Source organism: Sceloporus occidentalis, unplaced genomic scaffold (genome assembly GCF_023333645.1).
Source record: "Sceloporus occidentalis isolate IW3139 unplaced genomic scaffold, rSceOcc1.0.p SCAF_36, whole genome shotgun sequence".
In the NCBI taxonomy this organism is placed as follows: domain Eukaryota; kingdom Metazoa; phylum Chordata; class Lepidosauria; order Squamata; family Phrynosomatidae; genus Sceloporus; species Sceloporus occidentalis.
The window spans coordinates 7415565-7559743 of NW_028317016.1; the positions used below are offsets into that span (position 1 = coordinate 7415565).

Genomic DNA, 144179 nt, shown 5'->3' on the forward strand with positions numbered 1-144179 from the left:
ATTTAAATTTGATTTTTTTTTTTGTAGTCTGAAGGATTTTTTTTCACCTTATTTTTCTATTGCATTTGTTCTGAGCACTTTCTGATCAGGAGTTGAAAATGTTAAGAATGGTTTCCCCTGTGCAGTCTAAAAAGAAGGGCAATTTCCTAAAAATCTAAATATCTTAAATACAGTATCTAAATTATATAAATAAAAATTTGTTGAAATAATAAAACTATTTCATAAATCAATATGAAAGCAAACCCTTTTAAAAAGTGGTTTAGATTACACAGCTATGAAAAAATATCCAATACAATGGTAGGATACATTTGTGATCCCAAATTAATAATTGTACATAATACAATCATGTACCTCCTCTTGTCTGCTCCACATTGCTCTTTTATTTGCAGTCTCATATAGAGATTTAACTAAACCTCATTTTTTGGGTCATCATTTATAGATAAGCACCTAGGTAATCAAACGATTTTAGTATTTAGGATTCCGGGGGAAGGGATACAAGCGTATATACTGTATAAGCTCTTATGAGCCACTATGGTGAAGAACTTGTATTCAGCAAGCCACAGACAATTCTATGAAACTTACTGAGATTGGAAAAGGAAGAAAATAATAATCAGTCCACTGAGTGTTTTATTTAGCTTGTCTGAGCTATGCATTAGTGGAGTCGTTCACCACACCCTCGTTTTACAATGCTCTTTATGTGTCAGAATGTCAGTTGGCCCATTAACTTTCAGTCCAAATAGTTCCCCCATGACACATTATTCAATGGTCACATTCCATTGAGACTTAATGAAATTGAAAAGAAATAAGAGGTTCTCGCTTGCTCAGAGAAATGTAGTAACCGAACATAAAGAAGATATATGTGTGTTTGTTCCTGAACCCAAATAGAAGAAAATATACACGGGCATTTAATGCTATTTTGTTGTCCCTGATTCCACGGGAGCTCTTTTTTCTTTTTATTACTCGTTGGCACTTCATTGAGTTTTCTTGAATTTATTACGTTGTTTGTATACGACAGGATCATCTCTGCGATATCATTATTGCAATGCCGTGCGGCCGCGCATACTACCACTTTACAACAGTAAATTATGCAGATGAGGACAAAATGGTTGTTAATTACCAAAACAGCACAAACTGTGAAAGATCCGATAATGTACAATATATTATATAGTTCACCTGTGATGTTAAGGCATGCTTCTTTAACTAGAAAAAAGAACTAAGCTAAGCACTCTGAAGCAGCAGGATTCTATGATTTTTTTTTCAAATAAGCCTTGGATGTTTAGTCCTAGCATTACTAAAATGCATTTTTACAATTCTTAAAAGCTTTGTTGCAATCAAAGAAACGGATGTCCTTACACTGCAGCCCTTGACAGTTTGTTCATAAATGGGTTGTCAATTTTTACTTTGATAGTAAGATTATGATGCCTACACCTTTGGTAGAAAACTAAACCTACAGTAGCTGATATATGCCATGTTTAGTGCTGGTAATTGGCATGTTTCTGAAACAATGAAAAACACTTAGGACATGTCACGCCTGATGTCATATATTAAAAAAAAGAAGAGTCAAATTGAACAAATAGACAGTTGTAAATGTAGTTATTGTTGTGGCTTTCAATCTTTCTTGGCCTTCTCCAAATGAGATGAATAAATAACTCTGCCTGCGTGTGAGTTTCTCATATTCTACTGTAGGAACACAGAGATTTGCACCTCAAATAGCCCATATCTCTCATAATGGTCTCCTTCGGCTATGGTCTCCTTGCAGTTAACTGAGGACAACATGACAATCTTTGCATCACAGGGAATGTACAGTTATCAGGACACTTGGGACTAAGTAACGAGGTCACAGTAATTTCCACTATGACATATTGTTTGAGGGGGAGGAATCAACTCTGATGGTTGAATCACATGTAAGCCAAGCCAGGCTTACGTATCAAATAACACACTTGGCAAAAGTAGAGGAGTGAATCCCAAAGTTTAGCCACCATTCTCAAGTCTGGATTGATTCCACTCTGGTTTAATGAAGTCACCAGTACTTAGATGTCATCAGATTATTGTACAAAACAAGAAGCCATACATTTTCACACGATTCTCTTAAAGGTAAACCATCAGATGTTGCTGAGCTACATCTTCCATAATCTCCCATAATCCCTTGAAATGATGGGAGATCTAGCGCTGCAACATAAATCCTCATCAGTGTATAAAAACAAACTGGTGGTATTGTATGCATGACTATAACACAAAACATTTTGAGTCATTGTGATCTTGTCTACTATGCAAGAAAAGTTTCTTTTGTACTTTGACCTCTTATCTGCCTTTCCCCTGGGCAGTGATTCTGAAATACTGACCAATTTAATTTGAGTTAGCAGTTCATTCTGAGTTAATGCATTTAGAAGACTTTTCACTACTCAACCTTAGCAAATTCAACCCTGGTTTTTATACAGCGTAGAAATAGATTTGACCAGCATAATCAACCACAAAAATTGCATGTTGCCTCTGTACAAATAAGCATCATTGGCAATGTCTTAATATACATATATATATATATATATATTTATAATGGGAAATTGAGGGCTGTGTGTACAATGTCTGTTTCAAGCCAAAAGCATCGGGGGAAAGTTGTGCTATGAAATTAGACCACTGTCTACAAAAATTGGTATTATTATAAACTCACCTCTTATAATAGAAATTCTGTGCCTGAAAATGTACGATAAGTTTGATTGTCTTGTGCCTTTTCTGCAAACAATAAAACAAAGTATAATAAATTCCTTGCATTTCTTATTAATGGATTCTGTCTGCCTTCTGATGAAATATATTACATTAACTACTGGATTATTGGTCTTCAAAGAAGTTAGAGACAAAGCCCAGCTAAAGTTACAGGATAAGAAGAAGAAACTAATTTTGTTTTCAGAACAAAATTGTAATAACTTCTAAAAAAAAGAAACAGCTTGTATTATATTTGGTTTTCCTCTGAGAAGTGTTCAATTGCAAATGACTCCATTCAATTCCCTTGTTGGCTGTAGACAGAGGTATTAAAGTTACGATACTATCAGACCAAGTCTGCCTGTTAGAAAATTGGTTCAGCATCAGCCATAATGCAGTTTTGGTATGGTTCTTCTGTTTATTTATCGTTCTTGATTTACCCCACAGTCTTACCATAAGATTCGGGACAGTCAAAGGCTATCATAGGCAGCTGTCTAACACACTTCGCTTGTTTGAGAGGTGCTGTCAAATGATTCTCTTGTTATTATTAGTTGTATTCATTATAAAAATACATATTAATATGAATTATTTTATATAGAGCCATCAGATTCCGCAGTGCTGTACAAAAGGTAGACAGGACATAGCAACTAGTGTATAACATAACAAGATTACATACAGAAACAACAAGCGAGGAGGGCCCTGCTCAAACGAGCTTACAATCTTTACCAACCAAATGCACACAAGATGTACCTAGGGCCAACCATGAAGGTCACAGTTTGGAATATCTAAAAAAAAATTATTTTGGAGTTTCCACGGTTGAAGATTATAAAAGCATTGTTGGTGGAAAGGAGGAATATATTACTGCCTGCCAGTTGGTGATTTCTAAATTGTGATAGATATGCTACAGTGTTTTGGACTGATGATTATGTTTTGAGTGTGACTGATTGTTAAGTGTGACTGCACTGGCCTTATGTTTTGCTCCAAGGAAAGGCGAGCTACTGTTGTATAGCTGAGTTCTACCCAAAGGTTACCCTTCTGATGTCAATGTGTGCTAATTTGAAGGCCTCAAATAGACTCTGATATCCATGCCTGGGAACTTCCCAGGGTAGGGTACCTGGAGCTCACTCTGTTCTGGGTGAGTGGCTTTACGAGGGGCTGGGTTTGCCATGTGTAGGCCTGGATAGCCATGCATGGGCTGGTGCTAGACCCCAGACAGCTTTAAGTGAGTGGGACGCTCGCCCACAACTCCAGGTCTAAGGGTCAAACATGGAGAGTTCATAGCAGAGAAAGCTGGAACTTTTTGGCTTGGGAGCACGTGCCCCCACACACATACAGCTCGCTCACTCTAAACCACCTTACGTGTCACGCATTAACGTAAATAGCCACTGAATGCCCATCTGCCAGAGTAGGCCAAACCTGCATAAAGAATTCTGACCAGCCAAGGGAACAATTGGAAACTTTTATACCATGACAAAGGGGAATGGTCAGCTTGCAGTCCAATCGAGCTGTTAACATATGTAATTGAATGATATTATCTCGCTTTCCTACCCATTTTATATATCTTTCTGGTAGAAACAAAATAAACTATCATAAACAGTAGACAAGACAGTGAAAAAGAAATACGCTTTTGGGGTTTCCAAAGCGTCTTGTATAATTAAATCTAGTTTTGTAACAAGATGCTTATATCTTTGATGCATTACTGAAGTAATCCTGAAACCATTGAAATCAATATGGCCGCCATCCTTTACTGTCAAATGTAAGCAGAACACTTGAAATTGGAAACACTTTTACAGTTACTCCCTAAAGCAAATGAAAAACTAGATGATTGTTTTTCCATATGCTTGTGTTTATTTGGCCGTTAAATGCACAGGTGTTTCAATGTATTATTTTTATTGTTTCGGCCTGGTAAGGTAACACTGCACACCCCGCCGTTAAAATTAGATAATGAAAAGATAATAAAAAGAAAAATCTACATGAACTAATGAAGGAAGCAATATCTGTTTATGGAATGTATTGTATTAGAATTGAACGTGTATATTAACTGGTTTTATTGTAACAAATAAAGATGTGATTTTATTTATACCCCCAAGAATAAATTAGTAATAAAACACTAGGAAGTCATAAAAGTTTATTTGGCTGCCTTGGGATGGCACAGCAAGGTACGGTATAGAAAGCAAGATCCTTTTGTGATGCAATGTACAAGTAATAAGCTTTGCCAACATGACATTTTTATATCTAAATATAACAATTTGGTATTTTAACCTATACATTATATTTAAACCGGCAAACCTAGGCAAGATGATTGGCTACGAGTAAAGAGAGTGAGTGAGCATCATTGGCATGTGGTCCTCCATCTCTTGTGCAATTAACCCCTTCAGTCCCCTATGGACGTACCGGTACATCCAAAAAACGCATCCCAAGAATCCCCTATGGACGTACCGGTACGTCCTGCCCTTCTTGCAGCGGCAGGGAAGCTGTTGGCTGTCCTAATAAATAGGACTGTTGGCAGGTTTTGTATGCATGTTCTCCCGATGACACACTGTATACGTAGGCATGGGTCTTAGTGAATTGCTGTTTTAAAGGCAAAAGGTGGTTACTTCAAATATTGATTTCATTTAGATTCTTCTTCTGTTAATTTCTATTTGTGAAAACACTCTTACTTAATGTTTCCATAATGTAATTTTGAACATTTTAATGTAGAGGATGGAAATATTTAGTTCAGTATATTAAATAATGTCATTACCTATAGAAGTCCTAAGATGTGCCCTAACAGATCAAATATGAAATGTTATGTGAATAATATATATACCGTATATCTTTTCCCTTACTCGTTCTTACTCTTAGTTTTTGCGTCTTTTTATACCAACAGGGTGAAACTAGGAAAACTAAAAGCTTAATAATATTTTTAAGCTTTTCTTGGTTTTAACGTTAATTACATTTTTTTTCTTTCCTGCATTTTTCCAAGGTCAGTGACCACCTTTTTTAATTTGACTGATTTTTGTTAAAATTTCATGAGTATAAATTCTTAATAAGGCAGGTTGCATTGCCCAATGGAATCCATGGTGCCTTTGTGATGTTTTGTTTTCGTGCGGAGTTACATAAACTGTTGTATTCCATTTAAACGACCCCATTACATTACAGTAAACAGAAATGCACTTATACCTTGTTTGGGTTGTTTTAGGTCAAACCCTCCATAATTAATGATGTTCAGCAGCAATTTAATGCTATATACTGTAGTTCTATTGATCTGTAGAGTGCATTCACAAAAATACCTGTATAAAACATGCTTATAATTGGTTACAATCACATATATGTCGCTAACGTTTGTTTTAGTAAGTATGGGTAGCCTTATGGTTAGGAGGCGGGGCACCATAGAGACTTCTTAAATACCTTTATGAAATGGTCAGTCCCTTTTATGCAATTTATTAAGGCATCAGAACAACCTATTTTATTTGCACAATTTTGAACACACTTTGCTGTCTGTTGCTCCCCTGGCTCATCCAGCTCCCCTTTTATCCCACAGTCCCCTCTCCCTGCCAGTGCATGAGAGATCGGGCTGTCAAGCAGAGATTAAATAGTCCTCTCTGATAGAAAGCAGTGGAAAAAATAAAATGTGTGCTGGTGTGGTAGGAGATATGAGTTAGTCAAGAAAATAGATAAGTGGTAAGAATTAAGGGAGATGAGGGGACAGTTGAAGAGACAGAAATGGGGGGGGGAGAAAGTGGGAACAGAGTAATTGAGAAAGGAAGAAAGGAGACTAGGAGAAAACGAAAGCAGGAAGAGAAGGAAAAAAAGGTTAGGGGAGAGGGGAAAAAGGCGAGGAGGAGAAAGAAGAGAAAGCAAGAGAGAAAAACAGACAGAAGAGAAATAGAGGGAGGAAACACTTTTTAAATGGGGTTAGGTTTGGATGCAGGAGGCTGCTCATTCATATGGTGTGCTGGGGTGGGGTCTGGGAGGCTGCTAAATTGTACATTGTGCAGAAATGCCCATTGTCTGTAAACTGAGATATGCCCGCATCTGGCACCAACAATCATACTACTGTCCAAGATTCTCCATTCCAATATGTGGGTGTATAATAACTAAATCCATTCAAGCCAAATAGTTCACCGTTTGACTATTTTTGTTAGCAAACACATGCACCTAAAAATTGGTCACTGAGTGTAGACGGACATGTTTTTGGCATCAGAGTCTTAGAATTCAGCTGTGTATATACTAAAACAAGTAATTTGGGACCAAAAATGCATTCATGTGTAGGAGCAAGTGTGTTCTTTTTATAACACCTGTCAGTCCGCGTTTCATTCTGTGCTGCTCACTGACACTTAGGTCCTGGGACAGGTGAAGTCTGGCTTTGGCGCAAAGTGTTTTATCGCATTTTCTCAAGCGACCTTGACACGATTACCTGTATAGATAATAAAGTCGTGTTTGCCAACTTGAATTCTACGCTGGCACTTGACGAACACAGGGGTGGTGGCCAATCAGCGCTTATGGTATTTTTATGGTTTTACATTCAATAACAGTGAGATGGTGGAGATTTGGCATTATTTAAACTGTGAGTACATTATACTCTGATGACCTCATTAAGGAAGATTGAGCTAAGCACTACACAATTAACACGGTAGAAGTTCATACATGTTCTCATGGTCATACCTTTGCACCTAGCCATCTCATGCCTTCTTACAGCAGATTGATGCATTGTTACTTTATTATGTGTGAACCCCAAACTCCCCAGTTTAGTGAGCAGATCCCAGATTTATCCATATTTATTTTTAACATTTTCTTAATATTAAAATGTTTTTTTTCACGTTTTTAACAGATTACACAGAATTATTTGGAAGACCTCAACAGGGTTGGTCCTTCTGAATGCACAATGAGGTCTTGAGGTGTTTCATCTTATCTACGACACACTGCTGAATAAAATTATTTTACATACCTACTGAAAAGGTTAATTAGTATGCAAAAGATTCATTTTTACAAATGCCAAACAGCAGCATATTATTTTTCAGTTCTATGATACAGTCTTAATTTTAGGCGAACCTTCAAAAGGACCCCCTCCCCATTATTAGTTAATATATTGTGATTTTGTAGGTGGAATAACTACTCCTTTTACAGTTGGTTGTATGAAGGGAAAAAAATATATATATGTTTTGAAGGATTGAGAATGATCTATTTTAGGACATGGCTTCTATGTCTCTTTTAGCATAGCCGGATGGTAATGTTGGATGAACAGCTACATCTGCTGTTGGTTCACAGGTACTGATGATCCCTACAAACCCAGAGTAGAGCACCAACATAATAAATCATCTGTTCGTAAAAAATTACACTCCACAACCTGTTATTGTAGCACCTTCGCTAATACTTGACTCGTAATCCTGGATTATCTGTCAAACAGCGGGGCTAATACATTAAACAATGCTATGCGGCATGAAATAGAGTTGAATGTGTGCAAACAGAAATTTAAGGATAAAGAGGCCCTACTTAGGAGGCTTCCTGATCTGGTCTTGCCGCTCCAAGTCATTTAAGGACTTAAACAACTCTTAATCTTCTATGCTCTCACAGCTTTCCAGACGGCACCACAAGCATTTGTTTTAAATACTTTAATGAGAACTTTAATGGATCGCGGTACAATATATAGGAAACACTTTGGTGAAGAATCCGGTAACATACATATGTCTTTTGTAACTGGGACAGCAGGTACATTGTAAAGAATTTCACAAGAACGAATAGCCTGGAAATCCAAGTTGTTTTTTTTGTTTTTTTAAAAGGCTTAAAATTAATTCCTTTATACAAAGACTGCGGTGGGGTTCCTGGTAACAACCTTGTGTTTAATGATACAATTTAAATACCTAGGACCACATTTGACTAAATCAATGTTTCTGGTGAAAGGTTAACTGTTACTTTGTTAGTTCTCCCTAAGAAATCCCTCCCACACAGACACTTTTATTCCACCACATACACCAGCGTGCCTCCAATGTCCATTTTCAAGCCATTATCGGCAATCTGGACTCGCTTCTCATTCTGATCAACGTGGAAGGCGGCTTGAGGAGATATTACGGATTTGCCAATTTCTTCTTTTCCGAGGACAGGAACGCGACGGGGCCCCAGCACAGGGTCATCAAACCTCATTAGCTTCACTTTTGTGACATCTGGTGAGAAACAAATTGATAATTAACGGGGCAGAAATTGGTCGTGTTTCTTACATCTTACTCCATTACATTTAAAGATGAGCCGATGCATTTTAAAACCATAAATGAATCCAGAAATGAAAACTGTGTTTTTAATATTCACATCAGATGTCGCAAGGACATATTCCTGGATTTTCCATTACACCGCGAGGAGAACTGAGCAGGAATCCTACTGCGAGCACAAGGGGGGATGTTATAAAACCCCCGTGGACTTTCATTAATTGGATAGTAAGGAGAGTTAAAGTTAAGCCTCCAACACTAGATGTTCCTCCCGTGAAGCTGCAATCACACTACTACAGCGCACCAGTTTAACCCATTAAGGACAAGGGCTATAGGACCAGATTAATGTCGTTTTTTACCCGTTAAGCAAATCTAACCAAATTATTATTATTTTAAGTAGGGCTTAAAAAAAACCATTTATATATGCAAGACATTTTTATGATTTTTCTTCCTTACAAAACATTTAATCACAGTTACCCAATCTAAACCCCTATCCAATTCCCAGCACACTAACTACCCAATATACATTAAAAAAAATACATATAAAAAAAGGCACCCCTCATGGTCAGTTTAAGATAAAATTATTTTGTATAAAACCTGTGTTTTGAGACGCAGGGAATCATTATTTCTTTTTTAGTCTCTCTCAGCTCATAATCACGGTGAGAAGGAGAGACAGAACAATCGCTGTCTTTGTCATAGAACTGTACATATAGGCTGTAGCAGCGATCACTCGCATGGAAGTGCAGGGGATCTACTGTAGGCTGACAACGCCGTGGCGAGGTGGTCGCAAAGGGGTTAAAATGAAAATGAAAAACGCAAAATGGAAACTCATAACAGAAAAAGTAAAAGTGGTCATTTTCATGACAGTGCGGACGACTTGGACTTTAACCCCTTAAGGACCGGGCTCATTTTTCGTTTTGTACCCTGTGGGACCGAGGCTGTTTTGACACTTTTGTGGTGCTTGTGTTCAGCTGTAATTTTCTCCACACCCATTTAGTGTACCCACATAAGTTATATATTGTTTTTTTCAGGACAAGATGGGCTTTCTTCAGATACCATTTTGATCGTATCATCTTATTTACTATAAAAAAAATTAAAAAAACATGGTGAAAAATTGAAAAAAAACCACATTTTATGACTTTTATTTGAAAAATCTTTTACTCACCTAAAAAAGCAAGTAAAAAAACTAGCTAAATAGATTCTACTACTTGTCCTGAGTTTAGAAATACCCAATGTTTTTATGTTTTTTTGCTGTTTTTTGTAAGTTATAGGGCAATAAGTACAAGCAGCGTTTTATGATTTCCAAATCTTTTTTAACAAATCTGGTCAGTCTGCCTCCATCTCCTCTTTGGAACATCTTTGAAGCCGGTTAACTCAATTTAACCCATTCAAACCATATATTTTTGAAAACTAGACACCCCAGGGTATTCCAAATGCTGTTATTTTAACCCTTTCCATGCACCAATTATACAACTACACTTTGTCAAACTTTGTAATAGTAATTTTTTTTAATTTTTTTTCACACAAATTGTACTTTAGTTATAGATATACAGGTCCTGGTATATGCCACTGTCAAACAACACGCCAATGTGTGTTCAGGAACATCTCCTGAGTGCAGCGATACCCGACATGCATGGGTTTGTCGGGTTGTTTCAGATTTAAAATGCCACATTTGGGAAGTGCGCTTTTTTTCTCCATTTTGGTCAGTCTGTACCTATGCCCTATCTTTGAGCTAGGCCACTCCAATTTACCCCATCAGCCATTTTTTTTATATATTAGACACCCCTTGGGTATTTGAAGTGCTTTTATTTTAACTCTTTGTTGAGATTTTTGAGAAATTTTAGCACTTGCTCAAAATAATAAACTTTATTTTTTAATTTTATTTTATTTTTTTAATACTTTTTTTATATATTTTTTTACACATTTTGCTGGTACTGGATGGTTCATCTAGTGACATCACTGCATAATTATTTTTAAATGTTAGCACATTTTTTTTTTATTTTTTTTCCATTTTTTATTTATTTTTATTTTTTTTGAATATTTTACTAATCACATAGTGATTAGAAAGCTGGGCTCCATTGACTTGCATGGTTGAATGCAGTACCTGTATTCAACCAGCAAGTGGAGCCAGTTCTCTAGAGGGTCTGGAGACCCTCTAGCGAACTTTTTCGTCTTTATTGTTTTATTTCCCGGGCCGCCGCCATCTTGCTTGATGGCGAAGATCACCGGCAGCGGCGGCTGTGACCGCTCTCCGGAGCGGTCACAGCCCACCCAGAGGTAAGTGTTTGGTGTCGCTGGATGCCTCCTGATCGAGGCATTCCAGCGACACCATTTAAGTTTAGGAGGCGATCGTTGATCGCCTCCTAAACGCCCCCTTGCTGCATCGAGGCATTGCAGCAAGGCCGTTTAAGCGAAGAAAGTGATCCTTGATCACTTTCTAAGCTTATTTAATTTTTTGACGGTTCAGGACCGTCAAAGGTCATTTAGTGACCTTCTTGTTATGACGGTCCTGAACCGGCAAAGGTCGCGAAGGGGTTAAACCTTTGACAAGTACCGCATTTGCTCGATTATAAGACGACCCTGATTATAAGACGACCCCCCAAAATCTGAATAAATATTGATTTATTAAAAAGAAAAAGCCTGAATATAAGACGACCCTAAAGGAAAAAAGTTTTACCAGTAAATGTTAATTCATGTAAACTATTTTTTTTTTTAATAAAAGCTATGATTGAGAAAAATATTTTTTTTGTTTTTATTTCCTTGTATTTTCCAACCTGTCCCCCAGTTACGCACATCTGCCCCCAGGCTTGCCACACCAATATGGCAATGTGGCCCATGATATGCCTTTTAACCCTCGATATGCCACTGTGCCCCATGGTATGCCTTTTGACCCCCTATGTGCCACTCTGCCTCCAGAAATGCCTTATACCCCTATATCCCATTCTGGCATTTAGGGGTTTAAAATGCATATTATGGGGCAGAGTGGCATATAGGGAGGTATAAGGCATTCCAGGAGGCAGAGTGGCAATAAGGGAGTTAAAAGGCATTGTATAGAGCACTCTGCCTCCAGAAATGCCTTATACCCCTATATGCCACTCTGGCATTTAGGGGGTTAAAAGGCATATTATGGGGCAGAGTGGCATATAGGGAGGTATAAGGCATTTCAGGAGGCAGAGTGCTCTATTAAATGCCCCCTTAATGCCACTCTGCCTCCTGAAATGCCTTATACCTCCCTATATGCCACTCTGCCCCATAATATGCATTTTAACCCCCTAAGTGCCAGAGTGGCATATAGGGGTATAAGGCATTCCAGAAATGCCCTATGCCCCCATTTAACACACACACGCACACACACTTACCGGTGCTTCCAATTGTTGGCAGCGGGGGTTTGTCTGCGTCCGTCGCGCATACCTTCCCCGGCTGTCAGAGATCAGAGATCGCATAGACGTCAACCCGCTGCCCCGGCAATACAGCAGGAAGCACCGGTAAGTGTGTGTGTGGGGGGTGTGGGGTGTGTGTGGGGGGAGACAGGAGGATCCAGGTCCCCTGCAGCGGTGCGGGGGATCTGGATCTTAGTCTCATAATCAGACCTCTATTTGAGGTCTGATTAGAAGACGACCCTGATTAGAAGACGAAAAAAACCTCGTCTTATAATCGAGCAAATACGGTAATTCCACTATAGGAACGCAGAAGAACGCAGAAGAACTATCGAGGAACTGGGCGTTCATTTTAGATTAGTAGGAAGGAGAACTAAGGATATCAATTCTATATATAAATAAAAACAAGTAAGCAGGATCAGATTAAAAGGCTGAGGTCACTTAAATAATAATTGAAGAAATCAATGCATTGCAGCATCAAATCGCTCACTGCAGGTTACAAAGTTCTAAAGAGATGTAAAGCAGGTAGCTTTACATCTCTTTAGAACTTTGTAACCTGCAGCTTAACCAGTTTTATACCAAATTTAACATTAAAAAAAACAGATCCAATACTTACCCCGCATGCATCTCTTTCGCATTCTGTTAGCTGTAGCCATTCTGGCTCATTTTAACATGTGATCACTTTAGCAACAAACTAACATATGCTTTAACAGAAGCACAACTAGGTGTTTTTGTTAAAATCATATCTGAAAGTGCTTTTATGGATTAAAATACTTCCCTGCGGTTTCTGATTTTGCATTGTTATTGCTCTCGTTTGTAACAAGCAAGCAAGCACCTTTGCCAACACCTTCCCAAGAAACGTTTACAGTCAACCGTTGTTCTCTAGCATTAACCAAAAGCAGTAAAAGTGGTTTATTGCACAAGCCATTTAATCTATGACCTCATTTTGGTCCTAAAAGAAAGCAATTGCACCAAACTACTGCATTGTTGACATTTGCACATTTAGTTAATGCTGTATATGATTATAACCCCCCCAACAAATCAGGAGAACTGAAGAAAAAAAAGAGGGCAATTATAGTATAAACAAGGTATTTACAGACTAACACCTGCAAGTTGTAAGGAATACAGCATATACGTGCAGACAATACGCACACAATCAAGTGATTTTAGCTTTTCCTAATCCATTTTTAATGGGATGTCAGCAACCGACCCATCTGCCAGTACATTATACGAGACAGTCGCAGGAGCCAAGAGAGAGTGTCATATGGATCCACTGTTGGATGCAACATTACTGAGGTGACCGTGATCCTCTATTTAGCGAAGTAAAGGTTTCCGGGAAACAAAACACGATCCGCAAACCTCCCGGTAGTTTAACAATTACACGAAACAACTATTCTTCAACGGGGTGCTTGTACAAAAACACATAACATTTGTTCCAAGACGATTTGGCAGCCAACACTTTGCAAATCATATAATGACAACAAAGCATTCAGCCTCAGAGAATACACTTTGTGCTGGAGAAACGAGCCATGATGCTTTGCAATATATCTGCTGGCAGGAGCAATTATATTATTCTGTTGAAAATTAAGCATTGTTATGTTATCCTTCCCAAATTATAGAGTTTCGGATTAACCGCTAGACAAAGCGTCGCTGAATTCTCTCGGTCATCATGCACAGTAACAAGATACTTGGTAATAGAGAGAGAACGCCTTCCTTGTTTGCTGTAACATCCTTGAAATTCTATTCTACCCAGCCTGCTCTAATCGTTCATTAAAGCCGCGCTAACCGCTACTCGTTTGCTCAGACCTTCATAGCCTTGTGAATATATCTTGGCCCCCATCTCATTGCTACACTACTCTTCCAGGCTGGAAGTTACCTTTGATGCCCCTGTCGGTCTTCATTAGGCGTCTTATTATTGAATCTCTGCTGTCTCCTTGGCGGATGGAAATCTTGGTGGAGAAGTGGCCGTTTGATGGCTGCGGGTTGACCAAAAAGACAGGCACCCCAGGCTTAAAAACAAAATGAGAAAGGAATTAGTAAACCAATAACTCCAGATTCTGGAGTTCACCTAAACATCTTTGAATGCCTGTGTGAGAATTTTTGATAGGGTACTTATGTCCGCTGTAATTCACCCTGCTGTGTATGCCTCGTGCCCATAGTCCATAGAATTATGCTAGTAGAGTATTCAATACATGTCTCTATCTCAGGCAGCCACATTATTGTCAGTCTAATTCAACTACTCGGTCATCATTCTGCTGACTACAATAACACAACCAAGAAAATCATTCCTGAGACTTGTGGGTGAGATAAATTTAGTGTAATTGCCACTAAATTTTAAGGTTTCCAACTGAACACTCGTAATTATGTACGTATACGAGTGATACGGGGGCAACAGATTTAACTAAACACATGTTTTACGCAGACAGCACTTTCAACCGTGCTGCACACTGGCAGATTTTCTTGCGGCATTAAACCCAACACAAGATTTAGCGGCGGATGAATCTCTGTTGTGCATACCTCAGTCCTAAAGACAGAAAACGGCTTTCCAGGGCAACAGTCTTCCTTAATTTTGTCATCGGCGTCTGAAGCAAATTTTATTTCAATCTGATCAAGCTGGGGAAACAAACAGGAGAAATATAGATTTTATAATGGAAATAATTAGAGTTTAAGTACTATAGGAGTTGGTAGTTGCCCAAATATATATAACGGCAGATTTACGGGGGTGCTAACTGGCAATATGCACTGCTTTGAGGGTACATACTAGAATTTCTAAGTTTATCATCATAAAGGATATTCCTTGAGCGTACAGCTAAGATGGTCGTGGGTTACATTAAATCTACTAAGGCAACGTGGAAACGTTTCCATACCATGTAACTGGATTGTCACTGTTAGGTTTAACGCATGCGTTTTATGGTTATAACTGGCTTCTGTACAGTCTTAGACCACCTTCTGTATTGTAGAGCAGGCAGAAGATCAGCTGTCAAGGCTAACCTGCCACCTTATCTCTAAGTAGAAGGGGATGACTTTTTTTTATCGTTTTTCTTCTACTAAAGTGCCACTTAAAGTATTGTTGGCTTTCAGAAAAGGCCCAGTAGGGCACCTAGAGGACTTTAATATTGCAGCAGTTAATACTTAGGAGTGTGATAGAATACCGACCTCCAGAGAGTTGGTCAGGTAGACTATATTCTCCAGAAGGACAGTCCGCTCTTCAAACTCCAGCTCCAGATCCAGGATACGTTGGCCTTTCTTTTCTAGATTTTCCTAGATGGTAAATAAAAGGGAAGCCTGTAAGTGCCATACTTAAAAAAGGGAAACGTAACAATATAAACCAAACCGAAAATACATGAATTAAATCAAAACATGTGGGTCGAAGAGAGTGAACAGGGAATGCAACATCCAGATTATTTACAGTAGGTTGATATATTCAACCAAAAATAAATAAATAAATATATATATATATATAGATAGATAGAACACATGCTCACAACAAGTCAGATTCTGGTGAGATTTTAAGAAATGAATACATCAGAGACATCTAGTTATGCGACATATATACCCATGCGAAAGGCAACCGATACCTTAATCATAGCAACAAAGGGCATGACACGTTTCATGTATTTTTTCAGCTCCGGCAGACTGTTCAACTCAGTTGCTATAACTTTGTTATCAGGAAGTTGTCCAGCATTGGTCTAGAATCGAAAATATAAAATATGAAACAATAGCAGATTGATATCCAACAACATTGTCCTTCAATGGTGCAAGAACAACAGTAATCACTCCAACAAAACTATATTTATCAGAACATTTGATACATGATGCAGATTGTTCTCGAGGAAGGGAAAGACATAGCTGGAAAGCATGGCTTTACCATGGCAGAAAACAGAAAATATATACTGTTTCTACAGACAGAAATGGGACTTTTAAGGTCGTATATCAGAGCGATACACTCGTACCCAACAAACATAATGAGACCACAGGAAAAAGCGACTCAGGTAGGGCTGTAAGAAGAACACATGGAAGGTACGGGGAGAAGAAAGAGTCATCATACCTCATAATGTTTCCGCAGATTTAATAAGGTTTTGTGTTGCCATGGGGGATATGTTTTGGCCACATAAATGGTGCAATGTGTAGGCTTCTGTGGAGGCAGCTTGTCTCCTTTCTAGGAAGGAAATACATATTATTTCTTGAGACAAATGATAAGAAATAACGACAAACAGAGTTATAGGGCCGCGCTCAAGGCAAATTGATAAAGTAATTAGGCCCATTAAATAACGTAGTTATGTTTATATTTGGCAGGCTTAAACACTATTAGTAAGGTTTTTCCTTTGGAAACCATTGGTAGCTGCAGAATGAAATGGACACATTAGGTAAATAATAATACTATATCACTTCTTACCTTCCCCTTTGCTGGAGCCATGTAGTTTTTGAGTCTTAGTCGGAGGTCATGGGCCGTTTCTGTCAAGTACTGCGATGAACGGATCAGTACCTCGTCGACAGGGCCTGGTACCGGCCAAGAGGCCTTCATGAGGGAGTCAAGCTGCACAAGACATTAAGAAGTCGGCCATGAGCATTTTGTTTGGCACATCTTTGGCTTCGCAGACATTTCTGCTTAACGCATTACTATATATCTTCCAGCGTGTAGGAACCAAGAAGAAACAGTCATTCTGATCTGCTCTTGTTTTCCTACATTTGGCGGAAGCATTTCCATTGGAATACATGGAAGACCATGGCAACCCAAGCAATGATCTACGATCTGACGCCAAATCACTTGAAAAGGATTTAAAATGAGACCTGGCTTGCCAGAGACAATCAGTGAAGTATTCTTGGCTGCTGTCCGTGAGACACACACTTAAAAACGATAAAACACTAACACTAAGAATATAAAATGGACTTTGTTTCCAAAGATTCCATTACTGGGTCTATATGGATCTAAATATTCTTTATTAAATTTAATTTCAGAAACATCATTAGGTCTTATTTCCCTAAGTCATAATTCTGATATCATAAAAAGGACCGAAGGGCATCACAGTCTTCGATTGTTTTTTTTTTTTCTTGTTATATATATATTTTAAGTTATTTAAAATGAAAAGGTGAGATTTAATGCAAACATTTTTCCGAACAGACAAGGAGTTACTAAACCCTCATAGCGAAGCTCAGATAAGCATTGCTTCGTAACGATCCACCGAGCACTGCAATCTTCATTGATATGACCTATCTTCTGCTAGGTATGGAAATCAGATAAAAGCTATTTGCCCTAAGCTGCCCATGGTAATCTTGCAAGTGATTTACAGACACTTTTAGATATGGATAATGCTGCCGCGCCAAGCATGTGTAGTTGTATAATTTAAAATAAATATAATGCGAAGAAGCCGGTGCATTGCTAAATGCCTTTACTTTAACAGATGTTAGTAACGGAGGGCTATACTTTTACCAATTTAGACACAAATTGCAGACATTTGCTGCAATTTCGAGCAAGAGTAAGCTGAAAGCATCGAAAAACTACTCGTACAGCCACACGGATTTCTATAGAATCTGATTTACATTTACATTAAAAGCTGCACGAATCGCTCTCATCATGCGGAGCCGAGAAGATGCTTTTCAAATCGTCAGAATAATCCTACTTCCTGGAAGACTGATCAAAACATCTCAAGATCACACGGCGGCTGCTTTCTTTTGTCACGGTAAACAAGATGTTTTCCCCATAAATGAGATGCCCTTAAGACACCTATGCAATTTAACAATGCTTTTTTTAAGGCTTTGGAAAAGCGCCAAACCCTCTACGCGTACCTTTCCCAGTAATGACCACACGTGCTCACACAGATGTGGGCAGATGGGAGCCAGCAGAAGCGTCTGCGTCTCGATAAACCGGAACACCAAGTCTCTGTGCATGCCTTCAATGGCCAATTCGCGGTACTTGTCTTTCGCAGCCTGGAAACATAAAGAGTTAAACTGAAATGCATCTATTTTGGAGAGTTCAGCACGAACAAAGTGAACAATCTGATGGGGTTTACTCAATAAAGGCCATTCTTAACAACCGTATCCACAAGAGATGGTCCTGCACCATGCATAGTTCAATCAGTGAAATTACTTCTAAGAGCTCTCCGTGATAAAGAGCAAGCCAAATGATACTAGAAGCAGAAGCTCAATGGGTATGGTCCTCATACAACAGCCTGAGGTAAATGACGAACTACGCAACAAGACAACTAAGACACTTACTCAGAAGAATAGGGCGTTTAAGAAGATTCTTCTAGTTTTTGTTTCTATGTACAAAAAAACCCAAAAAACATACCTGAAACTCAAAAAATCCTGTTTTTAAGGCCTCCTTGAACATCATTTTTTCATAGTTTTGTTCCGTCTTCTCAATTCCTGCATTAATCTCGCTGAAATAAAAAGGCGGGAAAAAACAGTTTGGTAATCCTGGGCAATAGCAGTGGTTATTGTGACCTGGCTATAGAATGTGATTGTCTGCCGTCAGAGCTTGATAACTCTGTGTAAAAGTATAGAGACGGACAAACTGGTCAGTAATAAAGTTGGAGTAAAGAGTAAAACGGGAATAAAATTGGAAGAGAAGGGCACACGCAATGACAAACCGCACACAGAACCAGAGACACATAGCGCAAAATAACAAAGGCAAACAAACGCAAATTGACGCAATGATAGGGACTTTACAACTAAGTATATCGGTGTTGGTGGTAATCCAAGACAGTTTATGACAGGCACCTTGCGAACACCCGATCATTAAACGTCTGTGTCGCTCCACTTCTGAGGCTGTCAAAATTTGCAAGCATTTCTTTGACCCACTCCACCCATGTGTACAAACGTAAAATGCCTGCGTCCGCCATTGCTTCCACAAAGTTAGCATCCTCCACCGTGTCCCCAGCATCAGCCAAGGCCAGACGCATGCCTAGAGGCGTAGAAAAAAAGAAAGAAAACGGGGGAAATGTCATTCTGCGGTTATCATAAGGTACACCATAGTAGTTGACTTCATACCACCAAAGGTCAACTTTCTACAAGATGTCACAAATTTCATTTTTCGTGACTGCAGTCCCCTATAAGCATCATGGGAACTGCTTACCAACCAAGCTTTAGAGGTATAACACATGTAATACTTTTAATATCTAAATAATCCAGAATAATAAGTACATGTATAGATCGACCAATCAATATAAAGGATTACAAGATGCTTCTTCTGTATTGTGAACACCCTCTCATCACTACACAAATGCTATAAAGTCTTCTGCTTGGAGGCTTGGTCCTTACACCTCTTGACGCCATCTACATATCCCATTGACTCCATGTATGATTTTCAAACATTTGATTTCTGGGCATTCATAAAATGTTTTAAGACCGAAATTATGTACCATAAGGGAAAAAAATACCTTAATCAACAGAGTTCGGCACAAACAGGCGATACGAGAGAGTAAAATGACTTGATTTGTCAACATGCTTTATCCACGCGAATGCAAGAATCATTCAGCAACAGGATAACAGGGATATTAAAATAATATTTCAGACAGTATGTGAAATGTTCTCATCGTAGGCAATAATATTTATATTCCACTTAAATGGATGTTTGAAGTGCTGGAAATCTAATATGCTGTCATAAAGACACTCATATGTTTCCCTTGATTAAGTCATACATATTTAAAAAGATATATAAAGTAGTGGATCCATTTAAAATAGATTGAATATAAGTTCAGTGAACGCGAGGTCCACGCGCACTCACCGTCAGCTGAAAACTTATCGACTGCCTGAGTTAGAGTGAGGAAGTTGCCCGTAGACTTGGACATCTGATGGAAAAAGGACAGAGCGAGGTTTATTTCATGAAATAAAAAGCAAAAATCACGAGGCACCCTTATTATATGTGCAAAATCATCTTCAACTATTAACCTATGAATGGCGTCTGTATGTAAAAATAAAATCCCTGGATTCTCTAAAAAAAAATAAAAAATGTTTTTTTCCCTTGAGTATAAAATGCAGTGTTGTATAAAGTAACATAGGTTAGCACTTTTCTCTGCAGATGTGAAGTCATGCCGTATTCTGGATGACTTTCCTTATTCATACCGAACTGAACGGATTCTTCATGACACCGCTTATGTTGTCCGTTCACGCTACAGCAGGGGCATCCAACCTGCAGCCCTCCAGCTGCTGCAGGACTACATCTCCCATCCTCCTCAATCAGCCCCATAGCTGAAAGAGCATTATGGGAGATGTAGTCCTGCAACAGCTGGAGGGGCCCCAAGTTGGACGCCCCTGCTCTACAGAATTTCATTAGCCTGCGTGCTGGTTAAGACTAACTGATAAAGGGTGTTTATCTATTATATTGGGCTAAGTTGCAGAACTAGAACACATATAAAATAATAAATCTTTAATAAACAGGACAATATTTTTCAAAATGTATTTTTAATCTGATGCTAGTAATAAAAAAAAACGGTGGGAATTCCAAAACGGGAAGAAAAAAAGTAAGCTATTGATTAACGCGTGTTTTAATTTAAGTAGCACAGGGACCGTTTAACCGGAAGCTTACTGGTGTTTATGGAACTACAAATCCCATGATGCTGTGCACATTATGAGAGTTGCTGATCCACAACAGCTGGTGAGCATCGTGATGTTAGCAGAATGTGCTATAGTACCTTCTCAGAGTTGAGCAGTAGGTGTCCATTCGCTCTCACAGCTACTGGCCATTTGCCACTAAAGAGAATAGGAGGAGAGAAAATATTACAAAAAACAATCAATATTATCCATAAAAGGTCTGCTATTTTCAAATTATTTACTTTAAAAGGGAAAAATAACAGTTAGAACCGAAATGATCTACAAAAACACTAACATTCACAAATTTCAACATAACTTTTAGATTCTCCTATTTTTAATCAACATCAGCCGCTGTATAAATGGTGAAAAAGAGGGTCTTAAAAAAAAAAAAATGCTTCCCAAGTCTGCCAGAGAACAGGAACAGCATTTGAAATACTTAAATCACCCTAGATGCATGAGAACATGTATTTACCAATGTAACAAAAACGTCCATTTGCATCGAAGTGGCTAGGACTTGACTATAGTTGCCCTTAAATGATTCTGTACGAGCGGCCGGTAAATGGCATTCAATTGCATGGAAAAGCTTGTAACACGCAGCTATCGCCCACCTGGTTGCTAAGCGCACTTCGGTCACCTCGCCACATAAAGACTATTAAGAGATCATTTTATGGTTAAAATAAAAAATCTGTGAACGCCTTCAAATAAAAAAACGTAGTCCGGTCAAAATCTGTGTAATGAATCTCACTCAAGAATCACTGATTTGACAGCAGCATATCAGAAATCCGTTTCATTACAATGGCAATAAACACATAAAATCTATTATTCTTAAATGCTGTAAGTTAATCAAAGGGGCAGTTTACTGTCCCAGACAGCCATTCTAAACAAGAACGTATATTAAAGTATACTGTGAGGACTTCAATATGCGTCATTCAAAAACAAAAAAAACAAATAAAAAACTCACCTGGTATAAAAACTACAGCCCTGCAGCTGCAGTCCTCATTGAAGTAGCCAGAGGCATGAAAGTGGTCCCACGGAGAACGGACAAACGCATATGAGGGATTCTGATGAATCCCTCCTATGCATTTGCAAAATGGACCCCAGGTAAATTTAAAGGGACTTCTCCATGCTACCCTATGCATTAAAATGCATATGATGGCTGGAGCGCCCCTTTAAAATGACTAAATAAAATTGGGATTTTAGGGAAGGGGTACAATGTGGTATGTGTATTTGTGTAATTTTTCACTTGTTTAGTTTATTATTGTTACACTTAAAAAAAATAGTTTTTAAATATGAATCTGGTTTTGAAATGGGGGAAACTATTGTGATGTCATAATGACTTCACTAGAGCGGTTTTCCCTGTACTACCAAAATATGCAGCGCATGTAAACAGCTTTTTTCCCTATAGGGGGAGAAGTTCTGTTTCTCTGTCTTCTCATACTCCTTACAGGCTGCTGTGTCCCTCTGATCACAAACCTCTGGGTTTCAGTGAATAGGAGGGGATCCCCAGCGATGTCGGATAAGGTTGCTTGAGGGGGGAATGCCTGAACAGACGTTCAGGCATTTAAATCCCTATAATGTGAAAGTGCTCATTACAACCTTCGTCCAAAGGACGTTAAAACCTTTAGAAAGAAATGTGGATCTGAAATTAATTCAAATAATCTCTCACTACAAAGGGTGAGTGAAGACACATGACATGTATGCATCTGGGCTAAAGACAATGTCTTTAATAAGTTTAATAGTGCTGTGCCACATGCTCACCTGTCCTCAGGCCACATTGCCACGTGGTTGTACAGGTAATAAGTGAGATGGTTTGGCACAAGGTCTTTGCCAGACACCCGGAGATCTACTGGATACCAGAACTCAAATTCCTGCTTCAACTTGTTGAGTTTCTCTTTGGGAATGTTGGTCTTCGGGAATTGGGCATTCTTGAAAAAGATGTAATCCCAGACTTCTCTGGTCATTTGTTCTGGCCTGAGTGTTGGACAAGATACCTTAGTTAGACCAACTAATATGAAATGTGTGCAGACTTTTGCACTAACCTCTTGATAATCAATGCTATTTTCCACCCCAAACATATATATACACACATACATATATTTTTATATCCAAAAAGTTATCCTGGTTTGCATAATGATTTCTAAACAACGAATAACGAAGAGAAAATATTTTTTTTAACCCCTTCAATCCCCTATAGACGTACCGGGACGTCCAAAAAACGCCCACAAAGAAACCCCTATGGACGTCCCGGTACGTCCAGCCCTTCGTGCAGCGTCAGGGACACATCCCTGCCGCTGCACGGGAGACCAGGCTGTCGTTTGACAGCCTGGACTCCCCACTGACAGCAGAAGCCGGCTTTGCCGGCTTTCTGCTGTCCGATCGCCCGTAACAGCTTCCGGCATGAAAGCCGGTAAGCTGTTACCGGTAAACTGCCCGATCGAGCGATTGCGCAGTTGCAAACGCGCGATCGGGCATTCCCTGCGGGGATATCCTGCCCTCCGATGAGGCACAGAGACGCTGCGATCTCTATGCAGGTCTGTGAGGACCTGCATAGAGATCACAGTGTGATCGGTGCAGGGGGGGATCGCGGGGAGGGGAGTGAGAAACCATCTCTCTCACTCCCCCTCCCGTCCTGTAGGGGAAAAGCAGAAAAAAACAAAACGGTTATTCATTTAAAAATAATATTAAATAAATCATTAAAATATTAATATAAATAATAACAAAAAAAAATTATAATGTGGGCTGTGATGTCATTGTGACATCACTGACATGTTCAGGAGGTCCCTAGGAGGACCTCTAACCATTACTGTGTAAAAATAATATATAAAAAATAAAAAAAAATGTAAAAAAATTAAAATAAAATACAAATTAAAAAAAAATACATAAAAAAAGATAATAAAAAAATTATTAAAAAACCTTACTTCCCATTGCCCTAGCATAACATCTAGCCAGTATAACCCTCCTGCCTCCGTTCACAACCCCCAAACCCGTTAAGCCATAGGCATAAAAATTATACAAAATTGTACACCTAATAGAACGCTCCCTGGTGCTGGGAAAGTCTGGAAAATCTATATAAATTAGGTATTTCTGAAATCAGGACACCTGAATTGATAAACTTGGAGGGGATTTTCCATCACTTTACCTAATTTTGTGAGGATTCAGAGGGAAAATGTAAAAAAAATTAGTTTATTTTTCTAATCTTCGCTAGTTTTTACTAAATTTCTCATTCTAAATTTTCAGCTAATCACCCAACTATGGTATCAAACGAAAGCTCTATCTCTCCTTGAAAAAACAATATATAGTTTACATGGGTACACTATTCATAGGAAAGGAGAATAATCGCTAAACCGACATACCCCCAAAATGGCAAAATTGCTCTGGGCTTTGAGGTACCAAAAACCCCTGGGATTGAAGGGGTTAAAACAAGGTTATTTTTGAGGTTCCAGCACTAATAGAACGTGAGCATCAATTTATCAAAATTTTGTGTGGTCTATGTCATATCCCAGCGCTCAGGACTGAAGCCGCGAGCACCGCAATGGATCATTGAAACGGAGGCTTGTAGGTAAGAGAGAATTGGAGAGAGGGGAGAGATAGTGGCAGCAGCACACGGGTTCCATCTGAGAAGCCATCAAGCACATTGCACCCATCCTGTTTAATCTAAATATATTTATATACATTTAAACAGGATGGGTGCAAGGTGTTTGGAGGCCATTCACCTGGAACCCGTGTGCTGCTGCCACTGCCCACGTGTCTGTGTATGTGTATATGTATGTAAGTGAGTGCGAGTATGATTGTGCGTGTGTTATGCTATTTTTTTGGTCTGGAAGGTGAAAAACACCGCACTTCCCCAGATGCACACACCAGTATGCACTATTGGCACTTTTGAGGTGTGCAACTTGGCTTAATGCAGAAAATTGAGCACTTGGTCCCAAAAATATTTGCCATTGCTGCACTAAACTATCACTAAACTGGAGAATAAGGTAAGAGGTAAAAAAACCCCATACAAATTGCAGGCCTTTACAACAACTTTACTAAGGTGATCAAGGGATAAATTACTTAAGACCCTCCAAAGAACACCTGATTTTATTTTTGACATCTATAAGACTGCGTAACACCGTCATAATGATCTGCTTTATGATCACCAGGAGCAGGGGGAAAAAAATCAAACCTCGAAACAAAGCCAATGAGTGTAAACACTGGTTTAGCATGCAAGCAAAGTGATTTCTTATTTGTTGGTTATCACAAGGCAATCTCCAACTGGCCTCCATGGGTCTGATTTCATCACTTGGAACCAATGACCGAAAAGATGCACATGGATGTATGATATATGATATGTAGTTTATGTATAGTGTTCTATGCCAGAATCATGGTAATTAACCCCTTAAGGACCAGGCTGTGTTTTACCTTTTGTACCATTGGGACCGAGGCTGTTTTAACACTTTTGCGGGGTTCGTGTTTAGATGTAATTTTCTCTTCACTCATTTAGTGAACCCACACAAATTATATGTTGTTTTTTTCAGGACAAGAAGGGCTTTCTTCAGATACCATTGTTTTAATCATATTATCTAATTTCCCATAAAAAAAAATAAAATATGATGAAAAATGTAAAAAAATCCCACATTTTCTGACTTTTACCCCAAAAATCTTTTACTCATCCAAAAAAGCTAATGAAAAAACCTACTAAATATTAGGGCTGCAACAACTAATCGCTAAAATCGATAATCGATAATGAAAATCGTTGCCAACGAATTTCATTATCGATTAGTTGAATCGATTTTTATCGATTATTAAATGAGGGTTTTTTCCGAGCAAACGATCTGAAAAATACCCCTCATTGTATAATCCGTTTCAGTGACTCACAGCAGCAGCTCCTACTTACCAGCCCCTCCCTGTAATCACTGTGACAACTGGCCCCGCCCCCTTCTTTCTCCCAGAAGGCCAGAACCACATGGCTGTGACACTCATCTAACTGTAAGTATAAAATTAATATTTGGGCTGCTGAAAGTTAGGGGAGGTGGGGGTTAATTTAGGGGCAGTTATGGTTAATGGGGTGTTTAGGGTTAATTTAGGGGCAGTTATGGTTAATGGGGTGTTTAGGGTTAATTTAGGAGCAGCTGTGGTTAATGGGGTGTTTGGGGTTAATTTGAGGCAGTTTTGGTTAATGGTATGTTTAGGGTTAATTTAGGGGCTGTTGTGGTTCATGGGGTCTTTAGGGTTAATTTAGGGGATGCTGTGGTTGATGGGGTCTTTAGGGTTAATTTAGGGGCAGTTATGGTTAATGGGGTGTTTAGGGTTAATTTAATGATGAGGACTGAGGGTTAATTTAATTAATTTATTAAAGTTAACTTAAGGTGCAGTTAGAGGTAAAGGGGGGCAAACTAAGGGGAATCTAAATCCTGGGGGCAGTGAAGATTAACCCAGTACTTATTTATAAAAGTATGGTGTAATTGTGCTGTGAACAGGTCTGTGACTCTATGAGGGGACTATGAGATATCTGGGGGGTATAAGGCATATCTGGGGAGGACGGAGTGACATGTCTGGGGGTATAAGGCATATAGGGTATATAAGGCATATGTGGGGAGGGCAGTGTGGCATGTCTGGGGAGGACAGAGTGGTGTATCAGGGTGTATAAGGCAGATCTGGGGCCACAGTGGCATATCTGGGGGGAAGAGTGGAGTGGCATATGTGGGGAGGGCAGTGTGGCATGTCTGGGAGGCAGTGTGGCATGTCTGGGGAGGATGGAGTGGTGTATCGGGGTATAAGGTGTATCAGGCACAGTGGCATATGTGGGAGGCAGCGTGGAGTGGCATATGTGGGAGGCAGCGTGGAGTGGTATATTTGGGAGGCAGCGTGGAGTGGCATATGTGGGAGGCAGAGTGGCATATGTGGGAGGCAGCGTGGAGTGGCATATGTGGGAGGCAGAGTGGAGTGGTATATGTGGGAGGCAGCGTGGAGTGGCATATGTGGGAGGCAGCGTGGAGTGGCATATGTGGGAGGCAGCGTGGAGTGGCATATGTGGGAGGCAGCGTGGAGTGGTATATGTGGGAGGCAGCGTGGCATATGTGGGAGGCAGCGTGGCATATGTGGGAGGCAACGTGGAGTGGCATATGTGGGAGGCAGCGTGGAGTGGCATATGTGGGAGGCAGCGTGGAGTGGCATATGTGGGAGGCAGCGTGGCAAGCCTGGGCTCAAATGTGCATAAATTGGGGGGGGCTGGTTGCGAAATAAAGGCAAGAAATGCATTTTAGCAAAGTTTTTTTATTATGCTGTTTGTATTTAATATAATTTGTTTATTACATTATTTTAAATAAATGAAAAATTTACATTCATTTTTTTTATCCGATTAATCGAAAAAATAATCGGCCAACTAATCGATTATGAAAATAATCGTTAGTTGCAGCCCTACTAAATATATTCTACTATTTGTCCTGAGTTTAGAAATACCCAATGTTTTTATGTTTTTTTGCTTTTTTCTGCACGTTATGGAGCATTAAGTACAGGTAGCGTTTTGCTATTTCAAAACCATTTTTTCCAAATCTGGTAATTCTTCCCCCATGTGCCATTTCGGGTATCTTTGAAGCCAACACAAACAACACCCTAATATGTTTTCAACAACATCTCTCGAGTACAGTGATACCACCCATGCATGGGTTTGACTGCTGTTTGGGGTTAAAAGGCCACATTTGGGAAGTGCGCTTTTTCCCCCCTATTTTGGTCAGTCTGTGCCTATGCCCTATCTTTGAGCCTGGCCACTACAATTTACCTCATAAAACCATATATTTTTGAAAACTAGACACCCCAAGGTACTTAAAATGGTAGTATTTAACCCTTTCCATGCATCAGATTCTACCACCAGCCTTTGCCACACTTTGTGGTAGTATTTTTTTCTTTATTTTTTTCACACAAATTGTACTTTGGGTATAAATTTATAGCTCCAGGTATACGTCACTATCAAACAACACCCTAATATGTGTTCAGGAACATCTCCCGAGTTCAGTCATACTCCACATGTATGGGTTTGTCTGGTGTTTGAGGTTAAAATGCCACATTTTGGAAGTGCGCTTTTTTTCCCCCCATTTTGGTCAGTCTGTGCCTATGCCCTATCTTTGAGCCCGGCCACTCCAATTTACCCCATCAAACCATTCATTTTTTTAAATTAGACACCCCTTGGGTATTTGAAATGCTTTTATAAAAATTTTTCCACGTCAGGATTTTTGGGAAGATACAGCGCTAATTTTAGCACTTGCGCATAATAATAAACTTTATTTTTTTATCTTATTTATTTTACTCTTTTTGGACTTTTTTTTTTTTACATTTTGCTGGAACTGGATAGTTCCTCTAAAGCATAATAATTTTTAAATGTTACCATGTTTTTTTAAAGCTTTTTCTTTTTTAAAATATTTTACTAATCACATAGTGATTAGAAAGCTGGGCTCCATTGACTTGTATGGTTGAATGCAGTACCTGTATTCAACCTGCAAGTGGAGCCAGAGTTCTCTAGAGGGTCTGGAGACTGTCTAGCGAACTTTTTCAACTTTATTATTTTTTTTCCCGGGCCGCCGCCATCTTGCGGATGGTGAAGACTGCGTGCAGCTGCGGCTGTGACCGCTCTCCGGAGCGGTCACAGTCCATCAAGAGGTAAGTGTTTGGTGTCGCTGGATGCCTCCTGATCGAGGCATTCCAGCGACACCATTGAAGTTTAGGAGGTGATCGCCTCCTAAACGCTTTTAAAACGGGCGTCCGCCGCCATACAATGTATGGCGGCTGTTGACGCCCCGGGGAGGAGCCAGACATGGCCCATCATGCCGATCTCGGTGTTGCTGAATGCCTCGACATCGAGGCATTACAGCAACACCGTTTAAGCTTAGAAAGTGATCGTTGATCACTTTCTAAGCTTGTTTAAGTCTGATGACGTGTCAGGCACGTCATAGGTCGTTAAGTGACCGTTTTGCATGACGTGCCTGACCCGGCAATGGACGTTAAGGGGTTAAGAATGGTTTACATCTCCCTTTGGCTTTTGGTGGCATAAGAACGTGCCATCATTGGATTTTATACTACGAATGCAGGAGAAAAATCAAAGCTACGATTACCTGATTCCCAAAGGAGATTCCCCTTGACCATTAAGGTTGTTCCCTTGTAGTAGATGGCACACGGTGTAATAGGCCATGTATATAGTGGAGTCAGAGAGAGATTCAATCAGCCAATATTCATCCCAAGGCAAACGTGAACCTGAAATCAAGATAACCTTTTATTACCAAGATACACAACTACTTCTGGAGATGTATACATAAGATACTTATAAACGCCCAAAAATAAGGTTTATAGACTCATGTTAACTCTGTGTATTCTTGAATGTTATAATAAGCATGTTTATATGCTTAAATATTGCAGAATCATAAATAAATATATATTTATTTTTTTTCTACCACCCTTTTTTAAGCTTTGATGAAACTGGCCATTCTATACTGTCCCCCATACACCATTCGGCCTTTGCCGATGTAACACTCTAATAGATTATAGCAACATGTATGTATAGCTCAAAACACCTTAACACGGTATGTAAATGTTACAGATTTTATATTAAAAAACCTGTGCTATATATATATATATATATATATATATATATATACACACACACACTTTAAAATCGGTTTTCTTAAACTGTAATGGATGCTTACTTTATCTGCTTGTGATGCCAAGAGAGGCAGCAGTCCTAACACTTTTAAATATTTGCCTGCGTGTTGATCTATACATTTGTAATGATGCTCGTACAACGTATTGAGAAGACAGAACATACCCAACCCATAGGTCCTAGAGCAGGCATGTTCTTGTAGCCAGCCTAGAGTTGCTTCGAAGTTTCGACGTGTTTCATCACAGTATCTTTGGAAAAAAATAGACATAACGTAAACAAGCCACAGAATATAGGGAAATGTTGGTGACTTTATGTACAGGGAAAATGTATATATCAAATTTAAAGCCAGAACACGCTTACCAGAATTCTAACTTTTGTGAATTTAGATAAAGCTAAGAATTTTATTAACAAGAGATCAACTTACGTTTCTAAGTCTTTCAAGCATTCGGCAGTGCGTTTCTTCCAGTTTGCGTCACCATAATCCAGGTACCTGGGGATGATGAAAGTACTGTTGAGAAGGCTTTATGCTGAATCAAATGTCACACTGAATACAGTAATAACCAAGATCATGTCTGCATACACTGTACGGACACACGTACTCACCACTGATCACAAAGTGCAACCACACATTCATCAGCAGATCGTGAGATGACCTGCTTCTCCGGCTCCATGTAAATCATCGCCTCACCCTACGATGAGATATGAACAGCTGATGCTTATGTTCTCAAGTGATGCAATGGCAGGAGAAATTCTTTTTAAAAGTCACAGAACTGAATAGTATATTATTACTAGTTATTCTAGACACACACCTTACCCAATATGGCATATATTTAACCCCTTCGTGACAATGGTGATTTTATTTTTTGTACCTCGTATGGTTTTAACATTTTTGCGGTGCTACTGATTAGCTGTCATTTCATCAAACCATATATGTTTAAAAACTAGACATCCCAATGTATTTCAGGCTCTAATTATACTACCTGCCGTAGTCAAAATTTGTGGGTACAAATTGTTTTGTGTCCCCCCTCCCACATGTTGTACTTTACGTATTTATTTACCACTCCTGGAATAAGTCACTGTCGAACAACACCCCAATATGTGTTCTGCTACATATCCTGAGTACAGTGATATCCCCCATGCATGGGTTTGTCAGGTTATTTGGGAGATAAAAGGCCACATTTGTGAGGTGCGCATTTTTTGGAATTTGTACATCTGGTCAGCGCGTGCACACGTCCTATTTTTGGGACATCTTTGAACCCGGCCAACTCTATTTACCCCATCAAATGAAACATTTTTTTAAAACTAGGCACCCCATAGGCATTTAACATGCCACTATTTTAACTCTTTCCATGCGAGAATTTTTGTGAAGATATAGCGCTAATTTTAGGACTTGTGCATCAACAAAGTTTTTTTTATATATTTTTACGTTTTTTTTTGAAAAAGATATTTTAATTTTTAAAATGTATTTTACTAATCACATTGTAATTAGAAAGCTGGCCTCCTGCGACTTGCATGGTTGCAGTACCTGTATTCTGAGGAGGGTCTGGAGAGACCTCTTGGAAACCTCTCTGGAGTGGTCACAGTGAAACCTGGGGTTGGTTTCCGGTGTTGCCGAATGCCTCGCTATCGAGGCATTTCAGCAACACCGCTTAAGCTTAGGAGGCAATTGTCAGTTGTTGTGAAGGGGTTAGAGAAGAAAGGTATTACTTAACAACCTTTAATCAGCAAAGCCTAAAAAATTTGATTGCTCCAAGTGTCAAAGTTAAGGAACATGATCCCTTTATTTTTTTCTTCTAAAAACTGAAGGACCCCTGCTTTGCCCTCAGGTATATGACATGGATAGGTTGAAGGCGGCTTCAATCTTGAATCTGCTAGGGAAGAATGCCCTTTGAGAATATCAAAGGACACTTGAGCTGGAGATCTGTCAGAGCCACCTGACAGACGCATCCACGTGGAATCCACATGAAACAAGTAAATGCAGCTGCAATAAAAACCATTATCAAAACAGAGGAAAAAATTAGGTATAGGTGTCACTAATGAAAATGTCAGAATATACTTACATTTTCAATCATTTTCTTCTGGATGGGTTTCTTCACATCCTGTACCTTCTGTCCTTCATATCCAGGAACAAGCATAACCTAGGAAAACAAGTCATAGCCATGAAAGGTTTTCTTGAACTATATTCTAAAGGAAATACAGGAAATTCTAAACACAAAAGTTCAACACACTCACAGAAGCAGAAATTTAAAAAAAAACACTAAGTTTCACTCATGGATCCATCAAGTTCCATCATGTTGGAGGAAATAGCCTTTTCTATTCAGATGTTACAATAACTGAAAATATCTGAAAAGAAAAGGCTGTCTGTTCCGTAAAAAAAAAAAAAAGTTTGAATTGTTGTTTATTCACATAGATTAAAATGAACAAATAAAACAGACATTAAACTGTTTCCATAACTGATCATCAGTTTGTGAAAACTTTTGAGTCAACACTCAGAAAGGGCTTGTAACTAATGAGAACATTTTGCTTACATTCCACCAATACTTACACCTTCATAGAAACCCTTTAAGTAGACCTTTTCTTTAGCTTCTGTTAACTTTTCCCGATCATTCTGACTCTGGATTTTTAGCTCATCACAAACCATTGGAGCAGAGAGGTTCCCATAACCTGGGATGTCAATAATTGGTACCTGCAGAAAAGAATAATGCCGTAAATGCATAATGCTGGGACATCTTCCATTAACCATCTAAAGAATATGTAGCTGAACTCTTCAGCTGTTTTAGGACTACAAGCCAAGAAGGGCTTCAGCAACCACTTCCTGGGAATAGTAATCAAACAGGAGGAGACCCAAGTTTGTTTGTGAGTAATATTTAAAATAAAGTAGCTTGTAGAACTATCCCAATATTTGCTTTTCTGGTTGGGCTGGTGAAGAACACCTTGAATGTTCAATGTTAATACAAGTAATACTATGTATTTAATGAACATTTCAAGTGGGACAAGTAAAGAATATATTACATGTAAAAGTTACAAATACCATGATGAGCAATTTGCTAAAATACTTCTTGTCTACCACGGACAGCCTTGATAGCAAAAGGCTGGGTGAGTGGAAAGAGAAAAAACACAACAATTACCATGTTTTCCAGATGCAATGTCGTAACTAATACATCTTTGGGGCTTTGAAAATAGTGGGTGCTAAGTGTCATGGCAAGTGTTACAGCTTGCTATCCAAATCATGTGTTTAGGGTAAATAGCAACCTCTATCACAGACAGGGACTTGCTCTCCTAGAGTCTCCATAAATTCTAACTTGTACAACATCATCTCACACACACACACATATATATATATATATATATATATATATATATATATATATATCCTAATGGCAAATGTCACTACATGAAGATATTGCACATACACACACGGGAAACTCCAGACCTGTGAAGCAAGTAGGCAAAAGGGGATCTCATCTGTGTTAAGAATGAACAGAGAAAGTACATGACCCTTCAAAATTCACAAGCACATTTGTAAGGCCCATCTACTAACAGTGCCACATAGAGAGTGGTGAAAAAGGACACGGAGCTCAGCAGTCCAAATAATCAGTCTCTGAAGCACATTTCAAGCTGTCAGTTACTCACTGGCTCAAAGGGTAAAACCATTTCATCTTTAATCCCGTACTTCTGTCTTAATGCCTGTTTGATAAAAAAAACAACAACAATATGAATAACTGCTGTAACAGCCCTCCGGGGATTGGGAACTAATTCTACATATCTAAATCCCAGTTCCTTAAGATAACTTTTTTTGCCATTTTATATATTTTTTCTTTGTTTTAAGAAAAACATTTTAAAATTCAAATGTTTCCCAATCCAGAGCAAAATCTAGGTGTTGTTACGCATGTCCTATCACTGACGGAAGTCATCCTGATGGCAGCCTTTATTCAACGAACGCACAATATTTAGAGTGCATCTACACCAACTGGGATAGGATTTCGAACTGCATCCGCTTCTTGTCTAACCTAACAAAAGTGATTAATAGTCATGGATGAAATTCCTATATTCAATGCCATTACAGGTACGTGCTAGAAAATTAACAGTACTTTGCAACTGCCACTATAAGAGTAGCATCTGAAAAATAATCCCCAAAGCATGAGTGATATTCTCTCAAGAAAATGTTTAACAAACTAACTTGTTTCTTCTTCAGGTCTCGCAAGGCTGCTATGTCATCGGGAGCATCAGAGGGAACACTGGTTACCACCCCGGTGCCTTGGGAGAGAGAAAAAAAATTAAATAAAACATGTTTTTATTACATACATGTCAGATTTTAGGTCTTATCTGTATCCACGTCAAATAATTACTATTCCATATATCATACTATGTTTCGTTTAAGACAGATAATTATATTGTTTGGTTACAAGTGGAGTCAAACACAAGCAATTCTTAGAGAGTTTTTTTTTTTAATGAAAGAATCATAGATTCCAGAAAATGTAGAACACATGCAGGTTGTTCAGTGTAAGAAAACATACCTTTGTCTTCTTTAATGGTGAGCATCGGAAGAGCGTAGATCACTTTGTAGGAGGTTAATGGGGCGGACAGCGCTGCACCGAAGAGGTCCTTTGGTAACAAAACATGAAAAACAGTTATCCAAAAGTGTTCTTTTATTGTGTTGTTGGTAAAGATTTGTAAATTAAGTTTAGCTGCTATGTAGACTTTCTGAAAAGCAGACATTGGGTACACCCAGAGACCACTGTACAGAAAGTTCCCCCAAAAAAAACTTAGGGCCGTATATACTGCTGTTGTGGGAAGCAAACATTAAATATATAAATGCATAGGAAAAAATTACATTTTGGTGTATTTTTGCTTCAAAACATAATTCTCTGGTTGTGTGTTTTAACTACATATGGGATATATTTAATCTGGAAATCTATAAAGCATAATGTATCCAGGCGTGTCATCTTGTTGATGATTTTTATAAGCGTTAAAAGGAACTAGAGTGCTGAACAATTGACTAACCTCTCCCATTAGCTCCTTGACCACAGGTACCACTCCATTGTCTTTGGTGAAGCCCTGGTAGGACATGTTTCGGGCTGACCTTTGCGTGCAGATGAAGATATCTCCATTGGCAACTTCGAAAGCAATATAAGGCATATCGGGTCTCAGCCAACAGTTAGTCTGTCCAAACATGGTTTCTGGGCGCAGGGTGGCAGCCACAAGGAAAACATTCTTCCCTTTCAGACCGCTAAAGAAACACAGAGCAAGATAATGATATTTATGAAAATGAATCAAGTCAAGTATAACTGGCTTCATATACATGTTGACACAACGGAAATACAAATGTACAACCATTAGCAGCTGGGTGCAGAGGGTGGACTTTCTCGAGTGACAAAACACGACCAATGTAGGTAGCATTAAAAGCCCCAGGACAGGTAGACTTAAAGAAAACACCTTAAAATCAGACTGTATAACTATACTAACAAAGAGAAATATGATGGAGAACCGATGGAAAAAGAAGTCTGAAGTTAATTCATGCGCAGCAGTCGGCAGAGGTCAGTAAGCCAAGAGAGGGAGGTATACTGGGTCCTACTGCTTGCTTTATGTTTTAATGGTGGGTTTAAAGCAATTAGTTCATGAATGGGATACTTTGGAAGTGGCACTAAATGATCTGTGAGAAGCACTTCATTTCTATTGTATAACCATTCCATATTTGTATTTGTAGTAGCTAACAAGCCCACTTTTACATATTTCATTGACTGTAAAGAACAAGAAATGTTAAGCATACCTTAATTTAGTTGGATAAGGCTCCAGCACCTTCATTTTAATCAAGGTGTACTCTTGAGGTCCAACACCCTAAATAAAAACAATACACGTCATGCTTAAAGAAAAACTAAACTGATTCAGTGGATGTCATGATAGCTGTTCAGGCTTCTGAATCTAGGCAACTTCAATAAACTTTCTATTTAAGCAAAATCCTTGGTTTTCAATTGCCAGGTACTGACGAAAAGCCAGGTTAAAAAAAGTCCTAATTAAAAGTATTGGTAAGCTTGAGTTTGAAAGACAAACTGTGCTCCTATGGGAAGAATACACTGTATTTTTATTTTCAAGCTTACTGGACAGACAGATCAAATTTCTAGTCGCATGGGGCCATGTGAAAAAAAAAAAACCACTAGAAAGTAGACTTGGATAATAATCTAAACTAGGTGAAAATAAGGCTGTAACCCTTACCTCTCCAGTTTGTCTGTCATGATCCATGCAGGGCTGGCCATCTCTTGGTGAGTAGATAGTATACCTGGGCAGAACAAAACAGGAATCCAATTAAAGAATAAGTTCTCAAACAACTTGTATCAAGCAAAATATATAGATATCTATAGCAAATAGTAATATGTAATCTGAAGATCTATCACAATACACGTCCTACTTAATTGCTTTCTGCTAATTATATGGTTATTAATCACACATCATAAATAAGCTACATTAAAAAAAAAAGCTCTACGGATATTAACCAAATGTATGCTAAACATCAGCTTCACAAAATCAAAATAAAGAAATATGTGCTCGGATGCATTAGTAGTAACATACTGTAACCAGGAGAGTGACAATTACTGAAGATTACCGTTTGCCAAAATTGATTTTGTTCCTTTCTTTCAGGGTTAAGAACTGCCACCTTACAAAGGAGTCATAAAAAGGGTTGACATCTGTGGTGATGAAAGAACGGCGCCAATCCACCTAAAATTATAAGAAAACGGCACATAGAAAGGTACTTCGAGCCACTTAGCACGGAAAAGAAAATGTACATATAGATGCAAGAACTAAAAAGACCGCAGCCTGGGGAAAAAAAGGCATACGACATCCTTGGAACAAAAGAAAAATACCTTTGTTAATTGATAAACTACCGGAATAATCTGGTATAATAATGGGATGTGTATTATACCCAAGCTCCTGTTAAACATGGTTACAGCGCGGCAATGGATCACATGCTCTGGGGGGACGGCGATGGAGACATTATCACTATTAGAGACTGGTGGATAGCGGCGAGCGCTAGAGTATACTAGTGGGGAAAGAAACTTTCTTCTGGCTCATCTAACGGCACACTTTTCTTTCCACGCTTTTGGAACCTCATTCATGAAGTGGGCAAACACAGCAAATTTTTGCTAACATATGGTTTAGGGATTTTACTGCCGATTTAATTAAAAGATGTCACTGAATGGAGATCACTGCATGCTGCCGGGGGCTTAGCTGCACTCTGCACGCTTACCTTCAACCCCATGCTCTTGAGGTCTTCCACAGCAAGAGGAGGGAAGTAGTCAAGCCAATGTTCTGCCTCGGCAAAACGCACTATTTCTTCATCGGAGAGGCCGAGAGACTTCATGATTCCCCACTGGTACTTTGACGACCCGGACTTTGCTGCCGCTTTACTCTGCCGTACGGGACAAAAAGCAGACAGGATTTTCAGGGTCAGTTGGATACATTGCCGATCCAGGTCTTGTAATGACCTCCCAAAAAGTGTTGTCAGAATCTCTGGGACTATAAATATTGAGTGCTATACTACGATGGTCAATAAATAAGTAAGACTGGAGTAGTTTTACATGAGATAAAGGTATAAAGACCATGTAAGTGAATACAGATCCAGAGGCCACATTCCGTGTGCAGCAGTCGACCTCAATCCTCATTTGGTGCCACCATGACGGACCTGGTTTACATACCTTCTTTCCTTTGGCTTTGTCCTTTATGATCACCTCATCATCTTTTTTTGCAGGGGTTTCTTCATCCTCGTCTTCTTCCTCTGGAAACTGAGGTGGGCAGCCGAACAGCTCCATTTCCCTCTTTAGCTTATCAGCGCAAGCCTGATAAACATAGACATACAGAATTTAGGAGAAGGGTGAGAAGAATGCTAACGGGCAAGCTCAGCTCTGAAAATGCCTTCCCAACCACTCCAAACATACCTTGATGGGCATGCCAGTGCAATGCAGACCGAACGGAAACAGACAAGTCTTTCCCTTCAATCTTTGAAAGCCAACTGAAAACTAAGAACAAAGAAAGAAGTTGTTGGCCCTTCCAAATGTATTGCCATGAGTTAGTCAAAAGCAAGAAAATATAAAAAATAAATAAAATTAAAAAAAAAAAAAAAGGGCAGAAACCGGCTCTTAATAAAGCAACATCTGCTAGGACTCGGTAAAGCAGAATTTTTTTCCCCCCTCTAAATTAGGTTTTCCGATAAAACAGAAAACTGCAAATTAGCTTTCAGATAGAAATGTATAAACGTATAAAATGTATGTGGTGTATTTATATCATACAGAATAAATATGCTATGATCACTTTAACTACGCCACATACGGAAACGTTTCTCATTATATATTTCCAGCCGTGTAAAATAATTGCAAAAGGATTAGCGAACACAACGCGCCATCGGAACACAGGAGGACGATAGATACACATACTATCATGCTAAAATAATGCACCAGAAATGACGCGTAATTCTCACCTCACATTTCGAAAGGGAAAACGTGTGTCCGAGATGAAGCCGTCCATTCATGTAAGGGTAGGGAAAAGTTACCAGGTACTTGTTTTTGCTGTTAAGAAGATCAGACAGATTTCAAAAAATGTTATTTTTTTTTTGTCTCGCATGACGCGCCTCCCGCTTTGGGAACGCAAGCATCAATGCTTTAATTTGACCACCCACGGGACCCGCCAAAAAACTTGCGGCCGGTCACGCACTGTACCTGCGGGTCCCGGTAATCCCGCGCAGTCCCGCAAGGCTGCCTTCTCGCTGCTCCCTTACAGTGTCTCCTCTCTTGCTCCGCCCAGGAACAAAGCAGAGTCACGTGACATCACTTCCCGTGACTCCGCCTTGTTCCTGGACGGCGCAAGAGAAGAGACGTTGTGAGGGAGCAACTCGAGGGCAGCCTTGCGGGACTGCGCGGGAAATCTGCAGTTCAGTTAAGGAGGTGGGCGTGATTGGCAACATTTGTGGCGGGAGCAATAATAAAGAGACTAAACAATAGCAAGCGATAAAAGAATAAGTCAACATTACATATCGTTACCCCTTATCACTTTTACTTGGATAAGGAGCAACGCATTTTAGTGCCTCGACCTGATGGATGCAGGCAAGAACTCAAAGTAACTTCAATACGGCTTTTAATCCCAAAACTGACCCGCTCTGAGCGGCGGAATCCGGGGCACTGACTTCAAACACTCTTTGGCTCTCCCATTTTGCTTGGACTTCCTTCTCTATCTTCTTGAGGAAGTCGACTTTCGCCGTCCCTTTTCGTTCCTTCGAGGCAATGAGAAAAGAAAAAAAAAAACCACATATGTTAGGTAAGTTGAGAGTTAGTTTAGAGGCTCTTTAAACGGTTACGGGTAAATAGATTTAAAAAAAAAAAAGCGAGAAGGCAACCAGATACAAAAAGGAAGAGAGCCAGCTCAACTTCAAAGTCACGCTACGGGTCACTGGTATCAATCCTCGGCACTACGAAGAACGGGCAGCCAAAAAGCCAGAATGGATCACACAAAAAGCGATAGCAAAGAAATAAGTGACTGTGGACCGGGCAAACATCCACGGAACGCCTCAGGGCTTTATTCCCTAAACTGTGAGTTCATATCGTGATTGTTGTGAATTGAAACATTTGAACTCTCCAACTCCAAAGGCCAGTCCCTTCACGATGCATACATTTCCAGAACGCCATTCCACTTAGTTAACCTCTCCAAGCCATTCTTCCAGGACAGGTTTAATAGTCGGTCCCACTATCTTACCCTCAAACTTACGGATTGGTGAAGAAAAAAAGTCGACAGTTATGGCTTCTCATACGGATCTGTGGCTATTACAGATTATTAAACGGTTGCTTAACAAAGAACGGCCTTCAAGTGTGATCTGGGACTATGTGCTAATCTACGGGCAAACGGTTCCGTACGCATGAAGAACCAGATCAACGAATCGTTCCTTGGCGACACAACAGTACATTGTGACGGTAAATATGGCCGCTGGGAAGAAACGGAGCACTCAGCCATCCAATCTTCTCTGCAGGGCCCAATCCACCCAACTTTAATAAAGTATAACTCCTTCTAAACACATGCTCGGCATAACAGCCAATATAAAGTGTCACGGAGAGGGGTCCACTTCTTTACTCCATGATACATTATGAAGGCCCATCACCAATGAGCTTCTGCTGTAGAAGAGCCTGGCTGGCCCTGTACAATGCATAATAAAACCAGTAAGACTTCTCCTGCCTCCTCACCCATTAATTTATGCATTATGTAGGGCCAGCTGAGCGCTTCTTGCTGGAGGAACCTGCAAGTGCCAGTCCTTTATTATAAATAGTGAAGAGAGGGATTGAAGCTTCAGCTCCCCTGCCTCAATAACCTGCAGTGAACTCTATCATCCATGTATTTGTAGAGGAAAGGCACTCTTTAAATGAATACGCTGTATAAGTAATACTTGCTACCATTATCTTTAATGAAACTCTTCTTGATTGCCTTAACGTGGAGTCTGCCGGTTTACGCGAAGCCTCCTGTTTCACGGACAAAGTCCTTGCTGGGTCCTTTACTGATTCCCTTTCTTTTTATTACATACCAGGAGGGAATATTATATGTTTGATATAAAACATTTTACAGCCGTAACCATGAATATCTCATATAGCAGGAACCGCTCTTTGATGAACTAGGAGGACGTTAACAATGACATCATTTAGTAAATAATAAAGAGAAAATACTCGTTATCAATAAACATAATTCCTGAAACAGGTATTTATGAAACGCATTTAGGAGATGTCTGCGTCAAAACCGGTGTCTGGACTGCTCCATAGTCGCAGATTAAATCGTACGTATGCAGGGATGTTCTGGGCTCTATTCACTAAAAGCTGAGCTGTGTTTCAGCATGAGGGTCCAGCTGAGTGAGCTTCTACGGCGGGGAGGGTTTAGCCCTGCATGATGCATAGTTAAATCAGTGAAATTTTCCCTAGTCTCCTTACATGTTGAATTATCCACTACACAGGGCTAGCTCAGCCTTTGATGCGGGAGAAACCCACCAGTTAATAGATTACTAAAGTGAGGGCGTTAAAAATACAAGTCTCCCTTTAGTCCCGATCTTAAAGACGTGTCTTTAAGATCAGGACACTAAACCATAAATTATAATTATTTTTTGCTTTCTTTTTCTACAGTCGTTCATGGGCACTTGGGGCTCTACCGGCTGTCAATCACAGATACAAGCCCACTGAAGCCGACAGCTGCTCAATGAAAGCTTATGAGCAAACAGGATAGGCAGTAAATAACTGCATCAGGACTTGGGCACGAGTGATTGGCAGCCAAGCCATGCCAAGAGGTACTGCAGCAGCTTCACATCACCACAACTCTTGCCAGCTAAAAATCACTATTGGGTTTTCCAACCAGAGACATTAGCCATTAACCCCATGGCTTCACAGCACACCCCTAACCATCTGCTACCGGTTACCGTCACAACCACACAACACGGGAGCATAAACAGCAAGCTAATCGCGATATGTGCACAAGACACACAATAACAACAAACTACTAACCGTCATATTGAATTCTTTATTACGGCAGAGGCCGAGCGCACAAGTCTTCCACTCTGACACACGTTGCCGGCTTCCAAGCGGAAGTTTCCACTCTATGCGTTAAGGAGGATGCTGGTCATTGTAGTTTCTTTTTCGACATCACACATAGTCCGTAGAGTACGGGAAACTACAACTCCCGTCGTGCATCGGAGTAGCGAAGCGAGTATTCTGCTTGCTTGTTAGTTGCATCATCAGATATCTCCCTTGTAACTATTCTAGGAGACAGAAAAAAGTGCTGTACTTGGCATTCGCTTTACGGTAACTGCTGTAATCATGAGTGCGACGAAACTCGTGTGTTTGTTGAGAAAAAGCATTGGTGGAGTATATTATATAATATTTGAGGCCTCTTACCGCCAAATTTTGGAGAGAAAGAGGTGAAATTTATGTTACGGTTTTCTGCAGTGAGGAAGATTTTAAAGTAGTGCTATATGTTCCATTTCACATATCTCTACTGAGTGGGTGGTAAATAAGTGGAACAGCCTCCCAACAGAAGCAGTAAAGGTTGATACATGAGACATAAAGCTATCCTAAATCTAAGACAAGACCAAGGACTGGAGTTGGAGAAATTGGCACCTGCCATCAGATTCTATGCTTCCATATTAATAATAACTCTGTACAGGGCTAATTCATAGCACTTGGTATGATGGTCAGTGGTGTATTTATGGGGAGCGGTGGCCTAAGTGGTGCTCAGCCTTTAGGGATTGGAGCCATAGGCGGTACATGTAACAGCTAGTCTAGCAGGGGGTCAGATCCCCTCCCACAGGGGCAAAGCTAGGTCTTCAAAAAGCAGATGTCATAGCCACGGGGTCTGCTTTGGCAGTGGTCGCTGGGCACGCAGCACATTTTGCCTAGATTGCATCCACAGAACTTACCCCCCACCCAGATTGCACGGCGGTCTCCTCTCAGTCAGGGCTCCGGCGCACCCTTTATTCATTCTTTGTCATTTAGACCTAAAACAGTAATGGATAGACATATATATTCTACCCTTACAAATGCCTGCCCGTACACACATACATACGCATTCACACTTACACTTTAACATCCCGGCTTACACTTGCCCTTGCATGCACGTACTTGCTTGCTCTAACATATACTTTCAAAACGTACTCTTTCTCTCCCCTGTCTCATATTTTCTTCCCTATCTCATGATCTTTCTCCTCTCTCATGATCTCACCCCTTAGCCCCAAAGTCTCCATTCGGGGCTATGAAGTTGAGATTTGAGGCTTCAGCCCCAGTAGCCCCCTGCCCTCTTGTGTTGAGAAATGTAAGAGAACCCCCGAAGTATGTTGGAACTCGGTACGATAATCTTTGAAAACGCGTGAAGATGACAGCCTTTTAACCCTTTCACCGCCAACACACATACATGATACACGCTTGGTTAATGCATCTGAGAAGCCAGCCAAGTAACACGTTTCTATAGAGTGGCTGAGAGATGCGAGGCCTGGCTCTGAACGGAAGAGAAAGCTGCAGATCTGCCGAACGTTACTGAAAACCTTCTTTAAGAATAAGTTAAATAAATACCGACTGCCTTTACTCGGCCTGGTATCGTTGCTTTCTACTACGGAACCCAACCGTGGAAAAATGTAAGAGCTCCAGCATGCTGTCAACTGAACTCTGACATCACCGGCTGACATGTTGATCCACATGACCACGCAGCATTCATGATGTCACAGGTCAGCGCCAAGCCCATTCTACCCAATAAGAAATGCAATAAAATAGACAAAGGACACAGTTATTTAAATACATGTATTCGGTTTTGTTTTTTTTTCGACCAATGTGCATTCGTTGGTTACGGCCAGAATAATGACAAGGGTGATGGGAGTTGAATGCCGAAAAGGTCAGCATTCTTGTGCATCTGTATGTTCTTCCCTCGTTTCTTCAGCTCGATTAGGAGATTTAACCCCTTCCTATGTTTCTAAACTGAATTATATTGTGTAGCATCTGACCGGGCAGCATGTCTATCCAACCTCATCTACTGGATAAATGATAACTTTTACCATTTGGTTTGGTGCTTGGGGGGAAATAACACGTGGGGGGGGGGGTCTTTTTTTATTTTGCATTGTTACCATTACACCACGTGAGAGGATATGCAATTTGCCCTAAAGTATCTACTAACAACTTAACACATAATATTGTCACCTGACTGTACCTATAGTTTTGCTCCGGCTTCCCGTGGGGAAAAAACCTGGAGGCTTCATTTTCTTACCATCCCCTCTAGATTGTAAGCTAGTGATGGGAAGTTCGGATCATTAAAGTGAATCGGATCATTTCGATTCGTTCACTGAAATGATCCGATTCATGACCCGGATCTTCGGATCACTCAGTGTGTCTGCACGGAGTTACTGTTTTCCAGTAACTCCGTGCAGGCACACTAACGATTGGCCCCGCCCCTTTCATTATGAATCCTCCCCCCTGCCTCCAGTGATGTCAATGAAGGCAGAGAGTCGTTCAAAGATTCGGATCTTACAGGGATCCGAATCTTACAGTGATCCGGATCACTGTAAGATCCGGATCACTGTAAGATCCGGATCACTGTAAGATCCGGATCATTGTAAGATCCGGATCTTTGAACGACTCTCTGCCTTCATTGGCATTCTAATCATTCAGAGAATGTCACCATACTGTTAGAAATAATACATTAATAATCACTGCCCCAAGGATTTACATTCCCCTTTACCTGCAACTGCACCTTAAGTTAACTTTATTAAATTAATTAAATTAACCCTCACCATTAAATTAACCCTAAACACCCCATCAACCATGTCTGCCCCTAAAATTAACCCTTAACACCCCATCAACTATGACTGCCCCTAAAATTAACCCTTAACACCCCATTAACCATAACTGCCCCCAAATTAACCCTAAACACCTCATTAAGCATAAATGCCCCTAAATTAACACTAAAGACCCCATTAAGCATAACTGCCCCCAAATTAACCCTAAACACCTCATTAAGCATAACTGCCCCTAAATTAACACTAAAGACCCCATTAAGCATAACTACCCCCAAATTAACCCTAAACACCTCATTAAGCATAACTGCCCCTAAATTAACACTAAAGACCCATTAAGCATAACTGCCCCCAAATTAACCCTAAACACCTCATTAAGCATAACTGCCCCTAAATTAACACTAAAGACCCCATTAAGCATAACTGCCCCTAAATTATCCCTAAACACCCCACTAAGCATAACTGCCCCCAAATTAACACTAAAGACCCCATCAACCATACCAATTTATTAGGTAATTTATCTGGAGTACATGCAATTAATTTAGGGGCAGTTATGGTTAATGGAGTATTTAGGGTTAATTTCTGGGGCCGTTATGGTTAATGGGGTCTTTAGGGTTAATTTCAGGGGCCGTTATGGTTAATGGGATCTTTACGGTTAATTTCAGGGGCAGTTATGGTTGATGGGGTATAAGGGTTAATTTTATGCTGATGACTGAGGGTTAATTTAATTTAATAAAGTTAACTGTAGGTGCAGTTATAGGTAAAGGGGGGGCAAACTCAGGGGAATCTAAATCCTGGGGGCAGTGTGAACATTATTAATGTATTTATTTATAAAAGTATGGTATCAGTGATATTCTCTGAATGATTCGAATCTCTGTAAGATTCGGATCCTTGTAAGATCCGGATCCCTGTAAGATTCGAATCATTCGACTCTTCGGATCATTCGACTCTTTGAACGACTCTCTGACTCTAAGAGTCATCGTTCCTGTGTGAATTAATGAGCTGTAACCTGACCCCAGAGTCTGTGTCTGAGTGCTCTGCAGATGACTCACAGCTCTAGGATCAGGTTACAGCTGCATGATTCACAGACTGAACCGTTACAAACGAATCGTTCAGTCTAGTGAACCGACTCATCCGGATCACTAAAAAGAACCGGATCAAATGAACGATTCGTTCATGATCCGGACATCACTATTGTAAGCTCTTTGAGCAGGGCCCTCCTCACCTGTCAAGTTGTTTTGTGATAATCTACTTGTTATGTTCTGTCTACCCATCGAACAGCGCTATGGAATATGGTGTCGCTATATCAAATAAATAATAATCGCTGTTGCTTGGTTTGATTGCTGCCTTCGCCTCACTTCGCTTGCCAAGTTGCCAGCTTTGAAAGAGTTAAGGGACTTTACATTATACACAGGGAAACTGTATAAATCAGGCGATTCCCGTGGATTCTAAACAAATGAACGCACTGGGATGATAAACGTCACCCAGCAAAAATAATAAAAACGATGCAACCATTTTCCATCCGAATATCACTCCCTTCGTTATATGTGTATTACGGGTGACGGGCTGCATTGCACGGTCATATAAAGCGCTAACTGGTTCCGTTTCCACAAGAAGCGGTTAAACCCCTGAATCTGCATGAGGGACCATATCTAAATGTTCCCACGCGAGCCTCCTTTCTAGCAAGCTTCACTCCACGCCGATCTGCTCCACACTAAGCCTTCACCATGCGGCACCCAAGGCCCTCCCACCAGTGACCATTACAAGGGTCAGCTCCGCCCCGCGCCTTCTCATTGGCCAACTCTCACCCCTTTCTGCTGACTGGTTGGCTGCGTGGAGCTGTCCGTCTTCCGGGCTCACCGTAGGCCCTGCTGCCTGGCTAAGTTGTGCGGCGCTCGGTCGGGGACTTAATTTAGAGGCTGTGGAAGAGCTCCCAGAGTACGCCGAGTCCCGGAAGCGCTTTACCGGCTCGTCCAGGCACAGCACGTTTACCGGATACTATCGGTTTAAGAGATTCTAAACGACTGCGAGCCGAGGAGGAAGATAGAGAACGATGAGCGTTGGTACTGCGGTGCTGGTACGGTAGTGGTCCTCCACGCCCCCTGGGCCCGCGACAACCGCCGACATGCTCATAGAAAATGTGGAAGCCTTCAAGACGTGGCTAGCCAGGTTACTGGATCCTATGTGAGTGGCGGCGTCCTCACGAGTGGGGGGTGGGGGCGCGTAACGTAGCCTCGGGGCCTTGTGGCAACAAGTATCGGAGGGGTAATTGCTGCAAGGCCCGCCTTGTTAAATATGAATGATTAACATCGGAGCAGCAGGTCCTTCGCCTTATGGTAGTTGGTGTCCTTGCTAATATCATTATTAGTAATATTACATGTTCGTTAGCCGAGCCTTGGGGCTGTAACGAGCAGTTTGCAATATGCTGAGCACCCGCACGCCTACGTGCCGTGCCCCTAAAGAAAGGGTTAATTGTGTAACTGCCCCCGATGCTGTATGCCTATAATGGGAGCCATAGAAGTGAAGTGTCAGCTAAACATTTAACCCCTCGTGCGGCTATTGGGGCCCCATCTACTAGACCCGACTCTGTATACTTTCCATATAGATCGCCGGAAAGGCTTGGTGTGTCCCCCCCCCCCACAATATGTATATATTGACAGGTGACAGGAGACAAAAGTGGTTTGAGGGGGGGTAGATTCATTGGGCTCCAGCTCCCCAATGGGCTTCTGTCGGCCGTGTGTAATGCATAGTTAAATTGGATGCCTGCGAAGACTCCTCGCTTATGGAATTATGCATTAAAGGGGGCGCTAAACCTTATGAAGATCCAACGCTGGCAGGTTCCTCCAGCAAGAAGAGCTGAGCTGGCCCTACCGAATGCATAATTTAATGGGGGGATGAGACTGGAGAAATCACACTGATTTCATTATGCATTATACGGGGCCAGTCAGGCTTATTGGTGATGGACCTTCATAATGGAAACCTTCTATTCACTAAAGGGACAGTTGAGACCTTCATTCTGTTTTTTTTGTTTTTTTTAAAGTGTGAGTATCTTATGGTTTGTAAGTAAGGGAGCCGCTTTTTCTTTGCAATAACGTATTCAAGTGGGAAATTCTGCGCAACGGTCTGCAAGCCCCGCTACAGAAGACCATAAATGATAGTAACCTGACATTACTTTAAAATCCTTTTTTCCAAAATGAAAAGCAATGAACGATATAAGAAAAGAACCTGATGCTGCAGCTGCCCTCCTCCATGGTCTGACAATTTTTGGCCTCAACAGGAGCACCTTGGGTACGGGGGTCTGGAACGGTTCACGGAGCCGGTGCTCAAGAACATTACGTGCATGAAGATGTTTAGCTGAGTACATCTCCTGCGCGGAAACCAACTGGGGGGCTGGAAAAGCGGCAACTGCATATTAGAGGGTTCTGCAGAAGACTACGAAGACTTAGAGAGTGTACTGCTGTCAAATGCATTTAAGTGACCTCTTACAGTGATGCTACCTGCCTCATCTGTGGTCCAGCAATTCTCACCACTGGTTGGTTGCTTCAAGCAACCAATCAGTGACAGGAAAGCGCTTCTCTATTAAAATCCATGGAGTGCTTTCATGCGCACAGGGTTCTTGGTAGAACATCATTCCCAGCTTTCACCAAGCCGAAGATGACTGGTAGCGAGTCATCACGCCGGCTGAACACGTCTGCAGCAGGGGATGTAGTGGAGGTGCGGCACAGAACCCACCCCATGCCCTTGCAAAGAGGACACCGCATTTTTTCCTGAAGTTCTTATTGCCAAACGGCATAGGAGCAGCTGAATTTGTTTGGCTAGCAGATGTAAAAGACCTGTCAAAAACGACGGTAATGGCATGACTGGGGTGTCCCTTGTTCTTGAACTTGTTGTTTTCCATCAATCCCTCTTAGCTCATCTTCCTTGTAGCCATGTTGCTCCCCTACGTCGTCAGTGCTGCTGCCATGCTTATCTTCCTTACCCATCCTATACAAAAATTGCCCCTAAAAAAACTAAATAAAAAAAAAAAAAACACCACCAAGACCTACTTCTTCTGCACACAACCATTATATCTAAGCTTGTGTAACATTTGTATCTTGTAAAGAAACACAAGCTTTATAACTTTTTTTTTATTTTCTGCAATAAATTGAAATCCAAGTAAATCTGGAGTGCCTTACTCTTCCTTTTGTTTGCTATAAACCGAACCTAATGACTCTCCTACACGGTTTTTGTTACATCTGCCTTGGCATCATCGTCTAAACCAGAATTAATGCAGCAACCCAATTTTATTTTAAATCAATATCATGCTCAGATTTTTTTTTTTTTTTTTTTTTTAACAATGCAATTGAAAGACTTCTCGATAAATACAAATCAAAACAAATATGAAGCACCATACCGAGCCACCGATGTAAGCTATTGTCATATTGAATAACTGATGTTATCACGCATGAGGCCTGTGAGTTACATAGTCCTATTAACGCTTTATCTATACATTTTGTTGAGAGAAAAGATGGTACAGAGAAGGATCCAAATCTATGTTCTCCTTTTCTAAGTTTATTTCTGTTGCTTGCGTTATTTGGTATATAACATTTTGTGGTTGTCTCTAACAAAGAGTTTTGCCTCTTCCTTTGTAGATGTGAGGCTGACCCCTCAGCGCTGGCAAACTATGTTATAGCTCTGGTAAAGAAAGACAAATCGGAAAAGGAGTTGAAGGCCATATGCGCTGATCAGCTGGATGTTTTCCTACAGAAAGGTAAGACTTCCCACAACTTGGGAACCTGAGACCTCTTGGTAAGTCCTTAAATGGGGCTGTAACGTCAATCATTCCAATATAAATAATTGTTTAACCCCTTTGTTACCGTATGGACGTGCAGGTGCGTTCACAAAGTTTGTCAGGATTGCCCTTTGGATGTCTCTGTACGGTCCCACCTTTTTTACAGCTGATCTCTAGCCATATTGCACTAATAAAAGTGCAAAAAAAGCCCTTGCTTTTGTATAGTAAATGTGTGTGTGTGTACTATAGTGTCAGTGTGTGTGTATAGTACTAGAGTCGGGTTGTCTACTGTATTGTGCCAGATTCTGTATGTGTGCATAAGGATCTGTATTTGGATATATGTATGGTGTTAGCCAGTGTATGAGGATGTGCTGTTACATTTTGGCATTAGAGTGTGTGTGTGTGTCACCATATAGTGTAGTGTGTTAGCATGTGTTACCGTAAGGTTTTAGTTAGGGATGCACTGAAAATTCAGGATGCACTTGGCTGAAAATGACTAAATTCCAACACGTGATGGCTGCCTGGGCATGATAGTAGTCGGTGTAATTGAGTGACACCATGCATATGAAATGTATATGTGTGTGTGTGTGTATATATATATATATATATATATATGTATATATGTATCTGTGTTAGTGTGTGTGTATGAATAATGGTTAAACATACAAAAAACATAAGCAAAAGTTTAAAATGTCTTTATTTTGGGCCTTTTTTTTTTTTTTTTTTTAAAACCTAATTTACAACTATTTTTTTACACATTTCCTTGGTTTAAAACAAAAGCCCTAAAATGATGTATAATTTGTGTGGGTACATCCAACACATAAAAGGGGGATCTTGATTAAACCCACATGGCACAAAACCATACAGTACGGACGGTACTAAAAAGCCTTGGTAAGAAAAGGATTAAGACCCATTTTGGTTAATGGTGATATGAGTTGGAGTAGCACCTGGTCTGATCTTGTCTTGTACAAGCAGCTATGTAACTTTTTTGTTTTGTTTTTGTTGACAAGCCTAGGGGTAACTTCTACCGCATAATGCTCGTGTTTTAGAAACATATATATTATTAAAAAAAAAAACAACTTCTAACTTATCTGCTTTTTCACAGAAACAAATGGGTTTGTGGACAAGCTCTTTGAATGTTTGCACACCAAGAACTACCTTCCTCAGGATGAGGTGTTCAAACCAGAGATGAAGCAAGAAAGAGAGGAAGTCAAGGAGGACGTACCTGAAAGAAGACACATGGCTGTGCCGCCAATTGCTCTGGTGAATATTATCTTAATTTAAAATAAGATGCATGTTATGTCCTGTCCTGTCATTCACGTGCTACTGAAGGGAAAAAAATGGAGCAGTATCCGTGGCAACGTTCGGCGGCTTTGCCACGATACGGTTGTAGCTTGTTTTGCGTTAGTGGGCAGATAAATTCACACCTTATTTTATGTTGGATATTAAAGGCTTTTTACACCAGAAACGTAGAAAGTAATAGGCAAGGTAGTATAACATTTGTGTTATCTGACGGCAGATAAGAAGCATTCGGCCCATCCAGTCTGCCCGCTTTTCCTGATGTAAGGCGTTTAAACCCCTATCAGTCTTTGGTCAGGTCATAAGCTTTATGTCTATCCCATGCTTGTTTAAATACCCTCACTATGTTAGCCTCCACCACTGCTGCTGGGAGACTGTTCCATTTACCTACCAAATCCGAAGAGCAACCACAAGCATCAGTGAATGGTGTTGCTGTCACTCGCAAGATGGCGGCGCCAAATGTCACAGTTCACAGAGGGTCAATCCAGACCCTCCTGAGAACTCTTGAGCCCAGCTCGCTAATCACAACTTGATTAGTAAAAAAAATTTTAAAAGATTGGTGACATGTCAAAATAATCCCCCACTGTCACAAAATAAGTCCTATATATATAAGTCCTACAATTAGTGCTATATCTTCACGAAACTTGTCGCATGGAAAGAGTTAAAATATTGGGGCACCATGGGGTGTCTAGTTAAAAAACAATGTATTTGATGGGGTACATTGAATTGGCCGGCTTCAAAGATGTCCCAAATATGGGACGTGGGCACAGACTTACCAGATGTCTAAATGCCCAAAAAATACACACCCCACAAAGGTGGGCTTTTACCTCCAAAATAACCCAACAAACCCATGCATGGGGGGGGTATCACTGCGCTCAGGAGATGTTACTAAACACATATTGGGGTGTTTGGCAGTGACATATATACCGGGAGCTGTAAATTCATACCCGAAGTACGTGTATGGGGGGGAAAAAATACAAAAAAAGGGGTTAATGACAAGACTGTTTGTTTCTTACTCGTAGTACACGTTTAACATTATTCAGTGTTGCTGTTTAGCAGTAATTTTCTTCTTTCTCATTTTGCCCATCCACACATTATATGTGTTTTTTCCAGGCATGCAGGGCCTTCTTTAGAGACCATCATTTTTATCATATCTAATTTTCTATAAAAAAATGAAAAAATATGGTGGGGGGTTTTTGTGAAAAAATTACTTTTTTTCACTTTTATTTGAAAAATCTTTTACTCGTCTGCAAAAACTAATGAAAAAACATTCTACTTTTTGTCCTGAGTTTAGAAATACCCAAAGTTTTTTATTTTTTTTTTTTGCTTTTTTTCTGTAAGTTAATGGACCATAATTACAAGTAGCGTTTTGCTATTTCAAAACCATTTGTTCCTGAAATCTGGTCATTCCGCCTCATGTGCTATTTGAATATCTTTGAAGCCAGCCAATGCAAATTACCCCATCAAACATGTCTTTTTGAAAACTAGACACCCTAGGGTACTTCAATTGCTATTATATTAACCCTTTCCATGCCCCAATTCTACCATCAGCCTCTGTCAAACTTTGTGGTAGTAATTTTTTTTTATTTTTTCACACACGTTGTACTTCTAGTATGAATGTACAGCTCCTGGTATATGTTACTGTCAAACACCCCAATATGTGTTCAGTAACATCTCCTGAGCACAGCGATACCCCCAATGCATGGGTTTGTTGGGTTATTTGGGAGGTAAAAGCATGTCAGCAACACCAATTATGCTTAGGAAGGGATTGCTGATCGCTTTAAGCTCTGTCTTCGCCACCGTCTTTGATCAGTTTGGTGGTGGCCATTTTTTTTTTTTCCGGGGGAGTGCTTTCCTCCTATGATCAACGGCCAGCCTCACTTTTGAGGCTTCCGTGGATGCTGCTAACCCACGGATCGCTGTAAAAACGCAGCGATCAAGGTGATGCAGGTATTTACCAGCAGCCCGTACATTTATGGGCTTTGTCACCAATGCATTGCATCGTGACCCCGTACGGGCTTTGTCGTGAAGGGGATAAGAATTTAAATGTTTCTACTGCATTCGCCTCTCGTTTCCTCCAAGCTATTCATATTAAGATCCTTTAACCTGTCCTGGTAATTTCTGTCCTGCAAACAAATTACCGTTTTTGTAGCTCTTCTCTGAACGCTCTCCAGTGTGTCAATATCCTTCTGGGGACGGGGTCTCCCCTATGCAACCCAGCTTACTGCTTGCTTTTTGAGATGCTTTATTTCATTGTCTGCTTACCTTCGTTGCATTCAGCAACACCAAAATCTGCTCCAGGGACCCCATGTTATCCCTCCCCGGGGCATCAACGTCTGCCATATGCAATATGACGGTGGACACCTGATTGAAAAGAGGCATTCGGCGATGCCGCAAACCCACCCCATGATGCACTCTGACTTCTCTCTGGTCATATCAAGAGATTTTGCCTCTTGCAAAATAGAGGGTCTTGAACTGGAGATGTTGAACACATTAGGGTGTTGTTTGACAGAGGCATATACCATGAGCTATAAATTTATACCTAAAGTACAATGTGTGTGAAGGAAAACACAAAAAATGACTACCACAAACTTTGTCAAAGGCTAATGGTAGTTTTAGTGCATGGCATATCTTGAAATACTCAGTGGTGTCTAGTTTTCAAACCTATATGGTTTGATGGGGTAAATTAAATTGACCTTCAAAGATGTCCCAAATAAGACATGGAGGCAGGATTACAAGGTTTGAAAAAAAAAATGGTTGTGAAATGGCAATACTAGTACTTATTGCTCTATAATTTGAGAAAAAAAAACACTGGGTAGTTCTAAACTCAGGACAAATAATATAATCGATTTTAGCATGTTTAAATTGCTAGAGAAGTCTCATTTGGGTTAAAATGCAGTGCAGTCCCATTGATTCAGCTCCTTGGTAAGCAATACAGCCATGCAAAACTAGAGAGCACTTGCCAAACTTAGAGTACTTTGACACAGTGGCGGGCTAATGTATGTCTGTATAGTGCAACGGAATCCCCAGTATTTATGCCTTTAGGTGTGTCAGGGTTTTACTTTTATTTTGTTTTTTTTTTGCTATTTACTGGTCTTGCCCTGGATTCTTGATTTGTTTTGTGTACTTATTGGGTGTTATTATTCTAACAGTGATCCTGGAATCTGAATATTTTAACCGTTTTATCCTTTTAAGGTTGTGTGCTCTTCTATTTTTGTATACTCTTACAGTCTGAATTGCTTGCAATAGAGAGACATGACGTCACACCAGCTCTTTGTGGCTCTATTCTGCAGGGTGAAACCTACAAACTACCCTAATAAAAAAAAAAAAAGTCTTATATTAAAAGATATGCGCTCATCTCTTAAAATTTTCATTCTTACGCTTTTATCAGATCACTGATAAAATCTATCTTTAAGTAAGCACTCCAGCGCCATTAATGCTCGGGGGCCATTCTCGACTGTACTCTAGTGCGCTTGACTGTGTGTGCAGATCTATGCAACCGTTCTTTAGTTATTGGAGTTGTTCTGTCTCATTTTAATATCTCCCTATCCAGTCACTGCTGAAAGCCAGACGCATACCGCTGCATACATCTTGACACATACTTATTAAAACTCTTTCTAGCCAATGGGAGCTGAGCTTTCATTGAAACTAATAGGAACAGCAGCAGCAGCAGCTAGCATATATATATGTGATCAGCTGCTGTTTCTTTGGCTTGTATAGGATTGTCACTGAGCATGTACAAGAAGTCTACATTAGAGGACTGCACTGGGAGGCGGGTCCCGCGGGACCCGCCAAAAAACTTGCGGGTGCGGGCGGTCTTGCTGGGGCTGCGGGCGGGAGCGGGCGGTCAGGCACTGTACCTGCGGGTCCCGGTAATCCTGCGCAGTCCCGCAAGGCTGCCTTCTTGCTGCTCCCTTACAGTGTCTCCTAGCTTGCTCCGCCCAGGAACAAAACGGACTCACGTGATGTGAAGTCACTTCCTGTGACTCCGCCTTGTTCCTGGGCGGAGCAAGAGAAGAGACGCCGTGAGGGAACAACTCGAGGGCAGCCGCGCGGGACTGCGCGGGAAATCAGGTAAGGAGGCGGGCATGATTGGCCACAAATGTGGCGGGAGCGGGCGGGATTGGTCACAAATGTGGCGGGAGCGGCACACCCACATTGCGGGAGCGGGATTAAAAACCGCGGGAGCGGGATAAAAAAAGTAGTCCCGCGCAGGGCTCTAGTCTACATGCTGATTCTTCCTGGTTTCAGCAGAGAGGTCTTGTGTTCGATCTTAGGTAACCAACAAAGCACGCTTCAATTAGCTTACAGTGAAATGCTTTGGCGTCCATGCAAAATGGGCTCCAACATAGTTTCAAAAATACACATCATATTCAGATTTTGAAACTATCTTTAGAAATATTTGTTGTCAGGGCAATCTGACAGCATTGATTTTTATTTTTATTTTTCAGGAAAACTTTGAGGAGGAGCGCAGCGACAGAAAAAAGAAGCATCCAAGTCCCCAAAGGAACCGCTCTGATTCTAACGAGAGAAGGTTGGTGAATGACTTTTATGTGCTTAACATTCCGCTTATTACAGCAGAGCAAATATTTCACAGTTCAGTGCATAGCCTTTTCCTAAGTAATAATATTTAAAGATTTAAATAGTTGCATCTTATTTCTGCGGAAACCTACAGCTCTCGGTTTCTGTGGTAATTATTATTTCTCCCGATTAAGTGATCTCGCAAGGCGGCCTTTGTAAGGGTTGAGTAAAATTAATTGTTTAGCTGATGTGTGTTTTGGCCGTATCTGTGAAACAATTCCACAAGTAGAACAAACTATGGGTAAATGGGTTTATGATAAAAGGTGACACGGCAATTAATGCTTTGCTAACAGGGCAAATCCTATTCTTTCTATTAGAATGCACTTGAAGATTGACAGTATGCTAATGACTTATCGGTACGTGGAGGCATTATACTAACCACGAGGCAATTTATGAATTTGTGTTGATGCGTCTTTGTGGTTTGTTTCAGAACAAGAGACAAAAAGAGGGATGATGGGAAATGGAGGGACTATGATCGGCACAGAGACAAGTACGACTGGCGGAGAGGAAGGAGCAAAAGTCCTGTTAAAAGCAAGCCTACAAACAGGAGTCGGAGCCGCAGCAGGGGAAGAAGCAGGGACCGGGAATCTGCCAGGAGTCAGAGAGGCGCCAAAGGAAATATGGCACAACAGCCCGGCTCGCTAAATCGTGAGTGGATTCCATCAGACTTGGTTAATTTAATACCGTTTCAGTGGTGGGGCTTGGTGCCTGGACAAGTGGCTGAGTTCTTTAGGCCTAGGAGTTGGGTCAGGAGAACCAAAGGAATTGGTTGTAGTGTGTGTGTGTGTGTGTGTGTGTGTGTGCACTGATGGCTTTAGGTCAAGGTTTGCGCTATGGTTTCAAATGAACTCTTAAAGAGATGCCCTCAAAGTAAAAGTACAATAACTGGAATAGTTACAAAAAAAAAATCACTCACTGATACGGTTAGAATATATCTTTTTCAAAAACATAAAACAGTCCTGCGTTCTGCCAAGCCTCATGAACAGTTTGCATTAGAAGAGATCATCTATACATGCTTTTCTTCTTTAAAAGAAGTGGAGGGTTTTATTGTGTTGAGAACAATGAAGTACCCTTAGCAGAGAGAATCAGCTCAGGGAGTTTGGCCAAATATAACCCAGTGTAATGTATACACTGGTGGATTCGAGCGAACGCGCGCGTGTTTTCACAGGTGAGGGCAATCTATTGTTCAGTGTTGGTGTTTAGTGGAGTGCTGCCGGTTAGGAAGACTATTCTGCGTGGCTCATTACTGGATTCCACGATGGATGATTGGTGTAGTGGTTACGGCTGGTCTTACCTGCAGATGAGTCGCGTTACCAAAGTCATATCCTGGAGAAGTAATTTGTCTTTTGTTTGGTGTTTGGGGGGGGGGGGCTTGGTTAAAAATACCAAGATTTCTGTAATGTTATCAAGCACTGCTTTTATGTTTGCTGTGCCGTATGAAACTTCTCAAAGACCCCCCCCCCCCCCCCCCGGATGTGCTTGCTTGCCTACAGTATTACTTTTGTGTGTTTGTAGTATGTGACTATTCTGTTTTAGTGATCTATTTTAAATTGTCATAAATGTGGCAGACCCCATCTAAAGTTCAATTATATTCTAGCTTTTGGGGCTTTGATGAACAGATTTATAGAAAGAAACGAATGCTAGAGAATTCCCTAGCATTATCTCCACTGTTGTCCACCCTTTTCTATGTAAATAAATACCTTTGCTACTGACGTCTGTAAAGTGCATTACACTTTGTATGTAAACTGACCGTCTGGCTATCTGCAGAGCATCGCGAGAGGCAGAAGTTTGAATGCGAAAGGAATGATATGGAGTCTGTGTATACGCCATCTTCCCAGCCGGTGTCGAACTCATCGGAGCCGCAGTATTCCTCTGGTGGGCAAGCTATCCCCAGCACTGTTACAGTCATCGCACCTGCTCACCACCCAGAGAGCACAACAGAGATCTGGTCTAATTACTATAACAACCACAACCCTCCCAACTCGTTCGCCAGGAACCCACCTCCTAAACGACGCTGCAGAGACTATGATGGTAAGAAACGCACCTCGATTAATAAAATAATGCCGTACTCTGTTCTGAGCAATGATTTCCCTTGCTGTCATCCTATATATGATATTTATGGTTTAGACCTTTTAAGAGGAAAAAAAAGCTGTAATTCCCGCTTTTATGTTTTCTTAAATGCTTCTTAAGCGATCTAGGGCGTTACGTTTAAAAACACAGTTCTGATATAAAACTGTAAAAAGTCACCATAGCCCGCAATGGAACTTTCCTGCTGATTGCTCCATATCTACAACTTCATCGGATCCTCGGCCATGAATATTAAGTGCAATAGCACACTTTCTATATAAACACAAGCAAACCACTGTACTTTTGACATATAGGCATGTTTGTTTCATTCATGCTCTTCGCACCTAATCGAATGAAACATCCTTTAACCATTTCAACATCTTGCAAAATACACAGATGATGCACGCCTTAAAAAAACATGTAAATTCTAATTTTGGACTGCTGGCTTTTTTTTACCGGTAATTTTTTATTTTATATAGCGCCATCATATTTTGCAGTGCTGTACAAGCAAGGTATCCGCGCACACCCAGCTAATACTATTAAAAGCACCTATGTGAGGCATACATTTTGGAGAGTCCATCATCCTATGCTGCCATATATTTAGCCCAGCACTACGTCAAAGTACCCCAATTTTGCCAAGTCCTAGATCGTAACAATTACCATGGTGCTGAATAACATATTTCTGTTGTAGCTTGTAATTCATTTATTGATGTCCCCCCCTTAGTTCATCAGTTTGTAAATAATGACATGACGTGCATTTACATGCCCCTCACTTGTGTGTATGGATTAGCTAGGATCTGTAATAAATGTCGACCTGCAGCGTTACACAAAGCTATTGTAATCAATTTACTTTCCTCACTTTCGTTAAAAATCATTCAATTCCTTCTGTAGTGTAATGTGCATTTCAATGCCTCTGTGTTAATATTTTGGTTGGTGTATTTTTTTTTCCCCCATAGAAAGAGGGTTTTGTGTCCTTGGGGATCTATGCCAGTTTGATCATGGAAATGATCCCTTGGTTGTTGATGAAGTGTCTTTGCCCAGTATGATTCCTTTCCCTCCTCCCCCTGGACTTCCACCCCCTGGTATCTTGATGCCTCCCATCCCTGGCCCGCACAACATGAGACTACCTGTCCCTCGACCAATCAGCCAGCCGCCACCTCCTTCTATTCTCCCCGCAACAAGTAAGTGACCACTGGGGGGGGATTTTTTAGTTAGTTGACCAACGGATTTAACAGTGTTCAGTACGCAACCATTTTCTAACGTAAGTGCAACAAAGCACATTTATAGTTCGTTGACATTTTGAATTGAAAAGGCAGACCATTTTCGGAGTTACTGGTGGAACATAAAATTGAATGCATTGTGTGAATACCTTGGGATGTCTGCTTTTTGATAGCACTCTTTTCCCACGATGAATGACTTATGTATATATACTTGAGACCTGGTTACCATCTTGCTATGTATATGAATAGTTTGTGAACGAGAGGTGCTATATTCAAGCTGGAACAGCTCCAATGTGGTTAGGAACAGTTGTAAAGTAGGAATTTATTAACATACTGGCACAAAAATAATCCAACTTAGATCTGAAACTTTGCTTACAAAGTCATCATGTGCAAGTTATCGTTTACTATTGGTTTTACTGCGCGGGTAAGACAAGAGTAAACTGCACACATGGGGGGGGGGGGACCCTGCTTGGGGGGGGAAAACCCGCATGTGTAACACCAATGGGGAAGCATTTTAGGAGACTGGTGCACGCTTATACTGAGTAGCCCTGGCTACATGCTTACTTCTGTCAGGAGCTGGACCAAGGATCACTCCCTCTCGCGTGAGGTGTAAGATGATGTGATCCCACAGGGTGTCTTCTGCTGGATATTGATGAGAGAGTAATGCCAAATGGCGGATCACTTCCATCAATACTCTAGCTTTTGAGCTGCTTTAAGGAGGTATATAATGCTTAGCAAAAGCAGGGAGATTTGCGGATTAATTTAACTGACTTCAAGTCATTTTGTAGACTTAACTATTCGTTATGATGGGCTTGGTCAGCTATTCTCACAAGCTCGCCAGAGCTAGTTCTTCAAAGCAAAGTGAGGTTGAAAGCTCGGCTAGATTTTCTAGATTGTAAAATCATTTCAGCAGGGCGCTCCTCACCTTTAGTCTGTAAATCCAAATTATGTGATGCACAGTTTGTCCAGTTTACCCATTAAGTGCTGTAGAATATATAAATGTTGATAAATCCAAGAGAATAATATCCAGCAGCATGTATCAACATAACCAGACGACCGAACGATATCCACACATCGCACTGGTCTCTTCCCAGAGTGAAGTTAGATGAAGTGTTTTAAATTGTCTTCATACTCAGGATTTAGTAAGTTAACAAAATGCCTCCTACTTGAGATGTTTCACCCCATTCAAATGTATATATTTTCACCTTTTGAATTGGTGCCGTTCAAACACCACATTCTGGATCTGTAGGCTTTGTTGTAAGAATTGTGAGGCCGCACAGTTCTGCCATCGGGTCTGTTTTAGTTGCCCATGGAAAGTGACGGCCAGCGTGTAACATATGTTCAGCTGAAAATAAAAATCAGAGGAATTTGTAGAGGAAAATAGAAAACCCTGAGTGTATTTTAATTGGATGATGAACAAATCTGATGTTTCCAGTGAAATCCTGATGATGGCTCCAACTATTTGTACAGGAAAAGAAAGATTGTGCAATACAATATGTATTCTGTTTCTCATCCTGCAGGATTACCATTAACACATTCAAATATGCTAAATAACCGAGAGCAGCAAGGAACCAACATTGTACCCAGCCTTGCACCAGTAGGAGGAACATTACCTCCTCCATTACCTCCCCAAAACCTGCATTACTCTGTATCAGAACGTAAGTATAGTGGTACCGCACGCCGGTTACATTGTATCTTACGTACACTGATTCCTTCCGACCATCCTCCACCTCTTTCCTTAATGTTAAACTTCTTGCAAGGTATACTACACTCGTGTCTCTGACCCATTAAAAGGACAGCAAGACCTTTGGCTCCTCTTGATGCAAACTACTTCACATAAACATTATCCCTTGTTGGAGCTGATAGTATTGGCCTGTGGTATTTTCCTTAGAGTAAACCAAGTTCAGTCCACACATGTCACTAGCTGGATTGTTGGGTTGGATAATGTTGGGTGTTTATCATGACCAAGCTTTATCCAAGCTGGATTGTTGGGTTGGATAATGTTGGGTGTATCATGAGATAACTGATATTGATGCAATACTGTTGAAATGCCACTTCTAGTGGTAGAATGTACATGCTTATTTTTCTTAATATTCCTTTTTTTCTTTTTTTTTTTGTGTGATAGTCCTGGGTTCAGTTTGGTTTCTTGTCGGGGATTAGCACTGCCCACCTTTATACAGAGACCAGAAAAACAAGAACCCCAGAAAAGCTTGTACCTCTTCAACTATAGTAGCAAGGACTACAGTTACATTGTCTTATAATGAAGAGCACGCTCTTGTATATCCCAGCCTATTTCCATGCAAATCCTAAAAATCAGTATCGCTTTACTGACTGCTCATCACCGCCTTCTTTTCTTTCCTTTAGATACGTATGAGCCTGACGGCTACAATCCCGAAGCCCCTAGTCTTACAAACACTGGTAGAACGGCATACAGGCAGTTCTTTACACGGACGCAGACTCAGAGGCCAAACTTGATTGGATTGACCTCGGGCGATATGGATACACCGCCGCGAGGTAAGCTATTCCTTTTATCCCAGCGCTGGTCACAGAAAGCAAAAGGATAACCCCGAGACTTAAGCCATACCTGACTTCAATCAGCATATTGTCCTCCAACTCATCCTAACCGCTTTCTCCATTATTTTATTTTTTTTCTTCCAGCCGCTAATATTGTGATCCAGACAGAACCTCCTCCACCAGTTCCTGCAAATAGCAACGTCAACAGAGTGGTGGTCGAACCAGACCGAAAAAGAACCTTAGACTCTAACGATGGGCCTTATGCAAAGAAGCAATGGATGTAAGCACCTCCTCGTATTAGAAAACTAACACCTTAAAAATAATAACCTTATCTTAAAAATACTTCATATTATAGTAAACTGTGTGTATTTGGTTACACGTGTGTAAAGTTTAACTTTTGGTTTTGGTTACATGCTATAAATTCTTTTATCAAAGGAGACTTGGGATGGTATATGGGGCAGGACGTTACTTTATAATCTAACTACTGCAATATGACAGAGAACTGCCTTATTTTTAACATAAAACTTATGAGATATTGCGCTGTAAATGCAAAATTTAATAACTATTATCCTAAAAAAACAACAACAAAAAACCCCCAAAACATTGCATTTTAAATAATATGGGGTCAAAGTTAATAGGTTGTTCTATCTGGGCAGAGCATGGTTTTTAGGAAGTATCCAAGTCTTATTTTTCTTCTCGCTGTCTTTCTTCACCCGCCATTCCAGACAAGGCAACAACAACCACAATAAAATAGGATTCGTAAAGAAGATACAGTACACAAACACAAAACTTGAAGTCCGCAAAATCCCTCAGGACCTGAACAATATTACGAAGCTGAATGAGCACTTCAGCAAATTTGGTACCATTGTAAATATACAGGTATGTAAGACTTTTTATCTACCGTCATCTTTATTAATACGATGTTGAGGTGTCTTGTCATCAGAAAACATGGATTTCTGATGTTTGTAGTATGGCCAAGTAGGAGGTTAGAAACAAGTATAGTTTACAGTCTAATTTAATGCGTATGGCTTAAAATAATGCAGTCTGTCATGTGTGGCCAAATGTGTGATTTACTCGTATTTCTTATATTTGTCTTTCTCTCGTCATAATTTATATGTATATTTGTGCAGGTTGCTTTTCAAGGAGATCCAGAAGGTGCTCTCATCCAGTACTTGACCAACGAAGAAGCCAGACGAGCGATATCAAGCACAGAAGCCGTTTTGAATAACCGATTTATCCGGGTCCTCTGGCATAGAGAAAACCACGACCAGCATACTGGACAGCACCAGCATACCCCACACCTGGCACAATCTGCCCAGTCATCTCTAACGTCCGCTGGGCAAGGACACCTGGCAAAGGTAACCCCTGCTCTCTCTCTCTGCGGGCCTTTTGGGGTGATTTATGCTTGGGGTATAGTAACATTGTTAGGTGGCTTATGCTCCAGGGCAGTATATGTGGGAACACCTGCAAACTAATAGATTTAGAGCGCAGTACGTAAGATTGGAGACACAGGATTGATTTACTGTTTAAATTGCATTTTGTGATGGTGGTAAATAGCTGATCATTGACAAGTTCTTTTGGGGCTTGCAACTTTTGTAATGCACAGGTGATGTCCAAACCTCCCAACCACGGTTCTTATGTCTTGAACAATTTACCTGTAAAACATCGCCTTGGACCAACAGGAAGCAGTCAACCAGATGCACAGTACCTGGCACCAAACCAAACTAGCTCGGGGGAGGATAGTCAGGTAAGTGCACTTTGCATCAGGTATCCCCCCTTTTTATTATTATTATTAATAATATTATTATATGCCAAACTTGGTCATCTGATCCTTTACATCTCCATTAGTGGATGTTAAAAGGGTTTGCAGATATTAACAAGTAAATACTATATAGTGTGTGTGTGTGTATATGTATGTATGTGTATATATATATACATAGTGTGTGTATATACACACACCACTAGGGGTCAGTATGCTTGCTTTCTGACTGTATACACATGTAATTTTTCTTTCAGACTTTGCCACCTTCCACCAGTCACACAAAAATGGTTTACAGTTCTACAAATGTAAAGTCTGCAAACAAACCTTTAACTGGCTCAAAAACTGTGGATGTGCAAGATACATTCAAAAAGAAGCAGGTATGGAAAGTCAACAAGTTGTTGTCTGTGGTCTTATGCAGTTGGTCAATGTTAACCTTTTTGCGATGCACTTTAATGTGCAATGTATCATCTATTCTGGTACTCAATTAGATGGATGACATTTTGGTTTTGAGGTGTGTGGTTTTGTTGGTTCCAAAAGCTTATTACATATTTATTTGACACCGAATAGGTGATGCTACAGTATATTCTATGCATTTTCATTTGGATTTCCCTGCCAGTTGAAAGTTATTTTGAAAGAATTGGTTAACTTAAAATATTTATATAAATACATTGTCTTGAGGACATATTTCCATAGCTGACAGTGTTATTCCCCGAGTCCAGTATTCATGACCTATAAATATAGCTTGGGGTTTTTTTTTGCTTTGTTACACAGGAAGCTTTAAAACTCCAGCAAGACATGAGGAAGAAAAAGCAAGAAATGTTGGAGAAACGTATTGAGTACCAAAAGGTAAAAAACAAATTGGTTGAATTAGTAGAGACTACATTGCAATAACCCCTAGGTCGTCCTTCTTTCAATCAAAGTGCTGCCATTAAAATTAATTGGAGCACTTTCTGAGCATGCACACCAGGGATTTCATTACAGTAGGCAACTGTTCTGCAGAATCCCTCAATGCATTTACAACACGGGGAAAAAACATTTAAAGGGACCATGGTGGTAGGCGATAATGAAGGAATCCCCCCAACCAAAACACTATACGGCACCCAGGCGGAAGGGGCGCCGAGCGGTTGCTCATGAAAGAGTTTTAAGCAACCGCTCGGCGCTCCTCCGCTTCCTTCTGCCACCCGCCTCAGCGCTGCCCTGACTGCGGTGGTGGGAGAGCGAGGCCTCTGTCCTGGTGCCAGCGCTGAGCACTGGAATGTGACGTCATATGCCGGAGCTCAGCAGTGAAGCCGCGTGCTCCCACCTTAGGACTTCAGCAAGGTAAGTAAACTACAAAGGGGGAGGGAGAGGGTGTAGATAGTAGAAAGGGGGGTAGTAAGAATATAGAAATAGCGTGAATGAGTGAGAGAATGAATTAATGTGTGGATGAATAGCTTGAATGATTTGTGAGAATGCATTAATGGTTGTATATCATGGATGTGATTTAGGAAAAGGCAAAGATAACACAAGAAGGGTGTTTGAGCCTTGGGGACCAAAATGGCACAGACAGGGTGTTTATGGGACAAAGATGGCACAGGGCGTCCTGTTTGGGGACAAAGATGGCTCACGCTGGACTGTAATCTGTGTCATCTGGGTGCTGGTCAGGTTCAATGTGGGCAGTGTGGACACCATGGCTGGCTTTTGGGGGTGTGCAACCTGTGATCTATGCCTCTAATTCAGGGGTTTTTATCTATACCTTCAGTGCTGAATTTACAAGTGATTTCCAGTTGATCTATACCTGCAAACCTGGATTTGTGTTATGCTGTTGATCTATACCTGCTATGCTATGTTTCCATATATTTATGTATACCTGCAAGTATAGGGTTTGTATGTCTTATTCAGTTGATCTATACATGCAAGTGCTGTTTACATGTATTTGATATATACCTGAACTACAGGGAGCATGTAACGAGTGGTATGGGTAAATGAATAAGGGGATAAAGGGACTCTGGGGATGATTATGGGGAGAGGACCTCTCAATGTCACGGTAGGGTCAGAAGGAGGGAAGACTCTCACTGGTACATTATTTTTGCCAGTGTTTCAAGTTATATATTGTATTTGCAAAAATATGAGATGGAGAGAAAGTGGGATAGGGGATAGTGAGAAAAGAGGTATCTGATAGGGGGGGATGCTATCCCCCAGATTTTTAGGGGTTCCTACACCCATGCCTGTAGTACACCCATGCTCTTTCTGGTTGCCTTCTTTGCTTAAACTGTGTTACTGTAATGCCTTGATGTCAAGGCATTCAGCAGCAGGGGCCCCATATGGCCCCTCCCCAGTGTATCAACGTCCACTATATAGAATATGGTGGCAGACACCTGATTTAAGAGTGTAGGAGGCAATCAAGGGAATTTCCCAGGTTATACTATTGTCTCTAGACACCCTTAATTGATGATATGGGCTGTACTTCTAGGTGACTGTTTTTGATACAAGACATACAGCATACTTGTATATTAGTTTTTTAACTGTTATTATGATCTAATTTTGTAGATGTTGATATCAAGGCTAGAAAAAAACAAAACCATGAAAGCAGAGGAAAGAACTGAGATCATGAAAACATTAAAGGAACTGGATGAAAAGATATCTCAGGCCAAAGATGAACTGAAGACCTTGGCTGCTCCGTCAAAAGTGAGATCTAAAACAGAAGTAAGCATTGCCTGGGGATTTTATGATCTCCTACCGCAATGATCTGTGGGTGCTGATTGAAAAATGTATACAACTTAGTAAGTTGCACAGTTTCGTTTTTGCCTATTTGTCACATTTTAAATGTTTCAGATCACCCAACTAATTTTAATACAAGACAAAGAACCTGTTTTTTTAAGTAATTTCATGCATAAAAGGAAAAATATATCCAACCCTACCTGGCCTTATGTAACCAAGTAATTGCCCTCTTAGTTACTAAGTCAGCCAACTAACCAAATCCCAGGCGGGATTACTGCCAGCTCTGTTGAATCTAAACATCAATTAAATAGAACGTGTCTTGCAAAGTGAAGCAGGCCAAAAGTTCTCAAAAAGCAGTACATGATGCCGTGATGTAAAGAAATTCAAGAAGAGATGAGAAACAATCATTGACATCTGTCAGTCTGGAAAGGGTTACAGAGCCATTTCTAAGTCTTTGGGCTCCAGTGAACTACTGAGCCATTGCCTACAAATGGCGAAAACCTAGAACAGTGGCGTCCTTTCCAGGAGTGGCCGACCTATCAAAATTCCTCCAAGAGGTCCTTTGCTTCAGTTAAGGTCATTGTTTACGATTCAGCAATTAAAGACTGCTAAATTGGCATCCATGAGGAGAGATAAAGGTGAAAACCACTGACTCAAAGGCACGCAGGTATAGCTCACATTTGCCAAAAAACTTTTTGATGAACCAAGAAATTTGGGATAATCTGTGGGCTGACGCGTCAAAACTTTTTTGGAAGACGTGGGTGCTGTTACATCTGGAGTAAAGCTAACACAGTATTAAGAATAAGAACATCATACCAACAGTCAAATGCTGTAATGGCCTGGGGCTGCTTTGCCTCAGGACCTGGGCGGCGCCATAATTGATGGAACCATGAATTCTGCTCATTCAGAAAATCCTGAATGAGAATGTCTCTCCATTGTTTGTGGCCTAATGCTCAAGTGCAGTTGAGTTATGCAGAAGAACAATGATCCGAACCACACAAGCAACTCCACCACATGGCTCGAAAGAAACAAAAAGATTGAGATGCTGCCGCATGACTTTTACGAAAGCTAGTTCATGCTCAAAAACCTTCCAAAGTTACTGAATTATAACCATTCGGGCCAAAATTCCCTTTTTACCTTCAATACATGAAATTATTCTTTAAAGTCTGCCTTCTGTGTTAACTCACGTTGTCCTAAAATTAATTTGATGATCTGAAATTTTTATGTAACAAATATACAAAAATGGAATGCTGTGGGAAAAACTCTTTGTAGCACTGTAGGTGAATAAGAATGACCATTCATAATGCACCTTAGTAAAATACTAACAACTCTTATTTTCCTTGTGATTAAAGGCACAAAAAGAGCTTTTAGATGCAGAGATGGACTTCCACAAAAGACTGTCCTCGGGAGAAGATACAACAGAACTGCGGAAAAAGCTCAACCAACTACAAGTTGAAGTAAGACAATATATTGATATGAGTATAGCATGGTTATGACACCCTCATGTTTGGGATGCCTGAAGAAAGACTAAAATGGTACTATACTTCTCACTCCCTACTTACTGAGATTTGACATTTGCGTGTGACATACATATTCACAAGCTTTCCATTATCAAAGTATGCACAGGTGTAAGATAATAGGCGTTGACGTGTTTTTGCTTTTATTATTTAGGCTGCTCGGTTAGGGATACTTCCTACTGGCCGTGGGGGCAAGATGTTAACCGCTCAATCCCGAGGAAGAGGACGGGGAGCACGGGGAAGAGCCCCACAAAGTCATATGGTTGTTGATCACCGACCCAAAACAATATCAGTCACAGGATTCTATGAGACGGAAAAAGAAGAGTTGCTCCAACATTTTGCTGTAAGTGCAATGTTTAGAATCAATCCTAACAAGCCAGGACCCAGAGCATGTGGGTTAGCATGTGTGTACATGAGCGTAGAATGTTAACGTGTCGCTGTAGTGTGCTAGTGTTTGTAAGCATAAGTTATGTATGATGTTAGTGTGTAAATGTATATATGGCAAGGCTCGACAAACCCTGGGCGCCAGGATATGTATGTATGTGTGTGTATCTTAGACTTGGGCGCCGGTCGAAAAGTTCGGAGGAAAATTTGTCTTTTGTATTCGACAAAATTTGGCTAATGTTTACGTTTTCGGAAATCCCATTTCTTTGTCTGGCTGCATTGGAAACAAGAAAAAAACACGTAGAAGAAGTTCATAGGGAATTTGAGACCAATGATGGAAGGAATAGGGTCAAAATTAGCTTAGCATTATAGGGTTAGGGTTAAGGATAGTAGTGGACTGGTTAAATGATTTAATTAAATCCAAACTTTAGAAGAAGTGGCAGACTGAGGGTCACCAAGTCTCACACAGAAGAATCTCACTCTGTGAAATGCTCAGATGCAGCAGAGCAGTGTTATATAACGCAGTCACAGTGAAATGAACGGATCCCCTACCTGCTCTGCTCTTATATAGGCTTTCTTCGTAACTAGTCTGTTTTTGTTTTTTGGTTTTTTTCTTTGAAAGATGCAGCACAGCCATTGGACAAACCCTCAGCATGATGTGACAGGAGTGAGCTGATTGAACAAATGAAGGTCAACTCACTCAATGTCCCTCCTCTTAGTGTAGTTAAAATGGCGGCCAAGGGACAAATGAGCGAAGATTTTTATATTGCGCGCAATCGTGGTTTTTTTGTTTATTTCGTCAAATGTTGCGTTTGTTCGTTATTCGGACAAATGGAAGAAACGGCAACATTTGGCACGAAAAAACATTTATCCAAAAACTAATGCGCAAGTCTAGTGTGTGTGTGTATGTATACAACACACTGTGTTAAAAGGCTTTTGTCTGTCGGAAATTACACTGTGCTGTTTGGTAATGTATTTTCTGCCCATTGTAGAAGTTTGGTGAAGTTGAAGACATGAATGAGGAAGAATTTCCACCAAGCTTAATTTTAACCTTCAAGACAAGGCAAGAAGCTGAAAATGTAAGTTTGCTATAATTGTGACGTAGTTTGTGGGGGTGGCATGCATTGTAATTTAAATATTCCTAATCCTGGAGCTGAAAAAAAATGGATTGGTATATTTATTTAGATTTTTTTTTTTTTTTAATGAAAATTATTTTTCTTTGAAAGTTTCCTCTATTAAACTGTCCATTTTGATATGAACATTTTATAGCTTTACAAGGTCCAGTAGGGCTTCTTGCGGGTTTATTTAGCACAATGACAAAATAACAGTTCAATACAACGAAGCAAGTTAAAAGCTGTAAATATTGCGTATTCTGCTCTGGTACAATAGTCGAAAGCAAAGTTACTGATAACCGACTTCAGAATGTACGTGGTAATGTATATTTCATCTCGATAGGCTGCAAACCAAGGTTCAAAGTTTAAAGGACGAAAACTTCAGGTGTCCTGGCATAAACCTAAGACGCCATCCATAATAACAGAAGTTGAGGAGGAAGAACCCAAGGAAGAAGTAAGAGCTTTATATGCAACTGCATCTGTTTTAAGGGCACTGCCAGGGCCATAGGAAGGGTGAGGTGAGAGAGGCACTTGCCTCGGGTGCAGCTGCGTGGGGGCGCGCAGCCTCCAGCACAGCTTGGGGGGATATCACAGATCTCTAACCAGCCCAACATTAAGATTCCCATCCAAACGCATTGGGCACTTTGTTGCCAATGATTGGGTGCGTCACGGCCAGCTGCAGTGATGTGGCTTCTACCTCCGGTTAGTGGGTTTTTGTTTCTTAGCATTTCAAATGCTAATTACAAGAAGACAAAAATAATTGTAGTAATTCAATTTTGGCAAAAGTATAATGCTAAATGTAAATAAAATAAAAAAAACAAACGTCAAGCACCCAACATATACAACTCCCTAAGCACTCTCCTCATTATGATTTTTCCAGTTATTCTCCAGATGTCCTTCGTAGAAGTGAAGAAAAAAAAAAAAACATCTCAGCCTATGTACAGCATGGTTATTGGTGGTGTACCAATGACAACCCTACTGCCATGTAGGATTCTTGTTGTGGGTCGTGAATATGCATGTTTGAGTGGGGCGACATTTTTTTTTTTAATCAATGTGCCAAAACATTACACAATGAGCACAGTGTATTCTAGCCAGTTTCAAATAATAGTTCCCAATAATCTGGGGCATGATGGATACCTTTGATGAAATACCTCTACCATTCCTTTGGTAAGCTATAATATAAAATCTGTTATTAAAAATGGTGATGGGATGTAGAGCCCTGCGCGGGACTGCTTTTTTAATCCCGCTCTCGCCCGCTCCCGCAATGTGGGTGTTCCGCTCCCGCCACATTTGTGGCCAATCACGCCCGCTCCCGCCACATTTGTGGCCAATCACGCCCGCCTCCTTACCTGATTTCCCGCGCAGTCCTGCAAGTTGTTCCCTCACAGCGTCTCTTCTCTTGCCCCGCCCAGGAACAAGGCGGTATCACAGGAAGTGATGTCACATCACGTGACTCCGCCTTGTTCCTGGGCGGAGCAAGATAGGAGACACTGTTATGGAGCAGCGAGAAGACAGCCTTGCGGGACTGCGGGGGATTACCGGGACCCGCAGGTACAGTGCCTGACCGCCCGCAGCCCCAGCAAGACCGGCTGCAAGTTTTTTGGCGGGGCCCGCGGGGCCCGCCTCCCAATGCAGTCTTTAAAAAGTGTTTATGCATTTCTTAGGCGTAATGGTTCTTCTTTAAAGCAGAACACATATATGCATGCCCGTGAAATTAAGAAATAAGCTTAAAATGTGCTCTTACAAGAACATAATTGTGTTATATTAAATCGCTAAACCATAATTCTTCTTAAGGCTAGCCATTCACAGACCATTCAAAAGAGAGATGGACTCCAAAGCAGATGGATAATGTGTAGTTGAAGATGTTGGTTGTAGAAATATAACCGTTTTTTTAAAATGCACCCAAAACTAATTTTATATGCAATTGTTTCTTAGGAAACGGACGCCTCCGATCCATTTCTTCACGAAGATGATGATGAGGACGAGGATGAAGATGAGTCTCGCTCGTGGAGGAGATGAGAACAAACAAAAACTGCTAAATAGAAATATTGATGTTTTAAGGATTGTCAACCAACCATTTTACCATACAGATGAGGAAAAAAGAGAGCAAGATTTCAAATGAGCCAAAAATGTATTTTTTTTTTTCTCACCCTTTAGCATAAAAATAATTCCTCCGGTGTTTAAACCATTTAATTGTTTCTTCCCCCAGTACGGTTTCTGATGTCTTCACAAATTCTTTTATTATATATAATCTTCATGGTATATGTCAAGATGAAATATACCACCTAACTAAAGAGTGTTCAGTATATTTTTAAGCCTTGTTTGATTTTTCCGGATGTGGAGATTTTTTGGACTCCCTGTTTTTTTTGTTTTTTGCTTTTGTTTTTTTTTTATGATGTATGATTTTAAATGTATCTGTTCTAGTTTGATGCTTAGTGAAGCACCTTGAAGAGTCATTGCTGATATGCAGTTGTCAAGAGTGTTCTTTATTACTTATACTCTTATAGAGCAGAATATTACTCAGATTAGTGTTTTGTTTTGAAGATGAGTGTGATGGCCGTATACATATACAACGTTCTCTTCTGCTTTGACTACTGAGTGTCCTCAATCAGTTCTTTATTGATAAGTGTATTTATTTTAATGTCCTAGTTAAGCCTATTACTGTTGGCCCACACGCAGTGGAATGCTTTCTCGCTTCATTATTGATGCATCCTCCTAAATTAGTGGGGTTTTTAGCAGATTATATATTTCTTTTTACAGCTCATTCACCTTTCAGTTCCTTATGCATATGAAGGGCCAGTCACATGGGGTTTCTTTGCTAGAATTGACCTGGCACGATGCCTTGTTTTGTCATTTTACGATACATTATGCGGGGCCTACTTAGCCGTTATTACATGGGGAAAAACCCACTGCTGTTGGCCCTTCATATTGCATAGTGAAACTGTCCATTTAAAATGATTAAACTCACTAGAGCTTATGGTTTAGTAAATACAACCTAGCTGACCCTAATGATCCACTTCTTAGGTAGAAGTAAAATTCCTTACTTTTCAAAGACTTACAAAATACCCGGCTTTACCTTCAGTATTTCAATTTATTCCTTAGATTAACTAACTCTCTTTTCTGGTGGGTTGTATCGCGCACCATATCTTAAGATGCAAAGCATAATGGTCTTTTCGGAATAGAAGATATATGGCAGAACAGTAGTGGATAAGACGCTTAAAGTTCAATCCCTGTTTTCTCACCAAACGAAATGATTTCACGACTGTGCCAAAAACACACACACAGTACAAAGTATTGTTGTTTTTCATAACTTGTGTTTGCTGGAGCCTTTGAAATAAGAACTGGCCCATTGTCCCTGACTCTAAATAATTCAAATACAGAGCATGTCTTAGTAAGAAATGTCATCACATTCATCCCCGCAGTCTGATTATAAATATGTACCACAGGCCATTGCCAATTACCCTAAAGAAGACAATGAAAGGAAATAAAACTTAATAGGAGACTGCATTTTATATTCCTATTTCCCCATCCCCATTGTCAAATTTTGCAATAAGTTTATTGGTTGTTTCTTTTTTTGTTTTGTTTTTCATATGTTTTGTTTTGTTTTTTTTTGTATAACAATTTGAATGGGGAGTGGCTTGATGACTGATGTTTAAGGTTACTGTCTAGAAACTAGTTATATTTCTCACTGTTAAATGTGTGTTTTCTCATTATTACAGCCTTTAAAGCCTTTATATTGGAAGAGAGATTTTTTTGGAACCACGGGCAGGGGGGAAACAAATTTATATATTATGTACAGATGCTTTCTTAAGATGTATAATTTTGTACATAATTTTCTTCTCGTCTGTGTACTAATACCGATGTTGAATAGATGCCCAAAATGTTTTATTTTTGTACCATGATGGGTGTATGAGAGACACTGATGAACCAGATACAGTGACTAGTTAAAGCAGACTGTTCTTATCAACCACCTACAATGTTTTTCATGTTCCATGGTAAATTCTCATATTAAAACATTGTTTGCTGTTTAGTTCATACTAGGTTATGGTAACATTTGATATTTTATTTCACAATATTTTAGTTTTTGATTGGTTGGAGCGCAGGAGGGGACACTGCTGTATACTTGCACTCAAACATTGAATGGTCTGGAAACTGTATGGTACTCGGTTCATCAATCCCTGCAAAATGTGTTGCTCATTTACTTTTTATAGTGGAAGCATAAAAGGAATTTTACCAAAAAAAATAAATTTGTATAACCAGACTATACAATCCAGTTCAAATATGGATCACATTCATACTAAAGCTTTAATGCTTCTATTTGCTACCATTTTACCTTGTTAGAATATTTTTGTTTTGGTTTTCAGTTTTTATTTTGTTTGTAGCAACCATCGCCACAGTTAAATACTTTGAATAAAGACTATCCTATGAGAATGTAACCATTATGGCATTTGGGAATATTTGGTGAGGACAAGAATGACTCTGTGGTCCCTTTAAACAGATCCAATAGTCATGAGAAGAGTCATTCAATTGACCCTTTATCTTTGTCAGTAGTGCCTTAATGAAATTTAAAATGCACTTTTTGTGAAGATACATTTCTAATAATAACCATTTCACAACTCAACGACCTTACACCACAGTGAAAGCTGGTGGCCATGAGGCTGTGAAATGGGTGGTTAGTATATGGGTGAAGCCATTCGCGCATAAGCCAACTCATCCCAAAGACGTAACAAACTTATAGGTGTTGATGCATTTGAGGCTTTCACTGGCAATCCTCAAATTCCTTTTTGTGGTCGTTGGAGCCACTATTTCAATTATATAGTCGTCATACAGTACTAGTTGGATTTTTTTTTTCTAAGGAGAAAAATATATAGAAGAATAGTTGACTAAACTTGTTGCCTGTAAGAGTGCTCGTACTTGGCTTCTATTTCATATTTAGCAGTGATGGACCTTTTCAAGAGGGCAAAAAGACTTTCATTTTTAGTTATCGTTTATGGGAACTTGCATTTTCCTTTTAACAATACAGGTATATACAGATATCGGTTCATAGTACTTGTGAAGGAACTGGACTGAACCTATTTGAATAAGTATCATGTGGAATGGTTTTGGGTCTCCCTGCTGTACAGAACAATTGTATAATAGTTTTTATGGTATGTGAACTTTGTGTCATAGTACGGTAGGCAATATTGTTGAATTTCTAATTGTTTATACATTTAAATCATCCAATGTAATGTTTGTTTTATTGATATAAAAACTGAATTTCTAAGAGCATGTTCACTTTTGCAATAAAGAAACTTGGTTCAGTGGTTCAAAAAAAAAAAAAATTAAAAAAAATACGCATACAAAAAAATAAGTTACCGGTTGAACAAAACAGCAGTGGAGAGAGAAAAATAAAACAGGAAAAAAAAGAGCAGCCTTTATATCGTGTAATTTGGCATCAATTTCAGAACCACTCCAGAAAATTTAAAACAAAAGTATGTGTTTGTGTCATTTTTTTCTTTGCATGTTTTGGTACCAATGTGTTTTCTGGTGTTTTTGATATTTAACGTGAAACCAGTTAAGCTATGTACCCAGCCATCCACATGCTGTAAAAGAAAATTCGATTCAGTGTGTACTACCTCGGACTTGGACATTTCTGAGACTTCTGTGTCCGCGAAACTTTTTTTTTTTTTTATGATCTCCTCTAGTTCTTTTCATAAATTCATGTCTAAAATGGGGAAGAAACTTGAAAATAGCAGCATTCAGTTGCTTTTCTTTGGGTGTCTTCTCCAATAGTCAATCCGACTATGCTAGTAATCTGCCGCAGAGAAGGGTAGACTGGCTCATACAGTGCATCGGTATGCAGTAGTTTGTACAATAGTCTTTAGAACTTCTCTATTTTGTGTTAAAAACCATGAGTACGATAAAGGGGTTTGTAGAGCCAAGCTGTTATTTGGTAGTCTGGTAGTTACATTTTTTTTTTTTTTTTTTTGCTCAGATGGTGGTAGGTAAAACTTTACGCAGGAATATCTGATGGTTCACCAGGCTATGGTTTGGTGAGTGTAAGAATTCTCACCTTCAGGGCTGCTAGGGCACATGTTCCAATGGATGTCCTTCATAGGTCTTCTGAAAAGCGGTTAGAAAGCTTTGCTGAAGTAACTTGTGTTTCCCTGTTTTCTTTTTTCAATTGTCCCAAAAGTATAAGATGAAGTTTGCCCTGGAGAGTGGTTAATGCTGGTAGACCTCTGGAGACACATCTGCAATCACCCAATGGCGGATTACTCAGGTTTACAGTTGCCAATTACCATGTTCAGTTCTGGTTTTTCCATTTTAACTGTCCACTGCTTCTTAGACTTTTTCCAGGTCACTTTTTTTTTTCCCTGCCCTATCTTTTTTTTTTTTTTCTCCTCTTTGATGTTTTCATGGGAGAGCTGGGCTGTCCTGGCTCGTCTTTTCTCCGCTACGGGAAGCAGGCAAAGTCACCCTTTAGTTCTCTGTCCTTTGTGGTACTCCTACATTGGGCCTGCGTGAGCGGTGTATATATTTTTTACTTAACTCTGGGGTGCACAGCGTGTGCAAGATGGTGGTGTCAATAGTACCTTATTGGTATTTCTGTCACTAGATGCATGAAACCTCTGCTTCTGAGTTTCCTGGCTAGATTTAACCCCTTCAGTCCCCTATGGACGTACTGGTCCGTCCAGCCCTTCTTGCAGTGGCAGGGACACTGCACAGGAGATTAGGCTGTCGTTTCACAGGCTGGACTACCCCGACAGCTGAAGCCGTTGGTGGCTTTCTGCTGTCTGATCTGATGTAACAGCTTCAGGGATGAAAGCTGTTACATTTTAAACCGCCGATCACACGATCGGGCATTCCCTTCTGGGTTTTGTCACTGCTGAGTGAGGTACAGACGCTGCAATCTCTATGCACGTCTGTGAGGACCTGCATAGAGATCAGTGCAGGGGGATCGTAGGGCGGAGGGTGAGAAACCATGTTTCTCACCCTCCTCCCATGCTGAAACCGAAAAAAGGGAAAAAAAGTTTAAAAAAAAATATATATAAAATCATTTAAAATATAAATTTAAAAAGTGTGCTAAGTGATGTCATATATATATATATTTGTACTTTAAAAAAAAAATTAGGTTTGGTTTGGTGGGTGGTTAGAGGGAATTGGGGATAGTGTAGGGTTTTAGAAATTGGGTAAGTAGGCAAGTGTCATAATGGAGCACCATGTCTTCAGCGCTGTGGAGGCTTACGTCTCCCTCCCTCACTCAGTCTGATGACGAAGCCACTCTGACTGCATCAGATATTGACCCCATATATAATGTGTCGATATCTGTCTGATGTCTGATATCTTTAGCTAGGTCTCGCCTGCTAAAGCCAGCCGGGGAGAGCCTGAGTGTCTGTGAAAAAAGTGCAGAAAATTATTGCTATGCCTGACTTTGGAAATGATTGATGGCCAAATGCCTGCATGGAAAATGTCCAAATGTTCCTGGTGAAATACTCTGGTAGACTTCTTTCCAAAAATGTATACTTTTATGGGAACATGTTCTCGTGGGGGACTGCTAAGCTGCTTCATAGATAGCATTGGCTTAGCACACACCGTGATCCAGTATGCCGACACGTTACAACTTATGCCCTGTAATGTCCAGAAAACCACAAAAAAACTAGGCATGTGGGGTATTTCTGTAATCAGTAAAGGCGACTGAACACTCTGCTGTAACACATACCCTGTGCCAAAAATCCTCAGCAACGCAGAAGTGTTGGTGACAAAAGTGCAGGAAATTAGCGCAATGGCTGATTTTGGCAGTGATTGGCGGCCAACTGGTTGCATGAAAATTGTCCAAATGCTCTTGATGAGATACTCTGGGTTGTATGCTTTACAGAAATATATACTTTTACGAGGGGATTTATAATCAGGTGGTGCTAAACGGGCCCAAATGAAACATAGGTCTAAAAAAGCAAAATGTGAAAATTTCACCTTTTGAATCTATAATGTGCTTGGTCCTGTTTGTGCCTGTCCTGTTTTTGTGTCCAGAAAACCACAAAAAAATTAGGTGTGTGTGGCCAAACAACTGCATGTAGAATGCCCAAATACCCCTGATAGGATAGCCTAGATTGTCTGCTTTACAGAAATATATACCTCTGTAGGTGTTTTTCGTTTATTTGTTTAAAATTAAAGTTGCAGTCCCATCACACCTAATTTAAAAATTAATGTACACCTTATAGTATGTTGCCTATATGTGCTGGGAAAGTATGGAAATGATATATAAATTAGGTATTTCTGAAATCAGGACACCTGAATCGATAAATTTAGATGGAATTTTCTGTCACCTTACCTAATTTTATGAGGATTCAGAGAGAAAATTGGAAAAAAAATTCACTAGTTTTTACTACATTTCTCATTCTAACTTTTCAGCTAATCATTCAACTATGGTATCAAAAGAAAGCTCTGTCTCTCCTTGAAAATACAATATATAGTTTTACATGGGTACACTATTCATAGGAAAAGAGAATAAGTGTTGAACCGACATTGCGCAAAAATGGCAAACTTGCTCTGGGACGTGAGGTCCCAAAAACCACTTGGATTGAAGGGGTTAAAGCAGAGGAAAGAAGCATGAAGGATCTGGCTTCCTGTTGCTGATGTTTTCAGGTGATACTGCTCTGAGCTAGTGCTTTTCTGAATGTGACCCTGCTGCTGAGTCCAGAGTTCGGTTTATCTACTCTGTCCAAGTAGGTCAGGGGTATGATTTGCCTTCCGGGTTTGTCTTTGTGTATTTTGCTCTTCACCTCTATATTCTTGTTTTTATATATCCTTGCCTTCACTGACTGTCTTTAGAAAAGCTGGAGGAAACCAGGGGTACACACACAAAAAAAGCAGTCTACTTCTCACACTAGACATGCAGACTATAAGGCTACTTTGACCGGTGGGAAGCTATGCTGCTCCTGTCTTAAAGCTAAGGAAGATTTAATTGCACGTGTCAAGGAGTAGATGACGATGGAACTACAGAATACATTGAACATTTAATTCCTCTGTTGAGCTCCATGGTGCAGATTAAAGTCTCGTTCTGAGGTGCAGCCTTTCATTACATTTTTCAGGGGGGGGGGACCCTTATTCCCATAGGTCTGAGAGAGACTGACCGCTGGAAGACCTGGCAATGAACCCCAGAAAATAGACTGTGTTTGCGGGAGGATTGCTAGGCTCTTCCCCTTTTCGATGCATTTTTGGAGCTGTGCTGGCTCCTAAGGTTGATGCCATGCTCCATATTTCAGAAAGTGAAAAAATTCCAGCTGAACTAGTGAATAAGTGATAAACAAAATTTAATAAGTTCCCAAAGTACTGCAGCAACCCAGGAAAACTTCCGGTGTTAAAAATGATGATCAATGGTGCAATATTGTATAAACAAAGAACCAAAAATTATAGATTAATAACACAAACAAGAAGAGTAAGTCAAGCCCCAATCAAAAAAAACTTCTTTAATAATTCTTCTTTTAAAATCTGTATCAGTAAAAGAACTCCAATGGCACAGTATTACAAGAGTGATACTCCAGATCCCGATAATCCAGATCCTGATTAATCTCAACGTGTCTTGCCAAATTTAGACCTGGCTAATACTAATAAAAAATCCACCGGGAAAAAAAACTTTCACAGAGTGAAGAAAAATTACACATTCGTTCCATCTGGTGTCCATTTATATTAGCTGGATGATTAGCTTCCTTATTCCAGTAAACCACCTACTTTGCGTGATGACGAAACCTGATCTTTTGCAAAAACAGAGCATATGTATATCAGTACACCACCAACGAAGCACGAGAGGAACCACACAAAAATGTCCACCCCCCACGGAGAAGGCATCCATCAGAAACTCCCATCAGTCCTGGCAGACAAAACCAATTGGCCCAGGACTCCCAAAAGTCCGGGATGACGTTGATGACGCACTAGTATTTGGGGTGGAGCTAAAGTGGGCTGCTCCGTGCATGCCGCTCCTCCTTGCAGGTACACCCATAACCTTGGTCCAGCATGTTTAACGTTTATGTCCTGGCTTTTGAGAGGGAAAGACAAATTGGCTTTAGGTCTTTCTGAAGTCGGAGAACCTTCAGCTGTTGGTGTTTCAGCCCGTAGAAATATCTGCAAATGAGATTCTGGAATCTTTACAGCCGGACCTTCATAAAACTCTGAAAGTACACATTTCTGTCTTGAGTGCCTTTTTTACACTTAATCCTTGGATCAAATGCCTTTTTCTGGCAGTCTCTGGAATTCGCACTTGAGTAGAAGAATGCTGGTTCCATCCTGGGACTTAAATTTGGTCCTCGCCAGTCTCGATAAGGCTCAATTTGAGCCATTAGAAGAGGCCTCTCTCAATCTACTCATTTGCAAGATGGGAGAAGATCCACCAATCTCTTTGTGTCGTTCGCTGGCGTTAGGAAGGGATTGGCAGTGTCCAGAGCTTCTATAGCCTGGTGGCTTGTTTTTGCTATCTAAGAATCCTACAAGACTGCTGGGAAGGAGGTCGCTCCACTAGGGTTTCTATGGACCAGCTCTGCAGAGCTGCAGTCTAGAAGAATGTTCCGCACCTTCATTGAACACTACCAACTACAGACTTCCTTTTTCAAGGATACTAAATTTGGGCACAAGGGTTCTGCAAGCTGTAGTTTCAGATCACAAAGTGTAGCTTTGTTATGTCTTGTATGTGCTAACGGATGTGACCTGGAAAGAGTGAATTCTTATATGAAAATTCCGGTAGTTTCCAGTAGCAAATGTTTTGTTCCTGCCTAATAAAGTTTGATCTTGCTTATTTGATCTCTGTTATTCACTGGTATGGGGGGGGGGGGGGGAAGGGTTTCAGGAGTTTTATTTCATGCCCTACCTGGATAGGTGGATCTCCCTCCTACATGCTACTGGAACTGACCAGGAAAATACATTCTCAGGTAAGAATTCACTCATTGCAGCCATCAGAAAGCATGTGATAGCCTAATGCCATTTGGACTGTGATTTAGGACCTAGTGATCTGAAAACAAAGCTTATGTGTGATTGACAGGCTATCACACTATGAACAACTAATGAATGTTTACAGCAGGGGCGTCCACCGTGCAGTCCGCAGGCCAAATGCGGCCCGCCGGACTTCGAGGTGCGGGTCCGTGTGAGTGAGCAGGACCGGACTGGCCCTGGTGGGCACGGTGGGCCAGCAGACCACATTCAAAGCGGCCGTCCGGCTGCGAAGTTCAAAGGAGCCGTCCTGCGGCTTTGGAACATGTGAGGGGGGGCACAGAAGGTGTTCCTCGTGACAAGGAGAGGGTCATTGGAGTGTCATTGCTAACTGCACTCACACTCCTATCATGCCCAGGCATACCCAGATTCCAGCATGTACTGGCTGACTTGGCATAATAGGAGTGTGATTGCTAGCAGCTAGCTGTCCTGGTGTGTGTGGGTGTCGGTGTGGCAGAGCCTTTCTTGGTGTGTGTGGGCGTCTGTGTTGCAGGCCCATAACATGGCCACAAAAATCCTCAGCACCAGGCCCATGATTCTCTTAATACGGCCCTGCCTCCAGTGTGCGTCAGCCATCTTAAAGTTATCCATTGGCAAGTCCTGACCATGAATTAGAGTTGTTCGGCTGGGGAGTTCATCTATGGGTTGTTTGACAACATCAGCTGACTGGTACAAATAAAGAGCTGTGCTGCGGTACGTGAATGTATAAGCTGACAGAAGGGAATATGTAGGGGAATCTGTTACTTATACAACAACTGCCTATTCTGCAGGGCCACACTGTATATGTGCTGGTCATTTAGTTGAGGAACGTAACATTTTGAATATTTACAGAGCTTCAAGAAGCATGAGACATTCACACATTGAAAGAATGCCAAATATGTCACTTTTTTTTTTTTTATATATATAAGTAAAACATCCTAATGCCTTGAATCTACAACTTTGATGAAAGGTAAACATGGGCAGGTAAGTTCCTTAAAGTTCAAGTTGTCAATTGTGTTGCAGTAGTAACAATACAAAACAATACAACAGAGCTCAACTAAGATTATAGAACAGCAATCAGTGTATTCATATAAAGGTTAGGTTTTGATGTAAAATTGATGTTGAGGTAGTTGTCCAGTCAACTGAATTGGTTCTGCGAGTTTGTGTCTACGAGTTGAGTTGGCAGTCAAGTTGGACAATAAACTTTAATTATTGTTTTCCAACTGGTTGGGGATGTTGAGATACCTCCTTATAGAACAACTTTGTCTCTGAAGCACTAGGGATAAACTCAAGTTGTGTGAACTCTCCAGGAGCAATCCAGTCTTCCAGACTACACAAGCTAATGGATGTTACTAGCAGGAGTGTTTTGGTCCACTTCCAAAGTGACATCATAAGAAAGAAATTCTGCAAAACAAAGAAATGGTGTCTGTGAGGCGACTCTATTTTATAGGCAATCCACTATTTGGAATAATCTGTTTGTACAAATAATGTACTTTCATGTGCCACAGGAGGATATCGCCAATGCATGATGATGTTGGAATTGGCATGTTAAGTCTTAACACAATTATTGTCCCGCATCACAATAATAGGGGGTCAGCTACTCCCTGCAGGACATCCGATATATAAAAATTACCACTGACAGGGGTTTCAATGCTTCTCAGATTAAACACCCATGTACCTGAAGGGCATAGTATATTACAGTGGCTACATTAAAAAAAAAACATCCATTAGGAAAAAAAATCTGAATTCCAATACAACTGTATTGAAGATGACAAGATTGTGCGGTTTGATGTGCATTAACATTACTGTGTGTGGTAAGTAAGGGACCCCAAGTCTACAAAACAGGGTGACTACATTTTCATTTTTAAAATCAGGCCGGAATTTTAAGTTCCACCAGAAATAAACCCACGTTATTTCTACAGAATGTTTAATAAACCCACATTATTTCTACCCATAATTCTGGGTAGGCGCATGCAAATAAGGTGGCAGCACCATGAGATTTCTGAGGGAATAAACAAGCCTTCTGGCTTGTCTGGTGTCTGTAGATGAGTGTTTAATAATACTTCTGCTACCCCTTAATTTTAGTGGAAGGGTTTTCCATCACCTTTACCCACCATAACTTATGTAATGGTACAGAATGTTTAGATTTAGACTAGGTGGTCATGTAATATGTTGTTATCTTTAGTATTGATAATCTATAGGGCACTGAGAGTTTTCTGAAATAGTTGCTCAAATCTCCAATGTTCGAAGAGTTAATGTCGAAGAGCTTTATTGAAGTTCAACTGTAATTTTAACCACTTCAATAACTTTGTGACTGAGATCACTTCATTTTCTTGACTGATTCTCTCTATTCACCGAAGACTTTTTGATACGTTGAGGTCAGGTTTTTAGAGTTTTTATGCATTTTTTTTTCATCTAAATGCCATTGATTATTTATGAATTTGTTGAGAAATAAAAGTATTTCTTCTTCCCCCTGTACTATAATTTCTCACATCTTCCCATTTCCTGCATATCTTTCCCAGTTATTACCGCAAAATGATTCGCGTGCGCACGTCCCCACTTGCTAAGGCATTTCATTTGCGTCTGTCAGACTTCGACATCTGCTGGTCGAGTTTCACAGCACGTTGTAATTTGTATCCCTTGAGACTTGGCAGAACAGTATCTGGCTTTGAGATGTTATATTGAAAACCACATCTTAACCTGTTTAGCTATGTTAATTTGTAGATAAATATATTTCCAAGCAATATTCCCTATGACCTAGATAATACACTTTTATGGGATTATATATATTATAAAATATGAGCGCAATACGTTTATTTCATTTTCATCTGCAATGGAGTTTAATGTAGGAAAGCCCCTGACCTTTAGCTAGAGAGTAAAACTAAAATTAATTTCCAAAATGTTTGGATTCACAAAAAAAAAAATCCCTCGGAATTTATGCAAATAAGATTACAAAGCATAATTTGTGAATTTGCTTAGCTTTTCTTTGGTTATGTTATGTGGGTGAAATTCTAAAGGCAGAAATTGGCTATTTCTTCTGATGAGCATGGACTTTTTCTGTATTATTCAAGCATAGAAAAGGGCTACTTTCCTCTCCAAGTGCAAAGTGGATACATGAAGGCTGACTATTGATCCAAGTATTCGTTTTTAGGAAACCACTAAAACCCCAATATGACAATCTACAAAACTCGCTTCTTTTTAACCAGTTACATTGGCACTCCCCAAATGAAATGAATGAGTAGTGGGAATGCAGCATAAAAATAGTATATACACATAAGAAAAGTTACTTAAATATTTAGATGCTCCTCGTTCTTCTTTCTCTGATTATATCTTCCCTCATTTTGTGATACCCTTACATAAATACTGGATTTCTCCCAAAGCGGAATATATAATATTAATTTCTTTACGGCATCTATGATGCAAGGATAAACACCTTTGTTAAAGCAGATGCATTCATCAGAATGGGTGAGAACAAGGAATATAGCTGTGATGGGTGGCAAAAGATTGTTGAGCTTCACAAAATAAGAAGTGGCTATGAAACAAAAGTAGCAAAAGCACTGAAAAAGCCAATTTCCACCATCAAGGCAATAATTGAGAAGTCCCAGTCAACTGGAAATGATATGAATTAACTTGGAAAAGGACATGTGTCGATATTTTCTCAATGCACTGCGACGGGAATGGTTCAAGTTGCAAAAAAAGATCACAGCTGGAGAATTGCATAAGTTAGTTGCACCTTGGAGTCAGAAAGTCTCCAACACTACAATTCAATGTCCCCTTAATCACAAGTTGTTTGGAAGGGTTTCAAGAAGAAAAAAAAAGTCTTCTGTTCCTGGACACTACTGGAACTTGAAATTGCAATAAACACCAGAGGTGGGCTTGGGGCACACACAGAAGTAGCCATATGGAAAAGTGTGTCATGCCCATGATTAAATATGGTGTGGCTCTTTAAGGTTTTGGGGCTGTTTTTCCTGGCAGAGGAGCTGGACATGTATCCTAACTTGTTAGAGTCCATGTTAGAGTCCATGTTAGAGTCCATGATACCATGTAACCTATCAAATATCAACAGATATTAAAATGAACCATAACTGCTTAAAATGGGGCATAGTACGATCCTCCAGCAGGGCAACGATCCAAAACATACATCAAAATCAACACAAAGATGGTTTACTGACCATAAAATCAAGGTCCTACCATGACCGTGCGAGTCCCCCAGCTTGAACGCCATAGAAAATCTGTGCACCAGTGTCTACATCGAAATTTGAAGGATCTGGAGAGATTCCAAATGGAGGAATGGTTTTGGATCCCTTACCATGTATTTTCCAACCTCACATGGCACACATATATTTAAAAAAAAATTTCATAAACCTATGCTGTGCTTGTAATTGTTTGATATCAATGTTTTTATGTTGTTTAAAGAAAACATCAAAAGGTTAAACAATATGGGTGCCAATATTTGTGGAGGGTACTGTAAATGTGTGTAAATGAGGCATGATATGGGGAAAACTTTTTGAAACAAAATTTTTCCCTTAAAAAAAAAAATAAAAAAATTTTTGGCTAAAGATTTCTTACACAATATTTCTGCTATGCTCAAAAGAGATGCATGTAAGTGTATAGTGTTTATGTGGTAAGTCAATTCTCTAGACGGTTTTTCTAGAGTTCTGCAATTGTAAGAAGTTTGTGTATATTTGACATTGACTTGAGTTTGTTGAGTTTCAAAGATATAAGAATGTAAATTCATTCTTGATATGGTGGTACATCAAAATTAAGATTTCAAAGAATGTTTTCCTTGTGGTATATCAAGTTTCAACTTGTAAATAGCCCTTTTATGAATTAGCGCATTAGATCTTCAACTAAAATATCTTTTAACCCCTTAATGACAAAGCTCGTACATGTACGGGCTCAAAATGCAATGTACGGTCTCAAAATGCAATGTGCGGGCTCAAAATGCAACCCCTTAAGGGGTTAATTTACTTGTTTATCAAATACCATAAAAATTTATTCTTGTGTAGGGACTTACTCAGCAGGCAATATAATAAAACTATGAAACAGGTGTAGAAATTCCATGTGCAGGATCAATTTATATTATTCTAGATAGAGGACATATTTACCAGTTAACTTGGACTTTTTCGCTCAGATTGTCATTCTAATGCTACATGGTTTGTTGTCCGTTTTAAGTAATTATAATTTAATATTCTGAGCACCTTATGCCAATAACCTCAGAACCCTGTCCCTGTGATTTATTTAAATAGCAATGAATTATACATATATGGCACTTTAGTAATTCATGTGAAAATTATTTGGAGACGTCTTACTATAATGCACCACTGCTTGGTCTCCTGTGACTGCAAGCACATCAGGCAACAGTGTTCATCTTCTCTACAGTTTTATATTTATAAGCAAGTTATGAAAAGACAAGTCTACACCTGTAAGTTACCAGGAAGTCTATTCATTGAAATAAAGGCAGATGAGCAGAACATCCCCATTGTCTTCCCACCCATATCCTACAAAAACACAACTCCTAGGTGACTGCAGAGTATTCATTATGGGAACCAGTGCCACCAAACATCTCTTCTGTTGTAAGGAGTGTAAGTGGGTAGCTGCTTTGTTGCATGTTCTCAGAAGGTACACTATAGAAACCAACATATGTGGACGCCCCATGATTTTATACACCTGTTAACAAAGGGTGTGGCTCAAGCACAAAGTCAGCCATCTCAATAAACTAACATTGGCACTGAATGGATCATACTCAAGAGTTTTATTGACTTTAGAAAATTGTATGCTTCCATCTTTGTGGCACCAGTTTGGGGAAGGCCCTCTCCTGTGCGCAAATGCAATGTCCATAAAGACATGTTTGACTAATTTGGTGTGGAGAAACTCGAGTGGCCTACACCGAGCCCTGATCTTAACCCAGTTGAACACCATTGGAACAAATTGGAATGCTGAATGTGAGCCAGGCCATTTAATCCATCAGAAACATCTGTGCCTGACCTCACAAATGCTCTTTTGGCTGAATGGGCACAAGTTCCAACAGACACACTCTAAAATCTTGTGAAACGCCATCCCAGCAGAGTGGAGGCTGTGAGATCCCATTCTTTTGGAATGGAATTTCTAACAAGTCATATGTCTACACACTTTTGGTTGTATAGTGTGCATTATGACCTTCAACCATGACAGACAAGTGCAATGACGTTAGATTAATCGCTAAGATCAACCTGTGCAATTTAGGTAAGTTACGGTTTTAATCAAAGATCTTCAGGGATAACACAAGCTGAAATAAACTATGGGGCTGACAATGGCGTAGGACTTTCATAGACTTCTAGTAAACAAGTCTCATTTTTTAAATTCACCTGCCAGCCGTTTTGCTGGGCCATACATAAGCAAAAAGGGGAAACTAACTTTAAGCCACCATCAGAGGGTACTGGACAAAAAACCTATAAATAAGCCAATTAGAATTCCAATTGAAATTCAAAATTATTTTAATCTTTAGGTGCAGGCTGAAGTAAGAGATTATGAACTGGCTAAACATGATAGACTCAAGATAAATTGTATATGTCTTCAGATATTTTATCTCCGCTTTTGGTGGTAGCAGTACAAGTCATCATGAAATTGCCAAAATAAATTTATTGGGAACCATTTAGGTAGGTATCAGGGGCGGGCTGGGCTGGGCTGGGCTGGGCCAGGGGGCAGGGGGGCAATTGCCCCCCAGGCCGCCCGAAATCTAATCTAAACGGCCGCTGGGTGCTGATGCCGCCGGCCGGCGCTACTTTAATACTTTTAAAAAAAATTTAATATGGCAAGCCGGATCAGCTATTAAATGAAAAAAAAAAATAGTATTAAAGCAGCGCCGGCCGGTGGTATCAGCACCCAGCGGCCGTTTAGATTAGATTTCGGGCGGCCTGGGAGGCAATTGCCCCCCTGCCCCCCAGCCCAGCCCGCCCAGTATGCGATGGCCGCCAAGTGATGGGAGCAGCATGAGGGGTGAAAGCTCCGCCCCCTCGCACTCACCTTTCACCCCTCACGCTGCTCACATCACTATGCGGCCATCAGATTGTTGGAAATCTAATCTAAACGGTCGCTGGGTGCTGATGCTGCCGGCCGGCGCTACTTTAATACTTTATTTATTTATTTTTAATATGGCAAGCCGATCCGGCATATTAACTAAATAAAAAAAAGGATTAAAGTAGCTCCGGCCGGTGGCATCAGCACCCAGCGGCCGTTTAGATTAGTTTTCCAGCAGTCTGATGGCCGCATAGTGATGGGAGCAGCGTGAGGGGTGAAAGGTGAGTGCGAGGGGGCGGAGCCACTTCACTTGACTTGCCCCCCAGGCCTTAGGCTGCCAGCCCTCCCCTGGTAGGTATATATATATATATATATATATATATATATATATGTATAATGCATCAATCTTTTTTTTTTAAATCTCCTATATTTCTATGGTCATGTTATAAAACATCATTCTTAAAAATTTGTCATTTTAAGAACAGCATTATATTTTGTATAATAATTATAACGGCTCAGTAGCAAAGCACGTTGGAAAGGGTTGTAACAACTTGGTATCCTTTACTAAAGAAACCATGTTTACATGTTCTGCTCAATGCCACTGCAGGGTTTAGTATTCAGAATATTTCATGGAACCTATCCAAAGCAGTTGTTAAGTGAGTATGCTGGCTCTAGTGCCAACAACATAGCCCGGTGGATTCCCTTACTTAATAAAACATAAAGAGGCAACAGAGGAAGGTTTAACTCAACAACGCTGACTTCTTACCTGGGATTTACTGAGCTATAATAACCATAAGTACATTGAGGGTGGCCAGAAAGAACTCGTGCTTAATGAACTTTTCACAATCCAGAAAAAGGAACCAATATAAGTGTATGAACATGTGACATGATGGTAATGTAAAGTGACAGCAAGGTTTCAATGACGTGAAGACATTTTCTTGCTCAAGGTTTAATGGAATCTATTGGCGTGATTTTAAAAGAAATGCAAATTCCACCAGAAAGATCTGTTTATGAATAGCTGGAAAGGAACCGACCATTCAAGTTGACCTTTTTCCACAGTGGGATTGTCTATGTTATATGAAGTTATTCTAATTGACACAGGGAGAATTGTTTGTTAGCTCTTAATGCACTAATACCAGACCTCCGCACTAAATTACAAACATAATTAGTATTGCATAGCAGATGTAATGCATTCCCCACCATGAGTTCAATGTTGACATCCAGATCATAGATAAATATTTTTTTCATTTGAGAATTAAATAATAATAATTAAATAATATTTTATAGAGATTTATAAGTGTAGAGTAGCATCAAAGAAAAGTTCATTTTCTTTCTCTTCATCCCCCTAAACTTGCAGATGATGGTGTCATTTTAAGTAATGTGATGATGTCATCCATTACCTGCAAAACCTATTGTGATGACTGCTTTAGGTGGTCAGTTCCCCCAGGAGATCAAACCATTACCGTTTTATAATTACTGTATGGTGGAACTGTCCAGACTGCACATTTCCATATTTTTAAATGGTGATTCATGTGTATGTCTGCCAAAAAAACTCTGTATAAGATACAGACCTTACATTAACCTTTTGCCATAAACATTTCCAATGTATATCAACATTTCAACTTGCACGTTATCAGCTCTTTTCTCAAATTATTTATTTGCTTATTTCTTTGATATTGACTCCAGCTAGACGTTCCAGCTAGAACCCCAACCCACAGCTCTTCATCGTGCTACAGCTCAGTTTAGTCCGCAACTTCTCTTAAAATGACTTTGTTGATGCAAAAGTGTTCTACTTAGCAGGAACATTAGCAGACATACTGGATCTCAGAGTTAATTATTAATGAATGCGTCGCATTCATTTCTCGTTAAAATCTTGTCTTGAAGATTGTCTCTGAAATTAAAAATAATACTATATAACCAAAAATGGAGTTTGTTTCTCCAACGTCAGCATTTGTTACAATCTGGAATCCAAACCTTTAAGACTATGTAGGTATCTTCTTGCAGACAAAGCTAGCAATCCTAAAACAATTAAGGCATCATCTTTACCAAATATTTATTTTCTTTATACAACAAACATGGTACAATTCTGTACCTCTCACATAAGTATACTAAGGAAAGACTAACATATAGGATCGTATACAATAGATAACCGGACTCAATGGAGTATCTTAAATCAGAAGAAATGGATGAGAGTAAAGAAGAAAGGAAGGACATATCAGGACATATTTTAACCAAACTGCTCCAACATTTAGAATGATGACTACCTGGTACTGCTATTATTGGTATTTTTTTTTTAGTATTTTGTGTTTTTAAATACTTTCATATATAAATGTTTTCATATCTGGTATCCTCCCTATTTTCTATGGCTCTCATTGTTCAGTTGTATCGCTAGAGAAACATAATATCCACATACATACATATGAATATAAGACGACCCTATAGGAAAAAAGTTTTACCAGTAAATGTTAATTCATGTAAACTATTTTTTTAATAAAAGCTATGATTGAGAAAAATATTTTGGTTTTATTTCCTTCTATTTTCCAACCTGCCCCCCCAGTTATGCACATCTGCCCCAGAAATGCCTTATACCCCCTATATGCCACTGTGCCCCATGATATGCCTTTTAACCCCCTATGTGCCACTCTGCCTCCAGAAATGCCTTATACCCCTATATGCCACTCTGGCATTAAGGGGGTTAAAAGGCATATTATGGGGCAGAGTGGCATATAGGGAGGTGTAAGGCATTTCAGGAGGCAGAGTGGCGTATAGAGAGTTAAAAAGGCATTTCTGGAGGCAAATTGGCATTAAGGGGGTTAAAATGCGTCCATCGCGCAGACCTTCCCCCGCTGTCAGAGATCAGAGTTCCCGCACCGACAGCGATGGACGCAGACAACCCCCGCTGCTAGCCACACCTCCTTCCGGCTGCAGCGTAAGTTGTCTACGCGAATCGTGTAGACATCTACACGCTGCCTCGGCTACACACCGGGGACTCAGAAGCACCGGTAAGTGGGGCGGGGGGACAGGAGGATTCAGGTTCCCTGCAGCTGCGGGGGATCTGGATCTTAGTCGTCTCATAGTCAGACCTATTTGAGGTCTGATTATAAGACGACCCCGATTATAAGACGAGGGGTATTTTTCAGAGCATTTGCTCTGAAAAAACCTTGTCTTATAATCGAGCAAATACGGTATATATATACTCACTGGCCACTATATTAGGAACACCTTGCTAGTACCGGGTTGGACCACCTTTTGCCTTCAGACCTGCCTTCATTCTTCATGGCATATTTTATACAAGGGGCTGAAAACATTTCTCAGAGTTTTTGGTCCATATGGACATGATGGCATCACACAGTTGCTGCAGATTTTTCGGCTGCACATCCATGATGCGAATCTTCCATTCCACCACATCCCAAAGGTGCTCTATTGGATTGAGTTCGGTGAACTCATTGTTCAAGAAACCAGTTTGAGATAATGGGTACACTGTGGTCATAAAGGGATGGACAAGGTCAGTAACAATTAGACTTGTGCATTTGTCTTCGGGCGAACATGAAAACGAACACGAAGAGTGCGTTTTCGTGTTCGTTCTGAAGACACGCTGAAGAGAAGACAGCGGCTGTAAAACGTAGGCGAAGACGAAGACACACACCACGAAGATCTTCGTGATCGTCTTCGTCTACCAGTCTCCCCCCCTTCTAACTTACAGCGGCATCGCGGCAGTTCACGGAAGTGGAAATCCGCAGCCTCGCCGTCACGGGTTACAGGGCAGAGCGATTAAACCTATTGGTCGTCTACAGGGACCTGCAGGTGACCAATAGGCTCACTCACACGGCCTTTGTAACCCCTGACAGCGAACCTATGGATTTCCGGTCCCGTTAACCCCTTCGATGCTGCGTTAGATAACGGAAGCGGAAATCCGTAGTTTACAGAGCCTATTGGTCGCTTGCACGGCCCCTTAACCCCTTAAGGTGGAACAAGTGCACCAGGAGCCTAAAAGTCTGTACGAGCGACCAACAGAGTCGCTCATACAGACTTTTAAAACCCTTTATTGGTCGTTCATACGGACATTTAACTGATAGAACAGGGAGACCAGTGGGATCTGCAGGGTAAGTTGCAGCATTGGGGTTTTAAAAGTCTGTACGAGCGACCCTATTGGTCGCCAGCAGGGGGCGACCAATAGAGTTGCTCATACGGACATTTAAACTCCTGGCGCCAGAGCTGCTGCGGTACGCGTTAACCCCGTATTAACTCCTTAACTGGGAAAAAACGAAGAAAAACCGAACACGAAGAATGTCCACGAATATTCGCCCAAAGAGAAGACAGGAACAGGCGAATATTCGCGGAATCCGAAGATTTTTTCCACGAAGACGAGCACGAAGACGAACACAAAGAGCCCCCTGGTGCCCGAGTCTAGTAACAATCCTCAGGTAGGCTGTAGCGTTTAAACGATGCTCAATTGGTACTAAGGAGCCCAAAGTGTGCCGAGAAAATGTCCTCTACACCATTATACCACCACCAGCCTGAACCTTTGATATAAGGCAGGATGGATACATGCTTTCATGTTGTTTACGCCAAAGTCTGACCCTGACATCTAACTAGCTGGAATCGAGACTCATCAGACCAGGCAATGTTCTTCCAGTGTTCCATTGTCCAATTTTGGTGAGCCTGTGCGAATTGTAGCCTCAGTTTCCTGTTCTTAGCTAACGGGAATGGCACCCAGTGTGGTCATCTGCTTCAAGGTTCGATGTGTTGAGCGTTCAGAGATGGTATTCTGCATACCTTGGTATTAATGAATGGTTATTTGAGTTACTGTTGCCTTTCTGTCATGTCAAACCAGTCTGTCCATTCTCCTCTGACCTCTGACATTAACAAGGCATTTTCGTCCACACAATTGCTGCTCACTGGATATTTTCTCTTTTTCAGACCATTCTCTGTAAACCCTAGAGATAGTTGTGTGTGAAAATCCCAGTAGATCCCAGTAGATCAGCAGTTTCTGAAATACTCAGACCAGCTTGCCTGGCACCAACAGCCATGCCACGTTCACAGTCACTTAAATCCCCTTTCTTCCCCATTTTGATGCTCGGTTTGAACTTCAGCAAGTTTTCTTGACCACGTCTACATGCCTAAATGCATTGAGTTGCTTCCATGTCATTGGCTATTTGTGTTAACAAGCAATTGAACAGGTATACCTAATAGAGTGGCCAGCTAGTGTGTATATATATATATATATATATATATATATATAGTTATGTTATTTAATTTATTAGAGGGATTTTAGAAAGTATATTAAGGAGGTTTATTATAAAGGTGGAGAAATTATAGAACATGAGGTCATGATCTAAGATTAGAGGGTCAGAGGTTTAGGTGCAATGTAAGGAGTGTTTGCTTTACTGAGAGAGTGGTAGATAAGTGGAACAGACGCCCGGTAGAAGTGACAGAGAATAATGCAGTGAATTTAACATGCATGTGGCAGACTGGGTGGAATGGGTGCCTTCAAATTCTATGTTTCTATAAGATGCGTTTATTTTTAGCACCTGTGATAGTTCTGAAGGCTTTTGTGCCACTTGTAGTATCTTTTTACAGAGCCAGTTCATCGTTTGTTAGGTAGACAGAAACTCCCACCGTAGGCTCATCAACTACAGTAACTTAGCAACTTCCTGCGCCTTTGTAAGACTGGGCTGTCCAATCTCCTTAATGAACAAGAGCACCATGACAGGTAATTGATGCTGGGCTGTTTAGCTGATGAATAATTCAATGTCTGGGTAACTCTATACATATCCCAAATCAGATTATGCAACGGAACAGCCATGTCATACCTGCTTTAGGTTCTTTTTTTTCAGTTTTATGATGTCAGACAGTGGATAATAGTAACCACACCATCTCATTTTAAGCATTACAAATGGTCTTTAACATCTTCATGGCCAGATATGTAAGATATCACAGAGGTATGATAAACCCAATGCCATAGGAACCAGGAACCAACATTTTAACCCCTTAATGACAAAGCCTGTACATGTACGGGCTTAAAATGCATTGTTTTCATTGTGTTTAGGGACCGCCCATTGTCCTTAAGGGTTTTTTTTAAAGGAGCTTTTGGTGATGAAAATGCTTGTGTATATATATATATATATATATATAGTGAACTTTTTTGGTTCTCCATGATCCATTGCCTGTTCATTAATGAGCTAGCTAATTGAGCTAACTTGAAGTATCTTGGGTTCCTTTAAAATGAACCTAAGCCCGCACTTATTGAGGAAAGTCCTGCTGAATTCAGCTAGGTTAGCACCAACATTTTTTTTAAAGTAGCTGAACTCTGTAGTGGTGAATTTTTTTTACTGATTTCAGCAACTTCTGATAGGTTGTCTCAACTCACAGGTTTCACTTCCTTCAATTTTATAATTAACCCAGAGAACCCAGAGAATGGGTGGATTGACCAGGAGTGTTCAATGGTGGTCTAGTTGGGAGAAGCTTCTATCTCAGGTGGCTTGTCAGAGTAGTATACAGCAGAGGCACCAATCTCGCTCTTCTTACACCACCTCCTTTCCGCATTATAAATCACTAAAACATAAGTCAAATCTGCTTCTCTGCGTGTTAACTTTTTGCCAAAACACACATAATGCATGTTTTCCCTTCTGGGTTACAGCGATGAGACTTATCTAATAACACAATCATTGCTAAACATGCTAGTAAATAATCATCCCTAGAAAGTAGAGTATTTCATTTTCTATTATTGCGCTTCCTGTAAAAACAAAGCCCATAATGTATGGTTTGGGATGGTATTCCTGAAATTTATCTGTCTGTTAATTATCTCCACTAGAAAAGAGCTGACTATAAATACAGTGCCACTTTGGATAAAATTTTCATGGAGCTATTTAGACCCGTTGAAATATAAATGATTCCCTTTAAATTTTTTATCATAAATCAAGGCATTAGGATATGCTACAAGACTTTGATTCTGTTTCACCCATTATGTTCAGAAGCTGTTATTTTAGGGCAAAGGCAGTAAAAAACAGATTCTGTGCCATTTTCAAGTTACAAATATACATGCTGGATCAACTTAGCATGCTGATTATTGCAGCCAAAGGAATGAGACATCTAGGGATTTTCTCTTGTGACCTAGTTCATGTAAATATGTTCCTCCCTTTTTTCATGGAAACATGGAATTTGATGGCAGATTAGAACCATTTGGTCCCCCATAAGCTCCTAGGATATGGCATGCTAGCAATTAAATAGTGGCATTTCCAGAAGGTGGAAACCGGTAGATACACCATCATTTAAAGATGTGACGGGTAAAGTTATGAGATATGAAGGTCACGGAGAACATGATGCATTGTTTGAAAATATTTAAATTGTTTGGGCCATAGAGTAGGCAAGCCATTGAAAACAATTGACTGATATCAAAATATTTAATACTTTCACTTACGTCTTATTAGGGAGCCATTACATGTATTTCTTATATTTTCTTTCCATTATTTGTTATTTGTTATAGCAATTCTCATAAATCTATTTTTATATATTGCCATTTTTTATTCAACATGTGGTCAACATATGATCAAAAGAGACACATGCGGATGTGGAAATGGCAAGTACACCGATCAGCCATAACATTATGACCACCCGCCTAATATTGTTTAGGTTCCCCCTTTTGCCACCAAAAAAGGACCTGACACGTCGAGGCATGGACTCCACTAGACCTCTGAAGGTGTGCTGTGGTATCTGGCACCAAGATGTTAGCCGCAGATCCTTTAAGTCCTGTAAGTTGCGATCGGACTAGCTTGTCTGGCACATCCTACAGATGGTTGATTGGATTGAAACATGGGGAATTAGGAGGCCAAGTCAACACCTTGAACTCGTGTTCCTCAAACCATTCCTGAACCATTTTTGCTTTGTGGCAGGGTGCAATGCCATCATGGAATACCATGCCTATGAAGGGGTGTACATGGTCTGCAACAATGCTTAGGTAGGTGGTATGTGTCATAGTAACATCCACATGAATGGCAGGAACTGAGGTTTCCCAGCAGAACATTGCCCAAATTGTCTTCTTTCCATAGTGCATCCTGATGCCATGTGTTCTCCAGGTAAGTGACGCACACACATCTGGCCATCCACGTGACCGTAATTCATCAGACCAGGCCACCTTCTTCCATTACTCCGTGGTTCATACTCATACTGATGCACTGTGTGTTCTGACACCTTTCATAACCATCATTAACTTTTTCCACAATTTGAGCTACAGTAGCTTGTCTGTTGGATTTGACCACACGGGCCAGCCTTCACCCCCCATGTTCTTCAATAAGCCTTGGCTGCCCATGACCCTGTCGCCGTTCCTTGGACCACTTTTGATAGGTACTAACCGCTGCAGACCGGGAACACCCCACAAGAGCTGCAGGTTTGGAGATGCTCTGACTCAGTCGTCTGCCTATCACAATTTGTCCCTTGCCAATGTCGCTCAGATCCTTATGCTGGCCCATTTTTTCTGGTTCTAACACATCAATCTTGAGGATAAAATGTTCACTTGCTGCCTAACATAATTAATCCACTGACAGGTGCCATAATAACAAGATTATCAGTGTTATTCTCTTCACCTGTCAATGGTCATAGTTGTATGGCTGATCAGCATTTGCCTATGTCTGAGGTTTTTATAATAAGGCAGGGCCTTGTCAATGAGTTTGCAGGAAAGTCATACTTTCTATTCACAACCCCATTATACATAATGAAGGGGAAATCCTTCCATGTTTCTCCTGTAAGAAAAGCATAATGAAAAGTTTATCCCACTACATAGATTTCTGGAATTAGAGAGTCAAAGAAGCCTCTTTGGGTTGGCCATTCATAATATATAGTGAAGTCAGTGAGCTGAAACCACAGCTCTTCTGCAAACTCCTTTTAAGTGAATAAACTCCTGTTTCCCGGCTCTGTCTCACTATGTATATCTGTTTTTTCTGTGTGTTCCTGTGTATCTCTCTCTCATTGTAGAAGAAATGCACCTGCTGAAGATATTTTTGCTGTTTATTATCAATACTTTAACCCAGTGATGTATTTTAGCCTAGGGTGGCAGGTCCAGGAGAGCGGCAGTCCCTCTGCTGCCAAACCTGGGGGCAGATCGGCCTCTTGGATGGTCAGCCCCCCCCCCAGTATGCTGCTACTCAATGGCCTTGTTACAGGGGAGCTCTTTGACATTATCGAGGCTTTGCTGACTCAGCACAGCCACCATAGTTTGCATTAGAAGGTGCTGCGCGCCTTTAAGACACGAAGCACAGGGATATGACATCGTAACCAGGCATTACGTGTCTTATAGGCATGGTACACCAGTGCAGACTCCAACGAGGGGGGGGGCTGGGGGCAATGTTCTTGGGCCTAGGGCAGCGCAGAAGGTAAATGCATTGCTGCTTGAACCGATCCTGTAATGATGACATTTAAGAAGATCACAACAGCCTGTCTGTAGCTACACTGCTTAGGCACATGAATTTCCGAACCTTTGCTATCCTCTAAAGCTGTGTCTAAACCAGGAGGCCTAAGTAACTGAAGGAGCCCTTGTGACCATGGCCAAGGATTTCAACAATGTTCTTCTAAATATGTCTGAAATATGCCCTTATTGGTATAAGTGTATTTTTTGGATGCTGTCTTGTCAATAGGAGTCTGAAAAGACTGCCACAACTAAGCAATGAAGTGGAGGGCAAATGAGGTCTCTTTATGATTTAATATCAAATAACAAAACTCAAATCAATTACCTCACTGTATTGTCTGACACATGCAGGTTTCTTGACCTCCATTATGCTGCAAAATGGTACAACCTGTATTCACCATAATGAGTGGGCAACCTTCCAAAGGCACATCCGGTTTTTAATAGGTTAAACCTTTCTCGGCCATCTTCTCCCATTTACTGCAAGATATTAGTGAGGTTACCCCATCTCCTGTTTTCCTGAGCCGCTTGCTTGTGGTGAGTGGTTACGCTCTGTCTGCACTGCGGTTGGCGTTCAGTATTTCAGGTTTCTTTTTATATCTTGTAACAGGCCGCAAACTTTTCCCATAAAGTTACTGCAGTCCTTGTGTGCTCTAATCTTCTAAACCACATGAAAGCTAAAGTGTGCCAAGTCTGGCTAATAAGCAGTTCTCTCAAAGAGGATGCTCAGAGAGGTTTAAATATTCAATTTAAAGGGAAACCAACATCATTGTGCTCATTTATGTTTGTGTTTAACGTGGATTGGTTCTTTTTTTCTTCAAAAACCTATATTTTACACTTCTATACACTCAATAAATCAATATAGTGGAGTTTACAGGTTAAAAAAAAGAAACTGATGCATATGGAAATTTACCTATACTCTATATCATGATCAGCATGACTATGCATCCTCATCATGTTATCTCCCATCTATTGGTCCAGGAACTCTTAGTGAAGGTGGATGAAAAGAGAAATTAAGGAAATTGATGACATTTCCTAACCTTATTAATATTTGCTGACCTGGTCACGGAATATTGAGTTTTTTTACTTTAATGTATGTAATACATTTTTCTCGGGGAAGTGCAGACCAATGGGATATTACCTTCCGACCACTATTGAAGGTCACGGGCCACTTCCATAGTCTAGATTTGTCTCCAGGATTCAAGGGAACAGTTATACCAGAAGTGGGCAATTTGTTTGACAATGCATTACTCTGCACCTTTAGTGTCTTTCTATGAAGTCCCATTTGGCAAATATGTGTTGGATAGGATAGGACTGAATACTGTGTATTGAAGGTACGGCCTGTTTTGGTCAACTGTATTGCACGATCAGTTGGTCGGGGTTGCTTCCTGGATTGAAAGTTGCCAGACCTTTCCATGAAAGCATTGCAGCTAACAATGTGGTGAGGTTAGCTGCTTGGTCTAGCTTTCAGTTGTCTTCGCCAATTATTTCCATTGGGTTGTGAGTGCCAAGCACCCCGTCGAGCTTGAATCAGGTTGTATTTAGTAAAAAGGAAAAAATCTAATTTAGCACCAAAAACTAAAACATGCACAAAAAAAGAATTTTGTTTAAGTTTTCTCAGAGTTTTAACATGGAAAAAAATTAGTGATACTAGGAATCTTTTTTAAATATAATTATTTATTATTATTATTTATAAATAATACTGAGTGTGATTAGTCAATGTGCATGAATGTGTTTGATTTGGTTTAATATTACATTTTCAATTACCAATTTTAATTGACATTGAACAAAGTAACTAATAGGCGTTATCATAGTCAAAATGTTTTTCTCCAAATGTATTTTTTTTTCTGAAGACTGATTTCAAACCTTACCTCTAAATTGATCATGTTTCCTTAATATTAAAAAATCATTTTATGTGATGAAAAAATTAAATGTACACAAAACATGCTTCCTATTGTTATATATTAAATAGGACTATGTTTATGAAAAACTGGAGAGTACAGGTATTATTCCAGTTATTAGTATTTAGCACCCTTTATTTTCTGTGAATTAATGTCTACTTTCCAGAGATATTGTGCAGTTAGCTTCCAAGCTTAAAATACATTTAATAGCATCTTAAATTGAAGCCCTAAATTTCAAACCGCTAAGTAATCGGAAATGAAAAGTCTGTATTGATTTTCATAGTAGAGGAAACCAATGATTATGTTGCACACAGATTATTGCGAGTATGTTTGGGTTTATATGATGGATGAACCCAATGTAATGTATTACGCAAAGCTTTCTCTATATATCACATTAAATGAGTGTTTCTTATCCTTTATAATGGAGAGCCTAGTTAGAACTAGGTCCCTTAATATAACTCTACATTTAAAAAATGTTTGGAAAAAATAAATTTCACAATTTGACCGATTTTTAGGTAACCGTTCATTGCTTGTTAGTTATTTACTAACGTATTTAACTCTTTATATACTAGCAAATGTTGTTTGAGGTAGGTCTGTATTCCCTGTTCTGAAAAATCCCATGCTATCAAATACTAGTTAAGTAGCTGTGTTAGTTAAGCTTCTATGATCCTATCATAGTGTGTTCAATTGATCTTTCTAATCCAATTCAACTACCGGAGGTATAAAAGGGCGATGCAGTCCCACTGACTCAACTCCATGGTAAGCAATACAGCCGTGTTGGGATAAGACAGGATTCTGCAAAATTGGGGTACTTTAATGACATGGCGGGATAAGCAATATGTGGTCATATAATCCTAAATATTTATACTTTAAATGGGTTATTTTAAATAGTTTTTTGCTTTGTGTTTTTTAAATATGTTTTAATATACACTGTATATGGCATTACTATGTTGCTTTCACTAAACAAGTTTAGCTTCTGAAAAAATCATTATGACTACAAGTTTAAGCAGCACAAGTATTTTTATTTGTTATTATTGTACTTGGAATAATAACTCATATTACCTCTAGATTGTAAGCTCTTTGAGCAGGGCTCCCCTCACCTGTTGTTTCTGTAAGTCAAATTGTTATGTCATATAGTAATTATGTCCTGTCTACCTATTGTACAGCGCTACAGAATATGATGGCGCTGTATGAAACAATAAATAATAATACTGGTTTTGTGTTGGGCTAGGACATTGTAAGACTGACAATCAGCTCCCTAAAATTCTAGGTGGTTTTCAAATACAGCATTCATTATAAAGCAGTTTGGAAAATGCCCTCTCCGTGGTGCTGAATGTGAAGTAACTCAATTGAGTCGATCTTGTATGCTGGGTAATTTCATTAATCAGTCTCCCTGTGGGTGGATTTATTTAAGAGCATTAAATCATTTTTCTTCAAGACCAAAACCAATAAACTTATATTTTTTTCCTTAAAGAAAATAACTTTTAAACAATCGATTAAAAAAAATCACTTAAAAGGAATGTATCATCAACAATTTATATAATACAATTTTTATTCAAACCATAATTGTTATAGTTTTATGTTTGTTTCACTTAAGTGCTTATCGGCAAAGATTATTGATATTTCCATGGGACTGAGTTTATGATTCTTATCTTGCCGGCCCACTGAGGTGTCTTATTTGCCAGCCTCGCTTTATATACATTAGGAAACAATAAAAATATAAATAAAAATGAATTTATACTGATGCATGATATAAGCCAAACCCTGTCTCTCTCTCTTTCTCCCTTTTGTGACCTCCTGGATCGTTGATGCATTCTTGGAGCATGCATTGATGCCACTCCTGCTCCAAGTCTTCTCCATATGTAGACAATGGCTCTCAATGTGTTTTGGTGTCCCAGAGCCTTAGAAATGGGTTTGTAATCCTTTCCAGATGATAGATGTCAATTACTTTAGATTGCGGCATCATGATCTGCTTTTTGGGTTATTTTAGTAGTAATCCTGTACACACATTTACATACACATACAAATCTGCTTACCTGTTTAACCTGGCTCCGCTCCTCCTTGCAGTGCTGCCACATTAACAGTTTTGCATTCAATGATCCTGCTGAGTGCCTTAATCCCTAAGAAACTCTTGAGGGACCTCAAAGTATTCAGCTGACCAACATAAACATAAATAAAATTGCTATATTTGTTTATGCTTTATCTTCTGATCAAAGCTTTCAGAGTGGTAGGAAACATTTACTTTCTCTACCCCATTACCTGCTGCAGTGATTATTTCAGATACAGCCAACCACAAACTATGGTGTATATTATTTCCACCAGATGGCCTTTCCCTGAAATATGTAATATGTAGAGTTACATGAACCACTTTTATTATTCATAATGCAAAAGAGAAGGTCAACTCCAAGTTAAAATGTACAATAGAAAATATACACAGTGAGTTTTGAAGAGGGAGGAAAAGAATTGGAATACAAGTAGTAGCCACTGTCACAATATAAAAGGCCATAAGAGACAAGAGTGTCCTGGTCCTGTCTATGTTTATTGGTTGAACACCATTGCCCGGGGGGTGTTTAACAATTGACAATTCTTAACCTACAGAAGCTCTTGATATTGCTTCAGGAACAGTTACCATAAACCACTGTTAGTGAAGAGGAGCGGCTTTTTGGATAAAATAAATTGGTCTTTCTAGTGTTAAAGTTATAAATTTCCGGTTCAACATAGATTGAAAGATAGATAGATAGATAGATAGATAGATAGATATAGAGTCATCATACTACTGGCTGTCTCCAAGCTCATACAAAATCAATTATCACAGACATTCTGTGTCATCAGCACAAGTACATACAGCTATGAAGATAGGTACATTGTTGGTGATGAGGTGTGAGGGAGTGTCTGGCCAGCAACTGGTGGTGTAAAGAGAACACCCAACACATTGTTAAGGCTTCCCTAAAACATCCCAAAAACTTTTTCTGGTGCCCAGAGCTTTTTTAAGATATCACTAGACCCTTATGAATTGGTCCAAGTAGGAACCAAGTTAAGAGCTCAATTTCCCTCCACTAGCAGTAGGTCCATGACATTCTTCTGAGCACACATGAGGACCAGTATGCAGCAAATGTGCTCCAAGAGCTGGAAAGAGGACTGGCTCAGCTTTAGCTTGTCTTGTGCCATGCTATGACCAGCTTCTCCATATCTCTAAACCGTGCAAAGCTATGTTGGAATGGACTTTATTAGATAAACAAAACTTCATTATCATTTCCACAAAAAAACAGTTCAATGTGGTGCTTGAGCATGGAGTCATCTGAAAAGCAAATGACTGACACAAATGGCAGCCTACAGGTCACAAAAAAAAGACATATATTAGAACAAAATTAAATAAACCGCACCTTTCATCAAGTACACTATATGTCACAATATAGGAAATGCACTAACCTTGGCTACTTGAGCTGACCATTAACACGATCCCCCCTTAGCCAAGGTTCCCTTACAATAAGCCACATATGACTTAATGTCTTTGTTAGTGTATGAATATTAAAATAGGAGGTGTAAGAGGAATACATAAACATATGTTTATACTGTATACCATATACATTATACTGTAGCTTTGTATACATAGAAATAGATATAGAATATATAGAAAGATAAGTAGATGGATGATAGAAATAGGGAATATGTGTAAATAGATGGATAGATAATAATCGTAGAGGAAAGTATGAATAATACATATAAACTCACTTATGTGTAGCCGTTATTAGACTTGTGTATATGCATATAACATCTATTTTGTAGAACTTTGGACTACTTGGGATACTTTCATCACATAAGTCACCTCCTCACCTGGGGAAGTATCGCGATCTGGCTTTATACCGGGTGCCTGTGACCCCCAGAGTACAGCCAGGTAGCCCTGTTCTTAGCCAGCACACGTCACGGGAGGCACGTTTGGGTTTCTGTATAGATCGCTTTCCTAGGGCTACTTGCTGCAGCTAAAGACTCCTAAGTTGCATCGCGCATGCGCACACCGTCTGGACCTATTCTTGGCATGCTGGCTGTAAGATGAGTGAAGAAGCAGGTGGGGAGAGGGAGAGAGAGAGAGAGAGAGCTAGCGAGGAGCGCTGTCGTTGAAAATAGCTCACTTTAACAGCAGCAAGCCACAGAGACAACCCTGAACTTATTTCAGGGCTGCCTACCTGCCAGGTGTGCAAAGATGATGGCTATGAACAGTAAGCAAGCTTTCAGCATGCACCCAATCCTCCAGGAGCCCAAGTACACCAGCCTGCACTCAAGTTCCGAGGCTATGCGCAGAGTTTGCCTTCCAGCCCCTCAGGTATTTAGATCAAGCATAATTACTGCTTAAAGGCACGTTTTTGACAGGCACTGGCTTAATGTTTTTTTCATGTCATTGGAAGAATTGCAGATCTCTGAAGCTCTCCTTCTCTTTCTCTCTCTCTCTCTCTCTCTCTCCCTCTCTTTCTCTCTCCCTCTCCCTCTGTTTCTCCCTCAGTATCTCTCCCCCTTTCTCCTGTCTCAGATCCACATGTCTATTCAAGCAAAGCTTCTGCCTTCATATTAATTTTTATGACCTGAGCTTTGAGGAGGAATCTCTGTGCTTGAAAATGTTTTTTAATCCTGAGTTGACAGTATTCCCCACTGACACCAATATGCGCATTCTTCCTTGCAGCTCCAGGGCAATATATTTGGAGGCTTTGATGAGAGTCTGCTGGCCCGTGCTGAAGCTCTGGCGGCTGTGGATATTGTCTCACACGGCAAGAACCATCATTTCAAGCCAGACATTACCTACCATACCATGAGCAGTGTCCCATGCACTTCTACCTCCTCCACGGTTCCCATTTCCCATCCCTCCTCGCTGACAAGTCACCCTCACCACTCAGTGCACCAATGTTTGGAAGGAGATCTTCTGGACCATATCTCACCTACCTTGACTGTAAGTGGCATGGGCGCATCTGACCATACGGTGATGTCCTCACAGATCCATCCACATCACCTGGGAGCCATGGGACACCTGCATCAAGCCATGAGTATGGGCCACCCGCACTCAGTGTCTTCTCACAATGGCATGGCTTGCATCAACGACGTGGAGTCTGATCCAAGGGAGCTGGAGGCATTTGCTGAGAGGTTCAAGCAGAGGAGAATAAAACTTGGAGTGACCCAGGCAGACGTTGGGGCAGCTTTGGCCAACCTGAAGATTCCAGGTGTTGGGTCACTAAGCCAAAGTACTATCTGCAGGTTTGAGTCATTGACCCTTTCCCACAACAATATGATCGCCCTGAAACCGGTTCTCCAAGCTTGGTTGGAAGAAGCTGAGGCTGCCTATAGAGAGAAGAACTCCAAACCTGACCTATTCAATGGCAGTGAGAGAAAACGCAAACGCACTTCTATAGCTGCACCAGAGAAAAGATCGTTGGAAGCTTACTTTTCTATCCAGCCTAGACCTTCATCGGAGAAAATTGCAGCCATTGCTGAAAAGCTGGACCTTAAAAAGAATGTGGTGCGAGTGTGGTTTTGTAATCAAAGACAAAAACAGAAAAGGATGAAATATTCTGCAGTTCATTAACTGGACAGCTGCTAAATATCTGCACACACACAAAAAATCTTGACTTGTTAGAAATTTCATTTGAAGAGCAGGGATCTTAGAACTTAAAGAGAACTCCAAGTAAATACAAGAAGCCATCAACCTACTTGATTGATTTATTAATGTTCCTTCTTCATCAGCAGAGAGTGTCTATCACATAATCACGTTTTGGATGGCTGATGTCCAACTTAGAAAACAGTGAACCTCTCACACTCATCATTACTGGTTAACTTCATCCACAGACTTCATCCACAAATGGTTCTCCACTTCCAAACTTACTGGTTACTTGTCTTGATTTTTTAAGATACATTGCAATAACTACTGAAAATCCTTCACACTGAGCTACAAAAGCTCGTCCTACTGGTTCTTGTGATTTCCTTAATACAACTATTATAATGTGTGTTAAAAATCACTTTACACAGTTAGCTAAATCGCTACCCCACTTCCCATCCCCAAAAAGAGGAAATTTTACAAGCAAACGGTAGGTTCGGTTATACTTTAGTAAACACACATTGATGTGAAGTATTATTTTTAATGATATTTCTTTTTTCTCTTTTTTTTCCTAGCAGCTACAAAAATGATAAATAATAAATGAGAATTGTAACGCAATTTTCATCTGAATCTTGTGTTTGTAATTAAAGATCACTTTGTTCTTACTCTATGTACTTAATCAGCCCTACAAATTCTCCTAATTCGTTTTTGTTGTAACATCTAAGAATTTGTCACCTTTTATCACCCCACCAGGTAAGATCACACTGCACAATGTGACTGTCCAAATAGTTACATGGTATAATTTTGTAACAGAATTATAAAATGCAACTTTTCCCTCACTTTCCTCTATTAACAAATAAATGTATTATTTTTTTTCTTTTAAATTATTCCATCTAACACTTGTATAATACACAGAGGGAAGAAAAATCAGGTTTCTTTGAAAACGTTTAAACTCAGTATTTTAAATCCATACTTCACTATGCATTTAATATTTTACATCGATGTATTTTGTGTAGTTATTGTGTTGGTGTGTGACTATATATATAAATATATATATTTTTTGTTCTTTGACAACAACCTGAATTAACGTTGTTTAATTCCCCAAATTAACATCTGCAATAAATACTTTATTTTTGAAGTTTAAATACTGTTCCATTTCATTGCCAGAGGCACCTCATCAATAAATAATTATTTTTTTTTGCAAATTCTTAAATGTCTTTTCGTAAAAGAAATTTGTGTGTATCACAATAGGACACATATTGTGACATTGTAATTATTAGATTAGTGGTTGAAATTTTAGTAATGCTCAATAATTTTGAAGGACAGCGATGTTTGATCTTATTTATGAAATAGCAACAGGTTTTTCATCTGTGTATTTGTGTGGATTTTAGGTACAGAAACTTTTAATTATATGCAATATATGCAACATATATGTTTTCAAACAGTTAATTTTGTGTACATGTTTTCTAGAAGATCTTTAATATTTTTTTTGCATGTTTTCTATTGCGTGTGCGTTTTTTGCGTTTATAGAATTAGAGGCAAGACAAAAATTTGACAGTTTGATGAAGGTGAATTTTTGTTTTGTGATCATCTTGAAGGTGCAAATTTTTCATGGGATAACAAAAGTTCATTTGTAATTCTGTGTTCCCAACTAGGCTTTTTTATTCATGACTCCCAGACGTTTCTTTTTAAATTAAAAATTAATGCACAGAGCACAAGCATCTGAATATTTCAGAACCGCATTTCAATACGTGTCAAACATCAAAACTCGCATCAAGAAGGAAAAATAAAATAACTTAGGGGAAATAATATTTTAAAAATCTATTTTTTTTTAAATGTTATTCTTTAGTATATATATTATTATACATGGTATTTCCTGACATTACTAGTTTATTCACTTGAACGATTTTTTTCCCAATCAGATGGGCTTTAATAATAAATGTCCTTGTGCCATTACATTATATTGTGGGTTTCGAAAATTTAAAATAAGCCTGATGCAATATTAATTGGGTATAGCGGTATAAAATAGGATCGAACAGATTGCCAGCTTCATTAGAGACTTTTCACCCTTTTCCGCCAGGATTTCTGGATATGCACTGGGGATGAACCTCTCCGGTAAGGAAAACTTGCGAATATTTCTAATTTTTAACTTTTTTCATCTGCTCACGGATAAAATGCATCACAGTGAGATCTTATTTTTGGAGATTAGTTTATATTTTTAGATTGAATTCTAGAATATTAGAAAATAATTATTGGAAGTTAAAAATAAGAATAACCCGATAAAATATACCAGATAAACACACACACATGATATATATATATGTACATACATTTATATATAAATTCAATTGTTTGCCCTAGATAGTTATATTATACCTTTAAAAATTCAAACATAAATTGCCTTTTGTATTCAAATTAAATTTAATTCAAAAGAAAACTATGGTCATTTCAAAGCAACGTTTTCAGTAATTTTCAATCGCTTTATTAAGGCTGTCAAAACGTATTGTGTAATATCGCAATATGGATTGTGCATAATGATGTCACATTTGTATGTATATATATATATATATATATATATAATCTCTGTTCTTTAATGAATTAATATAAATTAATAGGAACTCCACTATAATACCTACTGCATGTTATTGCAAATTATATGTTTCAGTAATTCGAATTAGGGATTACAACATGCTGATTCCAGATTACCCATATTTTATGGCTACATTATTGAAGTAGACAAACTCTACAGTAATAAAAATTAACTTTGTGATCTTTACAAGGTATAGCAGCCTGCAGCTCCCTTGTTTGGCACAGGATAATGAGATTAGTTTTCCACAAAAGAGGAAGAGACAGAAGTTTCCCCCTTCTTCCTTATTAGTATATTATTTTATAATCACTATGTTCTTGTACCCCTTATTTTTTTCAGTAGCTTCACAGATGTATAATATGCATGCAAGTGACAACACAAAATAATATATTTTTTAAATTCATACATAATGTAAGCTTTAATAGGAAATATGTCATGGACATAAAAGAAACATAAAACATACTTTGTGAGGAAGATAGAAATATATTAAGAGGCTTTTAATTCCCTCAGTAAGAAACACAATGTTGAAAACTCAATGTAAATGTGTTTGACCCTCTCTTGTAGGACCTGGCAATAACCCCAGATCTTTCAATAGTGGGATCATGTTGCACAATGCGGAATACATGCTTTAGTGTCTTCCTAGCTTTTTATTTGTATGGATTCTGCCCCAAATGTCATGCTTCAGATCCTTTCTGCCTCCAGATTAATGCACTGTCCATAGATCATCAACCAAGCCCATAAATACTTACTTTATATGCACTCAATTTCCACCAAACCCAAACTAATTGCATACATACCTCTAGGCCACTCAAGGATCTGATCAATTAGCCATTAGATGCTCCATTAGAAGGGTTTTAAGATTCTTGTATAAATGTCCTCTGTCAATTTGCTTGGAATTGAGTGAATAAAACATTCCACTTATTAGGACAAGGAGTATGAATGATGTATACAGTACATAGTTTTATAACAACAATTATTAATCTGTGACACTTGTCATCATTATAAAACAGGACAGGTCACTTCATGGCTCTGGCTATTTTATTGTTATGTGTAAGCAATTCACACAGGTTTAGATTAATGTCAGATTAAATGGTACCTAATACTTTAGGACAGTGCAGCATCTCTTTCATTATTAATTAGCCCCCCCCCCCCCACTGCTGGGGCTTTCCAAAGAACATGGATTTAGATGGAGAACCTTGATAGATAACTCTGATTCCAGTACAAAACTGTTTATACAAATTTAGTATTGTGCTCCTGAACATAATGTAATATAAAGGGCTGTGGACTAAAACAGATCAAGCAATATAACTCTTTGCCATGCCAGATGGTAGGTCATTATTGGCAAACAAAATGGTACATGTTAATGGCATTATGCAGAATACTATGGCTAGTGGCCACTAACTCTCTGTGCACCCTGAGACACACATTTACAGCTACCTATGCACTGAAAAATCTTTGCAGACACACTCGTGTCTATTTGAACACACTTACATCAACATAATCATACATACACACATTATTCATAAATACTCAACGACACACATACTTGCAAATGTCTACATACATTGATATAACCTAACCCCAAATTGACACTGTTGCATACATACAGACACACATATACTTACTGACACTCATTTACAGGAAGCAGGATATGTAGGTCACCTCTGGCACGAATGCCTGCCACTGCTACCTTGAGATGCATTGCTATAAGCCAGTCCTTGTCATGTGATGCCAAATGCCAGATGTTAACTTCTTCATTAGTGTCAGTGTGCACATCTCTTGCTCCCTCCTCGGTGTACACTTGCCGGGGGGGGGGGGGGGGCCTGAGGCCATGACACTCATACATTCTAAGCCCATGCAGGGGCCTCCATTATGCCCCTAGTACTTAGCTGTTTGTTGCTCAAAGACAAGGTTGACATTAAACGTGTGCTAATGGGCCAAACAAAATCAATTTCCTACCTATTTGGTTTGGGCCAAAATCCAGGAACAATTTCTTTTTCCCGGTGCCCACATTCACCCTCAATCTCTCTTTCTCTCTCTGTATCACACTCTCTAAATGTTTTCCTACCTTCTCTGCCTACCACTTCCACTTCTGCTTCAACTTTCACATCTTCATGTTCTTCATCTTCTATCTTCTCTCTTTCTCTCTCCTTTATTTTCTCCCCTATCCTCTAGTCAGGGGAGAAATGCACAAGTCTAGTAGATATTGTAATAAGTAATCTAAGGAATTGGTGTCTAGTTGTTTTGAGATATGATGGGGTGAGTACATTCATGGCACACCATTAAATGCAGAACTTATGGATATTTAAAACAGGGACATACATAAACCCTGGATGCATGTGGTCTACAAGTCACTGGTTGCAGAGGAAAATATTGTGTGAATTCAGTGGAGCTTTAGAAATAAATGATGTCCTTATTGCCCAAAAAGATAACCCAAAGAGTTCCTTTAAAATTATATTCACTGACAGGTGATGTGAATAACACTAAAAATCTTGTTATCATGGAAATTATTAGGCAGCAAGTGAACATTTGGTCCTCAAAGTTGATGTGTTATAAACAAGAAAAATGGGCATGCATAAGAATCTGAGTGACTTTGACAAGGGCCAAATTGTGGGCGACTGGGTCACATCATCTCCAAAACTGCAGCTCCTGTGGGGTCTTTTCAAGGTTTGCAGTGGTCAGTACCTATCAAAAGTGGTCCAGATAAGGAAAAGCAGTGAACCGGCAACAGGGTGATGGGTGGGCAAGGCTTACTGATGCAAGCAGGGGGTGAAGGCTGGCCCGTGTAGTCAAATCCAACAGACAAGTTACTGTAGGTCAAATTGCTGAAAAAGTTAATGCTGGTTTCGATAGAAAGGTGTTGGAAAACACAGTGCAGCATAGCTTGCTGTGTATGGGGCTGCGTAGCCGCAGACCGGTTAGGATACCCATGCTGACCCCTGTCCACTGCTTAAAGCACCTACAATGGGCACATAAGCATTAGAACTGGAAAACAGAGCAATGGAAGAAAGTGGCCTGGTCCAATGAATCATGTTTTCATTTACGTCACATGGATGGCTGCGTGCGTGTGCGTTACCTGGAGAACACATGGTACCAGGATGCACTATAGGAAGAAACCTTGGGTCCTACCATTCATGTGGATGTTACTTTGACACATTGTTGCAGACCATATATACCCTTTCATAGACACGGCATTCCCTGATGGCATTAACCTCTTTCAGTAGGATAATACATGCTGCCACAAAGCAAAAGGGTTCAGGAATAGTTTAAGGAGATCTCAATCCAGTTGAGCATCTGTGAGGCGTGCTGGGCAAACAAGTAAGATTCATGGAGGCCCCACCTTGCGACTTACAGGACTTAAAGGATCTGTTGCTAACGTGTTGTTGCCAGATACCATAGCCCACCTTCGTAGGTTTAGTGGAGTCCACTAAGTGGAGTTTAGTGCCTCGATGGCTCAGGGAAAAAGGGGGACCTACCAATATTAGGCAGGTGGTCATAATGTTATGGCTGATCTTGCATGTCAAGATTGAACATGTTATTTAATCAACAAAACCACAATGATGTTACTCAGTGATGTTTAATCAAGTCTATCATTTAATATCCCTCAGTTGTGTCTGAAAAGGGTAAAGACAAAGGATGAGGGTCCTCAAGGATGGCTGTTATAAAAATGCAAAGGATGAGGGCATCAAAAAAGTCCTTCATTAGTGTCACTTAAATGGGAATCAGTACCTGTTCAGAGAAGTGAAGGCAAATATATTACAGACTTTTATAACATCTGGGTTATTAAATCAAAGAAGTCTGATTTATATAATATTCAAGACATGGATCAGCACATCTAACACCACAAATATAATGAACAGTTGGGCATAGGATATGATGTGCAGCCTCAAAGTCACCAGTGAAACCTTTGTACTTTAATACCTCAATAATCCACATAGCTGCTAGATGCAGAATGTTCAGCACAAACCTTTTCATTATCGCCAAAGCACTGTGATTTCCTCTTTGAATTTACAGGAATTGTTTAATTGAAAATACATTCTAATTTGAGAATGTAAGTGGTCACATGTTTCTCCAAAATTGAGCAAGCAAGTTAAGTCCACTGTGAAATTTAGGACAACTATCAGTAGCATGAATAGCTGAGAAGCACATGTGAATTTCACAAAGTTAGATTTGTTAAAATGCATGTAATAGAGCTAAGCTATTCTATGACAACTGATCATAGGAATTTGAGTTACTAATTAGCCTCTTAACTATCGAAAGACAATCATAGTCCACCTTGGAAAAAATATCTACATCAGACCTTTTGGGAAGCACTCTATCAGGTCAAGTCCCATGGTAATATATTTTTCTTGAGCAAATACATTTCTGTTAACAATGTTGAAGTGTAGCATTGAAGAACAGTAGGATTTATTTAATTTTGTTCCCATGAAGCTCCTTTACCTGTAGACCTGGAGGTTGGGGAAATTTGTTTTTTTTAGCTCAAACCAAAGACCACATTGAGCTTCTGTAGGGCAATGCTTATGATGTCCTGTTTATCCAATGAAGTCCTTTCCACCCCAGCACTTCAGCACAATCATAGGTTCTAACTGGACGATTACAGGGGAACTCCACCTTATATAAAGTTTAGGCTCCCTTAGTTATTATTTGTGTGATTTACTTGTTCACTGAAGATGTTTGTCATCGCTTCAAGGTTAACTTTGAACACCAAGAATGGTACTAGCCTGAGCTTAAGTCCTAAGCTCCATTTTAGAAGCCACAGTATTGTTGCATACATGGATGCATTTTGATATTTGTAAGATATTATAAGTGCTTGTTTTTTTTTTATAAGTTTAGCATGGGTGGTGACAGAGACTACATTTTCACATTGCAAAACAGTATGGTTTTTACCCAGAAATTGATGCTTTCACATACAATCAAACCACTATAAAAATGGATCTGTTCATTCAAAATAGACTTGCTCTAAACTGTTTTTTTTTTTTAATTATTATTTCAGCATGTATTTTAAAAAATGGCACCAATGGCCTCTCAAATAGCAGAAGATTATGAATAAGTGAGTTCTTTTGCGAAACAGAAATAAATCAGTACTTACACTTTATTTAACTTTTTGCAACAAATACCATATTTGCTCGATTATAATCGGGGTCGTCTTATAATCAGACCTCAAATAGGTCTGACTATGAGACTAAGATCCAGATCCCCCGCAGCGCTGCAGGGGACCTGGATCCTCTGATGTCTATGCGATTCTCGTAAGCAACTTCCGCTGCAGCCGGAAGGAGGTGCGGTTAGCAGCGGGGGTTGTCTGCGTCCATCGCACAGACCTTCCCCGATTGTCAGTGAGGAGAGTTCCCCGTTCCTCTTTGCAGCTATAACAGCTTCTGTTCCAGCATGACTTATGGAAAGCCTTCCCAGAAGAGTGAATGTCACCAAAAGCACTGCGATTTTGCCCTAAGGTGAACGTCTGCCAAAATCGCAGCTTTTTGGCGGATGTCCTCTCCCATGATCATCCAATCAGGCCACATGACACCAGCTAAAGTGATACATTAGGAAGTTTACATTAGGGAATAATTGCGGCGTGTTTTTTGGCATTTTGGCAGAAGATCGAGGCAGGATATGCGGAAGATGCGGAAGTGGAAGAAGTCGGCAGAGAAGGCAGGGAAACATTTAGAGAGCGTGAGAGAGAAAGTAAACAAGAAGGAGAGTGTGACAGAGTAAGATAGTGTTGGTGAAATTCTGAGATTTTTACTTTGTTTTAGTCTACTTCGTGGGGGTTTGGCCTAGTTTTCATGGCTTCATTTGAAACATTACATTTTCCAAAAGTTCCATTGGCTTGGGATTATGGATGTCTTTACACGCAAGAAAGCAGCTAGCTACATGTGGTATACAGAGTATTATACTGATTTTCCTCCTATCGCATAATTTTGATGATGAAATTGAAATTTTTTATGCACTCATAAAAGCTGCATTTTGATTAAGCACACATTACGAATGTTATGTTCCTATGTTCCAGTTATTAATAATTCCCTCTCATCAATTTTATGATCCATCCAAACGTTGTCAATGCAGGTATACATGTTAGTGATCTGTGTATCAAAGTCAAGGGTATTCCATTTTCTTTTTTTGCCTGTAGCAATGACAAATATAAGAAACACATTTTATAGTGGATAATTCCTATGATTTACTAGTAGGAGCATTTACTAAAGCATTATGCATATACGTGTAGACAAATTAGGATTGTGGATAGCTCCATAATTCTTCAAACAGACTGCACTCGTTCGAAGTAAAAAAAAAATTCTTTATATGCTCTGTTTTTAGTACATTGGACTGTGGTTCCTTTTTTGACTTGAGAGTCTCAATGAATGCAAATGTATGCTGCTACAAAAACCCTCTTAATGCTCCCCTTTTTCCTTTAGGCCATATGTAGGTACTGTAAGTAGACCATTCCTCTTAAGAGGGACCATTATAATCTGTCACAAAGTATGGTGAATCTGTGCCATAGTGCACATAAAGAGAGAATTTGTACAACAGTAGACTATTTCCTTCTCCCCCCCAACCAAAAAAGCCCATGAGAGCGCTGAGTCTTCTTGGTCCCCCTCCGAAAAGAGGAACCACTGGAGTCTTCAAGGTCAGGCAGCAGGCTGAAAGGCAAATGTAAAAATAACTGAATCTTGAGTAGATCAGGCTCCATATGTGGCATTTTAAGGGACAAAACATGAAGATGAATACATCATTTTCAGTTAAAAAAGTGCAAAATTCATGGACACAACAACATCTCTGTAGTTGTGACACCACAACAAACTACGTATCTCACCTCCATAAAGTTCTGGGGAACCAATAAAACAATCATTTCACTTAGTAAGCAAACTTTATTAATTCACCTATACTATGCTTTTGTTAAGGCACTTAAAAAAACAAAAACAAAAGATAAGATGAAAGGAACCACTGAGACTTATAGCAAAACCAAAAAAGAAAAAAAGAAAACACATAACTTACTCAACAGATGATTGTTATTATGCCCTCACACATTTTACAGGATGAGCTATTAGAACCATGCATTTCTACGTAAGTAATTACTAAGCCCATTTGATAAAATATATCATAAGTAAAAATTTCATAACTAATAATATAGGGTTGGTTAAATAGTTTGGGATCATTTTCAAAACTATAAAATTGGTGCTAGGTGCATTGAACAAAACACTGTAATGGTTTGAAATAGAATATTATTCCTAGTGGAATGTCATAGGACTGTCATCTTTAGCCCCAGTTTAGCTGTTGAGAGGCTTTGATCAAACATCCGCTATGTGTTCTGTGTACTTCTTTGGCAGCAGGTTCTAAACTATATGCAAATGACCCAAAATGTGTGTTTTACAAAGATTTCAAAAACCTCTGCTTGGTGCAATTTTATTTTTTTCCTTTTTTTTTTTTTACATTATAAAGTGAAAGATATGCCAGCATGCCAAATAAAGAAATAATTAAAAAAAAGTTCTTATGTTGCATTTTATATATAAAAAATAAAGAATATTCATGCAAACTATGCTTGAGGAAATTGGTTATTAAAAAAACATTAAAAAAAACATTCTTATTTATAAAGCACTGTAGTTCATTATTGTGGATCTTTAGGTTTCGTGGATGTTTTTTGTTTCCTTAATCAATGCAGAATGATTTGTTGAACTTTGTTCTCTAAGATACAGTCATATATTGTTCTGTCATGTTTAACTGTAAAATGAATCCTCTGTCAGTAAAGCTCTAATCCTTTTAATGTTTTAAATGGTTAAGGTTGGTGAAAAATGTTGTAATGCTATATTAACTAAGAGGGAAATAATGTTATTATATAAGCATGATTGTATAGTATTGATCCTACTTGACGGAAGAGCTCGTTGCCCACAATGCAGATATCGCAATAAAAATTTCATCAATTCACTGGTTTCCAGCCAAAAATACACAGAATTCCTGACCCGTTTATGGCCCTCAAAGCCTGTAGTTGAACATTGCTGGGTTAGCTTATGTATTTCTTTCTGATTCAAGGCAGTGAGTCTTTACACAATGCATAGTGACTGGAATCCAGGCTCTCTTTGAAGCCAGTCTGACGGGGGCCCACTCTCAGCAGGGAACATGGCTTGGAAGGTCCTCGGACGAGGCGCTGGATACATGACTGGAAAGCCCTAGGACAGGGCACATGGCTAGAACACGGATCATAGCCCTAGGCAGGGCACACGGCTGGAAGCCCACAGTCAGGGACATTGAAGCCGCACTGATGGGGGCAGCTCTCTTTGAAGCCGGTCTGACGGGGGCCCACTCTCAACAGGGAACACGGCTTGGAAGGTCCTCGGATGAGGCGCTGGAAACATGACTGGAAAGCCATAGGACAGAGCACATTGCGAGAACACGGCTCATAGCCCTAGGCACGGCACACGGCTGGCACAGTCAGGGAGCTGAACACATGGGACGATAGCCCACTGAGCCCATTGAATATTGGTTTTGAATGGGTAAATCTGTTTATCTCCTAGTATTACTAGGTATGCATTACAATTCCTTCAAAGCCATGCATTTTAGCATAGAGTAATCTTTTAAAACATTTATCATCCCTGCCTGTACTGAGGAGTTCGCTGTTAGATGTTGAAAAGGCTTTCATAGCAGTCTCTTAGACATTCTTTTGTATGTAGCGTAGCCAAGGAGAATTTAAGAGTATCATACAGTTGAGTAAAGTTCTGCTAGATAAATCACTAGGCTTTTTTCTCCTGTGTGAAGAAATGTAGCCTGTGGTAAAGCCTAGTTCAGACTATAAAGCCATATGAATACATGTAATTACCTCTAACTAAAAATTCCAATGTGTCACATAACATGAAGAATATGTTTGGGGAAATTACAGGCATGGATGTTTTTAATCTATATTTTGCTGTGTTTCCCATTAAGCAATGTCTTTTACTATGTGGTATTCTTTGAACCTGGCACATTAACAGCTCTTAAAAAATACACACGTTGGACAACCTTGGTCTCTTGCTGGTTTGCTGAGCATGATAAACCCAGAAAAGATTTAGAAAGCAACACAAAGGAATACCTATTGTTTAACCTTTAATGATCTACTGTACTGATAAACCTCATCAAAAGTATTAATTTTCAGTATGACTGCAAAACTTTTTCCAGGTGGGGAGAAAAATACACCCTCTTTGTATATCTTCTGTTCCTTAGCAGGTCTAAAAATTTGGTAACTACAACTGCAGATGAACAGCAACACATTACACCGTGTCATGATTTATTCAACAAAAATAAAACCAAAATGGGGAAGCCATGAGTGAAAAACTAAGCACACCTTTTGATTCAATAGCTTGTAGAACCATCCTTAGCAACAATAACTTGAAGTAATCGTATTCTATATTCATCAGTCTCTCACTTCATTGTAGAGGAATTTTGGCCTGCTCTTCTTTACAACGTTGCGTAAATTCATTGAGGTTTGCAGGCATTTGTTTATGCGCAGATCTCTTAAGGTGGGAAGATTGGTCTTGAACGTTTTACACTTTGGAATAATCTTTCTCATTGTAGAATGATAGACTTTAAGTGTATACTTAGTTTTTCACACATGGCTTCTCCATTTTGGCTTTATTTTTGTTAAATACATTTTGGCACAGTGTAATACGTTATGTGTTGTTCATCTAAGATTGTATTTACTTAATGTTTAGACCTGCTAATCAAAAAATTATTGTTATTATGTCCTGATATGTAAAACCATAGAATTCAAAGAGGGCGTACTTTCATTTTCACACCACTGTATATTTGTGGTGCCTGAATTATCCATCTTCTCCATGGTACCCCTTATAGTAGTCTAATCAACCAATCAACACTTATAGATTGCTTGTTTCTGAGTAGTGGAGGAGCACATTGAACTAATATGGAAACAATTCCAGAAGAGACAACTGTCTGCTATTGACCAACCCTCAGTTAGAGGATGCCCAAGGACATCATACTGATGTTTACATGCATCAGAGAAAAACTTTTTCTGGCCCACTTGGTATTCTTGCAGAATATTTTTTTGTGGTTTCAAAATAAACAAAAATAAAAAACCATATCATACAGTAATTAATAGACCTCACTGCGCCTCCGCAGAGTTCCAACATGGAAACACAGTATACCTCTTTTGCTACTTGCGTTTTTTTTCCTCTGATTTTTTTCTCAGATTGAAAGTTGTTCTCTCTCTCTTTATAACGATGTCAGCAAACCCATCTGGAGTGCTGATGAATTATTCAGCATCTCCTTTTCTTTATGTAGCCTTTTTATTGTCATCATAGGAGGATTACTTTCAGTGACTATACCACTGTGCCTTGCATGTTCTGACATGGGTGAGGGGTGGACTGCTCATCACACGTTACACAAACTGCACAACAAAGACTTGGTGTTCCTTTTTATATAATATTTTGTTATTTGCATTTAAACTGTTTTCAAGGTTAAAATACCTCCTCCCCACACAGAGACACACATAGATACACAGAGATCGATCTATGTATCTGTCTATGCATCTGTTTATCTATCGCTCTTCATTATATCTTTCTAGCGTCTATCTATCTATCTATCTATCTATCTATCTATCTATCTATCTATCTATCTATCTATCATCATCTATCTTTGTTTTCAGCTCTGTGCTTAGCAATCCAACAAAATTAGAACTAACAAAACGGGGGCACACAATGTATTAGTGCCTCGGCAAGCTAGGCAATACATTGGCAAGTAGGACCATATAGTCTAAACATATCACACTTTTTTTTATCTGGTTTCAAAGTACACTAATATTTTCCTACGTATTATGTGGACCACTATAAGTGTATATATAGTTATTCTTTTTCTGACCAGAACCCACTTAGTGCATATGGATGATACAGATATATCTGAAAACGCACTTCAGGACTTATATACCCACTCAAAAACTTTCTCCAGTTTAATGCTTCTAGGCTTTCAAAGCACAAAATCAATATGAAATGGAAAGTTATGATCCACATTCCAAAATGAGTTTTAATTCACATGATACTAGATTACCAGCTCTTCTCCCCAGTTGTCTAACTCAGCATTTAGAATGCAGACAGTGGCTCGGCAGGTACAAAACTATATTTTCAACTAATTGATGTATACCTACCCTTCTATAACTTTGGTAGTTAATCATTGTTTAGTAATTACTAGACTTGTGCATTCGTCTTCGGGCGAACATGGAAACGAACACGAAGAGTGCGTTTTCGTGTTCGTTCCGAAGACACGCCGAAGAGAAGACGGCGGCGGTAAAACGTAGGCGAAGACGAAGACACACACCACGAAGATCTTCGTGATTGTCTTCGTCTTCGTCTACCATTCCCCCCCTTCATCTTACCTTGTCTTGTCTTCGCGGCTTCACGGCATCGCGGCAGTTCCCGGAAGTGGAAATCCGCAGGTTCGCCATCACGGGTTACAGGGCAGTGCGAATGAGCCTATTGGTCGCCTACAGGGACCTCCTCTGGCATCAACCAATTGGTTGATGCCAGAGAAAGACCCTGCAGGTGACCAATAGGCTCACTCGCACGGTCTTTGTAGCCCCTGACAGCGAACCTATGGATTTCGGCTCCCGTTAACCCCTTCGATGCTGCGTTAACACAGCATCGAAGGGGTTAACGGGAGCAGAAATCCATAGGTTAAAGGGCCGTGCAAGCGACCAATAGGCTCACTTGCACGGCCCCTTAACCCTTTAAAAAAAAAGTTAACCCCTAACTAATTGAACAGGGAGGGAGACCAGTGGCATCGCCAGTGCCGATGCCACTGGTCTCCCTCCCTGTTCAATTAGTTAAATGTCCGTACGAGCGACTTTATTGGTCGCTCGTACGGACATTTAACCCGGCACAGACTAATTGAACAGGGAGGGAGACCAGTGGCATCGGTCTCCCTCCCTGTTCAATTAGTTAAAGACCAGTGGCATCGGCAGGGCAAGTTGCAGCATTGGGGTTTTAAAACCCCAATGCTGCAACTTACCCTGCCGATGCCACTGGTCTCCCTCCCTGTACAGAGTTAAATGTCCGTACGAGCGACTTTATTGGTCGCTCGTACGGACATTTAACCCGGCACGGACTAACTAATTGAACAGGGAGGGAGACCAGTGGCATCGGTCTCCCTCCCTGTTCAATTAGTTAAAGACCAGTGGCATCGGCAGGGCAAGTTGCAGCATTGGGGTTTTAAAACCCCAATGCTGCAACTTACCCTGCCGATGCCACTGGTCTCCCTCCCTGTACAGAGTTAAATGTCCGTACGAGCGACTTTATTGTTCGCTCGTACGGACATTTAATTAATTGAACAGGGAGGGAGACCAGTGGGATGTGCCGGGTAAGTTGTAGCATTGGGGTTTTAAAAGTCTGCACGAGCGACTCTGTTGGTCGCTCGTGCAGACTTTTAAAACCCCAATGCTGTAACTTACCCGGCACCCGGCACTGGTTTCCCTGTTCTATCAGTTAATAAATTATAGAACAGGGAGACCAGCGGGATCTGCCGGACAATTACGGCACCAGGAGTATAACAGTCTGTACGAGCGACCCTATTGGTCGCCAGCAGGGGGCTCGTCTGCCATCAACCAATGGCAGACGAGCCCCCTGCTGACGACCAATAGAGTTGCTCATACGGACATTTAAACTCCTGGCGCCAGAGCGGCTTTAACCCCGTTTTAACCCGCGAATATTCGCCCGAAGAGAAGACAGGACCAGGCGAATATTCGCGGAATACGAAGTTTTTTTTTTGCCGAAGACGAGCACGAAGACGAACACGAAGAGCCCCCTGGTGCCCAAGTCTAGTAATTACCATTACCTACCCTGAGAAAGGAAGCAGGTTAGTCCTCCTTCCACCTAGAGACGAGGCTCTCACATTCAGAATCCACAGAACCGAAAAGGCCAGCCATATTTTCTGCATCAGAGATACAGAGATCCAGTCCCAAAAATGTTTTGCAAGGGTAGGTAAAGTGTCTATATAATGACACGACATGGTTTGTGGAAGTCATTGGAGCATATGAGGCACTTATGAAATGTCCACCAAAATGTATTTTGCTGCCTACTCATGGACAGGTATAGGAGGTACATATAGTGGTAGGCACTACGGAGCCAATTGATCAAACCTTGTCTCCTATGTGTAAAGTTGCTAACCTGCCCCTCATTTCAGTAATTATGTGACAGTCAGTGAAGGAGCATGTCTTCTACTCTGAGATATTAAACACATGTGACCAGGTCTTAACCAAAGAACAAACAGGCACTAGCAAAACTGGAGGCATTCAAAAGCTAATGGAAGATGAAGAAGGCAATCAGGGTCATAGAAAACACTGATATTAAAGCTAAATAATGTAAAACAATTGGAACAATTGAAATTATTAAATCACACTTTTAAAACATTTAAATATAGAATAAGGTCCATAGACATTATTACTGCAGCTAGCACTGTTATATTTTATTAATAGTAATATATTTCAAAAGTTAAAAAACGAATCCACTTTCTAGATTAAAACATATAAATAATGAATACAGATGAAAGGATCATTTTCCAAAGGTGAAAAACTGTCTTTTTCATTTTCATAGACATTTTCTATTCTTTTAGTAGAGCAAAATGGAGTAATGTACACACATATTTTGATCTTTACACAAACACACACTTACATTTCTGTATAAATTCAGTTTATGTGAAAACCTAATAAATTCAGTTTCAAAGTAATTCAAAATTGTTGTTGAGCTTAAACAGTTAACTTCTTCAACAATCAAAAAGTTTCATTGATTCTGAGAATAAAAGATGTATATGGCGATTTTTTTTAACCATTTTCTTTTTACTAATTTCAAGTCCACAACAAGCTGGAGATAGTGTGCCACTATTTTATAAGACATATAACACAAACTCACCAATTTCTTGCCATTTAGATTTCTATACTTGTTTAGCTTTTTTTTTTTTTACTTCACTCATTCAGACCATTCATTGCTTGTTCCCTAATACTTTTCTTTTTTTTTAATCTCTAGGGACAATATACGCAAGAGATGAAAGCCAAAAACAAACAAACAATCTACCCTCGACGCTCACTCAATTGATTTTTACACAAAATTTGCCTTCATGCACGATGGTGGAAAAGGATCTCATCCATTATTAATAACGAAAACAAATGCAAAGAGAAAATCAATAATAGAACACTGGAAATCAGGAAAACGTTGGGGATGATACATGCAGCTTCATGGGGATTTGTAGTTGTACCATCCGGTGAGATCCTACCCATGTAACACCTATTGACATTAGAGCCTACAGAGACTGACACATGATCAGAAGATGACTAGATCATCTTCCATTGTAAGTGATTCTCATTAATTTGGTAGAGGTAAAACAACATTAGACTGATGTTCCACATAGCAGAAAATATTTACCACTAGCAATATAGGGAAGCAAATCCTTCTGCTCTGGACTAAAATTTCCATGAGCCTTTTGGCTAGCTAAGGACTGGTTCCCAGTCAAGGGCAGTTGGAATGTGAGAGGTAGTCAATCACTGGTCAGTGAACTTAAATTGTGAAATTAATAGCTTAATAAGAGTAGGGCATTCAGGCTAAGTTTCAGTAATGTCCCGTTTAACCCTTTGGAACCTTACGCAATTGCTCCCACACCTTGCCAGAATAGGATGCCCTGCATGCACAGAATGGATGGAGTTCGGTGTTGGACTGGTGGAGCATGACAATATGACTGACCTCATGTAGTGTGGGTAGACCACTGTTGCAACTTCACATGCAGTCTAATTTGGTAACTATGCTTGCGTGACCTGCAGTTCCTTAACAAGTCCAAGTGGACAGCATTCTATAAATGTCCCTGACAAATTTCTTAATCATTGACAGTTCAGATGTGCAGACCTTGGAACTTTGGTCTTTTGGGAATAATTGTCTTGACTTTGAAATCAAAATGTAATTGCTTGGATAAAAGGAGCAGTTTTTCAGGAGTTTCTGCCTTTAGATTTGGTGTTTAATTAATTAGATGTCACTATTAGAACATAGAAGGATATAGTTTGATAGCAAATAAAGACCATGCAGTCCAGCTAGTCTGCTCATTTTTCCTGATGTAAAGACCTTAATTAGTCCTTGGTCTTGTCTTCACTATAGCTTTATGCCCACTTCATGCATGTTTAAATTCCTTTTACCGTATTAGCATCTACCACTTATTCTGTGAGGCTATTCCATTTATCTACTACCCACTTAGTAAAATAAAACTTTCTTATGTTACATTTAAGCCTCTGACCCTCTAGTTTTAGATAAGCAGGAGAACTTGAGGACTACAATTTCTCTTGCTTGGAAATAAAATCCCCTCCTGTACTTTGTTAAATCAGTGTTCAAATGCTTCTATCACATTCCCATATTTAGAAACAAATAATCCAGTTATTAATTTTAATTTACAGTTTTTATTATAGAAACTGCCAGGCTATGCAGGCCTATGGCATCTCTTCTGTTTTATCATTATAACTTCAGTGAGGGGATTTATATAGAGAAATCCAAGCTATTGCAAACTTACCCTTTTGTGAATAAACTCAACGGTATATCCATACCTGGGAACTCTCCGGGTTTGAGCCGGAGATTGCCGGGTGAGCGATGCTCCTCCAGTTTTCCGGGTCAAGACCCGAATTCTCTGGGTCCCGGGAGCGGGAACGCCCCCGACGTAAGTGAGAACGCCATTAACGTCAGCGGGAACTCCCATTAACGTAAGCAGGACCACCCACTGACGTCAGCGGGACCGCCCACCGACGTCAGTGTGCAGTCCTGGCCGCGTCCCGCAAGGGAAGGCTCCAGGTAGCCAGAGCCCAGAAGTTTCCAGGTATGAGTATATCAGTGCATGTGTTTGCACTATTTGAAATTGTCAAGATATTAATGAGAAAGTCAATGTATCAGTGAGTATATGTATCTATCACACAATTAATGTGTGTTTAAGTGTGTAAATGTGAGTTGGTCAGTATGCATATAAGAGTGTATGAATGAGAATGTCAGTGTATCCGAATGTTGCTACTGTGACAAACCCATTTTTGCTGAGGGTCAATAAATGTCACTTTTAGGGATCTTAGGCAGTGTCTTCTAGGGCAATAAGGCACATGATCACTGAATCACAGCACACTCTGTGTGTTTTATTTACAAGCGCACACAAAAAAGTCCCAGGCTGACCAGCCCAGCTATCCACTGACTTCCCAGCTAAGCCAGGCTCTGGAAACCTCCCCCAGACAGAGCAAATAGGTCGCAACATTCTCATTGTGAGCCTTTGGGGAGTCCTGGACTGAACATTCTGCAATGGAGGCCTATGTCAATGTAAACACATAGATCTGCAGTTGAAGTGAATGGACTAGTTGGACAGGAGATCCTTTGAGGTTCCAATGATGTTTTATTGAAAAGGTAATCATCGATCATTGCTTAGCAAGAGTTTCACTTTCAACAAGCACAGGTCATCCATATATTTGTGGTTTTCCCCTGGTGTAAAACCTTATGTACAGCGCTGTAACTACAATGGTCGCAGCAGTCGCAGTGACCACTGCAATCTCCTTGTTCCTATTTTGAACTGGCATAGGGAGACAGGAATGTATCGGGGTCACATTATGTCACGTGACCCCACGGTGAAACTGAGGCTACCAGCACAGTGTGCAAGCAGCTGGACAGGAAGCTGATGGAGAGGTAAGCGAGGTGGGCAGGGGGTATGTATGTTTGTTTGTATATATATATATATATGTGTGTGTCAGCATGGATGTGTAGCTGGGGTGTGATGGGGTGTGTGTTAGAATAAATGTGTACATGTGTGTTAATGAGTATGAGTAAATGTGTGTAATTTGTATGTGTTTATGTATGTGTGAGTGTATGTTGGAATGAGCGGTCAAGGGGCAAATAGGGCACAGGCAAGTTGTTTGGGGGCAATGATAGTACATACAAGCTGTGTGAGGGCAATAATGGCACAAATAAACTGTTTGGGGCACCTGCAAGTTGGGGCAAAGATGCCACAGACTGTTTGGGGGTTAGGATGGCAGTGATAAGGTGGTTGTGGGCACAGGTACTCAAGCTGTTTAGGGCAAAAGTGGCACTGTAGCACGTGTTGCTTGGTGAGGTTGGCAGGCCCCCTGTGACAATTTTTGCACCACGGCCCTGTGGTTTCTACGTATGCTCCTACATATGTACGCATTACATGACCACATTTACTATTACTATTACAGCTGCATAGATAAAATGATATTTATTTTTCCTTCCTCCTCAGTAGCAAGAAAGATTCTTAGAAAATTGTGCATGCCACAACCTGCATTGACCATGTCAGTTTCATAGTGGATATAGATATGGACAGCCCACTAATAGCATAGTTGTCTATATATCTCTGTTGCCCTAACATTTTCAAACTATGTATGATGGACATCATGTTAGTCATTATCACCTTTATTTTGCGCTGTAAGGAAAATATTGATTATAAAGAAAACATGTTGATTATGATATATAAGATGGTAAACTATAGATGACGTTCTATCTTTTATCCGGATACTACGGAGACTTTGGATAAGTTATTGTCTTTCTGCATTACCTCTAATCTCGCCCTATGATTTTTTTGGATTGTGATCTCTTGTCCTAAGCTTCTTCTCCTTGGACTTTGTTGAGTCCCTTTATATCTTTAAATATGTTTCCTCCCTCTCCTTCGAACTATACATGTTGAGATCCTTACCTGAGGTCATTTCCTGATTGTTTTTATCCTGCAAACTAATAACCGTTGTTGTAGCCCTTATCTAAACCCTCTCAAGAATGTCTACATCAGTATGAAGATGAGATTACCAGTATTGTAGACAATACTGGAGGTAAGCTCTGACCACCTTCTTCCTTTTTGAATAAATTAGCCTGACTAGAAATGACAAGTGCAATTCAGTTGGACTCAAGGTAGACCTTTCTCCATTTAGGTACGTCACCCTGTCGGAAAACCTGGGGTTTAGAAACTTACCTCCATGTGTTGTTCACCTCCGAATACAATAACAAACTACATTTAAATGTGATATTTAAGAATATCTGATGACTACTGTTAATTCAAACCGCATAGAAAAATATAATGTGTAAATCAGACAACTTAGAACATAAAAATACTAAATGGATAATTGACTAGTGTTTCATTGTTTCATCTAACTACCTTGTAACTTGAATATATTGGTTAAATGTAGGCAGAATGTGGATTATTATTTATGAATTATTTAAACGTGCAATATCTCTTCATTTGGTGAATGTCAGAGCAAGAGGTATCAGGACAATTAAGGCACTGTCTACCAAAAAAAAGAAGAACATTTGGACAGTGCAATGTTACTAAATTATTGAAGAAATATTAAAAGTGGAGACTTTTGTCACTTGAGTAAAACTGGGCTAGATTTGATTCATATTGTGATTAGGATCCTGCTAGTAATGACGCCTTTGATGGAAATCTATTCACTCATGTGACTATTTTTAGGCTTGCTAAATTATTGAGATTTAAAATGAGAAATGCCTCCTCTGTATAGGCTGGAACCAGGTGCAGGCTACTGAGTTCCTGCCCAAAGGCAAGGCCAACCAAGTGGCTCTTTCCCAAGCAGGCTGCCACAACAATGTCAATGCATGTGGTTGTTTCTGACTCACAGACTCATGGTAGGGCTTGCACCTTCTTGCCTAGGGGCCATGTAGCCACCCTGCCCCTTGCCCTCAATAACTTACACACTTACACACACTCACTATAACACATACACACTCCATCTCACACACTCACACATACAAACCCAACATACCCTACTTGATCAATCCCACCTCACACACCACACCCTTACCTTGCCTGCACCTTTCCTTATAGCTGCTTGCACATGGCATGAGCAACTGCACTTTTGTCTAAGATGGATATTCCGACAATTAAGCTGGAGGGTTTTACTGACAAACAATTCAATATTTGAATGGTTGTATGGTTGTGGTTTTGTTACAAGTTCTGTCTTTGGGCAAACCCACCATCCTTCTGAGGTAAGTTACTGAGCAGATTTAGATGCACTTTATATTAAGCTCATGAAGGATAATGCCAGTTTTCGCAGATCTCTTGGGTCCAGCAGCACCTTTCAAAATATATAATCCCCAAGGTGATCATTCTTGGGTAACAACATAAAAAATTATCCCCTCAGGGGGTAAAATCAAACGCATGTACAGTAGCTTACATCGGCTATTAATTACACATCGAATGTCTCAAATTAAAGTTAATATTTAATTCCCAAAATGGTATCATGGATATATAGTACTACTTAAACCTACATACGATTTAATTACACATATATAGATACATACATACAGTGCTATAAATTTCCACATACATCAGTCATATCATAATAGTTCCTTGTGATGAGTAACTTATTCTGCTAGTTTATGAAGCTTAGTACCAAATAAAGCATATATACGTCTTTTGAGTTCTATCAATAAGAATTGTAGAATGAGGAATTAGAAGACAACCCTTTTTACCCATAAATGCTTTGCTTGAGGTTGTAATATTTACTAATTGCATGGCAATAACTTTGGTGCAACTACGTTAAGTTGGTTGAACATTAAGGTTTGACCTTTAAATGTATACATATATGGTTAATATAAAGTTTGGGATTGCGATGACATATGTCTTGTATATTAATCATGGCTTGCCATCAGTATCGAAGGGGTTACAGCAGAAGCGATTTGGGTCTGAGAAGCTGCAGTGTCAGTAAATGGAAACAATCCTGACACACAAGAGCAATTTGAGAAGTGCTAATTACACTGATGTGGATTGTGTACTGCAGAGCACTTGGCTCAGAGGAAGGATGCAATGCAGGCATAAGGAACAGCACTACAGAGGGATCCAGAAAGCTGAATCACCTAGACACATCAATAATTCATAAAATGCCAGCAGCAACAAAGGGAAAGAGGGACCAGAACTAGAAGTACTGAATATCACAAGGCTTTTTAATGGTCTTTTTCTATTAGCGTCAGACTTGTGACCATTTTCAGAGAATGAAAGAGAAGCAGAGCGGAGTGGGACAGTGATGGGACCTCTACGCGGCGCTTGTAGAACTAAGTCACTGTGATGGCCCTTTAATTTACAGCCACGCACGTTGGCGAAAGACAAATATTGAGGGAGGTTTCACAGGGAGCCATCTGATGCTGGATAAAAGTTTGGTTGTCAGATTTAGGGATTTGCTTTATTTGGCAGCAGCTCTGCGGCCTTAAGTAGCATCCTATCACATATGAATCAAAAGTTCAGACACAAACTCACAGTTAGCACTCAGAACTGCACAGCATTGTTTAAAGGGACAGTGTTTTACATGCCTGGGGGCCTTTCAGACCCTACTGGTCTTAGGCCCCGAAAGATGATTTTGTGCTGGGACTTTGTCCTGGGCCAAGAAAACACAGTTCGACCACAAAAATTATAAATATAACACCAACTGAAGAACATCATGGGAAAGCTGTATTTATGTGATACAAATAATAATAATAATAATAAAAAATGGGGGTAGTTATTGTTTTAGGACAGAGATTGATTTCAAGGTTTAAGGTCTATATCTACCATGAGTAATGTTATTTATTCCATACAGACAGAATTATAAATATCAATAGTGTGTGCTGAGACACTGTTGGTGCCATTGATATTCATAGATAATGGAACACAAGCATGCAAATGATTGGGCAAGATAGGCAATTGATAGAAGGCCTGTTGGTGTCAGCACCTCTGTCGTGACATGCGATAGACAAAACTACAGCAGCCTACTAGCGCTAACAAGAAGCCCGTTAAGTAAGAAGCCATCAAGGGCTTGGAGCCCACCTTCCTACCCAGGTAAATAAATAAATAAAAACTGTTCAATTATTAGCTCTAATGATCATGGGATCAGGGCCCTCCTATCCTTGCTCTAGGATCTCTAAACGTCAACTGTGTCCAAATACTTGTTCATGTCTATTGTCCATGTATGAGCTATATCAACACTATATATAAACTAATTATTAATAATTCCTCAAATAAAATAGTAGTTTATTTAACAGGACATATATGTATTTCAGCAATTCATTATCTGCATTCTTGCTGCTGTGCATTATAGAGCTCAGAATTTGCATTCACAAAACCCATTAAAAATAAGAACTTTTCTTACTACTGTTTTTTGTTGTTATTGAAGTTCTCGCTCATTGTACAGTGCTGCGGAATATGATGGCGCTATATATAAATAATAATAATAATAATGTTCTGACACTCAGAAGGTAGCTGTCACCCATTTAAAACAAATTAAATAAAAAAAAAAAATTAAACAAATAAATAAATATATATATATATATATATATAGTGTGGTTCTCAGACTCCCATTAATTTTATATTGGTATACAGCATTGAGCAAACATCTGTTACAAAGAAAGGAGCCTGGAAGAACAGCGCTTTCTGTTTACATAAACAAGATGGAAGAGGGTGGAAAGGTTAAAGCAATGAGGGGAATGACGCCATTTTTTCCTGTCTGCTGCATTTACTGTCTCCTGGCCTTTCAGAAAGTCAGCAATGAGCTGCCAGATTCCACAATAGGACTTCTAGGTTTGCTGTAGCAGATGCTGCCCACTGTTTTAGCCTGCAGGGCCCGCAGATTGCCTGAGGCACACATTTTAATTCAACATCAGACTTCAACCTGGAAAAAAAAAGATGACAAGATTTAACTGTCCCTGGAACTACATTCAGTTGATAAAGCTTCATCATACAGTTCCCCGAGGTCAAATAATCTCACTAAAATGTGTTGTCTTTATCACAGTCTTCAATACAAAGCTTCAAATCTTTTGTTATGATAATTTGTGGAACAAGCCATGGACTTTGGGATAACAAAAAGATAATCCGCCATTATAGTTTTAATACATGAACTAGAACACATTTAAAACAATATTATAAATACATAGGGTAGAGTTTGTGTTGCCATCAACAACTCATTATAGAATGTGTTAAGACCCAAACCTAATCTCATTAGGTTTGGGGCATAGTTTCCATCACATAATCATAGTCATGAAAATGCTGCGGAATATGAGGGTCCTTATGTTAAAAAGAAAAATATGCATCCCTTACCTCATTAAAACCATACTGGTAGAGGTTGGACTAGCTATACATGGGGCAAGGGCTAGCAGGCTGCCTTAGGAGATGAAAGCAGGAGTAGAAGTGGGCAGGGGTGGGCATGGCCAAATGACGCTTCCCTGTCTGGAGAAAGAGATCAGTGACCAAGAGATCCAGGGAACCAGTGCTTCTCCCAGAGTCTCCGGGTCAGACCGGGAGGATTCCCAGGTATGGAGATAAATACTTGTAAATACTTTTTATAATAACGTTTACACTTTAATATATTAACTTTATGAGCATTGTTATTACAAAGCAAAAACAGTTATTTTGTTGTCCGTTACTAAACTATAAGGAGGCTTCAATCGAGTCTTCACCCCAAAATTCAGACATTGCGAATGCTTTAGTGGTATGACTGTTCCTTTTCAATTACAATTGAAGCCTGCTTAGCCTCTTGTGCCCTGAAGAGTATTTCGTGGTGCTTCACTGATTCCAATTGAGATGGTTTCAAGTTAAATAGTGGTGTCACCAATAAGGTACAATTATCTTGAATGAAATGTCTACCTTTTAGACAAAACATTAAATGTACTGTTTAGTAAATCTGTCATGTAAATCTGTGATTCTTCAAGTTTGTTGAGTCACATAAAAAAACACAAAGACCTTTTAAGGAGCTTTTTTCAATTTCTATGGTAATAACCTGTCGCAGTAGCATACCTTAGGGGGGGCCGGGGGGATGGGGACAGTCCACCCTGGGTGCCGCTCATCAGGGGGGTGCCACCACGCCGGCATCCCTCCAGTAATGTCCGCCGCTAGAGGAGCAGGCTCGGTTGGGGAGATCAAGGATCTCCCTCTAACCGGCTTAAAGTCAATCAAGGGAGCTGGAGGTCTGTTAATGCAGACCTCCGATCCTGCTCCCTTGCGATGCGCTGGCGAACTGCTGCTGTGCGTCGGGATTTGATATCATATCCCAGCGCACAACACTGAAGCTGCGCCAACCGCCTTCCGCACTCACAGCACCGGAAGGACACGGAAGAAGAAGAAGAGCCAAGAGGATGAACGAAGAGGAGGAGGAAAAGGAACTGTAGCGGGAAAAGTGACAGTGACAGAGGAAAGGTAGGAAAATATTCAGTGAGAGTAAGAATGGATTAGTAAATGTGGACTAGTAAATATGGATTAGTAAATGTGGGAGAGTGATGGGTGTTATGTAAGTGTGTGGGGGGTAGAATGGCATAGGGAGGCTGTAATCACACTCCTATCATGACCAGGTTCCAGCATGTACTGGCTGCCTGGGCATGATAGGAATGTGATTGCTGTTAGCAATCATATATAAATATATATATATAATATTGTTACTTTTATTAAAAGTAACACACCAAAATTGGAAAAAAATATTCAATAACAACATTAATATATACAGTATCTCACAAAAGTGAGTACACCCCTCACATTTTTGTAAATATTTTATTATATATTTTCATGTGATAACACTGAAGAAATGACACTCTGCTACAATGTAAAATAGTGAATGTATAGCCTGTATAACAGTGTAAATTTGCTGTCCCTTCAAAATAACTCAACACATAGCCATTAATGTCTAACACATTGGCAACAAAAGTGGGCTCAATTAGCCATTCTCCCTCCACCGGTGTCATGTGACTCGTTAGTGTAACAAGGTCTCAGGTGTAAAATTTAAATTTTGGTGTTATCGCTCTCACACTCTCTCATACTGGTCACTGGCAGTTAAACATGGCACCTCATGGCAAAGAACTCTCTGAGGATCTGAAAAAAAGAATTGTTGCTCTACAAAAAGATGGCCTAGGCTATAAAAAGATTGCCAAGACCCTGAAACTGCAGCACGGTGGGCAAGACCATACGGCAGTTTCACAGGACAGGTTCCACTCAGAACAGGCCCTCGCCATGGCTGACCAAATAAGCTGAGTGCACATGCTCAGCGTCATATCCAGAGGTTGGATCATCTCCAGTGGTTGGACCTGAAATGTCCAACCAGTTATATTTTATATCACTTTTATATATTTTATATCAAGATTCTGTGAGTGTTTGGCTGATTCAGGTGTAACATTCCAAACTGTAGCATAATTAACAAAATAAAAAGTTTGAAACCATTAGTGATTTAATAATCAGTGGTTTAATTAAAAGTAAATAATGCTGATCTTTGGAGAACGAGCCTATGCCTGTTATTCCTGCAGTCACATTAGGATACACTGAAATACCTGAAATGTCCAACCTCCTCTGGATCCTCTGGATTAGGAAATATATTAAAATACTTTCCTCTTAGACATTATTTAATACCTTGACTAACTTAATGGTTCTATTATCCTCCATCCCCTTGTAGGGTATATATAATAAGGTTTTTAAATCTTTTCTGGTATACCATGTTAGTAATACCTGTTACCATGTTAATTGCCCTATTTTGAATCATCTCTAAAATAGCCATGGCCTCCAGAATTGATCATAACATTCTAACGGTGGTTAGCGTTCATGCTACTTCACTAAATTCCTGCTAGCCTTGAAATCATTTGAAGTAATAATTCCCAAGATTATTTCTTTGGATGCAGCTGTCAGGAAAATACCTAAGTCTATGTTCCACCTTTGGAGTTTTGTAGAGCCCTGCGCGGGACTGCTTTTTTAATCCGGCTCCCGCCCGCTCCTGCCCGCTCCCGCTGTTTTTAATGCCACTCCTGCCCGCTCCCGCAATGAGGGTGTTCCGCTCCCGCCACATTTGTGGCCAATCACGCCCGCCTCCTTACCTGATTTCCCGCGAAGTCCCGCAAGGCTGCCCTCGAGTTGTTCCCTCACAGCGTCTCTTCTCTTGCTCCGCCCAGGAACAAGGCGGAGTCACAGGAAGTGACTTCACATCACATGACTCCGTTTTGTTCCTGGGCAGAGCAAGATAGGAGACACTGTAAGGGAGCAGCGAGAAGGCAGCCTCGCGGGACTGCGCGGGATTACCGGGACCCGCAGGTACAGTGCCTGACCACCTGCTCCCGCCCGCAGCCCCAGCAAGACCGCCCGCCTCCCAATGCAGTCCTCTAGAGTTTTGTATCTTAAATACATAATTTTACATTTGGCCATGTTTTACTTTAGGTTCAAAACCTAAGATCATTAGACCTTAAATCATTTGTATATTATATTATATTTTTATATCATAAAACTGAAATTATGTTCATATCAGCTGCAGAGGTTAGGTGTGCCAGGTTACTTCTCTTGGCAAAGTGCATGTAGTCATCACTTAATGGAACAAGTGGTAAGATGACATCACTGTTCTGGTCAGATCTCTCAAGATTCTGTGAGTGTTTGGCTGATTCAGGTGTAACATTCCAAACTGTAGCATAATTAACAAAATAAAAAGTTTGAAACCATTAGTGATTTAATAATCAGTGGTTTAATTAAAAGTAAATAATGCTGATCTTTGGAGAACGAGCCTATGCCTGTTATCATGAAGCAGTTGGTGCCAGCAGAGTGGGCAGGTGGTGTTTTCCTGCAGCCACATTAGGATACACTGACTATGAAACATGTGATGACAGGGCAAAGAGATGATATGTTGCCCCTTTCCATAGTCCGTAAGGCATATGCTGCAGGATTCCACTGTTGTACTATGGCTTAAGCTGTTATTTATTGGTGACCGGCTGCGCTGCCTCACCCCACGCCGCTGTGGTAGAGCCTCAACATTCCCAGGTGTTCCTGCTCTCCTACCCCTTCAGTGTGATGGGGGAATTACAATTCGCCTTGGATTAAAAGGCACACGATCATCATCAGGGCCAGCAGGAAGATATATTACAATTAAGAGATTGAATAAAATTAAAAAATAAAATATAACAGATATTTTCTACAATAAGTATCAAGCAAAGCATGAAAAGGAAAGATGTAATTCAGAAAAAGCATGTGCAGATTAAGAAAAGTGCCAAAAAACATAAATTGTGACAAAGAGAAGACCCCAAAGAAGCCCTGAACGTTTAAAAGAAGTTGAGGATTTTGAAGAGTCAAGTCAGAGGTAGATTAAAGCTACATAGGAAACTAACAATAAAGAGAATATGTTTGGTATTTGGATGTTCCTGTGAAGTATTACTTACCCAAGCGTGTAGAATCCAAGTAACGGTTGATGTTATGATACACGTGATCCGTACGTATCAGAAATCGAGCAGAATTTTGTTTTTCAGCAACCAGGTATAACCGTTGGTATGCAGAAATACAACAGTGTGCAGTAACCAGAATTCTTGATGTCACAATAAGATGCCTACCTAATAACATATACCTGACATCACAATGTCCATGGGACCATGGCTTTTGCTCGCCCTATCAAGGATGTAAGAGATATTAAGCCTTTTTTTGGTTATGTAAAACATACATTTATCTTCCAGAACCTAAGGGTTGTTGTGTTTCTTGTCCTTGAAATAAATTCCTGAGTAGATGTTAGGACAGTTGCACATTTAGGCTACCAGCAAATCATATGAACAACACAAAACAATAAATCATTGATACATATTGGCAACAAAATTGGGCATCAGACTTTGTGAAATACTATTCCTAAATAGGTTTATGCATTTTTTTTTTCAAACTTCTTTTTATTTAAAGTTTTTTTTCTTTTTTATGTTTTCTTTGGTTCCTCACGATAAGGATACAGAAAGAAAGAAGGGGGGGTCACAAAAAATAAAATGCAGTGTCAGATCCATGGTAAATTTCAAATCACAAACAGTCACACAGTACATGTGAAGGGGTATAGAGCCAACACAACAAGAATGTCGTATAATAAATATAAGTAAGAATATGTATAAGTTGAGGATATGTAGCAAAGAGAATGAAAAGCATGAGTAGTCCTCATCATTTGAGGAGAATGACATGGTATCAAGAAGTGGTCCACAAAGAGGAGGTGAGATGGTAATGTGTGTGTCAGCCATATGGGTAGGTACAGAGGTTCTCGTCGTGAGGTAAATATGACACTATGTATCCATAAACGTGAACGTGTATAAATGTAGTCTGAAATGAAACAGAACATAACAAACAAGAACAAATAAACCCTCTGCTCATCCTGCGTGGTGGTAAAAAAAAAAAAAAAAGGGGGGGGGTTGCCCATTAATAAACACCATGTTGTGCACAGCGACAGAACCTATGCAGGTACAATTGGAGTTCTGCCTTGAAAAAGTTGGAGACTGTACCACGAGGTATGTTGAAAAGCGGATTGGATCAACAATTGTGTGTCTGTTTTCAATGTGGAAATGAATGTGCCCCAAGTGTCAAAAAACTTACTGGTGGATTTTTCTTTTGTCAGCGTGGCTTCTACCCAATCCATCCGAAATAGGTAAAACAATTTGTCTTGGAAAAGAGTGAGAGTGGGTGGCTGAGGTCGGATCCAGTGGTGAAGTATACATTTACGGGCCAAAGCAGTAACAATATGTGTGAGTTTTTTAGAAGAACGACCAGTAGGACCAACCATACCAAACATCGCCACCTCAGGAGATAGCGGAAACGATACAATCTTGTGGTTCAAAACAAAAGTATGTACTTGGGACCAGAAAATTTGAATTAAAGGGCATTGCCAGAAGCAGTGAAAGGAGTGTGCGTTTTCAGCATTGCATTTAGGACAATTAAAGGTTGGCCGCAAACCCAGTTTGTGGAGACGCTCAGGAGAGAAATATACATCATGAGTTATTTTATAAGCCATTTCCTTATACGTTGCCACTGGCAGAACAGAGGAGGCGGTAACGGTAGCTTTACATATGTCATCTCAGGTAACAGGTAACAGTCGGTATGTATTTTGTCCATCTGTCCAGTCCACCAATCTTGTCAGTCGAGTCACATGTAGATTGAATAAACTTATATAAAAAACTGATGGAAGGTGTATGTCCTCTGTGTTCGTAAATGTGTCTGTCAAGAAGGTTGTGCCAGTCATGGCGGGTGAAATGAGCAGTGACCGAACCAACATAACTTTGAAGCTGCAGGTATGCAAACCAAGGAATCTGTAGGTCAGGAAATTTGTCTCAACATTGACTTAGTGTAAGAACGCGTTGGTTAGACTCATCAAGGAGATGAGAAATTGATGTGAGACCCATGGCGTGCCACATGGTGAATGGAAGTGAGGAGCGGCCCTCCTGGAAGGCTGGGTTGTGAACAAGCGGTAAGTGAGAAGTGTATTGCCAATTGAGTTTGAGGAGAGTACGAAGAGATTTCCAAGCTCTAATCGTGGAGTATAATAAAGGATTTTCCCTCACATTTTCCGGTAATAAAAGGTATGGCGTGTGTAATAAGACAGATAACATATGCGGGGTGCATAATTGACTCTCAAGAGAGGTGTCTGTAAAGTTGTGGGACAGTGACAACCAATCAATTGCGTGTCGTGAAAGAGCAGCTATGTTATATTGCTTAATATCCGGGAAATTAAAACCCAAGGACTGTGGTGTGTGTTTAAGTTTATGTAAGCCAATCCTGGGCTTCTTTCCCTTCCAGAGGAAGAGATTAAATTGTTTATCCAAAAATTTGAGATCAGTGGATTTGAGTAAAAGGGGTAAGGATTGTATGGTGTAAAGAAGTTTAGGAAAGCTAATCATTTTAATGAGATTAATCCTACCCGTCAGTGTCAAGTGTCATGCGTGCCATAATTTCAGTTCATTCGTAACCTCCTTAATGATTCTAGAAATGTTTAATCTGTAGAGTAGACGTGGGTGTTTTGGTAAAATGATGCCTAGATATTTAATTGAGGTCGTCGCCCAATGAAAGCCAAAACTAGGGGTATCCGGAGGCAAAACAGAAGGGCCCAAATAAAGCGCCTCCGATTTGTTGACATTCATTTTAAAACCTATCACCTCCCCCCAGGTGTGAAGTAAAGAGAGAATGTGTGGGATGGACGTTTTGGGGTCAGAGATGTATAAGAGGATGTCATCAGCAAAAGCCGTCAGTTTGTGTTCCAGTGAACCAAAAAAAATACCTCGAAAATCAGTGGATGAAATGAGAATACGGAGTAGGGGATCCAAAGCCAAATTAAAGAGGAGAGGAGAAAGAGGACATCCCTGTCTAACCCCTCGGCCCAAGCGAATAGACTCAGACGCCATCCCGTTTGTGATGATAACCGTTTCTGGACACGTGTATAAATCGCGTATAAAGTTTAAAAAGTTTTGTCCAAAGAAACGTTTTTTTAAGATCCTGTAGAGGTGAGGCCAAGCTACAGTATCGAAAGCCCTTTTTGCGTCTAAACTTAATAAGGCTCGAGGATGGCGATCAGGGTCAGAGTTGGATGTTATTACAGCTGCCAGGGCTGTACGGATACCCCTGACTGAATTACGACCTTTTACGAAACCCAATTGGTGGTGTATTAATAATTTTGGGAGGAAGGATTGCAGTCTGGAGGCAATTAATTTAGTGAGAATTTTCAAGTCTTGGTTGAGAAGTGAGATGGGTCGGTATGACTGAACATTTGTAGGGTCTTTGTGTGGTTTAGGTATCAGTATAGTAGTGGAACGTGTCAAAGACTGTAGTGGGCAATTATTTTGAAAAATATCATTATATAATGCAGTGAGGGCTGGCACTAGGTGTTGTGAGAGTATCTTATAGTATTCAGCAGAAAAGCCGTCTGGGCCAGGAGCACGACCGTTGGGCAGAGAGTGAATGGTGTGTTTAACCTCTTCCTCTGTTATGATAGCATTTAAGTTGTCCCTTTGTTCATTGGTAAGTTTTGTCAGTTTTGCCTTCTGTAATAATTGTATGCCTGACTCTATGTTATCTTGTGCTGGGGTATATAGGTGTGTAAAAAAAGTTGAGAATGCATGATTAATATCTTTAGGTTGAAAAACGCTATGTCCCGCGTCCGTAACGATTTTATGAATAATATGTTTTGGTTTGCGGGATTTCGCCATATTGGCCAATAATTTACCAGCTCTGTTGCCCCATCGGAAAAATTAGTTTTTTGTGTAGTCTTTTTGAGTTTGGGCTTTCTCTAATAACAAAGCGTCTAAGAGCTGCTTACATTCCGTGTATTTGATTTTGTGAGAGTCATCTTTATGGACAGAGTAGTCAAGAAAAGTGCGTTGCACTTCTGCAAGTAAGGAATCATACCTCTGATACCAGCGTTTACGTTGATTTGCCTCATAAGATATAATGTTACCCCTTATTACTGCTTTAGAGGCTTCCCAGAAGAGCATATGATTATCAATGTGTTCCAAATTGTCATCTTGGTAATTTGCCCAAGATGTTTGTAACATGGTGGTAAAATCGTCTCTACAGGTATAGTGAGCAGGGAATGTCCAATGTCTATGTGACCTTTGCGTGTTGGGTAGTTGGACCGTAAGACGAATGGGTGCGTGATCCGTGACTACTATTGTATCTATGCGAGTGTTAGATATAAACGGTAAAAGCGACGATGATGTAAGAAACATGTCGATCCTAGAGAAAGAGTGGTGTACTCTAGAAGCATGAGTGTATTCTTTATGTGTAGGGTGTGTGACACGCCATGGGTCCACTAGGTGTAATGAGTTGGTGAATAGGTGAATACCTTCCAAAGGGGTCAACGAGTGTAAAGTCCGTCCTGTCCTGTCCAAATTGTCATCTAGGACTGTGTTGAAGTCACCGCCTATGAGGAAGTTGGAGGAGAAAGAGAGGTTAATAAGCATTTCATAAAGGTGTACATAAAATGAATGATTCGGGTAGTTAGGAGCATATAAATTAATAATATTAAACCTCTGGCGATGTATGGTGAGATCCAAGAGTATGTATCTGCCATTGGGATCAATAATTGTATTATGGATGTCATAAGGTAAGGATTTACTAATTAAGATTGCCACTCCCCGAGATTTAGTTTTATAAGGGGCAGAGTAGCAGGCTTCGATCCAGTAATCCTTTAATGTCGATTGGGAACCTACTTTCCAATGCGTTTCCTGGAGAAACACTATATGGGGTTTGTACCTTCGTAACACTGTTAGAACCTTTTTCCTTTTGACAGGGGTATTAAGTCCCGCCACGTTCCAGGATACCAATTTTAAGGGGCATTGTGTGTGAGTCTGATCAGATGGTGCAGTCATTGATATCTAGAAATGGGGGTAGAAAGAGGTCACTTAGTTGTTGAAAAGATAATGGAACAATATGCATCCCTGTGTGTCCCAGCTCACACAGGAAGTGAGGTATTGTGGGCAAACCAAAAACAGGAGTAATAAAGAAAAAGCGGGTATACCCGCACACACCACGCAGGAGCAGTACAAAAATTAAACAAAACAAATGAAACCTTAAAACCATAAGGAGCGCCATCATCGTCGGGTCTTCGGAGTACCGCAGACAAGACGTGTATACGTGTGGATATGGAACGAACAGTCCAGAGTTCATGGAGAGTTGTGTGAAGCAGATGGAGTAGGTGAAGACGTCATCGCATCCAGGTGTAGCGCCACCTCTTGGGGTGAGTCGCAGACCCAGGTCGTATCGTGGATTGTGAAGCGAAGTCTCGCCGGGTAAAGCATGGTGAATTTTATTTTACCCTCGATCAGCCGCTTGCATATTGGAGCGAATTCGCGCCGCCCGGCCGCCACCATAGCCGAGTAATCCTGGAAAATTATTATTTTGTAGGATTCAAATCGGAGATCAGGAACTTTACGGTAAGCTGTTAGTATTTTGATTTTGTCGACAAAGTTCAGCAGCTTAATAAGGACAGGTCTCGGACGGCTATTGTTTGGTGGTCTCTCAGGGCCCAAACGATGGGCACGTTCAATTTGAAGGGGTAAGCCGTTGTCTAGAGTCAGCTGCAGCACTTTCGGAAGCCAGCTCTGAAGCGTCGCGAGTAGAGAGGACGGCTTGACAGATTCTGGGATACCCACAAATCTCAAATTGTTTCTTCTACTTCTGTTTTCAAGATCATCCAATTTGTCAGTGAGTGTTTTAATCTGTTGGGCCTGAGTAGATAGGTCAGTTTCCATTTTGGCAATGAGGTCTTCGCTGTCACTTTGTCGCTGTTCCAACGTGGTGAGTCTACTAGTGTGATCTGTTACTTCTTGCCGTATAGTGAGTAAAGTTTCTTTGAGGTCTTGGAAACGCTGGTCCAGCATCGGCATCATGACATCAGAAACTGCCTTCACCAGTGCCAGAGCCTGAGGAGGGGTAGCGCTGTCCTCTGGGTCCTCCTCAAAGAAGGCAGCCTTGGGAGAAAGAGACTGCGAGCCTTCACTTGTCGGTTGGGATGACTGCAGTTTAGTTAAACGCTTTTTTTGAGAGGATTTGCCGGGTGTTTTACCCGAAGAGTTGAGGAATTTATCCATCTTTACGTGGTCACCGTTAGCTTTGTCACCTCTCCTTGTCTGGTTTTCTTGAACAGTGTAGTGATTATTTGCAGAAAAGAATAGGTACTGTAATGGGTGAGGACACTATGACACAAAAAGAGTCAGTGGAGACACTAGAATTTGCTAGGTAAGAATATTGCCAATGAAGTATTGTAGTTGCAAGGTGAAAGTTGGAAAGCGTCATGCACGATGCGCTGTTGCTCACGGTGCTGTCAGTAAGTAAATCAGGCTTGAAATGATAATATGTAAAAACGTGGAAAATAAAACAAATACTGAGCCACGCTTTGTCGTGGAAGTAAGGCTCCAATATATAGCAGGTATTCAGCACAGGTGCTAGAGAGATTTGTGTAGTAAAATTCAAATATATATCATATAGTAACAGCCCAGAGCAGAGATCTTATATTTTAGGGCCAAAACGCCTAAATCGTTGCTGAATTCAATAAGCCGTCGACGTGTAAAGGGTTAATTTGAATTTTTGAGTTTGGCACTTAAAGATAACGGTGATAAAGCACAAAATTTGTAGAATGAAGACTGATATGAGCCTCATGCAATGTGTTATATATCAAAACAATGGAGCCGTTAGGCAGACCGGGCCCAGTAAAACAACTTGAAAAATACGTATAATGAATTTATGGCTGATAGCCCATCAATATATAGGTAAAAGCCGTTTTCCTATACAGTGGTCAGTCACTGTGGACATATATATGCTGTGGTGGTATACAGGCCTGAATGGTGTGATGATGAGCCCAGGGTCTTGTAGCGGGTGGCGGCCACGCGGCGCTCCGGGAAAACTTATAAAAAGCGATGGACGGCACTTCCTCCACCGTCTGAAGCTGTACCGGTGAGCTCAGGGGATGATAGCCGATCAACCCCGGCTCCAACGTCGCCGAAACGAGGCCTCGGTGTGGCAGAAAGCTGGTCACGTGGTCGGCAAGGTGGGCCTCACGGCAGCCCCCCGCCGTTTCCTCTCCGCACCAAAGCGTTGGTCAGATCGCGGAGAGTGTCCGCCGCCTCCCGGCACTCTCAGGGAGCGGCGATGGCGCTCGGTAAGGGTGATGCACCCCGGATTGTAATAAGCGCGGGGGAGCCCAATATGGTGCCTCCAGGCATGGCCGCCGACCGGAAGTCCCGGTTTATGCATTTTTTTTACATTTTTTACCAGCAAGTACAAAAAATGTTGAAATGTCTGTGAGAAGGTGTGATTCCCGGTAAACCAGTCCCAAGTAGGCCGAAGCCTTCAGAACTACCAAGAGCCGCATTCAGCAGCGGCAGCAGTACTGAACGTCTACACTCTAGTAGTGCTAACATCTTTTCCAGAAGTAGTGATTTACTTTGGACTCTTCATCTGTTCACTCAATTTGCATTCTTACTTCACAAAATGTGTCACCCCTGCCTAAAACTTTTAGATGCTGAGCAAAAACAGGATACAAAATAACCTCCAGGTCGAAAAACAATAAAGCCAAACTGGACTAAGAAGAAAAAGCTATTTTCCAATGTCTTCTATCCTAAATATCTTTCTTATGTAATATCTACTTGCATATCTAATATGGACCAATGTTTTTTTTTATATAACTCTTCAGATTTATGAAATTGGCATCAATAAAGAAAACTGTATCTGTAAGACTAGCATTTTTCCCCTTCAATGACCTCGGCTCACACGGCTCATGTGTTTAATGCAGTCACATTCATACAGAAGATTATTACAAAAAGGTTGATAAGCCAAGTGTTTAAATAACATTAGAAACGAGAACTGTACTGTATTAAGAATCTGTTTACACAGGTAGCGGTCAGTACAATCTTTCCTGAATGTACGGATCTGTTGGCTTCAGTAGAAATAAATGAATATTAAATATTGCATAGATGTTTATGAGAAGAAGAATAAATGGCTTCTTTACCACAACCAAGTACGCAACAAAAAGCACAATATGGGAATTATTTGGCCTTTTGCTCGCTTGACACCAAGATAAAAGTATAAAACACATTTAGAAATCTGGTTTTATTTTTTATTCAATTAGATGTGTAAAGAAAAAAAAAAAGCTTATTTTCAAATCTATTGTATCTTTTATACAGTATTTGAATTTTAATCTTTTCATACATCTGAAATGTGTGTGTGGAGGGGTGCCACATACAGGATCCGCCCCAGGTGCCAAATACTCTAGGTACGCGTGACAAATTATGCATGACAAATTATTGTACATAGATAAGGAATTATTTATGGTAAATGTTTTGTCTTGGTTAACAGTATACTGCATAAAAATAATAGCTAAATCTACCTCTCCCTCTCTCAATATAAACTATATATAGTAAAATGTATGTTACTACTGTGCTCTACCTCTCCTATCATTCAGGGTTTTAGTGCTTTAGGATTACAAGAGATAATAAATTAGTTATAATCCAAAGATCCTGAATGAATATTTATTTTCACCCACATTATCTTGTCCTTTCTTTCTATCTCTTAGATGACACTTATTAGTTCCAGGGCCATTTGATGATACATGTGGGCTTTCAGCAATTCTGCTTATTGATTTTGTTGGCATTTTGTGGTAAGTCGGGGAAAAAAGGTATTTTTAGTTTAGGCTCCAGCAAACCACAAATGTTTCACTCTAACACTTCTGTGTTTCCTCGGCAGTAAGTGTGGCTGGATTTCATTTTTTGCTGGAACACTCAGTAGCTTCACATCTGTGACTTCATGAATATTTCAAAGAGTGACCGGTTTACAAGCCAACAGTATGTATCCCTGTGCCCAACGGCTCCAGTTATTTCACACCTACATTCATATTAAAGATCTCTAATTCTGTGACAAAACAAGTACTATAGTATGTAATAATGGAGTAGGTTTAAGGACTTGCTTTGGGGGCACGAATCTATATTTCTTGTTATAAATTCTTCAAATTAAATATTAGGCCATTGATCTTTAAGCATTCACATTTTGCATCTTATTGGACCACTCAATAAGTTGCCCTTGATATTGATTAATAAGAAACCCAAGGAATAATATAACCTGGCCATCTTAATAATATCAGAAAGGTAGTTGGTCCTTAGGGCAGCTTAACCACTTCTAAAAACATTATTGCAGCTCATCAGCATGATTTCCAAATAAACCTTAGCATTTCTGTCACTACAGTTAATTCTTTGAAGGTAAACTCAACCTTCTCATTCATATCTTCTCATCAAAAAAAGTTAAGAATCTTTTTTTTAGAATTATTTTCAGTTTCTACGACAACATCATATGAGTATCTAATTCTTACTGGCATACAGTTTACTTAATACTTACATCTGTTCCCTTGAGTGAGAAAATGTTGAATATTACACCTCCTGTTAAGTATTCATCTAAGTTCATTTATTACAGGTATGGCAAGCCCATATGTAATTACTATGTGTAAAGAAGCATGGGGTTCTTATTTCACTAGATCAGTTAAAGAAACACATACTAACAGGCTGATTATGATTATAGCATTTTAATATTCAGCAACTTTCATTTATTGTGATTATGTTTTTAAATATACACACACAACACTCGAAAAACATCAAGACTAAAAGTGCTGAAATCATATATGAAAATTCTGTGTTATTGGTCTGTAATCTAAGAAGTGTATTCATTGTCTGAGAGGTCTACTTTTAACTAACTGGCCTCATTAAGGTTGGCAAACTCTGGCAAGTTTCTCCTGCAACAACTAAATTAGACAATTGAATGCATAGGTAAACTGGCGAGGTGCCATTTAAAGGGACAATCTTAATCTTACCAACATATGAACTTTAATGTATATGATAGCTGAGAGGTCCCTTTAAATTTCTGCGGTGTCCCCTTGCATATGCGATGCAACCAAAAAAATCTCCTGGACTGCCATTCATCCCCATTTCTGGCTCTGTGAATGCTGACACCCACATCCGCATGTATGGAAAGCACTCCCTCTGATTTCAATGGAACTTCTTTCCTGCTACTAATTGGCTTGAAGCAGCCAATCGGTGGCACAAAACCAGGGACCACAGAGAGGGCAGGGAGACGCAGCTCAGCTTTTTCCAAAGGTATTATTTACCTTTTTTTAGTAGGTTATATGAATGCATATGAAAGCTCTTACAAACAGAGGGAAAATCCAGAGAAGCCAAAAGCCATCAACATACCTAGTCCAAAGATACCATGAGACTCAGTTGAAGGCGCTTCACCCAGAGTATCCGGGCAAAACAGGGAGTGTTTCCTGGTTTGGGCATGACTTGCCAACACCAATTAAGCCTACCAAAAAGACAACTGCATTGTCTAAACTTAAGATTATACACACTGTTTTAATATGCATGTGTTAGGGTAGAGGAGAGGGAAGAGGTACTGAAAAAATGCGTTTGTCACTAACTGTTGCAGCTGCTTAGTAGGCTATTTTATTCTAAGCTAAATACACTTAGAATTAATTGTATTAAGAACATCAAATTAAAAGGTGCGCCCTTGGTTTGCCTGTCCTTACTGTTGCTTTTGTCCACTATAATGACTCACAGAGAACTGTCATGCTAGTTCTGTGCCAGCGCTGCTTTGTATATAGCACTGTTCATTTTAGTCTTTTTAGAGTGATTTTAGTCTCATGCATTATATTTGCCTTTTATCTCACTTTGTAGGTAATGAATTCACATTTGCATCTTGCTTATCTCTGACCATCAGATACCTTCTGCTTAAAGTATAATCATGTACAAAACTGCCCTGGAATACAATGTTGCTAACATGGCTATGACCACTAGATGGCAAGAACACTGCATTTTTTTGTTATATGCTAGTGCATGCATGTCTATTATGTGTATAAAATTTACTGAGAATGAATACCTTATATAAATGTTCTAGCTAGCGGGTTAACATGTCATTCATGTTTTTCTGTTCCTGTTTCACCAAAAAGCATTTGTTTACTTATGTGTCTTAAAATGTGGTCAATGGGTTATAACACAGACAGATCTACCCACTAAGATTCAAGTTGTCAGTGAGTTTGAAGTGGAAACTCAATTTATTTTACAGGAAAGCACATATAGTCATATCGGACTTAATCAATTTTCATTTATTGCACCAAGTGTGATTACAATGTATAGAGCATACAAGTTTGTGCAAAGTTACAGCATAAATAGTTCACACTTGACAATATAAAAGCGTGCCACTTTGACATAAAAAAAGGACATGTATAGTATGTAAATACAAAGCATTGTGTATAATCATAAACATAATAGCCAAGAACCAATTTCCTGCAAGGAATTTCTGCCACAGATATATCAACAAAAGTTACTTCATCTGGTATAGAGAATTAAAAGAAAAAAATCGGGACAAAGAGAAAGGTTGTTACCAGAACCTATACTAAATGCTGTATCCCAATGAATAGGGAAAAAGAAGCCATATGATGTTAATGTGTCTGTAACCTCAACGGGGAGAGGATGTTCCTGGAAGCTCTGACATTTTGTGGAAGTTCACTGGGATGTCCTGTCCCTGTCCTGTTGTCCATGAAAAAGTGGAAAAAGAACAAAGACTTTTTGGAGCAGCAGAAGACAGGAGAAAGAAGACAGAAAAAAAAAAGCTGATGGTAGAGCGTGAATGAGAGTGTGAGAGAGCGTGAATGAGAGCGTGAATGAGAGCGTGAGAGAGCGAGTGGAATGAGTGGATGAGTGTGTGTAAGAGTGAAAAAAACTACGAAATGTAAAAAATTTGTTTGTTTCATTGGGGAGGGTAAATAGGTTTGAAGACACCATAGCTTGCCTTAAATGCCAAATCAATGTGAAGTAATTGACATTAATGACTTGGTTTTCACCCAATATAAATCTATTTACAAGATCAGTCTAGTTTCTAAACTAGATCTTATGAAATAATTTTATGCATCGTCTGTAGATCAAATTTGAGAAATGCTGCATTACATTTATCAAGAAATGACAGGTCTAAAGTTTTAAAAACTTAAAATGTCACATATGACAGTGATACATATACCTCGAGGTCTTTAAATTTTGAATGAATCCTAAGGCACATGACCTAAGGCCCAGGCGCTGGGGTACTTCTGAAAACTTCAGCAACTGCATAAGAGATATCCTAAGTTCAATAGAAGAAACTATTTATCTGAAAGTATGCTTAGAAGCATCTCAGGGGTACAGGCATGATGGCTTGAGGCACAATGAAATCATCCACGACTGACAATTTCTTGGTTGCTCTTCCCGAATGTCATCGTAATGAGCATTTGCAAATGCATTTTCTGGCACAAGCTACGTATCCTCTGCCTGGGTTCCCCTATGTTTTCTTATTCTTAACAAAACGTGACACAGCTCAGTGAGCTGAATATGCTTATAGGTACAAGAGAAATGTGTCTTATTCACAGAGGAAAGCTGTTATATTCCCAAGTTTTTCAGATTTACGTTGAAATGTATTTAACTAATGTGCAGCACATGAAGGCCAACACCCACACGCACCTCCACATTTACCTATTAGGAGGGTCTGTCTAGGAGTAGATGGTGTTCTACCAGGGGATATTTCCCTTTTTGCCAAGTACAGTCATTGGTATTTATAATACCATATAATATAATTTATTATCAGGCCAAAAGTCAGAAACCAGGAACAAAGAAATGTCAAGAAGCATTGATGCACCAAGCATGATTATAAAGCAGAAGCATCAATTTTCAATTAACAGGCATGTGAAGTGAGAGTGCATGCACAATTGCATAAATATGTGCCTTTATTCGGATTTCATGCTCCTTGCTAGTGCATTTTACTATTTCAGATTGAGAAGAACATAATATATACTAGACATGTGTAAATGGGCCAAAAACAGTTTAGACAAATTTTTTAGTTTGTTTTTGGTCCTTTCGTTTTGGAGCAAAGAATTTTGGTCCCTGCCCATTTA

The 144179-nt window shown here is 39.9% G+C and overlaps 3 protein-coding genes across 6 annotated transcripts; 2 read left to right on the top strand and 1 right to left on the bottom strand.

The window, feature by feature from the left end:
- Nucleotides 1-8634: 8634 nt before the first annotated feature.
- LOC149297902 (leucine--tRNA ligase, cytoplasmic-like) lies at nt 8635-38670 on the bottom strand. The gene is made up of 31 exons (XM_089488041.1): nt 38558-38670; nt 37888-37975; nt 37349-37429; nt 37109-37249; nt 36661-36822; nt 36019-36131; nt 35631-35694; nt 35188-35255; nt 34422-34647; nt 33935-34022; nt 33598-33674; nt 33051-33104; nt 31963-32103; nt 31478-31555; nt 30021-30106; nt 29842-29907; nt 29583-29665; nt 28876-29014; nt 22547-22759; nt 20890-20947; nt 19983-20046; nt 18977-19160; nt 18546-18636; nt 18044-18184; nt 16653-16793; nt 16305-16415; nt 15835-15945; nt 15413-15517; nt 14774-14869; nt 14133-14265; nt 8635-8840 (listed from the first exon to the last, which is right to left on the bottom strand). Exons 2-31 carry the CDS (start codon nt 37936-37938, stop codon nt 8635-8637), a joined length of 3372 nt encoding a protein of 1123 aa, XP_089344167.1. The 5' UTR covers nt 37939-37975; nt 38558-38670.
- A 7159-nt stretch (nt 38671-45829) lies between these two features.
- On the top strand, nt 45830-69650 carry LOC149297903 (RNA-binding protein 27-like). Of its 3 annotated transcripts, XM_089488030.1 has the most exons (22): nt 45830-45888; nt 48336-48454; nt 49581-49696; nt 50654-50678; nt 54200-54308; nt 54786-55003; nt 56123-56386; nt 57379-57603; nt 59163-59300; nt 60007-60156; nt 60301-60436; nt 60882-61035; nt 61287-61571; nt 61763-61903; nt 62173-62295; nt 62690-62764; nt 64448-64603; nt 65971-66075; nt 66290-66478; nt 67512-67598; nt 67975-68085; nt 69567-69650. In XM_089488030.1, exons 1-22 carry the CDS (start codon nt 45830-45832, stop codon nt 69648-69650), a joined length of 3069 nt encoding a protein of 1022 aa, XP_089344156.1. The 3 variants fall into 3 exon arrangements, with proteins under 3 accessions (XP_089344156.1, XP_089344158.1, XP_089344159.1); XM_089488032.1 differs by lacking the exon at nt 50654-50678 and having other exon boundaries at nt 49581-49700; nt 54215-54308; nt 54786-54977; nt 56121-56386; nt 61287-61550; XM_089488033.1 differs by lacking the exon at nt 50654-50678 and having other exon boundaries at nt 49581-49697; nt 54218-54308; nt 54786-54977; nt 56121-56386; nt 61287-61514.
- Nucleotides 69651-101067: 31417 nt separating this feature from the next.
- On the top strand, nt 101068-102435 carry LOC149297904 (POU domain, class 4, transcription factor 3). 2 transcript variants are annotated; one of them, XM_089488107.1, is made up of 2 exons: nt 101068-101187; nt 101542-102435. In XM_089488107.1, exons 1-2 carry the CDS (start codon nt 101068-101070, stop codon nt 102433-102435), a joined length of 1014 nt encoding a protein of 337 aa, XP_089344233.1. The 2 variants fall into 2 exon arrangements, with proteins under 2 accessions (XP_089344233.1, XP_089344235.1); XM_089488109.1 differs by having other exon boundaries at nt 101548-102435.
- The last annotated feature ends 41744 nt before the right edge of the window (nt 102436-144179 follow it).

Bases quoted from the DNA above. Each gene is read 5' to 3' on its own strand.
- LOC149297902 (XM_089488041.1), bottom strand. From the start codon at position 37,938: ATGAATGGACGGCTTCATCTCGGACACACGTTTTCCCTTTCGAAATGT. The intron at 37,430-37,887 runs GTGAGAATTACG...CTTTGTTCTTAG, and splicing joins TTTCCCTTTCGAAATGTGAG to TTTTCAGTTGGCTTTCAAAG. The intron at 15,946-16,304 runs GTATGATGACTC...TTTCGATTCTAG, and splicing joins ATCTGCGGAAACATTATGAG to ACCAATGCTGGACAACTTCC.
- LOC149297903 (XM_089488030.1), top strand. From the start codon at position 45,830: ATGCTCATAGAAAATGTGGAAGCCTTCAAGACGTGGCTAGCCAGGTTA. The intron at 49,697-50,653 runs GTACCTGAAAGA...CACTGCGCTCAG, and splicing joins GAGAGGAAGTCAAGGAGGAC to GAGATGTTACTAAACACATA. The intron at 59,301-60,006 runs GTAAGTATAGTG...TCTTTCCTTTAG, and splicing joins GCATTACTCTGTATCAGAAC to ATACGTATGAGCCTGACGGC.
- LOC149297904 (XM_089488107.1), top strand. From the start codon at position 101,068: ATGATGGCTATGAACAGTAAGCAAGCTTTCAGCATGCACCCAATCCTC. The intron at 101,188-101,541 runs GTATTTAGATCA...TCTTCCTTGCAG, and splicing joins TTTGCCTTCCAGCCCCTCAG to CTCCAGGGCAATATATTTGG.